At 42.0% G+C, this 144,179-nt stretch overlaps 1 protein-coding gene and 1 non-coding gene across 4 annotated transcripts; one reads left to right on the plus strand and one right to left on the minus strand.

Annotated features, from left to right (window-relative positions):
- Window positions 1-252: 252 nt before the first annotated feature.
- Window positions 253-111,933, minus strand: LOC122565377 (interleukin-6 receptor subunit beta-like). 3 transcript variants are annotated; one of them, XM_087976013.1, is made up of 16 exons: window positions 111,848-111,933; window positions 72,723-72,808; window positions 67,242-67,556; window positions 39,677-39,809; window positions 33,846-34,027; window positions 27,883-28,040; window positions 24,648-24,801; window positions 23,361-23,443; window positions 22,141-22,345; window positions 20,430-20,615; window positions 14,168-14,269; window positions 10,283-10,429; window positions 6,745-6,885; window positions 5,138-5,234; window positions 4,945-5,026; window positions 253-3,667 (listed from the first exon to the last, which is right to left on the minus strand). In XM_087976013.1, exons 2-16 carry the CDS (start codon window positions 72,802-72,804, stop codon window positions 3,152-3,154), a joined length of 2,583 nt encoding a protein of 860 aa, XP_087832139.1. In that variant the 5' UTR covers window positions 72,805-72,808; window positions 111,848-111,933; the 3' UTR covers window positions 253-3,151. The 3 variants fall into 3 exon arrangements, with proteins under 3 accessions (XP_087832139.1, XP_043577224.2, XP_087832140.1); XM_043721289.2 differs by having other exon boundaries at window positions 67,242-67,619; XM_087976014.1 differs by lacking the exon at window positions 67,242-67,556.
- LOC122539225 (U6 spliceosomal RNA) lies at window positions 38,721-38,829 on the plus strand. Its single transcript, XR_006309004.1, has one exon. It is a non-coding gene; the product is annotated as a U6 spliceosomal RNA (small nuclear RNA).
- Window positions 111,934-144,179: the final 32,246 nt, after the last annotated feature.

Consider the following 144,179-nt stretch of genomic DNA (forward strand, 5'->3'; position numbering starts at 1 on the left):
CACCTTCCACCTTGGGACCCTCCAACCACATTGGATCAATGTTGATTTCACTAGTTTCCTCATCTCCCTTTGCCCCACTTCATCCCAGACCCAACCCTCCAACTCAGCACTGCCCTCTTGGACTTCTCCCACCTGTCCATCCTCCTTCCCACCTATTTGCTCCGCCCTCCACTCCAACCTATCACCTTTATTTCCCCCCCCCCCAACCTATTTATCTCTCAGCCTCCTTGGGCACTAACCCCCCTCCCCAAAACATTCCTGATGAAGGGCTTATGCTGACTCTCCTCCTGCTGCCTGACCTGCTGTGCTTTTTCAGCACCCCACTTTTTGAGTCAAAGTAGGTCTACAAATAAGTGAATGGGACTTGATGGGAGTTTTCAATTAACCTCAGGTGTACAGAAGATAAAATTTGGGAGGCTAGCCAGGAGTGTGTCAAAATGGTGAAGTTTAGAGGTAATAAAGGCAAGAAGGAAGGTTTATAAAACAGATGAGCTAAATTATCTCAAAAGCATGCCCACCCCAGTTTTGTTAGTAAATAATTGTGTATTAACAGCTATATTTAATTCCTACACAATAATACAATTCAAAATAAAAAAGAAAATTGAATTGCTTATATTGGCCACTTGGTGGAGTCAGCGTGCACATTTTTAAAAACTTCAATCAGGAGACTCTCAGGCCACAATGTCAGTGTCTTTACCTTTGGGCCTGGGCGGGGTGGGAGGAAGGTTCAAGTTTTACCTGCTCAATATGTGTAAGTCCGAGCATGTCTGAATACATTGATCAGCAATATCTATAATTTCAAGTAAAAGTGTACATTTGTATTAAGTATATAAGGAACTAATGCTAATAAGTTCAAGGTATGGAGATGGTTGATCCTAATATTTGTCTTTCATTCCTGAAGAAGGGCTTATGCCCGAAACGTTGATTCTCCTGTTCCCTGGATGCTGCCTGACCTGCTGCGCTTTTCCAGCAACACATTTTCAGCTCTGATCTCCAGCATCTGCAGACCTCACTTTCTCCCCTAATATTTGTCATTCAATTAAACAACAATTTAATTTAATGCACTTTTCGTGCACCATAATATTCTTCAGACACAATTAAATAATTAGTCTGTAACAGTTACCAGAGTATTTCAACTATTTACAATGTAGAATTCAGAGCTTCAACTCGCAATAATATCACGAGTTAACAGATTAGATTAGATTAGATTCTCTACTGTTGGGTCCTAATTCCTGTTTCAATATTCATATTATTTCATAGGCATTGTCATTGTTCACAGTCTTCTTCCACTTTAATTTTAAGTCATATCTTTTTTTTCTCCTTTCATATATCTTAACACCCACTTCTATAAACAAATTCAACTTGTAACTTTTTGGTCTTTTGTGAGTTTACTGTCACGTCTTTCCTTAGCCTACATTTTATCTGAGTATCACAAAATCCTCCAGGACAGAAGGATGTAATTGGGCCCATCATTTGTGTGTTAGCTCTGATTGCTTTAACAACCTATATGTACCTGCATCCTTACCTGGTCTGGCCTACATATGACTCCAGACCCACAGCAATGTGGTTGACTCTTAACTGCTCTCTGGACAATTAGAATTGAGCAATAAATGCTGCCTGGCCAGCGACATCCTCATCCCGTGAATGAATGAAAGAAAATATCCTGAAAATGAAGCTTTGACTCCACATCTAGTTACCTTTTGAAAGTTATGATGGATTCACATCAGCTTTTCATTCTCTTTCCTGCATGTTTTCTTCTGTTTGCATTGTTCTTCATTACAAAGGAGGGAAAGATTACCACAGAGTTTAGTCCAGTCAGCTCACTGGCACAAGGTGGAACAGATGAACAGTTCCAAAATCTGGTCCTCTAATGAGAGTTTTATGTTTGCACCAACGTTTTCCCTCACATTCAGCATGAGAGGAACATCAATCTTAGGAAAAGAAGGAGACAAGAAACGACGCGAAAGTCGGTCATAGTCAAGAGTTGGGCAGCATGGTGGCTCAGTGGTTAGCAATACTGCCTCACAGCACCAGGGACCTGGATTCAATTGCACCCTCGGGTGAATGTCTGTGCAGAGTTTGCACATTCCCTCCACATCTACATAGGGTTACTATGGTTTTCTCTGAGTCCAAAGATGTGCATGAAGGATTGGCCATGCTTAACTGTCCATAGCATCCAGGGATGCGCAGGCTAGGTGGATTAGCTGTTGGAAATGCAGGGTGACAGGAATAAGGTTGGGGTGTGTCTGGATGGGACGCTCTTCAGAAGGTCAGTGTGGACTCAATGGATTGAATGGCCTGATTCTACACTGTAGAGATTCTGTGATAATAATGCAAAGATACCAAAGCCATTGAGCCTTTTCTTGAACCAAAAAAGGCCAAGAAAGAATATAAATAATGGAGGGTGAAAAGCTGCAAGGAACAGGAATATAACATTATAGAAACTGCTGGGATTTTAGTACAACAGTAACTAATTTTCTACTGAAGCTGGAGAATTTTTAATACTGAGAAGTTCCAGTTTGTAAGAAGACACAATTATTTTTAAAACTATTTGTTCTTAAAAGCCATTTCAATTAGTTTTCCCTCAGGTAGTGGAGTAGGTTTATTGCACTAAGTTTTGCATCTCGGAGCATAGTGCCAATGTAAATTGAGACAGGCGTTTTGAGACAAGTGGAAACTTTAAAGCATAGTATTAATTGATAGCAATGCTAGTGTTATCTCCACTCTCACTTTTGCAACCTCCTACAGCCTGTCAGGGTAACTGCACTCCAAGATGTCTGTGTCCATGGTTTTAATTATTCCAATACTGACATTCCCTAGGCCCTAAACATGAGAATTCCCAACTTAAACCTCCACAACTCTCTACTTCTCTCCTCTGTGAAGAGGTTATTCAAAATCTGCCCTTTTGACTTTTGGTCACTTGTCCTAATATGGACCTTATATGGCTTTGTGTCAGATTTTGTTTGATTATCCTCCTTAAGCACATTGGGATGTTTTTACTATGCTAATGGTGCCATATAAATACAAGTTGTTATAGTTGTTGCACAAACATATGAGCAAGGCAAAGATGCTTGGCCCATCTAGCCCTGTGCATCACAATATATTCACAATCCATATCACAATATATTCAGCTGCATACACATTGAGGACTTTAACCAATATTCAAGTTCATTAAAAATGGAAAACCATGTAACAGCTCCCATTCATTTATTTCATCATTTGATTCCTGCGGTGTTTTACCAGGGCCGTTGTCTGGGAAATGGTGAAATGATGATAATCCCTTTTGTTCTTCGCAAGGAGTAATTTGAGATAAACAGGAGAAAGGAGGTTGTCTGGAGTCTGATGGGGCAACTGCAAGTGTTGGAATCATGTGTTTCTTGTATTCACTTATGTTCATCCCATTATACTCCAGGACAATGTAGTGTGTCTGGAAATCTTCTTGCAGACCTGACACATTTTGCCAGGAGTTATGGACCTGTAGGGACTGTGTGGTGCTGCTGTTTACTTCATTTAAGCCGTTGCCCTCAGGTTTTGGATATTGTCCATGTTTTATCTCCTGCATCCAGCAGTAATTGGTGCTATCAACGTTGGCTTTGGTCAAGCTACCATAATGGACAACCTGGATCTGTGTCTTTGGACTCAGCTCCTCCTTAAGCTCCTTTACATCCTTTTAAAGCAGAAACATATAGGAAATGTTAGAATTACATCCTTTAAAAGTACAAGGTAGGACATGCTGTGTGATGTGTCTGTCAATATTTATTTACGCTAGAATGCTGCCTAATCCCTATTCAACTATTTCTCAGCAGTGCAGTTAGTAGAATGACTGCAAAGATTAAAGAAGACAGTCCAGTTTCAGCTTAGGGGTGGCACGGTGGCTCAGTGTTTAGCACTGCTGCCTCACAGTGCCAGGGACCCAGGTTTGATTCCGACCTCAGGTGACTGTCTGTGTGGAGTTTGCACATTCTCCCCGTGTCTGTGTGGGTTTCCTCCGGGTGCTCCGGTTTCCTCCCACAGTCCAAAATGATTTGCAAGTTAGGTGAATTTGCCATGCTAAATTGCCCATAGTGTTGGGTGCATTAGTCGGAGGAAAATGGGTCTGGATGGGTTACTCTTGGGAAGAGTCGGTGTGGACTTGTTGGGCAGATTGGCCTTTTTCCATACTGTAGGGAATCAAATCAGGGCTGGGCAATAAATGTCATTGTGCCAGTGTCAACCCCATCCTCGTTTCCAATAATAATAGGTTATGTAATGCTAATATCATCTCTTCAGCTTTGTAGGCATGTGGAACAATTATGGATAATTTTAAATTGGGTTATCAGTCTTTACGGAGAAAGTGAGGACTGCAGATGCTGGAGATCAGAGCTGAAATGTGTTGCTGGAAAAGTGCAGCAGGTCAGGCAGCATCCAAGGAGCAGGAGAATCGACGTTTCGGGCATGAGCCTGAAGAAGGGCTCATGTCCGAAACGTCGATTCTCCTGCTCCTTGGATGCTGCCTGACTTGCTGCGTTTTTCCAACAACACATTTTCAGCTCTTATCAGTCTTTACCTCAACAACCTCCAGCAGAAATCTGCACTGACACAATGTCACTTACAGAACAAAATTACCTCAATTCAGCTCCAGCAGCAGAAAAAGAAACAATTTGGCCCATCATATCTATGGTGATACTTTACTACAGCTCCATTGTGAAGGTTAAAACTGAAGGTCTAAAACAGCAAGAGTATCAACAAGTTGATTTAGTCTAGTGTGTGGTAAGTTGCTAAGCTACACTGCCATGGTTGCCTGGACTTCTGAATTTTTATAACCATCACACTATTGATTCCTTAAAGGGGTTGTTCTATACAAGGCACTATCATTATGTAGAATCAACACTGCTGCTAGTCCTCGCAAGATAAAATCACTCATTACTCTCACACATAAAGAATGATCAATTAAACACAAATTACCTCAGTTAATTTCTTTGGCATCCATTGAGCAAGCGTACTATTGGCAGGATCTGGAATGTTGGGCCAGAAATGTTTCTTAAGTCTGTAGATTCAAGGGATAAAAGAAGAAATGAACGCTACTTTATTATAAAGCCTATCTCACTGAGAGTCCGTCCATCCTAGTCCAAAGTTGAAATGCATTGTTGCCACATACCTGCGTCGCTGATAGATACACACTGCTATAAAAATCAGCGCTGTTAACAGAGCAAATAAAAGGGTGACCATCAGGAAGGCTTCAGCCTCTCCATCATCTAATGAAAGAAAAGGTAACAGTTATTAATATCCAAAGACAAAGATAATGCAGTGCAAAACTAAGTGAAGGAAAACCTGCACAAAAAGTTAAAATGACATGGAGTGAGCAGTACCTGATAAAAGACAACGTACCTCAGCTAAAAGTGAACTGGGGAGATCTTCACTCTTGCTTTGACCCCATATCTGCAATGATGTTTCCGTGCAAGCGAACTTTGTTGGAAGTTGCTGAAGTCAAGCCTCAGTTAGATGTGTTTTGGTTATAGAGTCCCTACTGCGAGGAAGCAGGCCATTCGGCCCATTGAGTCCACACCAACCCTCTGAAGATCATCCCTCCCAGACCCATCCCCCCACCCTCTCCCAGTAACCCTGCATTTCCCCTGGCCAATCTACCTAACCTATGCATGTTTGGACTGTGGGAAGAAACCGGAGCATCCAGAGGAAACCCACACCAAAGCAGGGAGATTGTGCAAATTCCACACAGACAGTTGCTCGAGGGTGGAATTGAACCCAGGTCCATAGCGCTGTGAGGCAGCAGTACTGAGCCACAATGCCGCCTGATATATCATGGTGTATAGAGGGTTGAGGTTGGGGAGGAGCACCTGAGATTTTGACATGTTCATGAGCCCAGTTGGTGCTCACATTCCCCCCTAGATGCTATTTTCACCCTACTGAAGTTAATGAGAAAGAAGATTGGATGGACTGCATGGTGGTTTGTGGATGCAGAAGATGCTCATTCTTTGCTGGTGCTCAGTTAAGTCATAGGCCAGCAAATTTGTGCATTAACTGTAATTTTATTGAAGTGAATTGTTTTCATATCACTTAAATATTTTGTTATCCATGCTCTTCCTCACTAACAATAACAGATGTACTAACCAAAAACATTGTGCACTAGTAAAATATTATTTATTTCAAATTATTTAACAAAATACTTAAGCAAAGCTCAAAACAATTTATTGCAATGAAAGACAATATGAAAGTGCAGGGCTGATCTGATTGTGCCCTTAACTCCACTGTACTTGTCCTTCCCCCAAAACCCTTGCCTCCCTCAGCAATCAAAACTTTGTGAACTCCAACTTAAATAAATTCACTGCCCCAACGTCCATTGCCAGACTTCCAAAGCCTGACAAAGCTCTCAGAAAATAAATCCTTGCTCATCTCCATTTTAAATGGGGAGTCCCTTATTCTGACACTGTGGTCTCTACTTCCAGACTCTACCATAAGGAGAAATCTCTACTCAACATTTACCTGATCAAAGCCCCTCTGCATGTTTTGATATGATCACATCATTTTCCTAAACATCAATGTGTCCAGGCCCAATATGCTCAACCTTTCCTCAAGAGACAATCCCTTTATCCCAGGAATCAGCCCAGTGAACCTTCTTGAAATTGCTTCTAATGGTAGTATTAGTAAGAGGAGTGAAACTGTACACAGTACTCCATGGTAACATGTCTCTTTATAAAAACCTTGCACAACTCTAAAAAGTCTTAATATCCAAATTGATATATTTACCAAACATCTTGGTAGTGATGGTCAAATTGGAACCAATGGTGCTCCCTCCATTCGTGGAGACCATGAGATTGACCTCATACTCTGTGTTTGCTGTCAGACCAGCAAGGATGTAATCTTGTATGGATCCATTTAATGCAACAGCTGTAGAGAAAAGAAGCTAAATTCAATTGTGAGTCAAAAGGAATTCTGTACATAAATCACTAAACAAATGGGTTAGGAAGCATATTATCTAATGGGCAGAATCTTGATTTTTTTTGAGACCTTGTGAAGATAGGTCTAATAAATGGGAGGTACCTCTGCTTGGAGACAGTGTTTTGGCGGTTCACATGTGAGTTAAATGCCAGGTTTGAGGACAAGTGATTTATTCACATTCAGACCATTCAGTTCCCCCAGTACCTTCTCCTTCATGAAGGCCACTACACTAACCTCTGCCCCTGATTCTCTTGAACTTCTGATATGCTGCTACCATCTTCCACTGTGAAAACTATAAAAAGTATTTATTTAGTTCCTCTGCCATTTCTACTTCACCAGCCTCATTTTCCAGTGGTCCAGTGCCTCTCGCTTATCTTTTATATAGAACATTACAGTGAGTACAGGCCCTTCAGCCCTCGATGATATATCTAAAAATAAAGCTCTTGCAATCTCATTTTATATTCCTAGCGAGCTCACTCTGATATTTTGTCTGCTCTACCACTTATTGCTTTTTTTAGTTGTCCTCTGCTGTTTTTTTTTTTAAGAGGTTCCCTAATCATTTGGATTCCCAGTAACCTTCACCACATTGTATGCTTTTTCTTTTGCTTTTATGTTGTCCCTGACTTCCTTTATCAGCTGTGGCTGCCTTGTCCTCCCCTTAGTATGCTTCATTTTCCTTGGGATGGATTTCTGCTGTGTCTCCTGAATTACCCCCAGAGACACCTGCCATTGTTGCTCCACTGTCTTCCCTGCTTGGCTCCCCTGGTTAGCTCCTCCCTCATGTCTATGTAGATACCTTTACTCACTTGTAACACCGTTACATCTGATCCCAGCTTCACCCTCTCAAACTCCAGGGTGAATTCTATCAGATTATGGCCACTGACCCTAAGGGTTTTCTTCACTTTAAGCTCCCTAATTTAGTCTACCTCATTACACATCACCAATACCAGAACTGTCTGCTCCCTAGTGAGTTCTACCACAAGCTGCTCCAGAAGACCATCTCCTAGACATTCCACAAATTACTTTTCTTGGGATCTGCTACCAACCTGATTTTCCCAGACTACCCGCATAGTGAAGTCCCTTATAATTAGTGTAATAATGCCTTTTTTTATATGCCTTTTCTATCTACTGATTTATTTTCTGCCCCACATCCTGACTACTGCTAGGAGGCCTGCACTGTACATAACTCGCATCAGTATCTTTTTTTTTGCCTTTGCAGTTCTTCAACTCTACCCACATAGATTCTAAACATTTTGAACCTGTATCTCTTCTTGTTATTGATTTAATTTTGTTTCTTGCTAACAAGGCAACTCCGCCCTCTCTAGTCATCTGCCTGACCTTTCAGTAGGACATATACTGTTGGACATTCAGTTCCCAGCCCTTTGCAGTGATGTCCACAATATCCTACCTTCCAATTTTAATCTGCGCTACAAGCTCATTTATTGTGGTTTGTATACCGTGTGGATTTAAGAACAATACCCTCAGTCCTGTGTTGATTGCCGGCCCTTCCCATAGCTCTTGCCTTATCTGCTGTGCCTGAAGTAAGGTACCTGCAGCTTTCCATGTTCTCAGTGCTATTATTTGTTCTGGAAACTTTGCAGAGCCCACTGCCCTTTTAACATTTTCCATAATTCACCTTGCAACTGAACCCAGCCCCTTTTCTCAAAGGGTTGTGAATCTGTGGAATTCACTACCCTCCGTGTGGTGGATGCAGGGACATTGAGTAGATTTGAGGAGGAGATAGACAGATTTGTAATTTGTAACAGGTTGAAGGGTGAAATAGCTGCACAGAGGCTAATTGTCCCTCACAAAGTCACCCTTTATTTATTTGTGCACAGTACAGTGGCTGTGGCCAGCCAGCTCAGAGTCAGTCCTCAACTGAGGAGATTCTAATTGCCTGGTTATATTTTTATCTATGACCAGGAGACTCTAAATCTCTGTATGTGTAATATTTCGCTTTTTAAAATTTATTTATCCCCTTTGTTTATTCTTTACCCCCGCACTACCACCAAGCAGCTGTGGTGCTTATTTTTCCCCAGCCCCCATGTCGTGAAAGGGAGGGCAGGGATTAAATCAAAATAGAGTTGGAGGGAAAAGTAGCTCAAGGGAGACACCATGAGCTCACTTGGTTACATTGATCAGCCAAGGCTTTCCTGATTAGCCCAGGTTAACAATCAAGAACCTCTTAGTTAATAAGGGAACCTGGTTCCAATCACTACAAAGAGTTAGGGAGAGTTGACAGGAAAATGGAGTTGAGGTTGAGATGAGAACAACTATGATTGTAACAAGTGGCCAAGCAAGTTTGAGAGGCTGAAGTGCACACTCCCGCTCTTATTTCTTCTATTCTTGTGGAGAAAGCAATACCTCAAAAAAGATAAAACGAAACAAAGAACTGCAGATCCTGAAGATCTGAAACAAAACAAGGAACTCCTGGAGAAACTCAGCAGACCTGGCAGCATCTATGGAGAGAAAGCAGAGTACGTTTGTTGCATTATGCTTTCACTCAACAGACACTGCCTGACCTGCTGAGTTTATCCAGTAACTAAAAAAAAGTGCAAAGTTTGAATATATTCTTGCTTGCAGAGACTATGTCTCTGCATATGAATGTATGTCACTTCTAACAAGCATAAATGAATTACATTTTGAGTTTGACTTTTGATCTTAAATTGGTGTTGCTATTAGCACATTCAGGATTATATAGCAAGTGCTGTCTAATTGTGGAATCACATCCAACAGGAAATGTTTTACTTTGGGCATTGCAAGTGTGGGCAGGTTGAGTATTGCCAGTACTTGGTCTCAAATGCACAATTGAAGGGACAAGTTGATCTGATGCGCTAATCATTGGGATGTATATTCTAAAACCAATATTACGGTGTGGGATGGGGTTGAGGATGGTTCATCAAGACCCAATAACTGGGGCCTGGAGCTCAGATCAGGGATCCAGTTCTAAAGGAGCACCACTGCATGTAGTTTCTATTCTTGCTCCTGCCTGGCATCACACTGGGCACTGAAAACCAAATGCGGTGTTTCCCAATTCTCTGAAAAGCTTCAGCGACATGTCTCTTTTTCAGCAATATAATTTAGATTGTGTACAGGATGCCAAGATGGCCTAAACATTACCCTTTGTAAACATTGACTTATTTCACTCTGGCCCTCTAAGCTAAATGCATCTCAATATTTCCACTCAAACCATCACATCCTCAGGATGTTCCAGTGCACAAATGGTGATTAAATGTGTCAGAGACATTGTAACCGGCAGCTATTTGAGTAATACGGAGTCATAGCAGTTACTTTGTCCTAATCATTCTTAAAGTGAATCAAATCTGATCTTGCTGCTTTAACTTACAATTCATTTTTCCATTCTTATTTTTGTACAATATGGTGTAGTTCCTGATAAAGCCATTCCGATCATCAACTGGAAGCTCCTCCCACTCAAGTTGTACTTTGGTTTTCCAGATCTGCTTAGTTCTAATTTCAGGACTTCGTTGTGGGGCTGCAATATTAAATAACATCAGTAAGAGCAAACAGGAGACTTTAAAATGATCTTCTGTCAACATTTTCTGCCAACAGTTTTTACCCATTCATGAACAAGGTCAGATCTCGTGCTGGCAAAGCCATCAATTATTGTCTGTCAGTCACTGGCCTTGAGAAGCTGATGGAGAGTCGACGTTTCAGGTATTCCTGATGAAGGGCTTATGCCTGAAACGTCGACTCTCCTGCTCCTCGGATGCTGCCTGACCTGCTCTGTTCTTCCAGCACCACACTTTTCGATTCTGATCTCCAGCTTCTGCAGTCCTCACTTTCTGCTTGAGAAGTTGATAGTGAGCTGCTGGCTGGTAAAACTGAAGTCCATGGGATGTAGCTGGCCCCACAGTGGAGAATGTTGGAGGATTTTGACTCAGTGACAGTGAAGGATTCAAGTTTCCAAAGTACGACGACAAGTGATCTGGAGGGGTACTTGCCTCATATCCCCATGTGTCTAACGCCTTTACTCTTCCCGATGATTAGAAGTTGTTGGTTTTTGAAGGTGCTACCAAAGGAGGCTTGATGCGTTGCTTCATTGCACCTTGTAGATGGTAATGCTGTTGCCAATGTGTGATCTTGGTGCAGAGAGTGACTGCCTAAGTTGATAGATGGGGTGCCCATTAAACTGGCTGCTTTGTCCTTCATTGTATCAAGCTTGCTGAGTTTTGTTGGAACTGTACTCATCTAGGAAAGGAGGGAGTATTTCATCACATTCATGACTTGTGCTTTGCAGATAATGAGCAAGCTTTAAGGATTTACTTGCTGCAGAGATGTTAATCTCAGAGATGCTCCTATAGCCACCTTGCCTTCCTCACTGTCTGCCTGAGAGGACTTTCTTCATGTGTGGAGGTGTCTGTATTGGACTTGGGTGGATAAAGTTAAAAATCTCACAACCCAGGTTATAGTCCAGTGGGTTTATTTGGAAGCATTAGCTTTCAGAACACGCTCCTTCAGCAGAAAGCAGCACTCTGAAAGGTAGTGCTTCCAAATAAACCTGTTGGACTATAACCTGATGTTGTGTGATTTTTAACTTTCTTCATGTGTGCGTTGAAAAGAGCACTTAACCATAGCGAATATCTTTGTAGGTTCTCATCCTGTTCTCAGCTGGCACTCACTCATTACAAACTGAATAGAAGATATTCCTCTCTTAAACTGTGACAGTAGTTTCCACTCAAGGATGTTTTCAACTATTTTAGAGTCATGTATGTGAAGCATTTTTTTGGAAAATTGTCATGGCTGTCTGAATTTTGATCTATAAATTAGCGAAATGATGGGTTGTTTGAAAAGCAAGGTGAAACTTGTCAGTAAATTTTCTTTTGGCTACATAGATAAAATTGAATTTTCCAGTTTCTATCAGCTTTCTATAACTAACTATTGGGCTCAGTTTCTGAAGCTCTTCTGAAAAGTCAAAGTGCGAAGAATTTTCAAGATTTTCATTGCCTAATGAAAACAAATCCATCTTCAAAGCACAGATGGTAGATTTATAACAGACAGACTTACATCTGAGACTTTATAATTCTTCTATCTCACCATTTCTTTGCTGAGGATATGTAAGATTGTGAGCAGTTATAGTCATTATTCCATTTGTGGTGAAAGGCTGCCAAGAGTTTGCATTGATTTGGGAAGTGACAACATATTGGAAAAGAATACTGCCTCCCCTCCCTAACTCTGAAAAATACTCATTTCTTTCCTAATGTTCCTGTGAAACACCTTTCATTACATTAATGGTACTTGATAAATAAAATTGAGGACATGGTCACAGCTTCATGGGTGAATATTTTGAATGGTTTGAAAGAGAGAAAGAGAGTGTGTCATTTCTGTGAGAATAATTAGCTTTAACCGGTGTTTTCCATGAATCTAGGACTTTTTGTTTCTAGCTTTTAAGATACCACCACAGGAGTTCCTCAGGGCAGTTTCCAAGGCCCAATCATCTTTAATTACCTCTCCTCCAGCATGTGGTCGAAAATGGGATTACTCACTGATAAATGTTCAATTTCATTTGTAATTCTTCACATCATGAAGCAGTTCAAGTTCATATACAGCAAGATTTGGACAATACCCAGGCTTGGGCTGACAAGTGACAAATAACATTCACACCTCACAAGTGCAAGGGAATGACCATCACCATCAAGAGAGTCTGAATATCTTACCTTGGCATTCTATAATGGTACAATTACAACCCCCATCATAAATATCCTGGGGGTTACCATTGACCAGAAATGTAACAGGGCCAGCTACACAAGTACTGGCGGCTCTAAGATCAGGTCAGAGGCTAAGAAGTCTGTGTTGCATAATTCAGCTCCTGACTCCCCAAAGACACTCAACCACTTACAAAGCACAAGTCATAAGTGTGATGGAATATTCCACACTTGCCTATATGTGTGCAGATCCAAGAGTACTCAAAAAGCTCAATATCATCCAGGATAAAAATACCAAGTCAATCACCACCCTGTGCACCACCTGAAACATCCATCCATCCTATCACTGCGCACTGTGGCACAGAGTGTACCAACTACAAGAAATATTACAGCAACTCGCCAATACTCTGTTGACAGCACCCCAAAACCGGGACCTCTCAGGAAAGCAGTCACATGAGAGGTACAGGAGATGGTCAGTTGCTTAACAATCTTTGTTTTTCCATGTGCGTTTAGAATATTAATATTTTACATTAAGGCTGATTTCACGCACTCTAATTCAGAGAAATACATATCAGGAAACGGCAGCCATGCTAATCATTGTTTCTGATCCATTAAAATAATCTATAAACTAATTTCATACTCCCACATCCATTCAATCTTGCCTGTTGTATCATCCTGATACTTAGAAACATGGAATCACCCTTCTATGAAAAAAATCTGATGCTTATTAAATACCAAAAGTTAAAGGATAGTCAGACAGATCCCAGGAATATGCTTTTTCATTCACAATTTTATTTCAATACACACCTCACAAAACACTAGCACAATAATTACTTGTTCCTAATTCTCACCCAAATATCCCTTACTTAACAGATAAAGTCACCTGAGGGCTTTTGTGGCACAGTGCATGTGACTCTACCCCTGAGCCAGGAGATTCAAGTCTCACCTGCTCCAGAGATGCATAATAATATCTCTGAACAGGTTGATATAGAAAATTTAACATAAACATAATCTGTCCCCTAATCCATTTGGTCTTAGCATCCCTACTATACCCTACTGCTGATAATTATGCAACATGCAAAGAAAGATTTCTAAGGATGTTGCCAGAACTTGAGTTATTAGGATAGGCTGAGACTTTTCTCCTAGACCATAGAAGCCCGAGGGATGACCTTTTAGGGATTTATGAAATCATGAGGGGCAAAGATAAGGTGAAAAGTCAAGATCTTTTCTCCAGAATAGGGAAATCCAAAACTACAGGGCATAGGTTTAAGGTGAGAGGGTAATGATTTAAATGGAACCTGAGGGGCAACTTTTGCACAGAGTGGGTGGTGTGTATATGAAATGAGCTGCCAGAGGAAGTGGTAGAGGTGAGTACAATTACAACATTTAAAAGGCATTTAGACAGGTACATGGTGCGGAAAGGTTTAGAGGGACATGGACCAAACGCAGGCAAATGGGACTAGTTTAGTTTAGGAAACCTGGTCAGCATGGATGGGTTGGGCGGCAGGGTCTCTCTCCCATCTGTATGACTCTATGACTGTAAACCCAAAATGGCAAATTGTACTTACCACCTTCTTTTGAATATGCCTGAGTTGATGTTGGAACACCTGGTAAACCATCAATAAGTGGGTAAAGCAAAATGTTGTAGAGACGCATTGGCTCAATATTGTCTGGAAAAGAAATTCACCACATTTCAGTGCGGCTTTAACATCGAAACTTCCTTCTCTCAACATCTAAAACTCCTTTCCCATCTTCTCTTAAAGAAATGTCCACTTTGGTTCAGTTGCTGTAACTGTAATATTAATACCTTGTTTCAAGCTCTATCATTTGTATCCAATATTCTTTTATTCAATCAATATTAGGGTTGTAAAATCAGTAAAGTGGATATATACTTTGAATTACTGTCATGATAAATGAATGAGAATTTGAATTTTTTTTTTGCTCATGAACTTCTAAAATTGATGTTTTTGTGTATATATTGGTTGGAGGGATGAAGTAATTAGACAAGGGCATTCAAATTTACAATATAATTCCTATTTTAAAGTGAGGCATTGTGTTCTTTTTATAATCTTAGTGAAAATTACCTTCAGCATATTTTCAGTGGGCAATATACATCTAAATTTATCATACTATAATTAAATGCATTTTCCAGTGTCTTAATTTTAGAGTGTGTCCTGTACAGTAATGCTTCTCCAACCAATGAAGTTTAATCATTCAATCACCTGATGCCCTTTCTCTCGAATACCCCTTCACTTGAAGACATTTGGTTTTGAGTTTGTGTGTGCTGTGCAGTAGAATCTGGTAGAGTCTTGTATTTTTAAGTGCTGCATGAATCAAACTTTCTCCAGTTAAATATTGGGACGCCCAAAACCATTGACTTTGGTCCATGTCAAAACTCAGTTTCCTTAGGCATCAACAGCTTCACACTGAGGTTGCCTCAGACTATCTATAATCTTATTTGATCTGAAAAGGAACTACTGACTGCATATCTACTCCACCACCAAGACATGGAAAAATAGGAACCTGCCTCTGTAGGATCATGGCTGATTGAACACTCCAATGTGTTTAAGACATTGTATCTCCAATAACTCTGTACACAACTGGTAATTAGAAATCTATCAATCTCTGCCTTAAACATACGGAAAGTTCCACATCCCTCTGTAGTATAGAATACCAACAGCAAATAATTTTTCCTCAGCTTGCACTGCATGCTTTGAGTTTAAGAGTTGAGACGTCATGTCAAGGTTGTACAGCATGTTGGTAAGGCTTTTTCTGGAAAACTGTGTCCAGTTCTGGTTGCCCTGTTATAGGAAGGATATTATTAAGCTGGTGATGGTTCTGAAAAAAATTACCAGGATTTTGCTGGGAATAGAGGGTTCGAGTTATAAAAATAGGCTGAGACATTTTTCACTGGAGCATAAGAGGTTGAGGGGTGACCTTATTGAGACTTATAAAATCCTGAGGGTTTTAAGTAAGGTTAAAGGCAGGTGTCTTTTCTGTGGTGTGGGGGAGTTCAAGACTAGGGTCATATTTTTAAGGTTAGAGGAAAAAGGTTTAACAAAGACAAGAGTGGCATCTTTTTTACACAGAGAGTGGTTCATGTGTGGAATGAACTTCCGGAGGAAGTGATGGATGCAAGAACAGTTACAATGTTTAAAAAATATTTGGATAACTACATGAAGAAAAAGGTTTGGAGGGATATGGGCCAAGCACAGGCAGGTGGGACCAGTTTAGTTTGGGATTATGGTTGGACCAAAGGGTCTGTTTCTGTGTTGAATGACTCGATGACTTCCATCTCCGCATCAAGTTCTGTTCAGCCAATACCCTTATACTTACTCATTGACGTTAGCTCTTTGTCCAGCAGCAACTTGATTTTAAAATTTTCATTCTTGTTTACAACCTCCTGTGTGACCTTTCTTGGTAACCTCGTCAGGCCTTAAAACCAAGGTCTACATCCCAGACTCTGGAATTCCTGCCTCTCTACCTCTCTCTTCTCCCTTAAACCATCCTTTTATTTCTTTGACCAAAGCTTTTGTCTTGCATTTGTTCATTTGTCTCATTGAGTTTGCTAACACTCCTCTGACATGCCTAGGGTTATCTTACTACATTAAAAGGCGCTATATAAAGGCAACATATTGTGTTAGCTGAAACATAGACTCAGCAGTTGTGTGGAAAAATGTTAGTTGGAAAGTGTGGTGCATCTCTGGGTGCATTAACTATTTGTAGATAATTTTTAAAAACTAATTGATCATGTGGCCAGTTTTCTTCTTAGAGAGAGTTATTATGAGTAGCAGCTGTCCAATGGAGACTTCATGGTCCTCTTGTCTCAAAGTTAGAAGATGCGACCTGTTTATTTGGATACACAAATCTCACTGCTCCCCTCTGGTGCTGCTCTAACTCTCTGTAATTTTATGACAAAACAGTTGTAAATGGGTACTCACCTATAATGCTTTCATTTTAAAAAAAAATCAATGTACCATCATGTTAGGGCAAAGTCACCATAGTCCCACTCCTTCATTAGAGCCAGATTATTGATGTTCAGTTTAACCTGAGAGTCACCACACCTCAGGCAAGGCTCAAGCTCAAGGCCTTCATGGTAACCCTAGCAGGTATAGGATTTAAACCCACACAATTGGCATCACTCTACACCACAAACCAGCTGTCCAACTAATAGGTCCCTAGCTGATTTTTCTTTTTTTTTAAATTTTATTCTTTTATCAATTTTGGTTTGGAGCTGTGAGCTGGGAATTGTGAGCTAAACATAACTTTTGGATTGTCTTACCCAATGTTAAGAGAAAAACAGACCAAACAACCTTTTATTTAGTCACGAGGCCAGGCCAGGAAGTTAATTGCAAGTTTGTTCCTAATCAGAAGGCTTTGTTAATAACAAAGTCAGTACCTAGGAATTGGTACCAGCAAGTTTAAAAATATGTTATGCTCAAGCAGACAGCAGATCTTGTATGACAACTGGGACTTCTTGGAGGAGACAGTCTGTCAGGGAGTTTGAATTGGGTATTGGACTGTGGTTTCTGTGGGGAAAAGAATATGGATGTTTAACTTACAGCATGAAGATGTGAAAGCTCCTTGTCCAACCTCCCATAAGCAACTCTTGGAAAATCAGAGAATAAAAAACAAAGTATTAAGTATTACTGCCTTTATCTGAGTGAACTGAAAAGGTGAGCCCTTTCAGAAAATCAACCAAGAAACCATCAGGTATTCCAGTGAAACAATGCTTCATGAAAAAAACTAAAGTAATCTGGCCTGTTTTGTTATTTTCTTTTATTTATTCCTCAATTGTGTTTGTTGTTCTGTCTGTCTTGTGTGACTGGGCTGAAAACAAAAGATTTTGGGCTTAAAACATAGACCAATTTGATTACTTTGCTATTTAATTTTTCCGAAATGAAATCATGGTATTGTTAATAAATTGCTAAATCTTTTGTTTAAGTTGCAAACCAGTGTCTGGAATTGAGTATTTGCAGAATCTGGGATTAGTTATTAAAAAATCTGTTTAGGAACCATTAGAGTCAATTTTGAAGTTCTTTGAAGGCTTTAATATTATTGTGTAGTGTATACAGAAGTACAAAGGCTGATTTGGTTCTGCAGTCTGTCTTTGTATCATAATACAACCAACTGAGGCAACCAAGCCCTCATGTTATAGGACTCTGACATGAAACTAATACTTTACAATGGTTTCTTATAATGGCATTGATGTGTGTTGATTTTCTAAAATCGCTATTTTAATTACTAGTGTAATTTGCTTCCATGGATATGTATTACTCATAAACAATTAATAGCTTATGCTGCCTTGGATCAGTGGTAGCTCTTTTGTCTCTAAGTCAGAAGCTTGTTTGTTCAAGTTGCACTTAACACATGGCCAGATTATTGCACAGTCAGAACAATTCCATGGACTTTCAAAAGAAAATGGCAGACAGACTGTCTGTAGTATACTACTCCTTTAGTAACAATGGCAGACTGATTGCCTGTCGCATACTCCCCCTTTAATGACCATGGCAGGTGGATTGCTGTAGCATACTGTCCCTTTAATAACAATGACAGGCAGATTACCTGTAGTGCAGTTCCCCTTTAGTAACAATGGCAGGCAGATTGCCTGTAGCACACTGTCCCTTTAATAACAATGGCAGGTGGATTGCCTGTAGCGCAGTTCCCCTTTAGTAACAATGGCAGACTGATTGCCTGTAGCATATTGCCCCTTTCATAACAATGGCAGGTGGATTGCCTGTCACATGCTGCTCTTTTAAGAATGACAAAGTTGGGTGGAAGTGAATTGAAACCGAGCCACATCAAACTGGACCCTTGATCTCTTGGGTGTTCGTCACCGATTGGTTGTTGGAGATATCAGTTGATTCATTATTGTGGGATATAGGTAAAGTAGTGTTACTTCTACAATCATAATTACTTATGCAAGGTAAATGAACTCACATCAGTGTATAATTGTTTCAGCCAAGAGCTGAGTCAACAAGAATGAAAACTATGTGAAGGAAATACATAATTGTTTTTGTATTAGCTAAAATGTGCATGCAAGAATGAAATGTGCCTGCAAACAATGGTAGATGTTACAGACAAATAGATAAGATGCTGTGAGGGGAGGGGGTTAAGCTAGATATGCCTGTACAAACAGTAGTTATAAGCATCTGTTTCCCGCTTCTGCAAAAACAAGAACAAACCACGGTCAAGAAGTCATGAGGTCACAAGATCATAACAAGTGAGGGAAATAGATGGTAGTGAAGAAGGTTATACCTAACAATGGCCCACAGCAGGATGTGGTCATACGGCCTTGTGAGGCCAGAAATAAGCATTTTGTCACAGACAAGACCGGATAAGGCAAAAGATAAACAAGAGTAATGGGCGCCGGTCTTAGAAAGGTGGGAGATGTAAACAGGGGAGGAGCAATGGGATGAAAGAATAGGAACCAAATTACATAAATGTTGTGTACTAGTTGAATTCAGTGTGTGTGTGTCCTGCCTTGTGGACAGTGGACACCACACCCTCTTGCAAGAGTAAAATAAATGGCACTACTGATTCAGATCTTGTCTCGGACTGAAATTATTGAAGTGAGTGAGCTTCGTTTCTCACAATTATCTTCTCCAGAAATCAGCAGAGTGCGAGTTTGATCTCTGTGAGTAAGGCTGACTGAGAAATGAACAGCACAACTGAAAAACTGGAGTTTTATGTAAAACAAATTGCTTACATGCAAGGCTTACTTTTACTTAGAAATTATGTTGCTTACAATAAATTTGCTATGATTGGTTTTAACGTGACTTTGGAATTAAGTCCACATTGTAACAAGATTCTTGTCTAACCTAACTACAGCATGACTCTGCATTAAAATGCTTTAATTCTAGGACTTGAAAACTGTTGGAATGATTCACTCCCTCGATTCTCATTTTTAACCATTATTTCTGGTCTTTTTCTAATCTGTAATCTTGATGGTGACCTGCATTATGGATCATGGAGTTGACTATAGGACATGAGAGCAGGACTTGGCCATCTTGTCCTTTAAGCCTGCTCTGTCATTCAGTAAGATCATGTTTGTGGTTTCGACTCTAGTAATCTGTCTGCCTTCATAACACTTGACTGCCTTGTCTATCAAAACATCTAATGAACTCAGCTTTGAATAAATATAATCAACCAGCCTCCACTGCTCTCAGGGGAAGAGAATTCCACAGATTAACTTCAAAAAAGAAAATTTCCCTCAATTTAGTCTAAAAGTGAGATTACTTATTGTTAATCTGTGTCCCTAGTTCCAGTCTCTCACCATGCCAAGTCCCCTGAGTATCTTGCATGTTTCAGTAAGATCACCTCTCATTTTTCTAAACTCCAATGAGTAAAGCACAAACTTTAGATTATATTAGATTCCCTACAGTGTGGAAACAGGCTCTTTGGCCCAACAAGTCCACACTGACCCTCCGAAGAGTAACCCACCCAGATCCATTTCTCTCTAATGCACCTAATGCTATGGGCAATTTAGCATGGCCAATTCACCTGCCCTGCACATCTTTGGACTGTGGGAGGAAACAAAGCACCCAGAGGAAACCCATGCAGACTCTGGGAGAATGTGCAAACTCCACACAGACAATCGCCCGAAGCTGGAATTGAACCTGGGCCCCTGGTGCTGTGAGGCAGCAGTGCTAATCACTGAGCCAACGTGCCACCCCTAACTTATTCAAACTTTCTTCATAAGATAAGCCCTTAATCCCAAAAATGAGTCGAGTGCACTCTCTCCAACTGTTTCTAACACACCAAAATATCCAAGTAAAAGAATGGTTTACAAAGTTAAATTCTCCCAAGATTTTAACATTACTCACCTACCTTGTACAATTGCTTCTGTATTATTGGCGGGTACATTTTGCCAGTTGATATTACAGGCGGTTTTCTCAGACAGCACACACCATTCCAGCACATAACCAGTTGTTGTCATGTTAGGAGGTCTCCACTGAATCAGTAGGCTGGTGTTCCCAATTGAAGAAGCAACAAGATGGGACAATGGCGGAAACTCTGTTCATGTCATTTAAAGAAAGTTGCAATGATTATTTTATGTAAAGGAAGTGCCACCTCTTGTTCTAAGAAGGTCATTTGATTGGATTGAAAAGTTGATTTTTGCACAATTGGTCAATTTCATCTACAGTAGCAATGCTTTGTACGAGGAGCATGCAATCAGAATATTTACTGTAATGGTAACAAATAATTTAGTTATTTGCTTTGAGGTGTTTAAGGCAAATGCATCTTAATTACAAGGAGTAGTACTCTGCAACATATGAGTTTTACACTGGAATGCTTTTGAACTTTGTTTTTCTATTGTCTAAATGTATAAAGTACTCCGCTGCAGTACAGAAGGAGTCCTGCACAGCGAGAGATGCTGTTTTCAGAAGTCATGTTAAGCACAGGTCCTGTCTGCCCTGTCAGGTGGATATGAAAGATTAGGAGAAATGTTCCAACACTTGGTCGGCATGGACAAGTTGGACCGAAGAGTCAGTTTCCGTGCTGTACATCTCTATGACTCTATCAACTTCGCTAGTTTCTAATAACTAAGGGAATCAAGAGTTTTGGGGACAAGGCAGAAAATAGTGTTGAGGATTATCAGATTATTCAGAATCTCATTGAATGGTGGAGTGGACTTAATGGGCCAAATGGCCTACTTCTGCTCCTATGCCTTACAGTCAAACATATTAACTAAGAAGCACTGAAGAGCTATATGAGTGTGGATGTGAACAGTGGCACTTGACCTTCTGCACCCACCAATAGGAAAGCTCATTGAATCAAGCTCCAGTCAGGTGGTTAAGAGCTAAATGGTGAGCATCTTGGTGAATCACAGACCTTGAAAGCTGAAGATCTCGTCGCCATCCAAAAAGAGGCCAGGGAGTGTTTGGGTTCCAAAGATCTACCCCAGAGGCCTAGTCTTTAAAAGGGTGTAGTAGTGAGAAGATGAGTATTTTTTTTCAATCACATGCAGTGGGGGTCATAGGAGAGCAGGGTAGAGGGGTTGGAGGCCAGGGCGGTTTTCAGCATTAATCCTCTTGTACCCTCATCCCTTTCCCGAATTAGTATTAGACTGGGATAACTGGAGTCCTGCCCCTATCCTCCTCATGCCTCCAACTCCAGGTTACCCTGGGTTCCTCTCAGGAAAAATGAACAGTCTCTTTGGACATTATTATGTTTCCACAAAAATGAAATATCAGAATAAACCTATGATTTGGTTGCTAGAGCAATAGTACCAACTTTAAAATTTTCTTTAGCAGGATGCAGGTGTCTGCATTAATTACCAATCCCTAGTTGCCCTTTTGAGAGTAGTGATGAGCGGCCATTTTGTACTGCTGCCTTTCACACGGTGTAAGTGGACCCCATCTACTGCTTACATACATTGATACAATACAAACTAGCAGAGCTATGCCATGTTTAGCTGGAGAATTCAATTTTAATGCTATGTGCTTCTGCTCAATCTGTTCGAGAATTTTTTAGCTGCGAAAACCTAATTCATAATGTTTTGTCATTACTCTGCTAAAGCTATGTAAACCTGGATTACCTAATTCATTCGATGAGGGAATAATAACCTGAGCCTCTGGAGATGCTCCCACAGAGTTGTAAGCAGCCACTTCGATTTTGTAGTTTCCATCGGGTAGGTGGAAGCTGTACTCCAGGTTTGAGGTGTTGTACACTTGAATCCCAGGCTCATGCAGTTGGATCCTGTAACCCAAAATCTTTCCATTTGCTGCACTCTTTTCCAGTGGCTGTGGAAAAATTGGTCAAGGGCTATTGGTGAGTTAGTAATGTTTCTCCGGTGGGTACAAAAGTTTAAGCAACATAGTTACAGCACCCTGAGTTGAGTGTTTTCTTTTCTAGTTGACGGGGATTATAAAATGACGGCAATACTGCTTGCTTGAAAACTTTACCTCTGCTGAAGCCTGATGATAGTTGTTGGCTCACTTGTGGTGGGAGATTTTTAACTCATTCTTCATATCACGTAATTATGTAACACAGAAGTGGAAGCTTTCGATTTATCAGGCCCCTGGTGCACACAGTGAAAGTGCTTTTTAATAAAAATGTCACCGGGATGGTATGGCCAGAATGTTTTGCCCATCTCCAACTGCCCACAAGAAGTTGGTGGCGAGCTACATTCTTGGACCACTGCAGCCCAAGTGATGTCATGATAAAAGAGTTTCAGAGTTCAGTATAATAACTGAAGATTACGCGTAATCTTACTTGGAGAAAGCATTGAGTCAAAATGCAGCCAAAACACGGAGAAAAAAAACATTGTTACATTCAGTTGATGCTATATTGTGAAATCAGGCATTTCACATCAGTGTAAAAAAAACACTAGGCATAATTTTTAATGTTGCCACCCAAGTGGAAACTTAATGAGGCGGATCACCTGAAACAAACAGGTAAAAAGCCATTCCATTCCTCCAGCTTTCTGCCTTAGACATGACCCTGAACTGGAAGGTTTGCACAGGAACAGGGCTAACTATTCAATTCAGAACATGCTTGCTTGCAAAACTAACTGGGTTTGTTGTATTGTTAGTGTTTGTGTCAACTATTTTAAATCCAAACTTTTTTTATTACCTATCCAGACTTTTTTTTGGCTTGAGAGGTGAATTTTTCATTACAAATAGTTTTGCTGCTGAAAGGTACAATTGACTTTCAATTGGTTTAAAATTAATGCAAAGCATCAGTACACAAACAGCAGAGTAACGGTGCTGTCGGTAAGGAGGTATTTCTGATTTGTTGGTTAATATTAAGCAATACCTTCCACATTAGATGCACTCGACGAGTTCCATTGCCACCGAAGGCCTCAATGCTTCTCCAAATCTGTAATTTTTGAGCTGGAGCTAATAGCAAGAAAGAAGCCCAGGACAAATTAGTTGAAGCACAGCAAATGAGAAGCATGCCAGAAGTGCATTTGTAGTTAGCCAAAACATTACAGTTTTTTGCAGTTTGGGTTTATTGGAAAATAATTTAAAGTTGTACAAAAGAAATACAATTCATCCTCAATGAGCTTTTCTGTTTTAAATAAATGTAATTACTTATGTTTAAAAATAAATTGCACAGAAGAAAATATTGCTGCATAAATCCAAAGTTGCACAGAAAGATAAAGTATATCAATCCTCTAAACCTCTTAGATTTTCAGCAGTCGTGATCACAGAATCATTGTGGTGCAGAAGGAAGCCATTTAGCTCATCATGTCTGCACCAGCTCTCTAGAGCATTTTGACTTGGCTCCAACTTTTGCCTTTTCTCCACAACTCCAAACATTGCTTCTTATTTAATGATCATCCAATGCCCTCCTGAATGCTTCAATTGAATCTGCCTTCACTACTCTTCTGGACAATGCACTCCTCGCATCAGCAAACACTTTAAACACATGCTGTCTTGATCCTCTTACAAGCAGGAACCCTTTCTTCCTATCTAGTCTCTCCAGACACCTCGTGATTTTGAAGACTTCCATCAAATCTCCTGTCAGCCTACTCCTCTTCAAGGAAAACAGTCTCAACTTCTCCAATCCATCCTCATAATTAAAGTCTCTCTTCCCTGAAATCACCCTTGTAAACATCTTCAGTGCTCTCTCCAAGGCATTCACTAAATAATTCATAAAATGTGGCTCCAGAACTGTAAACAATATTCCAGCTGAGCTCTCATCTGTGTATCATGTAGGTTCAGCTTAACCTCTTGTACTCTATGTCCCTATTTATGAAGCCTAGAATACTGTACGTTGGTGGTTCTCTATAGTTGCCCCTTCACCTTTAGTGATTTACGTAAATATCACCCAGGTCTCTCTGTTTCTGCACACCCCTAAGAACATTACCGTTTATTTTATACTGTCTTACCATGTCATTTGTACCAAAGTGCAACATCTCACACTTCTCCACATTGAATTTTATCTGTCAACTACCTGCCCACTCCCCCAACTTGTCAATGTCTTATGAAGTTCTGTATTGACCTCCACACAGTGTACAATTCCTTCAAGTCTTGTAATCTGGGGTTAAAGAATATAATTCAAAGCAATTGTAGCAGCTGGAAGCATTTTTGTACAGACCGCATTCTGATGTAATGCCTGTATTTTCATTACTCCATTCACTCCACGGACTAATCTCAGTTTTCTGCTTACAACGAATCTTCAGCTGGTACTCAGTATAAGGTAGGAGATTGCACAGTTTGAAGAATGTACTATTTATTACTGTTAAAGGAACCTGTGGGAGAAAGAATAGGGCTTTAGATTAACTACTCAGTCCTGCTAAATTTACAATAGCCAGGATTTGATTGTGCTGTCGTGATCTGGCTTATTGACTAAACCAAAATAATATGTGAGTTAGAGAGGCAACCCATAGTTGTGACTGTTCTCAGTGAAAATCTTTATCGGTTAACAAGCTTATATGAATTATGTAACCAGTACTTTTTTTGTCCAAATCAGATATCACACGTGTTTCTGGGAAGTTAAAATTAGATTCTGAAAGGCAATAATCACGCATTGCCATATTCTTAGAAGCATAGGAAAGCATGAACATTTATAGAATCAAAGAATCATATAGAATCCCTACAGCGTGGAAACAGGCCCTTTGGCCCAACAAGTCCACACCAAAGAGTAACCCACCAGACCCATTCCCCTACCCTATTATCGTCCATTTCAACCAGACAAAGTAGGACATTAATGTCCTATTGTATTGGCAGTAAAGTAAATGCATCATTTGGGACATGCATTTGTGTGGAGAGGTTGAGTACAAATTAATTACCTTTCTTTCCTTGAATTCAGTTGTAAACAAAAGCTGATTATGGTCAACACAGACCAAAGCCTGGTAAACAAATTGATGCCAACTCTCTTGGCCATAGCATATAAATGGGCCAGAGATACCAGAGAAGTGAAAGTAATAAACATTAATATCTTTTCTCGTTATAAATTGGCTAAACATTTCAGCACAGAGATCTGCAACAACATCCAGTTTAAAGCATAAAATTACCGTGGGACACACTGATTAAAATAACTACTCAAACTGCCCCATTTTATTCAAGAAAATAATTTTTCTGACTCGATTTTGTGTTGTGTTTGTGATAAAAAAAACTTTCTCATAAGCATTGCTTTTGATTTGAATCAAAGTATTTGAACAGAAGTAATAAGGGTAGCACAGTGGCTCACTGGTTAGCACCGATGCCTCACGGCACTAGGGATCTGGCTTTGGTTCCAGCCTTGGGTGACTGTGTGGAGTTTGCACATTCCCCCTGGGTCTGTGTGGTTTTCCACTAGGTGCTCTGATTTCCTCCAACCGTCCAAAGATGTGCAGGTTAGGTGGATAATTTCATGCTAAATTATCTGTAGTATCCAGGATGTGCTGGCTAGCTGGATTAGCTATGAAGGGATACAGGGATTAGGTAGGTGCTGGGTTTGGGTGGGATGTCCTATGAAAGGTCAGCAAGGACTTGATGGGTCAGTGGCCTCTTTCTGCACTGGAGGGATTCTGATTCATTTTTAGTGGTGTGAGAAACTGAAAGGAATTCAACATATAAGTGGAATGCTCCATAATATCTTCCAAGAGGTATCTAACATGGCAATAATGTCCCTAGAAGCTTTATGCATCCTGTGACTATCCATGATCTTGTCAATACTGCCATTTATCATGGGATGAATGTCACATTTTTATCAATTCTCCTTTAGAATCATGATGATGGATTGTAGATACCTGTTGTAACTGCAGAATTGAATATGGACTCCTTATAATTCACATTTACAAGTGGAATTCTACTCTTCCTGACAAGAAGCAAAGAACTGTGGATCCTGCAAATCTGAAACAAAAACAAAAACTGCTGGGGATATTCAGCAGGTCTGGCAGCATCTGTGGAGAGAAAGCAGAGTTAACATTTTGGGTCTAGTGACCCTTCTTCAGAACTGAAACATCGACTCTGCTTTCTCTCCACAGATGCAGCCAGACCTGCTGAATTTCTCCAGCAATTTTTGTTTTTGTTTCCTCTTCCTAACATTGTGTACCCACAACACAAGGAGGATGAAATAGCTAACGATCTGCCATTAAGTAATTACATCTTAATTACAATGATTTATTAAATTCAAAGCTATTTTCTCAGTGCTTCAGAGCTATTTTGGCGGCTCCTTCTCCTACATTTTCCATGATTGAATAATGGTGAGAGTCTTGGCTGGAATTACTGTTTTCACATCGACTTTGATGTGTTGGCAGACTGCTGGAACACTTGGTGCCAGCATTAGATCATGACTCGGTTGAGAGATCCACAGACAACTCAACAACTGCCAGATACATGTCAACTAGAAGAATATGGTCTTCTTGCAAAGTCACGTGTCTACTGTCATGATATACAGCAGATTGCATCTGTGGAATGACCAGCCCCAACAGCCCAAATCAAAATCAGTGACAATTAGTCTTGTTTCTTATTGATTCTTGAATTCTCCCCCTGAAAGCATATCCGACAGTGCAAATTCTACCAATACAAGCAGTCAGGTCCCGAATTCACTCCAGCTGGAATGGGGATCAAATCTTGTGATTTGGCATCAGTTCAATCCACACTAGCCAACTGACCAAATATACCAACAGAGCTTAAGGGATAACAATTCCATGGTGCACCTGATCGATCAGAGTCCACTCTGCAAATAATCAGCATCCTTTCTCTTATCCTGCATAAACTGCTGTTCCTTTTGAAACTTCATATTCTTGTGTCAGTCCTGAACAGTATGAGACCAAAAGCTCAAGTTCTGTACTACTAGCCACTAAATGCTACTTATAAAATCTAATTATTCTTGTCAGAAGAACTGGTTAACAAGGCTTTTTCTGTTTCCATATTTCCTTATGCTCTATTTACAATAATGTTTTGTCATTATAAAATGGATATCATCCAATATAATATGTAAAAGAATATTTTTTTCACCTTATGGAAATCTGCTATTGAGGTGTTTTGAGATAATTTTCATGTTCAACCTCCTTTGCTGTAGCCAGAAAAAAAGGTGGTTGGTTCTAATTTATAAATATTGTGAAACAACTAAATCTGTTTTGGATTGAATGCTCTTATTGAAGGGAGGTGTTTAAGTTTATATCCAAATGCCAGTTTTAACAGAAACAAATATTTTGAAACAAACTGAAATCTTAATAAACACAATGCTTACTTAATGGACATCTCAGATTTCTTTTTTTAGGTCTCACAGGGGTATTCTTATGAATGACTAATACTGATCTGCGTTGTAACATTTAATTGATTTGTTAATTGTAGTTTCAATCAGAATAATTAAAACATTGCCATTTAATACGGATAGTCACCCGAGTCCATTTGTCTTCATCCAGTGGTTTGTATTGGATTTCAAAAGCAGCTTTACTGTGAGTAACCATTTCAAATGGCATCTCCCATTGTCCAAGTAAACAATCATTTTGCTGTGTGTCTGGCTTCACTGCAATTATTCGAGGAGCTTTGAACTTTACTGTGAAATAAACAGAGCTTTTATTACTTTGCATCCTTACACATCAACACATGTTGAAAATTATTTTTATAGTATTATGGAGAAGGTTGATCAAATTGTCAAAGCCACGGCTCCACCACTTGCCTTTATAATGTTGGAGGTGAAATTTTTCTTGGGTGGCAGCATTAACTGGCAGTCTGTTTGACAATAGGCCAATTTTTATTCATTCTGACATTAATTAAAAGAGAGTATTGGGCACGTGAAATGAGTTGCTGCTCCCAACAGCCTTTTCTGTATGGCCACTAAGGCCACTTCTACCCCTGTTGTACTCAATACAAGGGAAGCATCATTGTGGGTAACGTTAAATATTTTCATTTTCACAACTTGTAGTAGGATTAAATGCTGATGTTCGGCATCCAGGGTAAACATGGCAAGGAGCCTGAGGTTAAACATTTCTATTTAACGCTTACATCACTCTCAAACTCTAGAATGATATTTATGTACAAGGCATGTACTTAGTCTATACTGGATTACATAAGTAATTAATATTAAATTTATGTATTAATTGTTTAGGTGAAATATACTGATTGTTAATTGAGTATCAGTTCTGGTAAAGTTACTCTCAATGTTACATCTCCATTGTCAATTTTAACTTCATTGCCATTCAAATAATACATTACCCAATGGAAGGAACAATTTTCAGAATGTTTGTTCTTGTAGTGGGATGTTGCTATTTCAGAGATCACATTGGAAAATTCCAGCTTTACTTTGGGCCAGTACATTTAATGGCCAATCAATCGGGCTCATGTTTACAGTTTTCCAATATGTGAGTAATTTTGCACTTACCATTTTATAGTATTAGTTCACTGCAGGGAAGTGCATTTCAGATAAACAGCCCTATGGAGTTGATCTCTGATATTAGGTGAATTTTCCTCTCTATGTAAATGCAGCACAGCTGAACATATATTCATAATGGAAGTGTTTATAGTCTTGCTGCACTTCATGATAGAGCAAACCCTTAGCTCAGCATACATGATTGTTAATTTCAAAACAGCACTGCCAGGTATCCAATCTGATGGCCTTTCAACAATGTCAGCCACTTTCTGAAGAAGGGTCACTGGACCTGAAACATTCTCTCTCCAAGGGTACTGTTGAAACTGCTGAGTTTCTCCATCAATTTCTGTTTTTGTGTGTCATTTTCAGCACCTGCAGTTCTTTTGGTTATTTTGTGTGTTGTTTTGCATTAGTGCCTGTCTTGATGATTACCTGAGTATTAGATATCTTATCATACTCAGATACAGTGCAATAAGGAGTGCTCTGCACATGCAAGAAGGTTGAAAAGCATCCCCATCAAAAAGGTTATTAAACTTGTGAATTTGAGTGGGGTTCTTTCAACCTGAGATGTGACGTTGGTGATGAGGGCAAAATTAAAGAAGAGAACACAGGGAAACAATAGGATTGTGTCACGGTTTTTAATAAACTTGTCATCTGCGGAACTGAGCCATTTGATCGTTTGTGTGATCCCAGTACTGTCAGGTGGAGTTTGAAACATCTGTGGTTTGTTTTTAGATGTGCTGACAGTAGCTCAAAGAACAGTGATGGGACTTATTGCTGCTTAATGCAGTGCTTCAGTGAGGAAGATTCAGTGCGGAGTTGCCTAACACTAGACAAAGGTGGATTGTGAATGTGCAGTGAACGATTTAGAAGACCATTACATGGTGTTGCCTTACTCAAAAGGCATAATTTTCCATGAAGTGAAATAGAAGGAGGAAGCAAACAGAAGTTAATCTGTGATTTGATGGAGACAGGAATCAGATGGATGAATATACATTTGTTTTATTTATTGTCGTGTGTATCTTGTTACAAAAAATACAGTGACAAGTGTTGTACTATAGTGTCGCCACTCTCTGGCGCCATCTTAAAACACAGAAAAATAATGGAATAATCAAGAAATGGATCAGGTGATCCAATCTTGCAGGTTACATACGTTGAGGGGAAAATTACTGAATAGTGTAGATCACTTAATGTTGGATGACCCTTTGAAAATACCAGCTGCATTACAGACTATGCATGGACAATTGCACAGCCCCACATTTGCTCTCAGTACAACAGAAGCTGAGGTTAACTAAGTAGTATGACAGAATCTAGGTCTATCTAACTGTAAACAGCAGGAGTCTCGGAGGCAATCTTTCAGATGAGGCAACTTGGTGAACTACAGACAAAGCCTGCTGCTCTGTCAAGGGAGAGGTATAGACAAATTGAGGGGAGAAATCCATATTGCAGAAGTAAAGCTGGGTGGAGAGGGAAGCCTAGCAAACCATATAAAGGAAAAAGGAGGTGAAAGCAGTGCAACTGTGAGTTGAGTTGCAGGAGATGCAGACGATGAGGATACAAATAAAAAACAATAGTTTCCACAAATGGAAACAACAATGAGAAAGTGCCAGTGCTTGTTGGTGATGCTGAAGTCAGCATTTTTGGAGATTCAGACAGTGACAGTGATGTCATGGATAGAAACAGTGCAAGAGAGCAAAGAGATTCAAGCATCCATCTTGAAAATATGTCAACAAGACAGATAGCATGTGCAAGAAGAATGAGAAACAGCATCCATTAAAAGTTTGTCCAGTTTATGACTTTGAGTGTTATTCTTTCGACTTATGACGTAATGGTTCTAAGAACATGTGAGGTTTTGCATTGTAGTAGTGCTGCTGCCTCTGTGTTCAAATTCCACTCCAGGTCTTGATGGCCATGGAAAGTGTGTTCATAATGAGGCTAAGCAGATCAACTTGTAGATCTTCCCAACACTAAGCAACGTTAGGTAGCAAGAACAGAAGAGACCACTGGTCAGCTGTGTGCAGAAGGCAATGGTAAACCCCTCTGAAGTAACTTGGAGAAAGTGAAGACTGCAGATGCTGGAGAGTCAGAGTCATTAAAGTGCAATGCTAGAAAAGCACTGCAGGTCAGGCAGCATCCAAGGAGCAGGAGAGTTGACGCCTGAAGCATTGACTCTTCTGTTACTCGGATGCCACACTGCAGTAATTGCCAAACAGAACCAAGGACCAACACAAAAGTCCATTGTTAGAATTCTCTTTCAAGCCATGACACTTGAAGTATGAGAGAGCGAGAGAGACAGGAGAGAGAGAAGAACATATGAAAGAGGGACAGCTATAGGCCAATGGGGCCTTACAAGTCTGCTCTACCATGCAGTAAGCTGATTGTTGATTTTGTATCGCAACACAATCCTTCTACCTTATCCCCATTTCCCATAACGCTAATTACAAATGGTGCCATAACTTATTTATGTTGCTCATTATCTTTCTTCATGATATTCTATTATGAATCCAATAACTAACTTTAACTAACTTTCTCCAATTGACTTCAATTCATACTGTTTCTATTCTGTGCCATAAATGCTTTAACACAGTAATCAATAAGAACGGAACATGAATGCCTCAAACACTGGCTCAGATCAGATATTCAGTCGAATAGTCATACCAGACTCAAAATCTCTATCCACAGATGCTGCCAGATCTACTGAATTTCTCCAGCACTTCCTGCTTTTTGCTTCAGGTTTCCAGCATCCACATTATTTTGCTTTTATCAGACCAGATATTGTTCAATTTATTTTATTACAGCAAATGTGACTTAAGATCAACTTCAATAAGAAAATTTCCTTTTTCTAGGGAATGATGAGATCTGTCTATAATGGACTAACACAGACCATTCACTCTCCTGACATTATGGATTCAAAGCCAACCCTTATTAGAAACTTGTTGACACTTAATATGGGATAACTAGTTAGAAAATATTAGTTATTATAATTTATTTAGCTGTTAAAAACATATTATAATAATAAATGTAAAGTTGCTGTAGTGCACTGCTATAACAGTACAACAGCATACAACAGTAGATTATAAAACCAACAACAGGTGTCACATGAAGTTGATGTTAGCACCGCTCATTGAATTAAACACGAACTGGAAGTGAGCTGTATTTTTCCACCAAGCGACCAGCCTGTTTGCTTTGCTTTTGTTCTAGTCAGCAGATCAGTGCAACTAGCTTTCAGTTCGTTAGATGGGCTTTCATGTGAGGCCAACATAATTCCAGATTTACCCATCGCAAACATTTAGGAAAGTCATCTTGCTGAAGAGACATGTGGCTCACTCCCATGCTTATTTCTTATTTCCTAACACTTTAAAACCAACAAATGTAGCATATTAAAGAATCACTTCTAATAAAAGCAGTACTGTAATGAAGCTACTGATTTCTGATTGTAGAATAAACATTTTTTAAAAATTCACTCATGGAACATGGGCATCTCTGGTTAGACTAGCATTTATTGCCCATTCCTAATTTCCCAGAGAACAGGTAAGAGTCAACCACATTGCTGTGGGTCTGGAGTCACATGGAGGCCAGACCTGTTAAGGATGGCAGTTTCCTTCCCTATAGGACATTAGGGACCCAGATGGGTTTTTCCAACTATCAGCAATGGTTTCATAGTCATCAGTGGACTCTTAATTCCAGATTCTTTATTGAATTCAAATTCGACCATCTGCCGTGGTGGGATTTGAATCCAAGTCCCGAGAATATTAGCTGGTAAAGACTGTTCCCTCCACAACTGCCTCGTCAGGTCGCTTTCCATAAGGACCGTTTCCTCACGACTGCCTCGTCAGGTACACAACGCCCAACATCCCACCCTTCCCTCCCGGCACCCTCCCCTGCCACTGCAGGAATTGCAAAACCTGCGCCCACACCTCCCCCCTCACCTCTGCCCAAGACCCCAAAGGAGCCTTCCACATTCAAAGTTTCACCTGCACTTCCACACATGTCATTTACTGTATCTGTTGCTCCCGATGCGGTCTCCTCTACATTGGGAAGACAGGATGCTCACTTGCAGAATGCTTCAGAGACCATCTCCGGGACACCGCACCAACCAACCCCAACGCCCCGTGGCCGAACACTTCAACTTTTCCTCCCACTCTGCCGAGGACATGCAGGTCCTGGGCCTCCTCCATCGCCACTCCTTAACCACCCGATGCCTGGAGGAAGAACACCTCATCTTCTGCTTCGGGACCTTCCAACTGCATGGCATCAATGTGGATTTCACCAGCTTCCTCATTTCCCCTCCCCCCATCTTATTCCAGTTCCAATCTTCCAGCTCAGCACCACCCTCATGACCTGTCCCACCTGTCCATCTCCCTTCCCACCTATCCACTCCACCCTGCCCTCCGACCTATCACCCTTACCCCCACCTCTATCCACCTATTGCACTCTCAGCTACCTTCCCCCCAGCCCCACCGCTCCCATTTATCTCTCCACCCCCGAGGTTCCCAGCCTCATTTCTGATGAAGGGTTTTTGCCCGAAATGTCGATTGTCCTGCTCCTCGGATGTTGCCTGACCTGCTGTGCATTTCCAGCACCACACTCTCGACTCTAATCTCCAGCATCTACAGTCCTCACTTTCGCCTTTCTGGATTCAGAGTCCAGCGATAATACCACTAGGTTACTGCCTGCCCTGTTTTACAATTTAGTCTTCAATTTTGCAATTTAGTCTTCAATAAAAGTTTTGCAATTTAGTTTTTATTAGTTGAAAATCTAATATAGCTCAAGATTAATTTACTTTGCAATATTAATTTATTTTCAGCAAACGTACAGAACTAAACTATAATGCACTCTCAATTCCAGAGTGAATTAGCTGTTTTTTAATGTAATGCATTCTATTGAATCTGACATAAACCAAAATATCTGTTCTTGTCAAAAGTTAATAAAAATAATTAACAATTATCATTTAACACCAGTTAATGCCTGATGAACCATCTCTGTTATTACCTATTAGCATGCCATCAAGACACATGTGGCTGGATGTCTCTGAGCCAAACTCATTTGTAGCAGTCACCCAGATGTCATGGTAAGAAGCCAAATTTGAAACAAGAACCATACATGAATTTTTGGTCTTGTTTGTAGTACAATTCCTTGGGTCTAAATATCTTACACTGCAGTTCCCAATCATTCTGAAACAGAAAAGAAATCAAACACTTTAGATTAAAGTCCAGACATATGCACTAAGTATGCACACAAAACTGAACAAGCTACATTAAAAGCAACAGCCATTAAAACAGATTACAGGGTATGGAATCTGTGGAAAGCAGTTCACTGCCTAACTCCCCAAGTCACAAACCTTCATGTGTCACACTCAAGAGACTGTGCACTGTTCAGGTTAAAAAAAAGTTGTTTGTTTGCCATCTAATTCAAGGGCTTTGACATCCATAATTGATGGTCGCATTCTAATGCAATGTACAGGATATACTGCAGCAAGTCACTAAGACTTCTTTGGCATCACCACCAAAGCCCATAACATTCACGACTTGGTAGAACAAGGCCAGCAGATATATGAGGACACTACTCACCTCCAAGTTCTACTCCAAGGCCATTAAATTGTGACTTGGACATGACCTCCAGTGTCACTGAAAGCTGCTGCACTAAATTCACAGGATTACAAGATATAACTTCCATAGAATAAAGTCGTAATTTTTTTCAAAGCTTTTGTGGTGTTTTATTCTGATGGAAAATATGGCCAAAACATTCCACCAAAGGTAAATGGCAGACAGGTGGGAGATGCTATGAAAACCTACTCCTTAGGTGATGTGTACTGTCTGTCTAATCAGTGCAAAAAATTAGTAAGCAAGATAATTTTATGTTGTTTAGCTTCAATTGGAGCGAATCATTGTAAATTTATAGCTAATTGTCTCACACCTTCATTGCACTCCTTAAAAAAATACAAGTAAAAGATAATTGCCTCGTAGGTGACCCTCCTGACATTGTTCAACTTAAATCTTTTTCTTCAATTGCAATCTTTCTTATCTTTACCTTTTAGAAATCATTAACATCTATGTTCCTGATATTCCTTACTGCTTTTTCTTTTAAGCTCCAAAAAACTGTGCTGTCTGTAGCTTCTCTCATCTACATCTTCACCATGTTGAAATCAAGGTTTCTTGTCCCGTCACCTCATCAAACCCATCCTTTCCCATCCCAAAATCGTGGAAGTCCTCAGCTCCTTCAGTGTTTCTTTATTCCTTCAATCTTTAATAATTTAGAGTCATAGAGTCATAGAGATGTACTGCATGGAAACAGACCCTTCGGTCCAACCCGTCCATGCCGACCAGATATCCCAACCCAATCTACTCCCACCTGCCAGCACCCAGCCCATATACCTCCAAACCCTTCCTATTCATATACCCATCCAGATGCCGTTTAAATGTTGCAATTGTACCAGCCTCCACCACTTCCTCTGGCAGCTCATTCCATACATGTACCACCCTCTGTGTGAAAAAGTTGCCCCTTAGGTTTCTTTTATATCTTTCCCCTCTCACCCTAAACCTATGCCCTCTGGTTCTGGACTCCCTGACCCCAGGGAAAAGACTTTGCCTGTTTACCCTATCCAAGCCCCTCATAATTTCGTAAACCTCTATATGGTCACCTCTCAGCCTCCGAAGCTCCAGGTAAAACAGCCCCAGCCTGTTCAGCCTCTCCCCATAGCTCAAATCCTCCAACCCTGGCAACATCTTTGTAAATCTTTTCTGAACCCTTTCAAGTTTCACAACATCTTTCCGATAGGAAGGAGACCAGAATTGCATGCAATATTCCAACAGTGGCCTAACCAATGTCCTGTACAATCGCAACATGACCTCCCAACTCCTGTACTCAATACTCTGACCAATAAAGGAAAGCATACCTTCACTATCCTATCTACCTGCGACTCCATTTTCAAGGAGCTATGAATCTGCACTCTAAGGTCTCTTTGTTCAGCAACACTCCCTAGGACCTTACCATTAAGCATATAGATCCTGCTACGAATTGCTTTCCCAAAAATGCAGCACCTCGCATTTATCTGAATTAAACTCCATCTACCACTTCTCAGCCCATTGGCCGACCAGGTGAAGGTCCTGTTGTAATCTGAGGTAACCCTCTTCACTGTCCACTACACCTCCAATTTTGGTGTCATCTGCAAACTTACTAACTGTACCTCTTATGCTCGCATCCAAATCATTTATGTAAATGACAAACAGTAGAGGACCCAGCACAGATCCTTGTGGCACTTCACTGGTTACAGGCCTCCAGTCTGAAAAACAACCCTCCACCACCGCCCTCTGACTTCTACCTTTGAGCCAGTTCTGTATCCAAATGGCTTGTTCTCCCTGTATTCATTGCGATCTAACCTTACTAATCAGTCTTCCATGGGGAACCTTGTCAAACATCTTACTGAAGTCCATATAGATCACATCTACCGCTCTGCCCTCATCAATAACAAGGAATTTTTGCAACTTGAGCAAATGAAGAAAGTTCGTAAATGGATAAAATGGAGTGATAAGGAACTAAAGGGTAATTGAAACAATGAAAATGTTTGCTACAAAAGATGAACAAAGTTATTGTGGAGGCAGGTTTAAAAATAGAGATGTGGGGAATGTTATATAAGGCAGTTAGACTTGACATCACAAGATAAGCTCTGCCTATCATGATATATAGGATTATTCCTGGGAGAAGCTAAGGCCAGGCTTCCTAAACTATGAGGGGCAATGCTAAATGTGGTCATCAGCTGACATTTTGATGTCACAAGCTCTGAGGTAGCGATGGCTACTGTGGAGCTCTGAGTGCTCTTTAAATCATTGGAGATTGGTTTAAAAGTGGGCATGCCTTAATAGGCCAATCTTGCAGGTGTGGTTTCTGTCTTGTAAAACCTAGTTAAATGGTTAGTTGCTTTACAATTTAATTAAACAGTTTCCCCCTCCACTCCATTGACACTCCTATACATAGGCCCATACATCCAGGTCTCTCTTCCACCACCCTGCTTTCAGAGGCCTGATGACTTGGCAACTTGTGATGGGCAGTTGTTTGGGAGGGTGGAGTTAAGGTTTCCTCCATCTCTTCACTACAGTGATTGTTCTTAATGTTAATAGCATGTTGTCAAGGAGTAATGGGTACTTAGTTTGAAATTGACTCTGGCTGTATCACAGGAGACACTCATCCATCTCAGGTGTAACCTATCTATTTATCAGGGAATATGCAATAATCCTATTAACTGTTCATAAAGATTGACCTCTCTACTGCTGAAGACTTTGTGTGGGCATCCTTCCCCAGGTGGTATCAGCAGCTCAACTAGTACCAGTGGGAAGGACTGGGGCAGCTAACAAAGCCAAGACACTCCAGATGACAGATACACATTCATAAAATTGTAGCAGTGATAGGGTGCACTTCTAAGAGAGAGTACTGACCAAAAAGAGTAGCTAACCATTTGTTACATTCATTAGATACTAAGAATTTGTAAATGGCACAATATTTAATTGAATTATAATGAGTCTGTAGTTCTGTGCTGAGTTAACATTGACTGAAGATCTGGGGAAGAATTTAAGAAGGGGAAAGGAGACTACTCCCCCGCCTAGGAAGGAAACTTGGCAGCTAGCTGGCAGATCAATAAGAAACCTGCCACACAACCCTAACACCCTGGGGGCATCGATGGGTACTGCCAGCACTACAAGCATTGGCTGGATGGAGGCTACATGGATCCCTTCACCCAGGCAAGGCAGGGATATTGGGTGAGCAGGTGTCAGCGAGTGGGTGGGGGTGGAGATGAAAGATGGGTGGAGGGGGAAGCTGGGTTAAAGCCCACATGTCATCCTCTGTGGAAATGTTGCTGATGTGCAAAGTGTACCCCCTGAAGATACTACCCCCTCTTTCTTGCAATCCTTCTAAAAAATCAGTTTCTCACCCCACTTGTATTAAGGTGCAGGCAGGGTAATCTATGAGAGCAACTTAGCTTTGAAAGAATTCAACTAATCCTTAATTATTAAAATATCGCAGGCAGGATTCTGATCTGGGCACCAATCAATTCTCATATTATTGAGTTTAGCTTAAGGCTCAAACCCACCTGTTAGATGTGATTCCCTGGCTAAGGCACATAACATTCAGGCCCTGACCACACATGGAGACAAAGTGCTTACAAATATTTTTCTAATGTTTCCTGATCTCTCTCCATTTACATTCTCAATGATGTACATTTATGGTACAAATTAACATCAGACTGGATCCACTCCTTTAGAATAATCTGTTTCCAAGATGAACTGGTAACTTTGTGTACTTATTACAACAGAAGAGTTAACTTTTGTCAATTAGAAACTAAACTGTTATTGAAAGGAACACTTGCAGAAGTCTTAGACGATGGCTAAAAGCAGTATGAAGGATTACAACACTGGTTTTATTCAGGTAAAGATTACTGTGAAGTTTGCATTTAAACTTATAATTATGTATTCTTTTGGTTGCTGTGTGACCGCAAGGATTTGTCAAGGTATCAGGTGGAATTATGATAACAACTGCTAGCAAGAGAATTAGAAAACCATCTGCTGCCCGGATTGTTTTCTCCTTCACATCTGCTGAAGAAGCAATGCCACCTTTGGAATTTAAAATAATAATGATTTGGAGATGCCACTGTTGGACTGGGGTGTACAAAGTTAAAGATCATACAACACCAGGTTATAGTCCAACAGGTTTAATTGGAAGCACACTAGCTTTTGGAGCGCTGCTCCTGCATCAGGTGGTTGTCTGGGGGTGGGGTGGGGTGGGGGGGGAGGGTTGAATGTGTGTTCTAAGAACATTAGTTTGGAATTCCACTGACTTTACCATTACACCACTGTCTCTCTATAATCTGCATTTATGCTATAGCTTCGACAGCACATATACTAAAATTGGAACGATACAGAGAAAATTAGCATGGTCCCTGCGCAAGGAAGACATGCAAATTCGGGAAGCGTTCTATATTTTTTTAAGGGCGGCACGATGGCTCAGTGGTTAGCATTGCTGCCTCACAGGTTCGATTCCAGCCTCAGATGACTGCCTTTGTGGAGTTTGCACATTCTCCCTGTGTTTGCGTGGGTTTCCTCCCACAGTCCAAAGATGTGCAGTTCAGATGAATTGGCCATGTTAAATTGCCCATAGAGTGAGGTGCATTAGTCAAAGGGAAATGGGTCTGGGTGGGTTACTCCTCGGAGGATCGGTGTGGAGTTGTTCGGCTGAAGGGCCTGTTTCCACTGTAGGGAATCTAATCTAAATCTTAACCTGTGAGTGTTTGAGGATAATGTGACAGTTGCCATGATGGAAAAAGTATGGTTCATCTGTTTAAAAAAACCTAAACATCCAAAAATATGATTTAAAAGCAATTAATTTCATCATATCATTAATTAAATTTGTATTAGAAGTGACTATGTTTTTAACCAGACCATAGGGCTGCTCTCTCTTTAGAGAGAGATGACTGGTGGTGGTTTAATAAGGGTCACCACATCTGAAGCCAAGGGGAGAGGTTGAGGAGGAGCCCTTCATTATACCTAACGTCAGCCAGTGCTGGATCTGAATCCACGCTGTTGGCATCACTCTGCATCACAAACCAGCTGGGAATGGTTAGCTCAGTTGGCAGGACAGCCAGTTAGTGTGATTCCAATTTCCACGCCAGAAGGATTGTCATTCTCAACCTCTCCCCTTACCTGAGGCGTTCTGACCCTCAGGTTAAATAAACATGAATGGAGAATGGTTGATTTTGCTTTGGGTTTGAGAGGTTTCGTTATCAACATCCAATTTTGAAAGAACGATGGTAAAATCTGAATCTGATTACTCACTCTGATATATATAGTGTGAAGTTTGTTTCTAGATATGTTTCAGGTCCTGAATCCCAATTACAAATCATGCTTTGTGTCAAAAATGAAGTCCAGTGAGAGATACAGGATGAAAGGCGTGGCCTCACCGGAGGAACTGGAAGGAAAAGATGGAGATACATGCTGTTAGTATTGCATTAATGCATACACCACGCTACAGAAAGGCCTTCACTGGTCTAGCAGCATAGAATTGTTGCATGCTATTTAACCCATCACATCTGTGCTGGTCTCTGCAGAAACAATTCAGCCAGTCCCACTCCTCTGCCCCCACCCATGGATTTGCAAACTTTCTCTCTTCAGGAGTTTATCCAATTCCTATCTGAAGGCCACTAGTGAATCTGCCTCCTTCACACACCGAGGCAGTGCATTCTCAAGCCTAGCCACTCACCAGGCAAAAAGGTTTTTCCATATGTCATTATTGGTTATTTTGCCATTCACATTAAATGATTGTCTCCCAAGCTCTCAACCTTGCAATCAATGTCCATTGCTCCCTATCTACTCTGTGCAGAGCTCTCATGGTTTTGAAAACCTCTATTTTCTCGACTTCTATTTCATTTTTTCCAATCTATCCATGTAACTGAAGGCTCTGATCCCTGGAATCATTCTTCCAGCTGTTTTTGCATCCTCTCTGAAACCATCACATCCTTCATAAAATGTGACACCCAGCCTGGTCACCATACTCCTTTTAAGGTTGAAGCAATGCTTGATAAAGATTCGTCATAATTTCCTTGCTTTGTACACATGTCCACCTATTATTAAAGCCCAAGGTCATTTATGCTTTTTTATGCTTCTTAACCGATCTTCACACATTCAAAGATTTGTGCACATGTTATAATTTGTGTCCATGTATAATTAACTCATTAACTATTAACTTGTTTAGTCCATTGTACTGATCTCTTTCTGCAAACTTTTATATTGTCCAGGCAATGATGTGACTTTTTCTTCCCCTGAAGAATACTCATAGAATCGTGGGCGGCACAGTGGCACGGCAGTTAGCACTGCTGCCTCACAGTGCCAGAGATCCAGGTTCAATTCCTGCCTCAGGTGAATCTCTGTGTGGAGTTTGCACATTCTCCCCTTGTCTGCGTGGGTTTCCTCCGGGTGCTCCGGTTTCCTCCCACAATCCAAAAATGTGCAGGTTAGGTGAATTGGCCATGCTAAATTGCCCGTAGTGTTAGGTGAAGGGGTAAATGTAGGAAAATGGGTCTGGGTGGGTTACGCTTCGGAGGGTCAGTGTGAACTTGTTGGGCCGAAGAGCCTGTTTCCACATTATAAGTAATCTAAATCTAAAAGAATCATAGCGATGTACAGGACTGAGACTTCGGTCCAACACGTTCATGCCAACCAGATATCCCAAACTAATCTAGTGCCATTTGCCAGGACTTGCCCATATCCCTCTAAACCCTTCCTATTCACATACCCATCCAGAAGCCTTTTATTATAGTATAGTGTGGGCATTGGATGAGGATTTTCCCTTCATTGGCTAGATTTTGCTGGGTCAAGATTTCTCACCACACCTCCCATAATGCAGCAATCCTGGTCCACTTTCCCGGATTTGGATAATCGCAAATGCATGGAGGGTTCCTGGCATGACTCCTAGAGCCAGGAGAGCTCAAACAAAAAGAAAATCCCAAGCTTGTTACAAGAGAGTCAACCAGGCACTTAAACAATGGGAACCGCCATGCAATCACAGTCAAAGTCACTTGGGATCTCTGGGTAGGAGGGAAAGGGACTCCAAGGCCACTCACTCTTTTAAATGAAAACAACTTTTTCCTCTAAATTTGAAAATGTTGGAGTGGGGATGTTGCCAATTTGAGGTGCCTTCCCTCTCACATACCTGCCATGGTGGCTGCTTTCAAACTGGCCCTCAAGCTTTGGGAGCTTACGTGACTAACCTGATCATTAATTGGCTGTTCCAGTGAAGATCACTGTTACTCAGAATCTGGGCTTCTGACCCCATTTGAGATGAATGATCTGGACCTGGAGCGCACTGAAAACAATCCTGCCCATGCAAATGTGTGAGAATGGGAGGGCTGGCTGCGCAGAGGGGGAAACTTGCTGAAGATCCAGGCAGAAAGCACCTGTGGAGGAGCAGAAGAATGGGTGGCAGAAACAAATCCATCTCCCTTCTCCCAATGACACTCACACTGAGGTGCAGTTTCAGAGCCGGTGTCAGTCACTAGGAAATTGTAGGTCTCTTGAAGCTGATTTTAGCTCTATCTTTGCATTGCAGGAACAGCTGTTCCTTGGGCTTAAGAGACCGTAGAAGACAGGAGCAGGAGTAGGCCTTTTGACCTCTTGAATCTGCCCCACCATTCAATATAATCATGTTCAAAGTTTGTGAGAAGATTTGTAGCTCGGGTGCTCGTTGCTGTGGTTCTGTTCGCCGAGCTGGAAGTTTTTGTTGCAAACGATTCGTCCCCTGTCTAGGTGACATCCTCAGTGCTTGGGAGCCTCCTGTGAAGCGCTTCTGTGTTGTTTCCTCCGGCATTTATGGTGGCCTGTCCCTGCCGCTTCTGGTTGTCAGTTTCAGCTGTCCGCTGTAGTGGCCGGTATATTGGGTCCAGGTCTATGTGTTTGTTGATGGAGTTTGTGAATGAGTGCCAAGCTTCTAGGAATTCCCTGCCTGTTCTTTGTTTGGCTTGCCCTATAATGGTAGTGTTGTCCCAGTCAAATTCATGTTGCTTGTCGTCTGCGTGTGTGGCTACTAGGGATAGCTGGTCGTGTCATTTCGTAGCTAGTTGATGTTCGTGGATGCGGATCGTTAGCTGTTTTCCTGTTTGTCCTATATAGTGTTTTGTGCAGTCTTTGCATGGGATTTTGTACACTACGTTAGTTTTGCTCATGCTGGGTATCGGGTCCTTCGTTTTGGTGAGTTGTTGTCTGAGAGTGGCTGTTGGTTTGTGTGCTGTTATAAATCCTAGTGGTCGCAGTAGTTTGGCTGTCATTTCAGAGATGTTCTTGACGTATGGTAGTGTGGCTAGTCCTTTGGGTTGCGGCATGTCCTCGTTCTGTTGTCTCTCCCTTAGGCATCTGTTGATGAAATTGCGAGGATATCCGTTTTTTGCGAATACCTTGTATAGGTGTTCCTCTTCCTCTTTTTGCAGTTCCGGTGTGCTGCAGTATGTTGTGACCCTTTTGAACAGTGTCTTGATGCAACTTCGTTTGTGTGTATTGGGGTGGTTGCTTTCATCGTTCAGGACTTGGTCTGTGTGTGTGGCTTTCCTGTGTACCTTAGTGGTGAATTCTCCGTTTGGTGTTCTCTGTACCCTCACGTCTAGTAATGGGAGTTGGTTGTCCTTTTCTTCCTCTCTCGTGAATCGGATTCCTGTTAGTATGGAGTTGATGATCCGGTGTGTGTTCTCTATTTCCGTGTTTTTAATGATTACAAAGGTGTCATCCACATATCTGATCCAGAGTTTGGGTTGAATTTGTGGTAGGACTGTTTGTTCTAACCTTTGCATTACTGCTTCTGCTATGAGTCCCGAGATCGGTGAGCCCATGATGTTCCGTTGATTTGTTCGTATATCTGGTTGTTGAATGTGAAGTGTGTTGTGAGGCACAAGTCCAGTAGTTTAAGTATGCCGTCTTTGTTGATGGGTTCAACGTCCTGTTGTCTGTTATGTCTGTTCAGCAGGTTGGCTATTGTTTCTCTGGCTAGGGCTTTGTCAATAGACGTGAACAGTGCCGTTACGTCGAATGAGACCATGGTTTCTTCCTTGTCTATGTGTCCCATCAACAAAGACGGCATACTTAAACTACTGGACTTGTGCCTCACAACACACTTCACATTCAACAACCAGATATACGAACAAATCACCGGAACACCATGGGCTCACCCATCTCGGGACTCATAGCAGAAGCAGTAATGCAAAGGTTAGAACAAACAGTCTTACCACAAATTCAACCCAAACTCTGGGTCAGATACGTTGATGACACCTTTGTAATCATTAAAAACACGGAAATAGAGAACACACACCGGATCATCAACGCCACACTCACAGGAATCCGATTCACGAGAGAGGAAGAAAAGGACAACCAACTCCCATTACTAGACGTGAGGGTACAGAGAACACCAAACGGAGAATTCATCACTAAGGTACACAAGAAAGCCACACACACAGACCAAGTCCTGAAATATGAAAGCAACCACCCCAATACACACAAACGAAGTTGCATCAAGACACTGTTCAAAAGGGCAACAACACACTGCAGCACACCAGAACTGCAAAAAGAGGAAGAGGAACACCTATACAAGGTATTCGCAAAAAACGGATATCCTCGCAATTTCATCAACAGATGCCTAAGGGAGAGACAACAGAACGAGGACATGCCGCAACCCAAAGGACTAGCCACACTACCATACGTCAAGAACATCTCTGAAATGACAGCCAGACTACTGCGACCACTAGGCCTTATAACAGCACACAAACCAACAGCCACTCTCAGACAACAACTCACCAAAACGAAGGACCCGATACCCAGCATGAGCAAAACTAACGTAGTGTACAAAATCCCATGCAAGGACTGCACAAAACACTATATAGGACAAACAGGAAGACAGCTAACGATCCGCATCCACGAACATCAACTAGCCACGAAACGACACGACCAGCTATCCCTAGTAGCCACACACGCAGACATCAAGCAACATGAATTTGACTGGGACAACACTACCATTATAGGGCAAGCCAAACAAAGAACAGGCAGGGAATTCCTAGAAGCTTGGCACTCATCCACAAACTCCATCTACAAACACATAGACCTGGACCCAATATACCGGCCACTACAGCGGACAGCTGAAACTGACAACCAGAAGCGGCAGGGACAGGCCACTATAAATGCCGGAGGAAACAACACAGAAGCACTTCACAGGAGGCTCCCAAGCACTGAGGATGTCACCTAGACAGGGGACGAATCGTTTGCAACAAAAACTTCCAGCTCGGCGAACAGAACCACAGCAATATAATCATGGCTGATCACCAAGGTCAATACTCCAATGCCCCCCTCTCCCCATATCCCTTGATCCCTTAAGCCACAAGAGATTCATCTACTTCTTTCTTGAAAACCCATAATGTTTTGGGCTCAGCCACTTTTTGTGGCGGTGAATTCCACAAGCTCATCACTCTTTTGGTGAAGAAATCTCTCTTAATCCTCAGTCCTAAAAGGTTTACTTCTTATCCTTAAACTATGACTCCTCATTCTGGACTTCCTCACTATCGAGAACATCCTTTCTGCATTTGGTCTTATTATTTGTTTGAATATTATACATTTCTATAAGATCTCTTCTCATTCTTCTAAATTCCAATAAATACAATCTCATCCAAATTAATCTCTCCTCATACGTCAGTTCTGCCATCCCAGGAATCAATTTGGTAACTATTCGCTGTATTACCTCTACAGCAAGGATATCCTTCCACAAATAAGGAGGCCAAAACTGTACACATTATTCCAGGTGTGACCTCACCAATGCCCTGTGTAATTGCAGGAAGGCATCCTCATTCCTTTCACGATGAAGGCCAACATATTGTTTGCCTTCTTTACTGTCTGCTGTATCTGTATAGTTACCTGCAGTGGCTGGCACATGAGAACACCCATGTCTCATTGAACATCTCTTAGTTTGCAGCCATTATGACAATAATCAACCTTCCTAGTTTTGCTACTGAAGTAGATAAATGCGAGGTTATCCACATTATATGCGTTTGCCCACTCACTCAGATAATGCTGCTACCTTCCACAGGTGCCTCTGTGCTAGAATGCACAGTGAGCAAAGAAATCAAAAACAAGCCTTGAAAGACTGAGAACTGAAGTTCAATGAGCCTCTTGAGTCAGCGACACCAATTAATCAGATCATTTGTAGCTCAACTCCATTTCTGGACAAGTGCTCTGTGTCTCTTGAAAACCATTCCTAACAGGAATCGATTGATCTCAGACTTGACCTGGCTGACCTTCCACAATGATGGGGCTGAATAGGAACCTGGCCACCTCATGAGTAAGCTGACCATCTGCAATACCCCCAGATGTTTGTCACCCCCTAACTTGCGGCCACTGATGTGTTACTGAAGGGAGGGTGAAGCCTCCCCATCATGGCTCTCTGTTAAATTTATCAGCAATAGGCTCTTAGTGCTCTAGAGGTTTCTTGTGGCCAATCATGCTGATGGGGTCAGGGCTTCTATTTGCTGTCAAAGTATTGGAAGTTTCAAGGTATTTCATCTCCCTGTCGAGTGGTATTGATGTGGTGCTTGTGGACAAGACGTTTGAAGCTCTGATGTGAGAGAGGGGGTATTGAAGAAATCATGGCACTTCAGGATTTAAAGGCTTCTTAAACTGATAGCCGCTTCTGATTAAGAAACATTTTTTTCCTCTACATTTTGTCAGAATGCACAACTGTGCAATTTCCTGATGATTTCTTATCAGGTGTCTTTTTTTCGGAAAGTTTTCACAAAGATAGCATTGTATCTCCCATGCCTCACAGCGCCAGAGACTCGGGTTCAATTCCCGCCTCAGGCAACAGTCTGTGTGGAGTTTGCACATTCTCCCCGTGTCTGTGTGGGTTTCCTCAGGGTGCTCCGGTTTCCTCCCACAGTCCAAAAATGTGCAGGTTAGGTGAATTGGCCATGCTAAATTACCCGTAGTGTTAGGTGAAGGGGTTGCTCTTCGGAGGGTCGGTGTGGACTTGTTGGGCCAAAGGGCCTGTTTCCACACTATAAGTAATCTACAATCTACAATCATCAATATCTGCAAGACCTGCAGAGAATTGTGCTAACCAGCGCACCTTCAGTAAAATTGGATAATGTAAGATCTCACAAACATAATTTAGTGAAATGACTCGTTAACCTAAGTCTTAAAGTGGATTAATAAATGGTTACCTTGACATCAGAAAATCTCACCGTTCTAACATATAAAATTTATTTGGTAATACTCTAGTGTAGTACACTTCATATTCCAGTAGGTGGCAGTAATTGCCTAAATTTCATTCTATGTTTTTGATTTAATATTGTTCCAAGAAATTGAGGTTTTCATTCTCAAGATAACTTTGCTGCATTAATGGACTGCTCAATGAGATTTATATTGTTAATTCATACTATTATGATTGTTATGAGGTCAGCCAGGTGGACCTCATAGAATATGAGTTCCCTGATTTGGGCTATTAATCTGGTTCATTTAGGGAGCTCTGGCTGACAGATAAGAACAGGAATGTCAGACATTCTATTCATTTTGAGTGTTGGATCAGTGTCAAGGACTCTCTGTGTGTAAATAAAGGGTGACTCAGTGATGGGATACCGGCCTCTGTGGAATTATTTCACAGATATCAAATTTCGTTATTTAAACAGCTGCAAAATATTGACACAAATCATTTTGCCTTTAATTATGGGCAGATAATTAGCCACAGTTCGATTGATAAACCTGTCCATTCAAACCTTTCAAATATGTTGTTCCCTTTCCTTTTTGATCTTCGTGTTTTCTTTTCCCCTAATTATTTCAGTGTTTCAGCTTCAATAATGATAGGGACAATATTAGGAAACGTGTTGAACATATTGATTTTAACTTTTGAAAAATGCATTTACTTGCACAGAATTAAAATGAGGCCACAGTCTCACACTTACTATCTTGAGCAGATATTTTCAAATCAGAAGCAGCCATTATAGGAATCATATGGACTGTTGGGAACATGGAGTGTGCAGTGATTGGAACCAGGTGGACCTTGTTGAATATGAGGTCTGTGATTGAAGTTGTTAATCTGGGCCAATCAGGAAGCTCTGCGTGACCAATATAGACACGGGATGTCATTTCTCCCTCCAACTCTATTTTGATTTAGTCCCTACCCTCCCCTTCACTGTTTTGATCACACAGCACTGCCCTTTGATGTGAAGGGCAGTGTTTGTCACTGGCCACCCGGGTGTTTTCCTATCTTCCTGGTGGAGTTTGAATAAAGATTCGTGCACTTTGTGTCTTTCACTGTGTCTCACACCTGCGAACACAGCATGGGTGCTGGGGATAAAATAAGCACTACCGCACTTAGGTGGTAGTGTGGGGGTTAAATTTAAAAAATAAAAAAAGAGAAAAAAAAGGAAAAAAGAGAAAAAGAAAGAAAAACAAAGAAAAAAAAGAAAAATAAATAAACACGGGATGTCATTTCTCCCTCCAACTCTATTTTGATTTAGTCCCTACCCTCCCTTTCACTGTTTTGATCACACAGCACTACCCTTTGATGTGAAGGGCAGTGTTTGTCACTGGCCACCCGGGTGTTTTCCTATCTTCCTGGTGGTGGAATTTGAATAAAGATTTGTGCGCTTTGTGTCTTTCACTGTGTCTCACACCTGCACACACACACCATGGGTGCTGGGGAAAAAAAATAATAAGCACTACCGCACTTGGGTGGTAGTGTGGGGGTTAAAAGAAAAAAAAATACACAGGAGAAAAAAAATATATATATAACCATGGAATATCTTCAAAAAGAAGAAAAAAAAATTAAAGGTCTCCTTCAGAAAAAAAAATAAACATGGGATGGGGAGTGGAGTGCATAATGTCTCCCTCCAACTCTATTTTGATTTAGTCCCTACCCTCCCTTTCACTGTTTTGATCACATAGCACTGCCCTTTGATGTGAAGGGCAGTGTTTGTCACTGGCCACCCGGGTGTTTTCCTATCTTCCTGGTGGCGGAATTTGAATAAAGATTCGTGCACTTTGTGACTTTCACTGTGTCTCACACCTGCACACACACACCATGGGTGCTGAGGAAAAAATAAGCTCTACCGCACTTAGGTGGTAGTAAAAAAAAAGAAAAAAAGAGGAAAAAATAAAAAAATAAAAATAAACACGGGATGGGGAGTGGAGTGCATAATTTCTCCCTCCAACTCTATTTTGATTTAGTCCCTACCCTCCCCTTCACTGTTTTGATCACACAGCACTGCCCTTTGATGTGAAGGGCAGTGTTTGTCACTGGCCACCCGGGTGTTTTCCTATCTTCCTGGTGGTGGAAATTGAATAAAGATTCGCGCACTTTGTGTCTTAAAAAAAACACGGGATGGGGAGTGGAGTGCATAATTTCTCCCTCCAATTCTATTTTGATTTAGTCCCTACCCTCCCCTTCACTGTTTTGATCACACAGCACTGCCCTTTGATGTGAAGGGCAGTGTTTGTCACTGGCCACCCGGGTGTTTTCCTATCTTCCTGGTGGTGGAATTTGAATAAAGATTGGTGCACTTTGTGTCTTTCATTGTGTCTCACACCTGCACACACACACCATGGGTGCTGGGGAAAAAAAAATTAAAAAAAATATAACCAGATGATCCACCCCATGGGTGCTGGGGAAAAAATAAATAAAAAATAAAAAAACAAACAGGTGTGCTTGCCCTTTGAGGTGAAGGGCAGTGTTTGTCACTGGCCACCCGGGTGTTTGCCTATTGTGAGTGCAAAAAAAAAGAATAAAAAAACAGGTGTGCTTGCCCTTTGATGTGAAGGGCAGTGCTTGTCAAAAAAAAAATAAACACGGGATAGGGAGTGGAGTGCATAATTTCTCCCTCCAATTCTATTTTGATTTAGTCCCTACCCTCCCCTTCACTGTTTTGATCACAAAGCACTGCCCTTTGATGTGAAGGGCAGTGTTTGTCACTGGCCACCCGGGTGTTTTCCTATCTTCCTGGTGGTGGAATTTGAATAAAGGTCGGTGCACTTTGTGTCTTTCACTGTGTCTCACACCTGCACACACACACCATGGGTGCTGGGGAAAAAAAATAATAAGCACTACCGCACTTAGGTGGTAGTGTGGGGGTTAAAATAAAAGAAAAAAAAAGAAAAAAAATTAACAGGAGTGTGAAAAACAGGAGTGTGCTGCCCCTTGATGTGAAGGGCAGTGTTTGTCACTGGGAAAAAAAAATTAACAGGAGTGTGTTCACCCTGGAGTTGTTCAGGAAGAGAAAAAAAAATAAACACGGGATGAGCAGGGCAGCGGTAGATGTCCGGTACGTGGCCACCGCCATCCGACGCCTTAAAACGGCGGTGCTCGAACCCGACGTAGTGCACCAGTTGGAGGACGCTCAGGTGTGCAGTGGGATCCCGTCCGCACTCACCCCAGCCCGGACGGAATTTCACATTGGCCCCAAGGTCCCGTACTTCCCGCGGGAGCCTGTGCCCCACAACCTGAGCCGCCCCGGAATTTTAATTTTGTCCCTTTCAAAGATTTAAAAAGGAGGGTCCTGTATAGACTGCTGCTGCACTCCGTCCACCTCTTCTCCCTCAAACACCGTCCGGACACGCCTTGGCGTGCCCATTTGCCACCGGGCGGTGGGGATCCCCAGTGGAGGGCTCTCTATGCGGGAGTCCTCCCCCTTTCTCTCGGGGATCTGGGGTGGAGGGTGCTGCACGCAGCAGTCCCCTGCAACCGCAGGTTGCGGTGGTTCACGGACTCCCAGCCCAACTGCTTGTTCTGTGGCGCTGTGGAGTCCGTGGACCACGTGTATATTGGGTGTGGGCATTTGCACTCCCTTTTTGATTTTCTGAAAAACCTTCTCCTCTGTTTTTGGCTGCACTTCAGTCCCACGCTCCTGATCTTTGGGCACCCGGTACGGAGGAGGGAGGGCAGGTCTGAAGACCTCCTCGTGGGTCTGCTCCTGGGCCTGGCCAAACTGGCCATCAACAGGTCGAGGCAGCGGGCCGTGAGGGGGTCGTTAGGGCCGACTGCCTGCCCCTCTTCCGTGGTTACATTAGGGCCCGGGTGTCCTTGGAGAAGGAGTACGCGGTGTCCACCAACACCCTGGAGTTGTTCAGGGAGAGGTGGGCGCCACAGGGAGTGAAGTGCATCATTTCTCCCTCCAACTCTATTTTGATTTATTACCTACCCTCCTCTTCACTGTTTTGATCACACAGCACGGCCCTTTGATGTGAAGGGCAGTGTTTGTCACTGGCCACCCGGGTGTTTTCCTATCTTCCTGGTAGTGGAAATTGAATAAAAAATTTGTGCACTTTGTGTCTTTCACTGTGTCTCACACCTGCACACACACACCATGGGTGCTGGGGAAAAATAAACACTACTGCACTTAGGTGGTAGTGTGGGGGTTAAAAAAAAAGAAAAAAAAAGAGAAAAAAAAATAAACAGGAGTGTTTATTTCTCCAAAATAAAACACGGGATGTTTGTCACTGGCCACCTGGGTGTTTTCCTATCTTCCTGGTGGTGGAATTTGAATAAAGATTGGTGCACTTTGTGTCTTTCACTGTGCCTCACACCTGCACACACACACCATGGGTGCTGGGGAAAAAATAAGCACTACCGCACTTAGGCGGTAGTGTGGGGGTTAAATAAAAAAACAAGGAAAAAAAAGAAAAAAAAAGGAACCAGAGTGTTCCAACTGGTGTGGGGGTTAAAAAAAGAAAAAAAGAGAGAAAGGGGAAAAAAAACCCAGGAGTTAGCACTACCGCACTTAGGTGGTAGTGAGGGGGTTAAATTTAAAAAATAAATAAACACGGGATGATTGCCTGCCCCTCTTCTGCGGTTACATTAGAGCCCGGGTGTCCTTGGAGAAGGAGCACGCGGTGTCCACCAACACCCTGGAGTTGTTCAGGGAGAGGTGGGCGCCGCAGGGAGTGGAGTGCATCATTTCTCCCTCCAATTCTATTTTGATTTAGTCCCTACCCTCCCCTTCACTGTTTTGATCACACAGCACTGCCCTTTGATGTGAAGGGCAGTGTTTGTCACTGGCTACCCAGTAGATTCGCTGGGAGTGGAGTGCATTATCTCCCCCTCCAACTCTATATAAAAAAAAAATAAAAAAAATAAACACGGGATGCCACCGGGAGTGGAGTGCATTATTTCCCCCTCCAACTCTATTTTGATTTAATCCCTGCCCTCCCCTTCACTGTATGATCACACAGCATTGCCCTGTGATGTGAAGGACAGTGCTTGTCACTGGCCACTCGGGTGTTTTCGTATCTTCCTGATGGTGGAAATTGAATAAAGATTTGCGCACCTTGTGTCTCTCACTGTGTCTCACACCTGCACACACACACCATGGATGCTGGGGAAAAAATAAGCACTACCGCAGTTAGGCAGTAGTGTGGGGGTTAATAAAAAAATAAACAGGAGTGAAAAAAAAATATAAACACGGGATGCCACAGGGAGTGGAGTGCATTATTTCCCCCTCCAACTCTATTTTGATTTAATCCCTGCCCTCCCCTTCACTGTTTGACCACACAGCATTGCCCTTTTGCGAAGGGCACTGCTTGTCACTGGCCACTCGGGTGTTTTCCTTTCTTCTTGGTGGTGGAAATTGAATAAAGATTCGTGCACCTTGTGTCTCTCACTGTGTCTCACACCTGCACACACACACACCATGGGTGCTTAGGAAAAATAAGTACCACCGCAGTTAGGCGGTAGTGTGGGGGTTAATAAAAAAAAGAAAAGAAAAAAAAGAAAAGAAAAAAATAATAAACAGGAGTGTAGCACTGCCCTTTGGAAAAAAAAATAAATAGGAGATTGAAGGGCAGTGCTTGTCACTGGCCACTCGGGTGTTTTCCTATCTTCCTGGTGGTGGAAATTGAACAAAGATTTGTGCACTTTGTGTCTCTCACTGTGTCTCACACCTACCATGGGTGCTGGGGAAAAAAATAAGCACTACCGCAGTTAGGCAGTAGTGTAGGGGTTAAGTTTTACAACAGGAGCTCTTTTGATAAAAAAAACACGTGATGCCACAGGGAGTGGAGTGCATTATTTCCCCCTCCAACTCTATTTTGATTTAATCCCTGCCCTCCCCTTACTGTTTGATCACACAGCATTGCCCTTTTGTGAAGGGCACTGCTTGTCACTGGCCACTCGGGTGTTTTCCTGTCTTCCTGGTGGTGGAAATTGAATAAAGACTTGTGCACCTTGTGTCTCTCACTGTGTCTCACACCTACACACACACCATGGGTGCTGGGGATAAAATAAGCACTACCGCAGTTAGGCGGTAGTGTGGGGGTTAATAAAAAAAAATAAACAGGAGTGAAAAAAAACATATAAACACGGGATGCCGCAGTGAGTGGAGTGCATTATTTCCCCCTCCAACTCTATTTTGATTTAATCCCTACCCTCCCCTTCACTGTTTGATCACACAGCATTGCCCTTTGATGTGAAGGACAGTGCTTGTCACTGGCCATTCGGGTGTTTTCCTATCTTTCTGGTGGTGGAAATTAAATAAAGATTCATACACCTTGTGTCTCTCACTGTGTCTCACACCTGCACACACACAACATGGGTGCTGGGGAAAAATAAACACTACCGCAGTTAGGCGGGAGTGTGGGGGTAAGGGAAAAAAAAGAAAAAGAAAAAAATAAACACGGGATGCCGCAAGGAGTGGGGTGCATTATTTCCCTCCCCAACTTTACTTTGATTTAATCCCTGCCCTCCCCTTCACTGTTTGATCACACAGCATTGCCCTTTGATGTGAAGGGCAGTGCTTGTCACTGGCCACTCGGGTGTTTTCCTATCTTTCTGGTAGTGGAAATTGAATAAAGATTCGTGCACTTTGTGTCTCTCATTGTGTCTCATACCTGCACACACACAACATGGGTGCTGTGGAAAAAATAAGCACTTACCGCAGTTAGGTGCGAGTGTGGGGGTCAAATTTAAAAAAAGAAAATAAAATTTGATCACACAGCATTGCCTTTTGTGAAGGGCACTGCTTGTCACTGGCCATTGGGGTGTTTCCTTTCTTCCTGGTGGTGGAAATTGAATAAAGATTCGTACACCTTTTGTCTCTCACTGTGTCTCACTCCTGCACACACACAACATGGGTGCTGGGGAAAAAAATAAGCACTACCGCAGTTAGGTGGTAGTGTGGGGGTATAAACGAAAAGCAGGAGTTAAAAAAATATATAAACACGGGATGAGAGGTGGGCACCGTGGGGTGTGGAGTATTTTATTTCCCCCAGGGAAGAGGCATTGTCTATGTGTCCCATCCATGCTCCTTATGATTTTATGAAGCTCTATAAAGGTCACCCCTCAGCGTCTGATGCTCCAGGGAAAACAGCCCCAGCCTATTCAACCTCTCCCTATAGCTCAAATACTCCAATCTTGGCAACATCCTTGTAAATCTTTTCTGAACCCTTTCAAGTTTCACAACATCCTTTCTGTAGGAAGGAGACCAGAATTGCATGCAATATTCCAAAACCAATGTCCTGTAAAGCCGCAACATGACTTCCCGACTCCTGTACTCAATACTCTGACCAATAAAGGAAAGCATACCGAACACCTTCTTCACTATCCTATCTACCTGCGATTCTACTTTCAAGGAGCTATGAATCTGCACAACAAGGTCTCTTTGTTCAGTAACACTCCCCAGGACCTTACCATTAAGTGTGTAAGTCTTGTTAAGATTTGCTTTCCCAAAATGCAGCACCTCACATTTATCTACGTTAAACTCCAGCTGCCACATCTCAGCCCATTGGCCCATCTGATCAAGGTCCGTTGTAATCTGAGGTAACCTTCTTCACTGTCCACTATACTTCCAATTTTGGTGTCATCTGCAAACTTACTAACTATACCTCGTTTGCTCACATCCAAATCATTTATATACATGACGAGCAGTAGTGGACCCTGCACCAATCCTTGTGGCACTCCACTGATCACAGGTCTCCAGTCTGAAAAACAACCCTTCATGACCACCCTCTGTCTTCTACCTTTGAGCCTGTTCTGTATCCAAATGGCTAGTTCTCCCTGTATTCCATGAGTCTAACTTGGCTAACCAATTGCCCATGGGGAACCTTGTCGAACGCCTTACTGAAATCCATTTAGATTACATCCACTGCTCTGTCCTCATCAATCCTCTTTGTTACTTCAAAAAACTCAATCAAGTTTGTGAGACATGATTTCCCACGCACAAAGCCATGTTGACTATCCCGAATCAGTCCTTGCCTTTCCAATTATATGTACATCCTGTCCCTCAGGATTCCCTCCAACAACATGCCCACCACCGATGTCAGGCTCACTGGTCTATAGTTCCCTGATTTGTCCTTACCACCTTTCCTAAACACTGGCACCACGTTAGCCAACCTCCAGTCTTCCAGCACCTCACCTGTGACTATTGATGATACAAATATCTCAGTAAGAGGCCCAGCAATCACTTTCCTAGCTTTCCACAGAGTTCTTGGGTACACCTGATCAGGAACTGGGGACTTATCCACTTTTATGTGTTTCAAAACATCCAGCACTTCCTCCTCTGTAATATGGACATTTTTCAAAATGTCACCATCTATTTCCCTACATTCTATACCTTGCCTGTCCTTTTCCACAGTAAACATGGATGCAAAATACTCATTTAGTATCTCCCCCATCTTCTGTGGCTCCACACAAAGGCCACCTTGCTGATCTCTGAGAGGCCATATTCTCTCCCTAGTTACCCTTTTGTCCTTAATGTATTTGTAAAACCCCTTTGGATTCTCCTTAACTCTCTTTGCCAAAGCTATCTCATGTCCCCTTTTTGCCCTCCTGATTTCCCTCTTAAGTATATTCCTACTGCCTTCATACTCTTCTAAGTATTAACTAGATCGGTAATGTCTATACCTGATACATGGTTCCTTCTTTTTCTTCATCAAACCCTCAATTTCTTTAGTCATCCAACATTCCCGACACCTACCAGCCTTTCCTTTCACCCTGACAGGAATATACTTTCTCTGGACTCTCGTTATCTTATTTCTGAAGGCTTCCCATTTCCAAGCCGTCCCTTTACCTGCGAACATCTGCCCCCAGTCAGCTTTTGACAGTTCTTGCCTAATACCGTCAAAATTAGCCTTTCTCCAATTTAGAATTTCAACTTTTAGTTCTGGTCTATCCTTTTCCATCACTATTTTAAAACTAATAGAATTATGGTCGCTGGCCCCAAAGTGCTCCCCCACTGACACCTAAGTCACCTGCTCTGTCTTATTTCCCAAGAGTAGGTCAATTTCTGCACCTTCTCCAGTAGGTACATCCACATACTGAATCAGAAAATTTTCTTTACAAATTCCTCTCCATCTAAACCCTTAACACTATGGCAGTCCCAGTTTATGTTTGGAAAGTTAAAATCCCCTACCATAACCACCCTATTATTCTTACAGATAGCTGAGATCTCCTTACAAATTTGTTTCTCAATTTCCCACTGACTATTTGGGGGTCTACAATACAGTCCCAATAAGGCGATCATCCCTTTCTTATTTCTCAGTTCCACCCAAATAACTTCCCTGGATGTATTTCTGGGAATATCCTCCCTTAGCACAGCTGTAGTGCTGTCCCTTGTCAAAAACGTCACTCCCCCTTCTCTCTTGCCTCCCTTTCTGTACTTCCTGTAGCATTTGTATCCTGGAACATTAAGCTGCCAGTCCTGTCCATCCCTGAGCCACATTTAATTAATTGCTATGATAACCTCATCCCATGTTCCTAACCATGCCCTGAGTTCATCTGCCTTCCCTGTTAGGTCTCTTGCATTGAAATAAATGCAGTTTCATTTATCAGTCCTGCCTTGTTCTCTGCTTTGTCCCTGCCTATCCTGACTGTATCACTCGCTTCTTGTCTCAACTGTACCAGTCTCAGATTGATGTCTTTCCTCACTATCTCCCTGGGTCCCACCACCCCACCTTACTCATTTAAATCCTCCTGAGCAGCTCTCGCAAACCTCCCTGCCAGTATATTAGTCCCCTTCCAATTCAGGTGCAATCCGTCCTTCTTGTACAGGTCACTTCTACCCCAGAAGAGATTCCAATGATCCAAAAATGTGAATCCTTCTCCCATACACCAGCTCCTCGGCCATGCATTCATCTGCTCTATCCTCCTATTCCTACCCTCACTAGCTCGCAGCACTGGGAGTAATCCCAATATTACTACTCTCGAAGATCTCCCTTTTAAATTCCTGCCTAACTCTCTAAATTCTCCCGTCAGAATCTCATCCTATTCCCTTCCCATGTCATTGGTTCCAATGTGTACAATTACCTCCTGCTGGTCCCTCTCTCCCTTGAGAACATTCTGCACCCTCTCTGAGATATCTTTGATCCAGGCACTAGGGAGGCAACACATAATTCTGATTTTTTGCTGCTGGCCACAGAAACGTCTGTCTGTGCCTCAGACTAGAGAGTCCCCTTACACAATTGATCTCTTGGAACCTGACATACCCCTCATTGCATTCGAGCCAATCACGATACCAGAAACTTGGCTGTTCATGCTACATTCCCCTGAGAATCCATCACTCTCTACATTTTCCAAACTAGCATACTTGTTTGAAATGGGGATAGCCACGGAAGACTCCTGCACTACCTGCCTACCTCTCTTACCTTTTCCTGGAGTTAATCCATCTATGTGACCATATCTGCAACTTTTCTCTCTTCCTATAACTGCCATCCATCACATCCCTTTGCTCTTGTAAATTCCTCATTGCCTCTAACTGTCTCTCCAACTGATCCACTTGATCTGATAGGATTTGCAACCAACGACATTTATTGCATATATAATCCTCAGTAACACAAACTCTCCCTAAACTCCCACATCTGACGAAAAGAGCATCTCACTCTACTAAAGGCCATTTTTGCTTCTTCCAATCTACAGACCCATAAAATAGCACAGTCTTATTCTTCGACAAAACACTGCTTTCGGCTAACTTAATACTTAATGGCTTATATTTTTAAGTTTAATTAGGAGACATATCTCAATAAAACATAGAGTCAAGAAAGAACCCACTCTACTCACTACTGCAGACTTACTGTATGGCCACACTTAAAAAGATTCACTTATCTGTTTCTGTGCTGTGCCCTCTCCCAAACAAGCATTGCCATTGTTTGTCGGTAATGTATGGTTTATATATATATATTAAAAATACATATAAACAGGGATTTAGAATCTCCTCAGTTCAGGGACTGACTCAGAGCTGGCTGGCCACAGCCAGTGTACTGTGCACCAGTAAATAAAGGGTGTCTTGGTGATAGGATTATGACCTCTGTGCAGTAATTTCAGTGGCAACTGGAGAAAACAGTATGTGCCTGAAGAACATTTGCTCGCAACAGTCATCTTGGTGTTGGGGTAAGCATTTCTGGCATTATGCCTCTATTTGGTAAGCATGACTTGTTTGATCCTGAGGTTGAAGACTGGGCCCAGTATGTGAAAAGAATGCGATATATTTTTCAGGCTAATGACATTGGGATAGATGGAAAACAAAGAGTAATCCTTCTGACTGCTTACAGACCTGCAACATTTTTGGTTATAAGAGATTTAACTTTTCCAGACAGTAAAACCTTCTAAGAGTAGATGGAGTTGGTTAAGGAGCGGCATGGTAGCTCAGTGGTTAGCATTGCTACCTCACAGCACCAGAGACCCAGGTTTGAGAGTCAGTGTGGATTTGTTGGGGCGAAGGGCCTGTTTCCACACTGTAGGGATTCTAAGAATATTATGACCTCAAACCTCCTCTAATCCTGAGACGCTATCAGTTTTATTCGGTTGTTAGAGAACCGAGGGAGTCGGCACTAGGATTTTTGACGAGGCCTGTGATTTTGGGTTAACCCTGAATGAGGTGCTGAGAGACTGTTTGGTGTGTGGGATTAATGGCGTAACCATGCAGACGTATCTACTGGCTGAAGCTCAACTGGACTTCAAACAGACACAACAACTGGCCTCGTCAACAGAAAATGTGGCTAGTGGGGCCATAAGACCATAAGACATTGGAGTGGAAGGCCATTCAGCCCATCGAGTCCACTCTGCCATTCAATCATGGCTGATGGGCATTTCAACTCCACTTATCCGCATTCTCCCCGTAGCTCTTAATTCCTTGTGACATCAAGAATTTATCAATCTCTGCCTTGAAGACATTTAGCGTCCCGGCCTCCACTGCACTCCGCAGCAATGAATTCCACAGGCCCACCACTCTCTGGCTGAAGAAATGTCTCCGCATTTCTGTTCTGAATTTACCCCCTCTAATTCTAAGGCTGTGTCCACGGGTCCTAGTCTCCTCGCCTAACGGAAACAATTTCCTAGAGACGACCCTTTCCAAGCCATGTATTATCTTGTAAGTTTCTATTAGATCTCCCCTTAATCTTCTAAACTGCAATGAATACAATCCCAGCATCCTCAGCCGTCCCCCGTATGTTAAGACCTACCATTCCAGGGATCATCCGTGTGAATCTCCGCTGGGCACGCTCCAGTGCCAGTATGTCCGTCCTGAGGTGTGGGGACACAGTACTCCAAATGGGGCCTAACCAGAGCTTTATAAAGTCTCAGTAGCACAACGGTGCTTTTATATTCCAACCCTCTTGAGATAAATGACAACATTGCATTAGCTTTCTTAATCCCGGACTCAACCTGCATGTTTACCTTTAGAGAATCCTCGACTAGCACTCCCAGATCCCTTTGTACTTTGGCTTTATGAATTTTCTCACCGTTTAGAGAGTAGTCCATGCTTGTATTCTTTTTTCCGAAGTGCAAGACCTCGCATTTGCTCACATTGAATTCCATCAGCCATTTCCTGGACCACTCTCCCAAACTGTCTAGATCCTTCTGCAGCCTCCCCACTTCCTCAGTACTACCTGCCTGTCCACCTAACTTCGTAATATCGGCAAACTTTGCTAGAATGGCCCCAGTCCCTTCATCCAGATCATTAATATATAACGTGAACAGCTGTGGCCCCAACACTGAACCCTGTGGGACACCGCTTGTCACCGGCTGCCATTCCAAAAAAGAACCTTTTATCCCAACTCTCTGCCTTCTGTTAGACAGCCAATCCTCAATCCATACCAGTAGCTCACCTCGAACACCATGGGCTCTCACCATGCTCAGCAGCCTCCTGTGTGGCACCTTATCAAAGGCCTTTTGGAAGTCCAGATAGACCACATCCACTGGGTTTCCCTGGTCTAACCTACTTGTCACCTCTTGAAAGAATTCCAACAGGTTTGTCAGGCACGACCTCCCTTTACTAAATCCATGTTGGGCATGCGAACTACAAGCATCCTGATGGAAGTGGACATCCTCACCTGTCCGGCTGAGCTTGGGGAACAATCACGTGCAGACACCTGCAGACCCTCAACAGGGCATATCCTCAGCAGAAGAGACCCTAAGACAGCCCAAAGCACAACACCACAACAAAGCCAATGCTTGGTCAAATGGCTAAAGCCTTCTTCAGCATCTGGGCTGGCAAGTCATTGTAGTTGCTGTCAGGATGTGGACTAGAGACAGCAAAGGAGTCTTACAAGGCCTGACCTGAGTAAGAAAATTCGTAGGCTGGTCCCTGGGAGACTGAGAGAAAGTGAGGACTGCAGATGCTGGAGATCAAAGTTGAGAGTGTGGTGCTGGAAAAGCAGAGCAGGTCAGTCAGCATCCAAGGAGCAGGAGAGTCCACATTTCAAGCATAAGCTCTTCATCAGGAATGCCACAACCTGGAAAGTTCCCCAACATGTGGGTTGGAACAGCTAAATTCTTTAGTAACATTCAAATCGGAACTGCTTAAAATTAATGTTTGGTTAAATGGTCACCAAATTCCCACGGAGATTGATACCAGCACAGCTGTATCTATGGTTACAGAATCTGTCTTTAATGAGATTCACTCAGGTCTCAAAACCTATTGCACCGGACCTCAGCCAGATTGTAAACTTACACTAAGGAACTGTTACAGATTAAGCGTACAACTTCAATTCTGGTCTCCTATGAGCAGTTTGTGCAGTTACCACTGAAGGTAGTAAAAGGCTTGGGCCCAAGCTTATCGGGGCAGAATTGGTTGAGAAAGATTCACCTTGATTGGCTCAACACTTTTTGATTCGAAGATGGCTGCCTCAGTGAAGTCCTAGTGGAGTACCCAGGAGTTGTTGAGAGAAGGCTTGGGATGATGAAAGGGGCCAAAGCTACTCTGCATGTTGCTCAGGAACAATTCCGCAATTTTACAAGGCCCCCCACCAAGTGCCTTTTGCCTTGCAGGTAAAAGTAAAGGTGGAAATCAGGAGGCTGGAGAGTGAAGGAATCATCAAATCCGTGCAGTTTGTGGAATGGGCAGCAGCAGTCATACCAATTGTGAAGCCCGATGGCTCAGTTCACCTGTGTGGGAAGTTCAAGCAAATGGTAAACGGCTTCTTGCAGCTGGATAAATACCCAATCCCTCGCATAGAGCACTTGTTGCAAAATTAGCAGGAGGGCTGTGCTTTACGAAGCTGGACATTAGCCATGCCTACCTGCAATAGCGATTGGATAAGCAGTCCCAGAAGTACACCACAATTAACACATCTAAGGGTTTATACCAGTACATAATACTGCATGCACCCTTTTCCAGTGGAGAACATTTTACAAGGACTACTCCAGGTTGCCATTTATCTGGATGACATACTTCTAACAGGGAAGACCAATGAAGAGCACTTGGAGAACTTGGACATAGTGCTTAAACATTTCTCTCATATGGGCATACACCTCAGAAGGGAAAAATGTGTGTTCCAGGCACCCCAAGTGACCTACTTAGAGTACAGAGCTGACAAAACTAGGTTACACCCATTGGAGGGTAAAGTGAGGGGGATCAAAGGAGCCCAGTCTGTACCAAAGCATACGTCTTTCCTTGAGTTAGTAAATTCAAATGGAAAATTAATACATAACCCAGCCTCCATCTTGCCACCCTTACACCAGCTACTGAAAAAGGGTCAGCCTTTAGGGAAATGAAAAAGTAGCTATCGTCATCTAAGGTGTTGGCCCACCATGATCCGAAGAGAAAGGCAGTGCTGAACATGCGATGCCTCCCGATATGGTACTGGGGAAGTGTTGGCTCACCGATGGCCCAACGGAGAGGAACACTTGATAGCACATGCTTCCTGGACTATGGTTGATGCCTGAATACAATATGCCCAGACAGAGAAGCAAGGTTTGTCGGTCATCTTTGGTGTGAGGAATCTCCACCAGTACCTTTACAGATGGGAATTTGTCATAGTAACAGATCACAAACATGAGCTAGGGCTAATGAAGGAAGAGCAGGCAATGTCAGCCATAGCTTCCAGTAGATTCAGCGCTTGATGAGTACAAGTTAGAACACCGTCCAGGAGGTCAAGTGATAATGTGGATGCCCTGAGCTGCCTCCCACTAGCAGATATTCCATCGGTCCTGTCTCCCTTGGAAGAGTCCATTTTGGTTTTAAACTTCCTGGACACCCTCCTGGTCACATCCAACTACAGACACAAGAAGATCCTGTCCGAGCAGAACTGAAATAGCTGGTGGTCCTGGGGGAAGCAGAAGGGCCATCGCAACCAGGGCTGAAATGTTTCTGTATCCAGCGTGACCACATCACCGTAGAGGATGGCATATTATTGTAGGGAGCAAGGGTGATTGTCCCAGATAAAGATCACTATCAGAAACTAGCTGAACTCCACAAGGGTCATCCAGGGGTTTCCAAGATGAAGATTCTAGCAAGACTCTATGTCTGGTGGCCAGGGTTGGACACTGATGTAGCTACATTGGTAGGGTAGTGCCCAGAGTGCCACCAGTGGCAACCTACATTATGGTAAATCCTGGACTCTGTTACATGTCGACTATGCCAATCCTTTCATGGGCTCAATGTTCCTGGTCAATGTGGAATCCCATTCAAAATGGTTGGACATGAATAAATTCCATTTAGCAAACTCAGGGATGACAATTGAGAAGCTGCGAGCATCATTCATGATACAGGGACTCAGGACATTTTGGTCACGGTCAATGGAACGTCATTTACCAGCAGGGAATTTGAGTATTTCCTGAAGTTGAATAGCATTTGGCACATAAGGACAACTCCATACTATCCATTGTCCAGTGGTCTGGGGGAAAGAATGGTGCACACATTGAAGTCAGGCTTAAAGAAGTAGCCTACAGCATCACACGATACCAAACTGTCCCGGTTCCTGTTTGATTATCGGGACACCCCTCATTCAACAACATTGATAGCACCAGCAGAGTTACTGAGGGGGAGAAGACTCCGCACCAGGTTAAACCTGATATTTCCAGACCTGGGGAGGGGCGGGGGTGAAACAGCAGCAGGAATACTAATGCCTGCCACATGCCTCCTTTAAGCGAGATAGACAAGTTAGTTCAGGGGATGAAGTTTGGTGCCAGAACCATGGGAATGGCCTTGTATGGGTATGAGACGAGGTGGACACAAGGTCAGGTCTCGTGAGTTACAGAGTTTGGGGCAGTGATACAGTCCTGAATGAACATGTGGATGACCTGAAAGCTGTTACCTTATAAACGGGGCAGGGGCAAAACATACGTGGCGCCTCAGAACAGCGAGAAGTCCTGTCAGAAATAATAGGCTCTTCCACTCCGTCTAGTGTCGAGCAAACCTCAGAGTCTGAGATGGATACAGCCTCGATACCGTTACAGCCAGATGAAGAGGAGGAAACTCTTCCCAGATGCTCTGGATGCAAGAGATGGGCTACCGTCTGGCACATGCCACACGTGTCAGAGGAACCAGACCCGGGGGGAAACATTGCAAGGAATGCTACAAGAGAAAGAAAGACCAGGCCAAAATCCTCAGACTTGGAAGGGGGGATGTAGTGATTTGAACCAGGTGGACTTCACTGACTATGCGATCCTTGATTAAGGTTGTTAACCTGGGCCAATAAGAAAGTCCTGGCTGATAGATATAACCAAGGGACAGGATTCCGTGGACCATGTATATATTGGGTGTGGGCGTTTGCACTCCCTTTTTGATTTTCTGAAAAACCTTCTCCTCTGTTTTTGGCTGCACTTCAGTCCCACGCTCCTGATCTTTGGGCACCCGGTACGCAGGAGGGAGGGCAGGTCTGAAGACCTCCTCGTGGGTCTGCTCCTGGGCCTGGCCAAACTGGCCATCAACAGGTCCAGGCAGCGGGCCGTGGAGGGGGTCGTTAGGGCCGACTGCCTGCCCCTCTTCCGCGGTTATGTTAGAGCCCGGGTGTCCTTGGAGAAGGAGCACGCGGTGTCCACCAACACCCTGGAGTTGTTCAGGGAGAGGTGGGCGCCGCAGGGAGTGGAGTGCATCATTTCTCCCTCCAACTCTATTTTGATTTAGTCCCTACCCTCCCCTTCACTGTTTTGATCACACAACACTGCCCTTTGATGTGAAGGGCAGTGCTTGTCACTGGCCACCCGGGTGTTTTCCTATCTTCCTGGTGGTGGAAATTGAATAAAGATTGGTGCACTTTGTGTCTTTCACTGTGTCTCCCACCTGCACACACACACCATGGGTGCTGGGGAAAAAGAATAATAAGCACTACCGCAGTTAGGTGGTAGTGTGGGGGTTAAAGGGAAAAAAAGAAAATAAACAGGAGGGTGCACTTTTGTATGTAACGGTAAAAAAAAAAGAGAAAAAAAAAATATATATATAACCAAGGGACAGGAATCCGTGGACCATGTATATATTGGGTGTGGGCGTTTGCACTCCCTTTTTGATTTTCTGAAAAACCTTCTCCTCTGTTTTTGGCTGCACTTCAGTCCCACGCTCCTGATCTTTGGGCACCCGGTACGCAGGAGGGAGGGCAGGTCTGAAGACCTCCTCGTGGGTCTGCTCCTGGGCCTGGCCAAACTGGCCATCAACAGGTCCAGGCAGCGGGCCATGGAGAGGGTCATTAGGGCCGACTGCCTGCCCCTCTTCCGCGGTTACGTTAGGGCCCAGGTGTCCTTGGAGAAGGAGCACGCGGTGTCCACCAACACCCTGGAGTTGTTCAGGGAGAGGTGGGCGCCGCAGGGAGTGGAGTGCATTATTTCTCCCTCCAATTCTATTTTGATTTAGTCCATACCCTCCCCTTCACTGTTTTGATCACACAGCACTGCCGTTTGATGTGAAGGGCAGTGTTTGTCACTGGCCACCCGGGTATTTTCCTATCTTTCTGGTCGTGGAATTTGAATAAAGATTGGTGCACTTTGTGTCTTTCACTGTGTCTCACACCTGCACACACACACACCATGGGTGCTGGGGAAAAAATAAGCACTACCGCACTTAGGTGGTAGTGTGGGGGGTTAAAAGAAAAGAAGAAATAAAGAAATAAAAAGAAAAAAAAATAACCAAGGGACAGGAATCCGTGGACCATGTATACATTGGGTGTGGGCATTTGCACTCCCTTTTTGATTTCCTGAAAAACCTCCTCCTCTGCTTTTGGTTGCACTTCAGTCCCACGCTCCTGATCTTTGGGCACCCGGTACGGAGGAAGGAGGGCAGGTCTGAAGACCTCCTCGTGTGTCTGCTCCTGGGCCTGGCCAAACTGGCCATCAACAGGTCGAGGCAGCGGGCCATGGAGGGGGTCGTTAGGGCCGACTGCCTGCCCCTCTTCCGCGGTTACGTTAGGGCCCGGGTGTCCTTGGAGAAGGAGCACGCGGTGTCCACCAACACCCTGGAGTTGTTCAGGGAGAGGTGGGTGCCACGGGGAGTGGAGTGCATCATTTCTCCCTCCAACTCTATTTTGGTTTAGTCCATACCCTCCCCTTCACTGTTTTGATCACAAAGCACTGCCCTTTGATGTGAAGGGCAGTGTTTGTCACTGGCCACCCGGGTGTTTTCCTATCTTCCTGGTGGTGGAATTTGAATAAAGATTGGTGCACTTTGTGTCTTTCACTGTGTCTCACACCTGCACACACACACCATGGGTGCTGGGGAAAAAATAAGCACTACCGCGGTTAGGCAGTAGTGTCGGGGGGTTAAAATCAAAAAAAGAAAAAAAAAGAACAGGAGTGTGGTCGTGCTTGTCACTGGCCAAAAAAAAAGAAAAAAAAACAGCAAAAAAAAAAGGCATCAAATAAGCACTACCGCAGTTAAGAAAAGGAAAAAAAAAACAAGGGACAGGAATCCGTGGACCGTGTATATATTGGGTGTGGGCGTTTGCAATCCCTTTTTGATTTTCTTAAAAACCTCCTCCTCTGCTTTTGGTGCCCTTTGTGTCATTCACTGTGTCTCACACGTATACACACACACCATGGGTGCTGAGAAAAAATAAGCACTTAGGTGGTAGTGTGGGGTTTAAGTTTAAAAAAAATAAATAGGAGTGTTACAACACTGCCCTTTTAAAAAAAACCAAGGGACAATGTGAATAAAGATTTCTGCACTCATTGTTCTTCACTGTGTCCTGCACCTACACACACAACATGGGGAACAAAAAAATAAAACAGGAGTGTTAGAAGTTCTGTTCAGTTTGAGATCTGGCTCTGAGGGAGCTGGATCAGTGTCAAAGTCTCTCCATTCGTGTTATGGGATTGACTCTGAGCTTGCTGCCAACATCCAGTGTGTACTGCTGTTGGTTGGTCTCTGCTAATAAGGAGAGTTTTCTTTTTCTTTCCCCCTTGTCCAGAGATGACATTTGTTTTTTGGTTTGCTTTATTATTTTTTTCACATTTAAAACAAAAGATATACAGGTGCAATGTGAATAAAGATTTCTGCACTCGCTGTTCTCTCCTACAACTGAACACACAAGACATAGGTGCAGGGAAAATAAGCACTATCACTGTTAGGTGGTTGTGTGTGGGGATTTAAACAAAACAGTGGAAGAAGCATCTCCGAAAAAAAATATAACCAGGGATTTAGAATCTCCTGAGTTCAGGGACTAACTCTGAGTTGGCTGGCCACAGCTAGTGTACTGCTGTTGGTTTTTGTTTTTGGGGACCTGATTCCTGAACTGGCTGATCTACACAGTCAGTGTGTTACAGGTGTATTTCAGTTCTCAATAGGGAACTGTTGTTTCATTCGCTGGTTGCAGCTTGTGTGTTACTCTTTTTTATGTAAACAAAGAAAAAATATATATAACCAGGCAACTTACAATCTCCCCAGTTCAGGCTGGCCATGACCAGTGTACTGTGCACTAGTAAATAAAGAGTGACTTGTTGATGGGATACCAACCTGTGGTGCAGTTATTTCAGAGTGGTATCTACAACTCGGGGCTGGTGCAAAGGTGTCAGGAACATGGAAGTGAATAATGACTTGCATTTATGTCACACCTTTCACAGCCTCCGGTTACCCCGTATCAACAAGATACATTTTGAGACAGACCTGCTGCGCTGCACCAGTGAGGCTCAATTCACGCTGGAGGAACCACATCTAGTCTGGATTACACGTGACTCCAGACCTGCAGCAATATGGCTAACTCTCAACTGTCTATTGGAGAATTAGAGATGGACGCCCAAAGATGTGCGGGCTAGTTAGATTGGCCATGGTAAATGCTGGGTGATGGGGATAGGGTAGGGTCTGGGTATGGGTGGGCTGCTCTTTGGAGGGTCAGTACAGATGTGATGGGCTGAATGGCCTCTTTCCACTCTGTTGGGCATTCTATGATTCTATGACAATCAATACTGGCTTAGCCCGCAATGCCCACAGCCCGTAAATGAATAACTTTTAAAAGAAACTAGCCTGGCTCCTCAATAACACTAAAATTGAATCATTAACTGTTTACTTAGATAATTTATTTAAAACGGAGTGAAAATAAACATTCTGTGAAATTATGAACAATGTTGATGATGTAGTAACTGAAGACTAAAGATTGCTGCTTAATAATGAAACTGGAAGCCAGCTATAGAGTGTTTGGCCTGGAAATATACTTTGATTTTCATGAACTACAACACCATTCACTTCTTTTCTGAACTTACATCCAGCTCTGACCTCAGCCCATTGAAGTAGCTGCCACGAGTTGTTGTACCAGAGGTGACAAGTCAGGTTCCCTTTCGATCGATTGAACCAAGGTATGAATACTGTCGACATTTTGTCATTCAATGCACGGTACTGATTTCTGGGAACCTCTTCCCCATTCATTCGCCAGACGATGCTAGTTGCATTAATTCTGTAATCAAAATTGCAGCCTTCACTTTTCAATTGGCAAGTGGCTGACAAAGGATCACCCAGGTGAAGAACTGTTGAATTCAATGTCATGTAACTGCAGTTTTCCCAGGACACGCTGACGGTACCTGAAGATTGGGACAACATGTTGTAACTGATCCTTTCAGAACCGTTGACACACATCTGCAAACCTAGAACGGAATTAACACATGATGAACTTTCCTGATGTACCTTATGCTTTTCATAGAAGACCCCCTGCACTGCTCCAGTGAGGCTCAATTCAGGCTGGAGGAACCATACCTAGTCTGGTTTATATATGACTCCAGACCCACGTCAATGTGATTAACTCTTAACTGTTCATTGGAGAATTAGAGATGGAGTAATTGGGTATTCGCTTCAAGACATTTGCAAAACTTTGGACATTTAATCCGGGTGATAGGGGTCTTTTCCATCAGCTGCAACCTGCTAAGAACCTGGCATCACCTGCTTTGGGGAAGGTCCACCATCTTTGGTAACAGTTTGGCACTGAAGTGGACAGCAGGGCCCTGGATCTAGTTAAGCTCCCCTTTCCCAACCTGATTTCACGGTTATTCATTCTTTCTTTTCCAACCACCACATCTGGGTGCTATCTTGACAGCTACAACTGAGCTTGACCAAGTCTGCTTTCTGCTTCGTCAGCTTGCCACAAATGAGTTTGGTAGGTGCCCATAGGCAATCCAGGACCTTGAGGGCTCCTGTCTGCCTGAGGTAAGGGGATGGTGTTGGGGGGGGCAGTGGTCTCTGACACAAGTGTCACCTCCATAGCCGCACCTGAAGGGTGCTGTTGGCTCCCTGGCAGAGGGGAGGAAGAAAGACTGGGTATCTCCAGAGTGTCCTGAGATGACAATCCCTGGATGGCTGACTGTCCTTCCTCTGTCAGTGAGCAATGTGGAATCACCTTCCCTGTCAGAGGAGATGGGGACCTTGGAGGCAGGTCATGGTTCTTTGGTCTCCTCTTTCCCAGCCAGTGAATGGATGCATCCATTGCTTGACCAATGGACTAAAGGTCCCCACACATATACAATCCCTACAGTGCGGAAACAGGCCACACCAACCCTCTGAAGAGTATCTCACCCAGACCCATTCCCCTACCCTATTACTCTACATTTCCCCTGACTAATGCACCTAGTCTACACATTCCTGGACACTATGGACAATTCAGCATGGCCGATTCACCTAACCTGCACATCATTGGACTGTGGGAGGAAACCACAGCACCCAAAGGAAACCCACGCAGATACGGGGAGAATGTGCAAACTCCACACAGACAGTCGCTTGAAGCTGGAATCGAACCCAGTCCCTGGTACTGTGAGGCAGCAGTGCTAACCACTGTGCCACCATGCCACTCCTGGCAGGTAGTTTTTTTTCCAGACCTGGCTCTATGGTGGAGGCGAAAGTGAGTACTGCAGATGCTGGAGATTAGAGCCAGGGGTGTGGTGCTGGAAAAGCACAGCCAGTCAGGCAGCATCCGAGGAGCAGGAAAATCAAAGTTTCGAGCAAAAGCCCTTCATCAGGAATGACTTTTCCTACTCTTCGGATGCTGCCGGAGTAGCTGTGCTTTTCCAGCTCCACATTCTTGTCTCTATGATGGAGGCAACCATGCACTTGTGTGCCAAATCCATGACATCAAAAAGAACTTGGTTAGACTCGTTTGCCAAACCCGAAGTTTGACCCTCTCAGTTTACACTTGATCTTTGACACCACTGCCAGACATTCCCTACTTATCTTCACATCTCCGTCAGCCCAATAATGGCTGAGTCTAGAGGCTCATCATCCATACTGGGCTTAGCAGGAGCTTGTTTCTCCACAGGAACATTGGAGACATCGGCCATTTCTCCTTCCCGTAACTGCCAACCTGTTCCAATACAGTGCTTACCCAAATGGGTCTCCAAGCCTACACTTGATAGATAGATCACCCACTGAGGTGAATGTCTCTATGCTGCTGGAGGGTGGGGAGGAAGGTGCATCCTCTAAGGGTGATCTATCTTCTTAGGGATGATGCCTGAGGTGGAGCAAGGGAGATAGGCCTAAGGGTCTTATTTCCTTTGTTCCTGTGAGTGTGAAAGAGCTCTGGAGATTCTATAGGGAAATAAAGCTTAGTTCATGTCAAAAGCCTCCACCCTCACCCTAAATGTTTTCAAGATGTTGGTGCTTGATGTGCAGCTGGGAGGAGCATTGGAGCCTTCCTAACTATGTGGCAGTCGTTGTCCAACCTCCGTTTTGGTACAGACATATTTCCCTTGCTGTCCTGTACTAGCAAGCATTTAAATGTAATTACTTTTTGTAGCTGGCACAACTAAACATTTACTCAGAAATATCAAAGAAGTTAATTTGGTTTCAATTAGATAACTGGACTATATTTATTCTGCTCAAAAAAGCAAAATATTGTGGGTGATGGAGATGAGAAATGAAAATAGAAAGAGCTGGAGAAACTCAACATATCTGGCAGCATCTGTTAAGAGAGAAACAGAACTGAGATGGAGATATAATTGGTTTTATGCTGCTTAAAAAGGGGGAAGGGAGAGAATTATTCATCTTCGTATTCTATTGCACTGAATTGTATGGAGTCATAGAGTCATAGAGAAATACAACATGGAAACAAACCCTTTGGTCCGACTCATCCATGCTGACCAGATATCTCAACCCAATCTAGTCCCACTTGCCAGCACCCAGCCCATATCCCTCTAAACCCTTCTTATTCATATACCCATCCAGATGCCCTTCAAATGCTGTAACCACACCAGCCCCCACCACCCCCTTAAAAGCAATACAGTTCATCACAAATTAATCACAGTAAGAGATATAGACGTGAACAGTGCCAAACATCATCCACAATCAGTTCCAATTTGTGAGTCCAGTGAAAACCTTTAGATATCAATGTAGCTTTGTGAACTTTGTGATTGTTAAGGAATACTTCTCCAACCTGCTTCATGTAGCTTACAAGAATATTTGTCTCAAAAAATGTCTTTTCAATAGAAACCATGCTGATTGAGTTTGCAACATACTAAAACATTCTGTTTCACTGAATGTGTACTTTGCCAACTTCTCCCTCACATATGCAGACGACTCATTTATACATTCTTCTGGATTTGAATGTAAACCAAACAGTAATAACAAGCAAGCAGAAGATGAAACATAAATACACATATGGTCCCCGAATGGTTTAGACCATAGCGAGCATGAGCTGCAATGACACCACTGCAATTTTCAACAACAAACTTAATTCAATCTCAATTCATCTCTTCAAAAGCCAACAGCACCAAACATATACAATTCACAAATAATACAGAAAATAAAAGGAGTGCTCAGTGCATCAGGCAACATCTATGTGGAGAGATGTAACATTAACATCTCAGGTTCAAGACCTTTTGTCAGAAGTCAAAAATGTTTGAAGTGTATGCATGGGTTTTAAGTAACCTTGTATTAGATCTCACAGCATCTGTTTGCTTTTCCTTGGGTGCCACCTTTCACTTTTGCATTCATGGACTGTGGATGCCAATGGCAAGACAGGTATTGCCCATTCCTGTTACCTTGAGGGTGGTGCTTTTTTGGAAATGCTGCCATCTGTGTTTGCATCCATTCATATTTAAAAGGCCTGTTTTGGCTCTCTGTGACTAGGACCCAGTTCAAATGTTTTAGTACCTGTAGTCCTCATCCCACATATACCTCTCAACCTACCTCCATGGTTCCTCAAACCCTCCATGCCAACTCATCCTGCCTACCTGCTTTCCTGGATTCCTCACACCCTTCATGCCAGCCCATACTCACTCACTCAATATCTTCCACGGTATCCACCACACAGAAGTTTTGTGAAGATAAATAAATAAACTTCTAAAAATCTGGCATACCTCTCACTATATAGACTCCCATTCCTGAAAACATCAAAGGTCTTAAGTACCTCTAAGTGGCTTATATCTTATAAAAAAAACTTTACCCTTTAATAGCCTCAAATTAAACTGTGAATGCAGGATCCCTGCTGAGATAACTGTAGCTTTGACACCCAGCCAAGCATTCATAAGGAATTATTGTTAGGGAAATATCAATGACAAACTCTGTTAAAGGAGCTGCTACACCAGACAGCCTGTAAATCAAAGCAGTTTAGCAAAAGATCCTTTTTAAAAAAACATTGATAGCTGCAATCCACTTTTTTTAAAAAAGCACAAAGGACAGGAGATTAAAAAACTCCTGATCATGACAGTTAAACAGAACTTACGCACCTTTAAGAATGTTTACTTCAATTGCACAAACTTGTGGCACCTACTCAGTGGGATAAGGGTCTCCCTGTTGAGTGAATCACACCCTGACCCCTTTCCTGAACCAGCATAAATGGGAAATGTTGAAAATGAGAAGAGGACTTCTCTATCCAGATCCCATCCTCCATTTGTAAGACTTCATAAAAGTTTGGCTACTTATACTCTTCCTTTGGCCTGGCATCTATTTTAGTCATAGAGTCATAGAGATATACAGCACAGAAACAGACCCTTCAGTCCAGCTTGTCCCTGCTGACCACATATCCTATATAAATCCAGTCCCCTTTGCCAGCATTTGCCTGTATCCCTCTAAACCCTTCCTATTCATATACCAACCCAGATGCCTTTTAAATGTCTCCATCACTTCCTCTGGCAGCTCATTCCATACATGTGCCAACCTCTGAGTGAAAAAGTTGCCCCTTAGGTCTCTTTTATATCTTTCCCTTCTCACCTTAAGTCTATCCCCTCTAGTTTTGGACTCCATAACCCTGGGGAAAAGACCTTGACTATTCACCCTATCCATGCCCCTCATGATTTTATAAACTACTATAAGGTCACCCCTCAGCCTCCGACCCTCCAGGGAAAACAGCCCCAGCCAATTCAGCCTCTCCTAATAGCTCAAACCCTCCAAACTTGGTAGCACCTTTGTAAATCTTTTCTGAATCCTTTCATGTTTCACAGCATCCTTCCTATAGGAGGGAGGCCAGATCTGCATGCAACACTGCAAAAGTGGCCAGACCAATGTGCTGCCTCGCTGCAACATGACCTCCCACCTCCTATACTCAACGTACTGACCAATAAAGGCAAGCAAACAAACGCCTTCTTCAATGGGTGTTGTGACAATATTTCTACTACTTAAAAATTGCTCAAAAAGAAAAACTAAAAGCATTGCTGCAACAGTCATTTCTAACTTAACATAAATGAACAGCCAACTAACAGATTATTTCTCATTCAAATTCCTAAATTTAATACAATTGCTAAATATCCATAAACTCTGGGTCTTACCTGCACAAATGAAGGGGACAAGCAGGAACCAGATCTCCAGCTTTGTGAAGCATACACCGACAGCCATGTTTATTATTCTCATAAACCTAAAATAACAGCAAGAATTGTAACATACTTGTCCAATAATACACAAATGCTGTGTGAAACATTACAAATAACATCTTTCCAATATAAAAGGTTAAGAAAACTTGCTTTCATATTTAATTGAAACAGAACAATTTCCATGTTGTTCAGAGTTTGAGCAGATTAGATTAAAGTGACCGTGAAAGTCTTTAGTAATTGCAATTTAACCACAGCTTTTCAACATCTAAGCAACAAGAACAGGAGCCAAGGACATTCTTTGGAATCAGAATCTCACATTTCCTAGTAACTTGAGTCATTTGCTGGCTTACCACAATCTATTTTATATTTGTAGCCGTTTCTATTGGTCTTCTGCAACAGTTATGGTCTATAGAGAAACCATGACACAAGTTTGCGTGGAGTTTGCACATTCTCCCCATGTCTGCGTGGGTTTCTTCCGAGTGCTCCGGTTTCCTCCCACAGTCCAAAAAATGTGCAGATTAGGTGAATTGGCCATGCTAAATTACCCGTAGGGTTAGGTGAAGGGGTAAATGTAGGGGAATGGATCTGGGTGGGTTGCGCTTCTGAGGGTCGGTAAGGACTTGTTGGGCCGAAGGGCCTGTTTCCACACTGTAAGTAATCTAATCGAATCTAAAAAGTCATTTGTTTCTACAGGTAGTCATTTTGGACAAGTAAAAACACTCAAGAAACTTATACTGATGTTACAACTTTAAAACAAAAATTACTGCAGCTATCAGACACCTTTGAGGAAGATGCATGTTTTCTGAATATGCTCATTAGCATTCCCATTGGTGCAAAAAAACTATTGAGGTCTGAACAGTTAAGTTATCAGGAAAATCTGTACCTTTCAGCAACAAACTAGGTACTAGGCAAGCGGCAAACAATATTCTGATAACTTCACTGCATGCATTACAAAGTACCTTATGGCACAGAAATAAGCTATTTGATGTAATGTGTCCATGCTGGTATTTATTCAACACGTGTAAAAACTGTAAAGAACACTTCACCGGACAAACAAGCAGGAAATCTCACACCAGGATATATGAACATCAACTGGCCACCAAAAGACATGACCCACTATCTTTAGTTTCCATACATACAGACAAAGAAGGACACCACTTTGACTGGGACAACACATACATCCAAGGACAAGTGAAACAGAGACACGCACGAGAATTCCTAGAGGCCTGGCATTCCGACCGGAATTCCATCAACTCCATTGATTTAGACACCATTTACCTTCCTTTGAAAAAAGAACTGGAAATGACATCACCCACCTTAAGAAACCAAGACCTATAAATAGAGAGATGGGTCAGACCACCAGTGCTCTCTCAGATGATGTTACCTAATCATGGTGACGAAACATCCGAAAATAAACCTTCCAGCTCAGTGAACCTACATCCATATCCTCAGCCTGAGCTACAAAAATGTTCGTAGCATTTTTATTCCACTTGTACAAACAATTTGGGGTGGCATGGTGGCTCAGTGGTTAGCACTGCTGCCTCACAGCACCAGGGTCCCAGGTTCAATTCCAGCCTCGGGCAAGTGTCTGTGTGGAGTTGGCACATTCTCCCCGTGTCTGCTTGGGTTTCCTCCAGGTGCTCTGGTTTCCTCCACAGTCCAAAGATGTGCAGGTCAGGTGAATTGGCCATGCTAAATTGCCCATAGCGTTAGGTGCATAAGTCAGAGGGAAATGGGTCTAGATGGGTTACTCTTTGGAGGGTCGGTATGGACTGGTTGGGCCAAAGGGCCTGTTTCCACACTGTAGGGAATCTAATCTAAATAAAAACTCAAGAACCATCTGTAGTTAAAAGGGAGCAGGATAATTCACTAAGCTAAAGGAGGTGAATGCAATACTTCACTCATTAAAACAGTCATTGTTGATTAAGGGGATTTCAACTGAATACCTTACATTACCAGAGGTGTTGATTTAATATCATATCTGAAAGATTATCATAAGGTTTATTAGAAGTTCAAATCCTGTTCTATTAAACACTTTGCTCCCAAATGTAGGATTTTGGCACATGTTTATATTGTGCAGGTGAATCTGACTTTCTAGTCATGTCTTTTTACTAATTAAAAGGAAACAATTTTTTTTGTCTCTTGGAGAGGGTATGGAAGGATTCAGTTGTCATGGTCCACACAGGTACCAACAACATAGATAGGACTAGAAAAAAGACTCTGCTGAGAGATTATTTGCAGCTCAGGGCTAAATTAAAAACCACAAACATAATAAGGAGGCATGTTTATGGCTCAATGATTGGTCTAAGAAATATGAATTCTGATTCAAGGCATACTAGTAACTCAGCAAGAGAGAACTGTTCCACTGGGACAAGTTTCATTTGAAACCGTGCTGGAACCAATGACCTGGTAAATCATATAACTTTGGTTGAAGGTATGGTTTGGAACTAATTAGTGGGGAGAGGGTTCAGGTTTTTAAAAAATCAAAACGAAACAAGAGAGCCTCAAAAATATCATAGTAATATATTATAAAGAAAAGAATTTAAGGCTGTTATTTGAATGCACACATGCAAGGGAGATGAATTGGTGGCACAAATAAAAATAAATTAATATGACTTGACAGCTATAATGGAGATGTGTTTGCAGCATGATCAAAGCTGGAAACTAGTGTTCAAAAGTATTTGATGTTCCAGAATAACATGCAAAAAGGAGGAAATGTGGTAGCTTTATAAATGAGGGAAGTTATCGGTGTAGTGATGGGTCATGATATAGCTCCGATAGACTGTGATGTGGAATCAGTTTGAAGAAAAATAAGGAATTCAAAGTTTGGGAGAAGATTTGTAGCTCGGGTGCTCGTTGTTGTGGTCCTGTTCACCGAGCTGGGAATTTGTATTGCAGACGTTTCGTCCCCTGTCTAGGTGACATCCTCAGTGCTTGGGAGCCTCCTGTGAAGCGCTTCTGTGATGTTTCCTCCGGCATTTATAGTGGTTTGTCTCTGCCGCTTCCGGTTGTCAGTTCCAGCTGTCCGCTGCAGTGGCCGGTATATTGGGTCCAGGCCGATGTGTTTGTTGATAGAATCTGTGGATGAGTGCCATGCCTCCAGGAATTCCCTGGCTGTTCTCTGTTTGGCTTGTCGTATAATAGTAGTGTTGTCCCAGTCGAACTTATGTTGCTTGTCATCCTTGTGTGTGGCTACTAAGGATAGCTGGTCGTGTCGTTTCGTGGCTAGTTGGTGTTCATGGATACGGATCGTTAGCTGTCTTCCTGTTTGTCCTATGTAGTGTTTTGTGCAGTCCTTGCATGGGATTTTGTATACTACGTTGGTTTTGCTCATGCTGGGTATCGGGTCCTTTGGTCTGGTGAGTTGTTGTCTGAGAGGTTTTGGCGAATACATTGTAGAGGTGTTCTTCTTCCTCTTTTTGCAGTTCTGGTGTACTGCAGTGTGTTGTGGCCCTTTTGAACAGTGTCTTGATGCAACTTCTTTTGTGTGTGTTGGGGTGGTTGCTTTCGTAGTTCAGGACTTGGTCTGTGTGTGTGGCTTTTCTGTATACCTTTGTGATGAATTCCCCATTCGGTGTTCTCTGTACCATCACGTCTAGGAATGGGAGTTGGGGTTGTCCTTTTCTTCCTCTCTCGTGAATCGGATTCCTGTGAGTGTGGCTTTGATGATCCGGTGTGTGTTCTCTATTTCTGTGTTTTTAATGATTACAAAGGTGTGATCCACATATCTGACCCAGAGTTTGGGTTGAATTTGCGGTAAGACTGTTTGTTCTAATCTTTGCATTACCGCTTCTGCTATGAGTCCAGAGATGGGTGAGCCCATGGGTGTGCCATTGACTTGTTCATATATTTGGTTGTTGAATGTGAAGTGTGTTGTGAGGCACACGTCCAGTAGTTTGAGTATGCCGTCTTTTTTGATAGGTTCCCTGTCTTGTTGTCTGTTCTGTATATCCAACAGGTTGGCTATTGTTTCTCTGGCTAGGGTTTTGTCGATAGAGGTGAACAGTGCTGTTACATCAAATGAGACCATGGTTTCTTCCTTGTCTATGTGTATATTTCTGATGATGTCCAAGAATTCCTGTGTTTACTGTATAGAGTGTCTGGATCCGCTGATCAGGTGTTTCAGTTTCTGTTGTAGTTCTTTAGCCAGTTTGTGTGATGGTGTCCCTGGTAGTGATACTATGGGTCTGAGTGGGATGTCTGGTTTGTGCACTTTAGGTAGTCCATAGAATCTGGGGGTGGTGTTGCTTTCAGGTTTCATTCTCTGTAGGTCAAACCTGGTTATCTGTCTGATTTTTTGCAGGTTCCTCAGTGTGTTTTTTATCCTATTAGTGAGCTGTGGGGTGAGATCCATCTCTCTCTTTTGGTAGGTGTTGGTATCTTCAAGTAGTTGTTGCGCTTTCTGGACGTCCAGGATGACCGTCATTCTGCCTTTGTCTGCTGGTAGTATGATTATGTTCTTATCACTTCTTAGTGTTTTTAGTGCTTCCCTCTCCTTGGTGTTGAGGTTATGTGTTTGTCTTTTCCTTGTTATCAGGGGTACGATACTTTATCTCACTGTTTGTTGTGCTTTTCTGTCAGTCCATTGTTTCTGAGTGTGCATTCTAGTGCTGCTAGGAAGTCTGCTGTCTTGGCGTCCCTGTGGTTATAGTTGAGTCCCTTGGCCAGTATTGTTCCTTCCGTGTCTGTGAGTTGTCTGTGGGAGAGGTTTCTAACCCAGGTATGTGTTGTGGTGTCCTCTCTGTTGTGTGATAGTTTGGCCATTTTTTCTTTTCGTGCTTTTTTTTTGCGGTGTGTGGTCCTGTTCTGTCCTATGGTGACGCCCTGTTCTATGGTCCCGGTCCATTCCTGATTGGTGGTTTTTGAAATTAACGATTTTTGGCGCGCAATTTCTTGTCTGTATTTGTGAAGTCTGTTGTGTGCGTCTGTAATCATTACCTGGATCATCCTGAATCCGTTCTGTCTGGCTGTGTCTCTGGCTTGTGGGTTGTTGACTGGTGGTCTGTATCTGACACATGGTGGAAGGATTCGATTCTTTCGGCATTCGTGTAGGAACCTGAGTTGTTCGTATGTGGCGCTTAGGCGGTTCGCACAGGATTCCCATTCCTGGCTTGTCTTAGCGTCTCTCGCCCGTAGGTGTTCAAAGTTTGAGAGAAGATTCATAGCTCGGGTACTCGTTGTTGCGGTTCTATTCACCGAGCTGGGAATTTGTGTTGCAGACGTTTTGTCCCCTGTCTAGGTGACATCCTCAGTGCTTGGGAGCCTCCTGTGAAGCGCTTCTGTGATGTTTCCTCCGGCATTTATAGTGGTTTGTCTCTGCCGCTTCCGGTTGTCAGTTCCAGCTGTCCGCTGCAGTGGCCGGTATATTGGGTCCAGGCCGATGTGTTTGTTGATTGAATCTGTGGATGAGTGCCATGCCTCTAGGAATTCCCTGGCTGTTTTCTGTTTGGCTAGTCGTATAATAGTAGTGTTGTCCCAGTCGAACTTATGTTGCTTGTCATCCGTGTGCGTGGCTACTAAGGATAGCTGGTCGTGTCATTTCGTGGCTAATTGGTGTTCATGGATACGGATCGTTAGCTGTCTTCCTGTTTGTCCTATGTAGTGTTTGTGGATCCGTAAAGACAAACCACTATAAATGCCGGAGGAAACAACACAGAAGCGCTTCACAGGAGGCTCCCAAGCACTGAGGATGTCACCTAGACAGGGGACGAAATGTCTGCAACACAAATTCCCAGCTCGGCGAACAGAGCCACAACAAAAATAAGGAATAGCATGGGAAAGAGGTCATGGGTGGGAGTTGTGTATAGGTCTCCACACAAGTTGCCTCACTGTAGGACAAAGTGGAAGGTGAAGACAAATAAGATGGACAAGGCTAACATGAAACACAATGTTTTAGAGATTTTTTAATTCATTCATGGGATGAGAGTGTCACTTGTTAGGCCAGCACTTATTGCCCATCACTAATTGGCCAGAGGGCAGTTAACAGGCAACCACATTGCTGTTGGTCTGGAGTCACAAGTAAGCCAGACCAGGTAAGAATGGCCTATCAAAATTCTATCCAACTCAGCTTTGAATGAATTCAATGATGCTGCTTCCACTACTTTCTAAGGAATAGAGTTCAAGACTAATGACCCTCAGAAGAAAATCAATTCTCCTCTTTTCCATCTTAAAAGGGAGACCTCTTATTCTAAAACTATGTTCCCTTGTTCCACTTTGTCCAACCAGAGGACACATCCTTATATTCCATTCCCCCTCCAACAGTCACTGACATTCCATTGACATACAGGGCTTTTGTTGAAAAGTGTGGAGGTGGAAAAGTACAGCAGGTCAGGCAGAATCCGAGGAGCAAGAGAATCAATGTTTTGGGCATAAGCCCTTCATCAGGAATGTGGGGTGGGAGGGGGAATTGATCTGAGAGATCAATAGGACGGTAGGGGTGGAGGTGAGGTAGCTGGGAAGGCGATAGTTAGATACAGGTAATGGTGATAGGTCACAGGGGAGGGTGGAGTGGATAGATGGGAAGGAAGATGGACAGGTAGGGCCTTTGGTCCATGTCTTTTCCAAGGGTCATTCAACAGTGTAGCATTCCTTCAGTACATTTTCCTGTGGTACCTTGTCTATGGGACCAGTTCATGAAGAAACCTTCTCAACTATTATTCTCACCTAACAGCCACAGACCAAAGAAATTGAATTGTTAATATCTGATTTCTGAGCCATCGCAAGATACTGCATTCAGATTTATGAACTTTAGCTTGGGTATATTATTATTTGCTCACTATTAGAATACAAAAAAATTCAGGCTCAGCACTTCAGTGGTATTTAATGCCAGTTAATTAATTTACCTTACAGCTAATCTTAGTAAAACCTAAAGCACATCAAATAGTAAAGGAAACTTAAGACAAATTCCAGCCATGTTAAGAAGCCAGCTATTCATGTATTGGATCCATTTCTGTTTATTTTCTGGAAAGTGATTACAGAAGTAAACTGAGAGAGATACAAACATTTCAGGATGTAATGATAACTGCTCATAATGAAATGTCATTACTAATAGGCAATGGTATTAGAATCACAATTACTGGTTAGTACAGTCCTGAAATAATATTTTAAAAGATTTAATAAATATTTTCATTGTTTTCCTACTAATAAACCAGGTTTATCAGACCTTCATTACTATAAGGCAAATAGCTTTTTAAACAAGGTTTATCAGAATTACCATCATAATGCACATCTCTCAGACAAATCAGATCAATCTTGTCACAAAGTCAATATGAAATATTTTAGAATTCCAAGATTAATTCAATGTTTTAATGGATATAACTTCCTAAAATAATTTATTTGATTTCTTTCACATGAATAAAAATGTTTGATCAACATGATTTGCACTCCTTAAAAGTTTAATTTTACAATTTGCGAAGTGAATCATGTCAAGTAAATGAGATTTGATCCATTATTCTCATACAATTTCAGTAAAAATGTCTGGTTTATAAAGTTTGGAAGACTGGGAACCTGCCATTTCTACCTGTAGTGCTGATGGGACTGACTATAACAGATGCTAGAAGGAAGTATCTAACTTTCTAACTTAAATTCTTGCTATGGGGGTTGTTGTAGGTGTTGAATGGAGGCTGCCAAATCCATAAGAAACAAATGGGTATCGAGATCTGTTTTTTTCCAGGTATGTCCCCGAGTAATAGTTTATGCCTTTGCATATCATTGGAGCATAGATCACGGGATTAATCAAAATTGCGCACAGTAGTACCCTTAGAGAAATGCCTTGCAAAGGACTGAGAAAACCTTTCCACTTTGCTGTAGAAAGGATTATGGGCACAATTTGAGACACTCTGGAGATGACAGTTATACTCTGTACCAGGTCAGGCAGCATCAAAGGAGCAGGAGAATCGACGTTTCGGGCATAAGCCTTCTTCAGGAATTCCTGAAGAAGGGCTTATGCCCAAAACGTCGATTCTCTTGCTCCTTTGATGCTGCCTGACCTGCTGCGCCTTTCTGATCTCCCTGTGCCATTTTAACCCTTGACAGCTTCATCTTTCTGATGATTTTGGGTCCAATGGAATAGTGGAGCACCAAAGGGGACGATTCAGCCGAATGAATGTACACCCATTAATTTGAATAGAAGTCCAGTCAGTATTACTACCATTTAATGCCCAGCTGGTTTTTTTTAGTCTTTTATTTCTCTATAATTATCTATTCAATTTCCATTCAAAAACAAATTTGTGTCCATGACAATATTTGGGGCCAGTGTTGATGATTGGGGTGGAGAGGCATTTCATTCCAAATCTGAGCCAGTCTTTGAGTAAAGGTTTTACCTTGTGTTGGTTCTTTGGTCGATCAAGTTAAATTGATTCAAACTGGAATCATTGACTTTCTGATTATTCAGCCATTGGAAACAGTTTCTTTTCATTCTATCCAAACCCTTCAGAGGCAGCCTTTTACAAACGGCATTGGTGGAGACTACCAAATGTCATGTCAGTCTGTCCAGTGCCTTCAACAAACCTGCCTACTTGCTCCTGTGTCTGTGCATTTGTCTGAAGTTGTTAATTGCTGACAGAGGGGGTCCTCTCCTAACTGCGGTTCAGCGGATGCCTGACAGCCAGTAGGTCTCCAAATCCCAGTGCTGTGAAAACACTACACTCTTGTAAGGGATGAGGAGACAAAATGTCTGACATCCACCTCACCATCTTGATGCTTACTGCTCTCTTGGCAACCAGCTCCCCAAGGAAAGAGACTAAGGGAGGATGAAACTGATTGATACGTAAGTGGCGGCACGGCCGTTAGCACTGGTGCAAGTGGACCAAGGGTGTTAAAGTGTCACAAAACAGTGAGCAGGCAGCATACAGGCCATGCAGGCTAATACTCTGAGTTCAGGGGTCAGAGCAAGTGAGGGAAGATGCTGCATGCAGTAGTGAGAGTGGTGCAACATTAACCTTGGGGGGAGATGGGTGCAGTTGCAGAGATAGAGTGAGTGAGGTAGTAGAGACGAATGGGTTGCATTTATTGTCACAGAGTGTAGAAGCTCACTGATCTTCAAGTGGCATTGCTGGCATTCATACAGATTGTGGCCCCAATTGGAAACCTGGGATTGGGATGGATAGATCTGAGGCATGGAGTCCTTTGTCAGTCTTGAGGAAAGAGGATGGCCAACCTCTGCATCACCCAATCCACCAGGACCTCTGGATCCCTCTCTGCCAATCGGGATGCCACCTTTGGGAAATTCTTCAGATGAAGGAACTGTGAAGGGCAGCTCCAGACTGACAGTGTTTGACCTGCTGTACAACTTTGTTTTAAATAAGGTGTCGAGAATCCCAGGAACCCAGTGGTGAGTACCGCCCACCTCTGGCAAGAGGGAAAGTAAAATGCACAAGATGCTATAGAGACATGGTGCAGAGGTAATGAGGCAAGTTTCAAAGAACAGTGTGAGAAATCTCACGAGGGATCATGTGGAGAAGCTCTCCATGAAGCTTGTTAAAATCAATACTGAGCCGATTTCGGGTAAAATCCAGCCCAATATCCCATTGAGGAATCAGTATTTCACAAAAGCTCACCATAATTTCCTTTATACTCTATGCCTATCATGAAAAGTGCACACAAGTCATAATATTTCCAGTTTTCGTGCCATTCACAAGTTTTGAAATAGTGCCCTTGCATAACCAAGGACCCAAGGTCATGAATACACGAGGAAAAGCAGTGGCTGTATTACATAGTTCTGGGACCCTCCATTCCTTCCAAACCAATAAATAACATTCACCACTACCCCCTGCACCAATCACTCAGCCAACTTCATATCCATGTTGTCACTTTACCTTTTGTTCGAGGAGTTTCACCTTTGCTGACAAGTCTATTAGGTGGGACTTTATAAGACCTACATGTTTCTCACTTTGGTTTATATTAATGACTCCTATGGTGGCCTAGAAGAGAGGCAAATAAGAGACGTAGTGAGATTGAGTGCCACTATAAGTGACATTCCCAGGGTACAAGATGAGTATAGTGTCGTTCCTAATGCAGATCTTCAACTGATTCATTAGAATCATAGAATCCCAACAGTTGCAAACAGGCCAGTTGGCACATTGAATCTGCAAAGAGCATCTCACCCAGATCCACTATCCCATTCCCATTACCCTTCATTTCCCATGGCTAATCTGCCTATTCTGCACGTTATGGGCAACTTAGCATGGCCAATCCACCTCTTTGGACTAGAGGAGGAAACCCACACAGACACAGGGAGAATGTGCAAACTCCACACAGACAGTCACCCAAGGTTGGAATCGAACCTGGGTCCCTGGCACTGTAAGGCAGCAGTGTTAACCACTGAGCCACCATGTCACCCCAAATATCAGAAATCGCACCTGACATTAGTGACCAGGCCTTTGATGAATTGGTTTTCTTTTGTTGGGATTGTCAAGTTGAAGCTTTTCACTGAATTTTACTGTGTTGTTCATTGTAGAGTACATGTGACAATAAATCATCATTCATTTGTTCATCAAGAAAGTGAGTTGGACATGTAGTTGGTCTGATGGCTTGGGATCTTTTGGGATGTATCTTCCTCTATCTCACAACAATACAACATGAAAGATTGCCACACTTTGAAAACCTACCCTATTCTTCACTTTAATACACTGCCACTTCCTTAACTCCTGAGAAACAATAGAAAAAATATTAACTTGAAGCTCCTTTCTCATTTCTTCAGTTCTTTCTGTTCTGCAGAAGCGTTTGATTACTTCAATGCTAGTTAGTTGTACTGAATCAGCAAATAGTTCAGCAATATTACTGAATTCAGTTCATATCTTGCCATGGTGGAAACAGAACTCAAAACATTGAACTTATTTTCCAATGTTACTTCTAAATTTCAGTGTTTTTACAAACAACATGAAATGAGATTTTATAAATACATTAAGGACAAAAGGGTAACTAGGGAGTGATAGGGCCCCTCAAAGATCGGCAAGGTTGCCTACGTGTGGAACTGCAGGAGATGGTGGAGATACTAAACATTTTGCATCAGTGCTTATTATGGAGAAGGAGATGGAAGGTATATTACATCTTGAGAAATGTCCATATTATAGAGGAGGAAGTACTGGATGATTTAAAACACATAAAGGTGGTTTATCCCCAGGACCTGATCAGGTGTACCCTAGAGCTCTGTGGGAAGCTAGGGAAATGATTGTCTTGTTGAGATTATTGTATCATCAATAGTCACAGGTGAGGTACCAAAAGACTGGAGGATGGCTAACGTGGTGCCATTATTTAAGAAAGGTAGTAAGGAAAAGCCAGAGAACTATACACAGGTGAGCCGGACATCGGTGGTGGGCAAGTTGTTGGAGGGAATCCTGATGGACAGGATTTACATGTATTTGGAAAGGCAAGGGCTGATTAGGGATAATCAACATAGCTTTGCGCATGGGAAATCATGTCTCACTAACTCGATTGAGTTTTTTGAAGAAGTAATGAAGAGGATTGATAAGGTGGACGTAATCTATATGGATGTCAGTAAGGTGTTTGCTAAGGTTCCTCATGGTATACTGGTTAGCAAGGTTACGTCACATGGAATACAGGGAGAACTAGTTATTTGGATACAGAACTGGCTCAAAGGTAGAATACAGAGGGTAGTGATGGAGGATTGCTTTTCAGACTGGAGACCTGTGACCAGCGGTGTACCACAAGGATCAGTGCTGGATCCACTGCTTTTTGTCATTTATATAAATGATTTCAATGTAAACATAGGAGGTATGGTCAGTACATTTGCAGATGACACCAGAATTGGAGGTGTAGTGGACAGCGAAAAAGGTTACCTCTGAGTACAATGGGATCTTGATCAGATGGATCAATGGGTGGAGGAGTGGCAGATGAAATTTAATTTAGATAAATGTGAGGTGCTGCATTTTCGAAAGGCAATTTAGAGGGCAGGATTTATACGCTTAATGGTAAGGTCCTGGGGAGCACTGATGAACAAAGAGATCTTGGAGTGCAGGTTCATAGCTCCTTGAAAGTGAAGTTGCAGGTAGATAGGATAGTGAAGAAGGCATTTGATATGCTTGTCTTTATTGATCAGTGCATTGCATAAAGGAGTTGGGAGGTCATGTTATGGCTGGACTGGACTTTGGTTAGGCCACTTGTGGAGTACTGTGCGTAATTCTGGTCTCCCTGCTTTAGGAAGGATTTTGTAAAACTTGAAAATGTTCAGAAAAGACTAATAAGAATTTTGCCAGGTGTGGAGGGTTTGAGCTATAGGGAGAGGCTGAATAGACTGAGGGTATTTTTGCTGGAGCATCAGAGGCTGAAGGGTGACCTTACAGAAGTTTACAAAATCATGACAGGCATGGATAGGGTAAATAGACAATGTTTTTTCCTTGGGGTGGGGATGTCCAGAATTTGAGGCCATAGGTTTAGGGTGAGAGGGTAAAGATATAAAAGGAACCTAAGGGCTAACAGTTTCATACAGAGGGTGGTGCGTGTATGGAATGAACTGCCAGAGGAAGTGGTGGAGGCTGGTACAATTACAGCATTTAAAAGGCATGTGGATGGGTACATGAATAGGAAGGGTTGAGAGGGATATGGGCCAAATGCTGGCAAATGGGACTAGATTAGGTTATTTGATCAACATGGATGAGTTGGACTGAAGGGTCTGTTTCCATGCTGTACATCTCTATGACTCTATGACTCTAACTGAAGCATTAAACCGGATCTAAGTTCATCAGATCATGTGTTTAACAGACTTCCAGTCACATTAAGTAGAAACATGTCTATTTTTGTTTACAGTAGAATTTTCCACTGGCAAAGTTTGTCTTAGAATACCCATTAACAGTTATTAATTTCAAAGCACAGTGTTAGTTAAGAACATACATATATGTGGTTCCATGCTCTGTCGGCAAATACATGGGAGTCTTTGGACTTTCTTTGTGTTTAGTCAGAACAGCAGGGTGTTCAGCTGGTGTCTATTATGCTTTCTTCATTCGAATCCGATTATCTTAAACACAAGACATTACTGCAGGGGTTCCTCAGGGCAGTGTCGTAAGTTCAACTGTTTGGAACTATTTGCATGTTTTTCTCCTCTATCACAAAGCAGACTGGGTCCGTGTACAAAACAAAATCTGAACAACACATGAGCTGAAAGTATCAAGGGAGGAATGGACAGGTCAAGTCCCAGAATGGAATCTGGCTTGACAGATCACTTTTTAAATTTTAATTGACATGGTCAATCACTAAAACATAAGGTGTAATTTTCTCCTGTCCTTGAATAGTGCAGCCATGGCAAATCAGCTAAAAAACAAAATCCTTGAGTTGAGAATAAGTCTGATTTTTTTCATCCAAGGTTTTAACAGGACATCAAGACACCCACTAGTGAATGACGAAAGAGCTTTTGCATGCATTTACATCTCATTACCGTATATACTCAAGTAATTCACCTGGTGCGGAGGGGGGAGGATAGGTCAGAGGATCTCCTCGTGGGTCTGCTCCTGGGCCTGGCCAAACTGGTCATAAACAGGTCCAGGCAGCAGGCCTTGAAGGGGGTCGTTATGGCTGATTGTCAGTTCCTCTTCCGTGGTTTCGTCAGAGCCCGGGTGTCCCTGGGGAAGGAGCATGAAGTATTTACCAACTCCCTTGAGCTGTTCAGGGAGAGGTGGGCACCACAGGGAGTGGAGTGTTTTATTTCCCCGTCCAACTCTATTTTGATTTAATCCCTGCCCTCCCCTTCACCTTTTTGATCACACAGCATTGCCCTTTGTGAAGGGCTCTGCTTGTCACTGGCCACTCAGGTGTTTCCTTTCTTACTAGTGGTGGAAATTGAATAAAGATTTGTACACCTGTTGTCTTTCACAGTGTCTCACGACTGCACAAAAAAAAACCTCGAGTAATAGTCGATCTCATGTAAAAGTCGACCCCTTATCTTTGGCCAAAAAACCCTGGCATTTTCCATATATCTCGTGTAAAAGTTGACCCTAGTTCTTCATAGATAACAGATCATCATTTATGAGTCAGTGTGCCGCCCATCACATCCCGCTCCAGCTTTCCAGTTTGCCAGTTGTTCCATTCTACTCCTGGTCTTCCAGTCCACTGGCTGTTGAGTTTCGCTCTGGACTTTCAGAATTATCATAATTCATTTTCTCCTCTTGATTCGTTTCGAGATCAGTTGGGCTGCTGCTAATGATACGGTATGAATTTTGACAGACATGAATTTCAGCCCCTCAAAAGTAGCATCTGTGCAATAGTTGACCCCAAAACTTTAACCTTAAAAAGTAGTCAAAAAAAATCCGACTACTACTCGAGTATATACGGTATTACTGAAACACACTCATTTTGCTACTCAGTGTGTGATTTTCCCAGGTGGTGCTGGAGAGGAACTGCAAGGTGACGATTTATGAGATAAAAACTGCTTTCTCCTATGGAACCCCAGCTTAACTAGCATTCTCCATCACCTCCGGGCACACTCCATGGGCAGCAACTGCCTACAATCCCTTATCCACACAGTTTGGCATCGGACACACATCACTCTCGTCACATCATCATGGCATGTTTCTGACTCACTCATAATACAGTTCACCACCTCAGTACTGCACCCTGGAGTGCGCCAATAAGTTGCTTGGTAATATTGCTGCTGGGCCACTTTGCATTTAGATTCAGGCACCCATTTCATGCATTGGAACAAAATATATCTCTGCCTTTAGATGGCTTTCAAAATGTTCATTTTGCACCTAATCCAGATTCTCACTGTGTGTTTGCCTTTCCTTGCCTACTTAAGCATTTCTGCCTCTTACAGAACACACAGCCTCTCTGTACTTTTGCCTTCATATATCTTTTAGCACGGTTGCAAAGCTAAGCCGCATTTCATGCCTGCTAGCAGTGATCATTTAAGAAGTGGACCTGTAGCTGTATGGCACTGTGCTACAACGTTGTCACACCTGCACCAATAGTGTACATGGCAAGTGCACTGAATGTGTTTCAACCAAATGGCCATATCTCAAAGTCCAGGGGGCACAGACATCAGTTGTCAGGGGGGGGGCTGTCATCAATCAAAGACTTCCACCACTGTTGGTCAAGTGCATTGTCCGATGCCAGTCCTGGGGACAGGACATGATCAGTTACTGTATGTGACATTCAGGGTCATGTGTTCTATATAATTACAGTCCAGAGAAAGGGTCACAGTCAGTCCTGCTGGTCCATTTCAACTAGTCTAAGGAACAGTAGTAAGTTAGTCAGGGAGCTGCACAGAATAATGGACAGGGATCTAGTCAGCTATCAGTCAGGGTTACCCAGCCAAGTTGGTTAGGGAAAGGGGCATGGTGAGTCCAGCAGGTCTATGACAGTCAAAGGGGAGTTACAACAGGGCCCACAAGGGGGGAGGGGTTGCATATTGGACAAGTCAATTGTTAGAATTGGAAGCATCATGCTGGGATATAGCAGGAACAATTGTGATGGCGGAGAAAACAATTCAACATGTAGTTGGGCAATGATGGTGTTTTGGAGGACAAGGTTTACTGAGGGAATACGGTTATTGCTTAACCATCACTCTGACTTTGACAGAGAGACATCACATCACTAAGTCTGAGGTTCAGGGGATAATGTGAGCAGATGGAGACTTAAATGAAACAACTGAATGGAAACGTGGGAAGCAAGGAACAGACTGGATCACTGTAGAGTGCAAGAAAGAAAGGAACATGTAGATTTGGGGGTGGTCACCCAGTCACCCAGATGACAGTGAGTGTAGGGGTGCAATATGTGGTATATAACTTGTGTTATTCTCCATTCTCATCTGAATTGCAAGTGGCCAAATAAATAAAAAATGATTGTCATCACATTCAAACTGGACAGAATAAGCATTTTGTTCTGTCTGAGGATGGAGGCTTTATGTGTGAGTAATGTCAGGCTCTTGAAGGGGCAATTGCATCAGTCAGGGCCTTACGCACTACAGGTCTAAGGCATCTGTAATCACAGATTTCTGCATATGGAACACATATAAAGATTAACTCTTGACTACAAATCCTGGCTACAAGCAATTTTGATCATGTCACCAGTCATTACAAATTAATCATTGTTATCTCTGTGACATAAACAAAATCACTATCTAGAAACTCCGTTAGACCAGCAACACAAAACATAAATGACATACAAATAGAATGAGTTCAGACATTGTGTCTTCTGCTAGGAAGGACTCACCTCCTTATTCCAGAAAATGTTGCCCACACATATTAGCCACAGGTCAAGCCTGAGATGGAATACCTAGATGGGTACAGTTGCAACAATTCTCAAGAACTGCAATATCATCCAGGAGAGAACAATTCACTTGATAGTTATGCTTGATAAACATTCACACCAATTATTGCTGAAACACTACTATCCACAAAATACACTGCAACAAGTCATCTTTGGCAGAGACTATCAAAACCACATCACAATTAAGAGGTGTGATTAAAGAAGTATCATTTATAAATACTAATACAATTTGTAGAATTGAAAGTAGAGCATAGATAGATGTTGGTTACTTCTGTGAAGGGCTTTCTTCAAAAAGAAGATAAGGTCTACAATCCTTCCAAAAACAGTGATCAAGTACAATATTTTGTCAGAGTTTATGTGACTGTGGATCCCTGTGTTGTTAATGTTGCTTATAGTGTTGTGCGACCTGACAAAGCAGCAGCACTCCAAAAACTTATACTTCCAAAGAAACCTGTTGGACTATAACCTGGTGTTGTGCGATTTTTAACTTTGTCCGCCCCAGTCCAACACCGACACCTCCGCATCATGTTGTGTTTATGACAGGTAGTTACACATGTAAGGCATTGGCATGTTTTACACTCAAGAATAAATTAGCATTAAGTTATTAAAACTTCAATGTAGAACTCACTATTGTTAAGTTTAGCAACAAGTTTAGCTTCTTCCCAGAAGGAGTAAGTAGTGCAATTCAGGGAAGAGGTCCTCTCAGCAGAAAGGGTTAGCCTCGGAAACTTCCAAAGCAGGAAAGAGTTTGGTGAGAAACATGCAGGTTAGTAGAACTGAGAAAGTTTTGGCTCTCTGATTTGTGAGAACTTCAAGACTTGGAAAGGATTCATCAAATGGTCACCACAATCCACAGCAAGGAAACTGTCAGGAGTAAGTTAAGTAGAACCCTAAACAATTCATAGGTCATAGAACCCCTACAGTGACTGTGGATCCCTGTGTTGTTAATCTGAATCACTACAGTGTGGAAACAGGCCATTTGGCCCAACAGTCCACACCAACCCTCCGAAGAGTAACTCACCCAGACCCATTCCCCTACCCTATTACTCTACATTTACCCCTGACGAATGCATCTAACCTACACATCCCTGAACACTATGGGCAATTTAGCATGACCAATTCATCCAACCTGTACATCTTTGAATTGTGGGAGGAAACCCACGCAGACCCGGGAGAATGTGCAAATGCCACACAGCCAGTTACCCGAGGCTGGAATCGAAGCCAGGTCCCTGGTACTATGAGGCAGCATTGCTAAACACAAAGCTACCATGACACCCTTATATTATTTCTCATGCCTTGCGTCTCTAACAGTGCCATGAAACAGCCTGAATCTATTTTGTGATAGCTTTTGAAATAATTCTAACTGTTACGTATAGCTGAGTTTGTTTATTAATGTCTCCTTGGTATAATAATCTTTTACTCTGTTGTTAAAGATTTATCAAGTTGGGTTTTAGATTAGGTTAGATTAGATTCCCTACAGTATGGAAACAGGCCCTTCAGCCCAACATACCGACCCTCCAAAGAGAAACCCACCCAAACCCATTCCCCGACCCAATATTTACCCCTGACTAATACACCTAACACTATGGGCAATTTAGCACAGCCAATTCATCTGAACTTCACATCTTTGGATTGTGGGAGGAAACCGCAGCACCTGGAGGAAATCCACGCAGACACGGGGAGTTTTGCAATCTGACTTGTCCAGTAGCAGCTTCAAATGGGATCATAATAAATTGAAAAGATTATTCAATTTTGAGACAAAGTCATTAATTAGAACAGAACGAGAACACAGTTTCTGCTCTGTGACATACAGGAAGATTCAGGCTCACTGTGGCTCAATACAACAGTGTGTGTATGTGTGCGCGTGAATCTGTGTGTCTTGTGTGTGTGCGTGCGTACACAGCAGAAACAGAGAAACAGATGAGAAAACATATGGATCAGTACAGTCAGGAAAGAGAAATAACATCCAGCATGAGACCGTAGTGATTGGAAATAGGTTGACCTCATTGACTACGAGATTGTTGATTGGGGTTGTTAACCTGAGCCAATCAAGAAAGTCTTGGGTGACCAAAGTAACCAGGAGAGGGGGACGGGTGGCTTGCTGGGGGTCTTTATTTTATGCACTGTTTTTTATGTAATTGAATTGTCTTATGTACTTGTCATTGTTACTGTTTTGTGAGTGAAACTGGGATTTGAGGTTTGTTCTCATTTCCCTGAAAACTGGTTGAACGGTGGGGTTTGGGGTCTGACTTTGCCACTCCTCTCCCTTATAAAATTGTTGTTTCTCTATATACAGCTGTTAATGTTAATTGTTTTGTAAACTGTGTATAGTTTATTAAAATAAAAAAAATACCAGGAGAGGAGCTCATTTTGGCTGAATTAAAATTAATCATGCAAATTCCTCGATTAAAGATCCACAGAACTGATGGAATAAGTTATCCACTTTTAGCCTGTTTATCCGTTATTAACTTATTGGGTGAACAAAGAGGTCAAATTAAACCATTTCCTTTTTTCCTTCCTTCCAGTAATCAGCCTTAACACAACCTGTGTTACATGGATTGGGAAAGGGAGAGAATTTTACAGATTACACATCAATGCATTGGCTTTAATTTCCACTGAAATAACGAAGAAGTTTCTAATTTGAAAATACTTAGACAGCTGGAGAGGGGTGTTGAATTAGGATATTCATTACAACAAATCTGGGCTACAAAGGAACATGGTGGTCCTGATCAAATTGTGTATAATAGGGTCTGGTTCCATTGTGCATAATGTAAATGAAGCATCCTCCAGTCTCTACTTGTTTAATACTTGAAACTATAAGTTATATTTTGTAAACGTTTTATATTGCAGATGTGATTAAAATATTTGATAATATTAAAAAAAAAGGAGAGGAAAGGGATTAGCTCTATTTAGATCTAATCCCTGCCCTCCCCTTCATTTCTTTGATCACGCAGCATTGCCCTTTGCTGAGAAGGGCATTGTTTGTCAGTGTTTTCTTTCTTCCTGGTGGTGAAATATAAATAAAGATATATAAATAAAGGTGTCCTACACCTACACACAAACTTGGGTGCCAGGGAAAATATAAGCTCTACCGCAGTTACACAGTATTGTAGGGAAAAAGAAGGAAAAACAAAAAAGAAAAAAATATATAGAACCAGGAGAGGGTAGGCTTTAATTCTATTTTGACTTAATCCCTGCCCTCCCCTTCACTGTCTGATCACCCAGCATTGCCTTTTGTTGAGAAGGGTTCTGCTTGTCACTGGCCACTCGGGTGTTTCCTTTCTCCCTGGTGGTGGAATATGAATAACATTTTATGCATTCGCTGTGTCTTCCACCTACACACACACGTGACATGGGTGCTGGGGAAAATAAGCACTACCGTTTGGCAGTAGTGTGGGAAGAAATAAAAAAAACCTAACTAGAAAAAATATATAGTCAGGAGAGGTGGGCTGCCTTTGAGTGGCCGGACGGTGGGAGGGATGGGTTGTTTGCTGGGTTGCCAGGGGTGTCTATGGTATATGCGCTGTTTTCATGTTCAGTTTATCGGACTGTCAGTATGTGATTGTGCTCACTGTTTCCTTCTTGATAATGTAAGGTGGGATTCGAGGTTCATCCTCCCTTCACTGCAAACTGGTTGTACAGTAGGGTTTGGGGTTTGGCTTTGCCGTCCCTTTCCCCTGTAAGTTGCGGTTTCCTGTATACGGCTGTTCATGTTAACTGTTTGTTTGTAATTTCTACTGGCTAATAAAATAAAAAATACAAAATCAGGAGAATAGAATCTCCTCAGTTCAGGCGACTGACTCTGAACTGGCAGGCTACAGCCAATGTACTGTTCACAATAAAGGGTGACTCAGTGAGGGGATACAGCCTCTGCGTGGTTATTTTAGAGACACAGCCCAAGAGAAAATATAGTTCAGTGAATTTGGAGGCAGAGTGGGAATTTGGTACAGAGGGGCACAAGTGCTTTATGCTTGCTTTTTGATTTTGTTTCTAAGGTTTTTTTGAACAGGATAAATTGAAGCCAGGATCAGGGGCCTAGCATAAAAAAGTGACATCACAGGTAAACAGTGGCTGGTGATAGTTGCTAATTTAACTATCTATTACAGGTTACTTTCAGATTGAACATAAATAGGAGAAATATTTACAGATTATAAACTAAAATATACCCCTTAGATTACCTACCTCAACTTTGGTCAGTGGTTAGGGACAGGAAGATAGGACTATGAGCAAGACAGGTAGAAGGATCCAGGAGGTAATGCGGAAGGAGCCTCAGCCCTTGAGCTTGTCTAACAGGTTTGAGATTCTTGCTCCCTGTGTGGATAATAGCGGGTGGCTGGAGGGAGGATGAGCAAACTGACCATAGCACCATGATACAGGGAGCCTTTCAAAATGGGGAAGAAAAAAATAAATTCAATCATAATCGGGGATAGTATGGCCAAGATCACGAATCACATCGGGTGTGTTGCCTGCCTGGTGCCCAGATTTAAGGTCTCTCATTTGGGCTGCAGAGGAACCTGGAGTGGGAGGAGAAAGATCCAATTGCCGTGATGCACATATTTACCAATGAGGAAAGTGGTTCTGTTGGAGGAATGTGAACGGCTAGGGGCTAAATTAAAAAGCAGAACCAAAAAGATAATAATCTATGGATTAATATCTGAACCACAAGCAAATTGGCACTGTTCAATAGGAATTTAGTAAATAAACATGAAGTGATTATGGGAATGGAGAACATCAGAGAGAAATCACAAATTGGAAGCAAATGATGTTTGACCAAAAGGAAACCACAAAGCTTATTAGTAATCCAAATGAGTTCACATGTCAAGTTGAGCAAGATCAGGTCAACACTCTTGAAGTGCAATGTGCTACAACAGCAGAGAAACCCCAAAATTATTTCTGCAGGTAACAACCTTAAAGTGAATAAAGTTGAAAAATCAACGTATTTAATAAAAACACAAGACTTTTACTTAAACAGTCACAATAAGAAACTGTACAAAGCTTAAAATTTTGGCTACATTTATTGAGCATGGGGCAATTTTAAATAATGTCCAATACCATTGTGGAAAATGGAGCAAAAACATTTCGATCACTCTGACATTCGGGCTTGATTTATGATGTGACTGTACCTGGTCTACACTGTTCTAGACATGAAATTCAGTTACTTACCTCATTTCCAAGATTGTAACACTGATTGGCCACACTTTGTTTCAGTGCAGAGGCTCTCTGCACACTCCAGGGGCCTGAGTGGCAATCTGCAGAAACTATAGGCTCTACACAGCCTCTTGTCTTGAAAGATGCAGTTGTAGTGAATGCATTTCAGGTAGCTTGATAATTACTTTTCAACATTGACAGAGAGGCCAAGAGAAGGAGAGGGTTCCCAGATTTAGCAATGCCACTCTTAGAGATTAAAGGAGGAGGTTATTTCCAGATAGATGAGGATGGCAGGTGAGGGGGATGGTAGGAAGATGAAGCACTGATGAGGACAGGGCAATAACATCTCCACACTGAGCCTGCAAAGTCAGTGGGTTCATGTGGAAAAGATAACGAATGCCTAGAAAGGTAAATCATCACACACTGAACACATTTAACAGCCTTTGCAGCAGAGCTTGCAGCATACTAGAGTTAAGTAGCATCCATCTCATTATTCAGAAAAGATTAATCCATCACTTGCAGCAGAGACTATGTAATGTTTCTATATACAGTATTGACAGTTTTAAAAATAAAATTCCTGTCATTTTCACATGAGATTAAATTATTACTTATTTCACCCCAGGCCATCAATTTATAAATGTTTCATTCCTCACCTGGAAGATATCAGGTCAACAGAAATGTATTAATGTTTTATAAAGGAAAAATATACACAATATCTCTGCATATTCAACTCATTACTGCACATTTGGTTTCAGTCACATTTTAATGGAGAAAGTCAATATATGTCAAAAGACTTGACATCCATACACTCCAAATTTTCAGTCCTCTGTATTCTGCACCAAGCTTTGTTCAACCATTACCTCCATGGTGATGGTCAATCCCATCTGCCCTCAGTTCAGTCACCTACCTGTAGCTATGTGATAGGGGAATGAAGTTTTTTAGAATCTGGTGGGGCTACAACACAGGACTACTTGCAATGCCATACAATGTAAGCAGGATGTAAAGACAGAGCTAAGTGTTCCAATGACCAATTGATCAGACCCAAGATCTGTAATCCTGCCACACCCAGTCATCAATGTTGGAGACAATAAATAATGAACAGGAGGAAAAAGGCTCTACAAATGCTCCCATGCTCGATGATGGGAGCATCGGCCATCAGTACAAAAGACAACGCTGAAGAACTTGCAATCATATCATGCCTTAAGTATCAAATGAATGATCCATTTTAGCCTCCTCCTGAGGTCTGTAACATTACAGATGCCAATCTTCAGTCAATTCATGCCATGTGATACTCAGAAATGGTCAAAGACTTTGGATAAAGCAAAAGTTACAGACGCCAACAATATCTTCTCTCTAGTACCTATGACTTGTGCTTCGGAATTAGTTGCATCTCTTGCCAAGCTTCACTAGTGAAGGTACAACACTGGTTTTTATCCTTAAATGTAAAAGACTGCCCAACTATATCCTGCCCACAAAAATGGGACAAATGCAGTCTGGTCAATTACCATCCTCACAGTCCACACTCAAACATCAGCGAGTAATGGAGTATGTTATTTCTCATGTCTTGAATCTCCAACAGTATCGCAAAACAGTTTGAATCTTTATTTTGTGGGTTTCTTAAAAATAATTCTAGCAGTTGCACATAGTTGAGTTTGTTTTCTTATGTTTTCTTTGTACAATAATCTTTTGCTGTGTTGTGAAAGATTTATGATTTTATTTTACTGTCAACGGGGATCATAATAAATTGAAAAGATTATTCCATTTTGAGACTGTATCATTAATTAGACCAGCAGAGGGCACAGTTTCTGCTCAGTGACACACAGAAGGTCTCAGGCTCACTGCAGCTCTGCACGACAGCCCACCATCTCAGTCCACACTCAAACATCAGCAAGGTAATGGAAGGTGCCATTGACAGTACTAATAAGCAACATTTACTCAGCAAAAACCTCCGTACTGATGCTCAGTTTGAGTTCGATCAGCCTAATGGCTCCATATGTCAAAACAACTTTGGCCCAAACATAGACAAAAGACCTGCACTCAAACGTTAAGACGAACAGCAAGTCACTCCTTCAATCACTGGCAGCAGTGTGTCCCTTACAAGATGCAGTGTGGCAACTTGCCAAACCTCCTTCAACAGCACTTTCCAAGCTCAAACCAACCTAGAATGTGAAAACCCACAGATGTGTAAGAGCTACCACCAGCCAGAACATTCAACTCCAAGCCACACCCATCCCGACTTGGAACCACGATTACGTCAAAGCAAAATTCTGCAGGCGCCAGAAATCTGAAATAAAGCCAAAGAAACAAGCTGGAGAAATTTAGCACATCAGCAGCATCTCTGGGGAGAAATAGAATTCACTTTTCAGGTCGAGAGATATTCATCATGGAGATATTTTGAAGTTGCTTCATTGTTATAGCGTCAAAATCTTGGCAATCTCCCAACAGTATTATAAACTATACCACATGGTGAGCAACAATCAAGAACATCCCACAAATACATTTCGAAAAAAACTATCAAGAACTGCAAAATCTGTGGGCCTAAAAGGATTAAATGATGCATGGCAAAATTTCCTAAAAGCCTTTATCCTTTTGATCTCTTACATGATTTCATTAATCACCATCAAAAACACCCACCTTTTGGCTCACTTACAGTAGTGATTGTAACAAGGTCAGCCAAATGGACCTATACCCAGGGTACCTCTACAGATCAAGGATACAACTTCGGTTCTGGTCTCTTATGAGCTGGTTTAGTTATCGCTCAGGCCCAGGCTTGATGTGGTGAAATTGGTTGAGAAAGGCTCACTTGGACTGGCTCAACATTAATCGATTAGAAAATGGATGCCCGAATAAATACCCAGATGTTTTTCAGGAAGGTCAAAGGAGCCATGGCCAACTTGCATGTTGACCATGAAGCAATTCAATGATTCTGCAAGGCCCACCACGTGCCGTTTACCTTGTGGGCAAAAGTAGAGGCAGAAATCAGAAGGCTGGAAAGCAAAGGAATCATCAAACCAATCCAACATGTGGAATGGCATCAACAGTTGCACTGAATGTGAAGACCAACGAGTAGGTTTTGCTACTGTGGGGATTTTAAACGAACGGATAAACCTCTTTTTGCATCTGGATAAATAGCCAATCCCTACATAGAGGATTTATATGCAAAGCTGGCAAGGGGGAGCTGTCCTTCACAAAGCTGGACATGAGCCATGTATACTTGAATTGCAGTTCGATGAGGATTCCCAGAAGTATGCTGTAATTAATACCCATAAAGGTTTGTACCAATATATGAGTCTGTCATTTGGCATAGTGTCAGCTTGTGCAAATTTTCAGCAGATGTTGGAGAAGATTTTACAAGGTCACATTTATCTAGATAACATGCTCATCACAGGGAAGCCCAATACAGAGCTCTTCAACATAGTTCTTAGATGTTTTTCCCAGGTGGGTGTATGTCTTAGAAGGGAAAAGTGTGTGTTCCAGGCACCCTCGAGTGACCTACTTGGGCTACAGAGTAGACAAGACCATTGGAAGATAAAGTGAGGGTGATCAAATGTGTCCCAGCTCCCACGTCTGTATTGGAGCTTAGGTCTTTACTTGGGCTGGGGAATTATTACAGCAAGCTCTTTCATAATCTGGCCTCCATCCTGCCACCTTTGCATCAACTCCTGCAAAAGAGTCGGCCATAGCTTTCAGGGAAGTGAAGAAACAGCTACCATCCTATAAGTTGTTGGCACACTATGATCCCCAAGTGAGGTCCGGTATTGACATGAGATGCCTCCTTATACAGAATCAGGGTAGTATTAGCTCAAAGATAACTCAATGGAGAGGAACACCTAATAACATATGCATTGAGGACTTTGGCTAATGCAGAGTGTAAATATGACCAGAATCTGCCAGAGGATGTGGTGGAGGCTAGTACAATTGCAACGTTTAAGAGGCATTTGGATGGGTATATGAATAGGAAGAGTTTGGAGGGATATGGGCCGGACGCTGACAGGTGGGACTAGATTGGGTAGGGATATCTGGTCGGCATGGACGGGTTGGACCGAAGGGTCTGTTTCCACGTTGTACATCTCTATGGCTCTATGAAGGGTTGGCGGACATATCTGGAGTCAGGGAGTTTCCACAATACCTTTACAGATGGAAACTTGTAATATCAGGCTGCAAACCCCTGCTAGGCCAAAGGTAAAGAGAACAAGGCAGTGTCGGCCATAGCTCTGGGAATGGCCAGGCCAACCCTGGACTCTGTTACACGTCAACAATGCAGGTCCTTTCAGTGGTTCAACATTCTTAGTCATTGTGAACACCCATTCAAAGTAGCTGGATGTGTGTAGAGTACATTAATCAAACATGGGACAATGATAGAAAAAATTGCGTGCATCTTTTGCAATACACGGACTCCTGGAAGTGTTGGTCACAGATAACGGGCCATTGTTTATCAGCAGGGAATTCAAGTATATCTTAAATTCGCACGGTGTTCAACTTACAAGGATAGGTTCATACCATCCACCATCCAGTGGTCTGGCAGAAACAGCAATATAAACTTTGAAGGCAAACTTAAAGAAACAGCCAACAGCTACATGGGATACCAAATTGTCCTGGTTCCTAACTGATTATAGGACCAACCCTCATGCAAAAGGGACTGCTCCAGCAGGGTTGCTATTGGGGAGAAGACTCCGCACACAGGTTAAATTTGATCTTCCCGGACCTGGGGTGGAGGGTGAAAAGGCATCAGGAATGCCAATGCTGGACACAAGGTTCTGCGAAGTGAGAGAGACAGTTTTCCTCAAGGGACAAAGATTGGTGTAACAACCAAGAGAATAGCCCTGCAATGAGTAAGAGGCATGGACAACATAATGTCAGGTGTTTTGGCATATAAAGTAGGTGAAGTGGTCCTGACCAAGCACGTAGATCATAGGAAAGCTGCAAACTTGGGAGCAAAATGTGCCCAGCTCCTTAACAGCCTTTCCGACTGCTCCAAAACCTGAGGGTACTCCCTCTCTGTCAAGCGTTAAAGATACCTCGGAATCTGAGATGGACACTGCAGATGTCACTGCCCCAATGCCTTTGCTGCCTGAAGATGAGAATGAATTTCTTCTGAGACGCTCCAGGCACAAGAGGTGAGCTGCTATGAGTTACACGCTGCCTGTATCAGAGGAGAGTTGGAAGAACCTGACCCAGTGCTAGAGTACCTAGGAGGAGCTACAAAAAACAGAACCGGTCTATGCCCTCGGACTCAGAGAGGGAGGGATCCAGCAATTGTAATGCGGTCAGCCAGGTGGACCTCATAGAATGGGAATATTAATCTGGTCCAATCAGGGAGCCTGGGCTGATAGATAAAAATGGCAGTGTTAGACATACTGTTCACTCTGATAAATTGCTCTCAGGGAGCTGGATCAGTGTAAAGGCCTCTCCACATGTAAATGAAGGGTGACTTGGTAAAGGGGTACTGGCCTCTATGGAGTTATTTAATTTACTGTCTTGAAATTTCAGTCTAAGATTTCCCCATTCTGATTGATAAGGTATATTTCAACATCTATGCTCCACCTATATGTAACAAAGTGACATATTTCAATACAGATTCACTTAGCAAGAATTTTAAAACAGATCTGAAGATGATCCAGGGATAACAATATTGTAACATTGAAATCCTTGGACTCAACAATGAGTTCAATAATTTCAGATCTTAACCAGCATTCCCAACTTTTCGGATAGTGGGTACTGGTAATGTTTATGCTGTAGCCATTTATATCTCCTTTAGCATCGTCTTTAACTTTTTAACATGTTACATTGTTATCTCCTTTTGCATTGCTGCATCATACTTTTCTCACACTTACCCTCACTTTCATTCCATCCAAAATATTCCCTATTGGACATTTTCTGCCACCTGCCTTTGATTTTTCCTGACCTCACTTAAAATCTGTTAGCCTTCTAATCTAATTCTGCCCTTTTGTTTTGTTTCGCCCCCTCTTTCCTTAACTCTCTCAGCTTTGTCAGCTCTAATGCAGGTCAATGGCCTAAGGCATTCATTATATTCCTAGTGACTTTGAGAGGGAAAGCAACAAAACATAGCATGCATCCTTAAGTGGAATATTTTTGAAATAAGAACATAAGCACCAGCAGAATGAAGGACATCAATTAAAATGCAATCAGTAAAATAATCAATCAAAAGATGACAAGGCAGGTAATGTATGGTAGCTACAAGATATGGAAGCTGATGGGTGCCAGTGTGGGCCAAGGCAAACATGTCTGTAGTGTTTTTGTATTGAGAAACTTTGGTTCATAGTCTCTGAGCTGGAGGTTCAAGGTGCAGAAAGTACAACATGCCAAGGAGGGGGAAAATAGTTATTCCTGGAAGCAGTCACAGACTTTAGGTACGTGTCATTATACATTGTCTATAGTTAGGGACAAGAGGGTGCGATTGCGTTAGGTGGGGATGAGGATTGAAGAGTGGAAATAGAGTTCCAATGTTTGCAATTGTTCTATGCAGCTTGATGGACGAAAGCAGGGACTGCAAATTGGATGAACATACTGATCATGGCAATGTGGTACAGACAGCCTTCAAGCTTGGGGGTATAATAGGAGTGTATGGGACATAAGGGACCAGGGAGGTGATGGCCTCGTGGTATTATCACTGGACTGTTAATCCAGAGACCCAGGTAACGTTCTGGGGACCTATGGCAGATGGTGGAATTGGAATTCAATAAAGATCTAGAATTAAGAGTCTAATGATGACCATGAATCCATTTTCGATTGTTGTAAAAGCCCACCTGGTTCACTAATGTCCTTTAGGGAGGAGAAACTGCCATCCTTACCTGGTGTGGCCTACATGTGACTCCAGACTCTTAACTCTGGGCAATTAGGGATGAGCAATAAATGCTTGCCTAGCTGGTAACACCCTCATTCAAAAACAAATACAGTTAAGGGTATCTGGTTCTCTCCAGGCAAGAGCGAGAATTTGGAAGGCTCTGTACGCTAACCTGATGGCAGCATTTGGGACATAATCAGCATTGCAAAAGGTAATAAGAGAGTCTGGATTATTATCCAAACCGCAAGCAAACTAGAATAGGGTAGGTAAGATTCAATGTATGATTCAAAGGCTAGTGTGGGAGAAATGGATTTAGAGTCATAGGGCACTGGTAGCAGTAATGGGAAATTGGGAGCTTATCACTGGGACAAGAGTCCCCTGAGCTATATGTTCTGGTGAATTGCACAACAAGAGTTGCGGAAAGGGTTTTGGACTATATATTAAGGGCAAGGCATCAAATGAGGGAAAAATGTGAGGAATTATTCCGAGAGAACAAGGCAGGAGAAGAGGATAGCAATAAGAATGATGATAATCAAAACATGGCAGGACAGGGCAGAATATACAAACTTGAGTTTTCTTAGAAAAGAATCAATTATTTGACATGGACATCACTGGCTAAACAAGTATTTACTGTCCATCCTGAACTGGCCTGGAGAATGTGGTGGTGAACTGCCCTCTTGGATTGCTGTAGTCCTTGTAGTGGAAGGACACCCAAAGTACTGTTCAGAAGGGAGTTATAAGGTTTTAACCTAACAATAATGAAGAAAAGGTAACATAGTTCTAAATTGGGATAGTGTGTGACTTGGAATGGAAATCACAGGTGGTTTCATCAATAGTTTGCTGACCTTGTCCTTCCATGTGTTAGTCGTCATCAGTTTGGAAGGTGCTACTGGAAGAGCCTTGGTGAGTTACTGCCATGCATCTCGTAGATGGTACACATGTGCTGGTGGTGAATAGAGTGGATGTTGAAGATAGTGGAAGGGATGCCAATCAAGCACGTTGCTTTGTCCTGGATCATGTCAAGCATTTTGAATGTTTTCTAAACTGAACCAATCTAAGCAAGTGGAGGGTATTTCATTACAGTCCAGACTTGTTACACAGAACATCAAGCCCCTGATCAGCTCTTGTAGCCATGGTATTTACATGCTAGTTCATTTCAGCATCTGGCGAGCAGGTGAGGCTAGAGGTTTGCAAAAATTGTAAAAAGACAAAAATAAAGACTCTATTCAAATTCCTCCAGCATTTATAACAAAATGGATGAATTGCCAGCTTAAATAGAAGTATGTTGAGCTTGATGGCTATTGTGCAGTTTATAAGTAAAGGCTGGGACCTGAATATTCAAGTGTACATGACTTTTCAGAAAGAGAGTATGTATGCTGATTACACTCAGCTCTCTCTAATCCTTCACTATCTCTGTGTTGTCAAACTGCCTATCTTGTGTGGATATGCTGTAATCTTTTCCCATTAAGTTTAAAGCCAAATGTTCTGTCCCTCACCAATAATTCCATTTCTGAAATGGAAGCTGAGCTGAGTTTCCAAACCACATCCCTGTGAAAGATTAAAGTCAGACGTTAATAAAAGAACCAAAATCTTTTAATAAGTATCAGTATTACTTAAAAGTCAAACGCCCGCAGAACTTCACAGACTGCACAGAGCTCAGAAACAGTCTTTCTAGGTCAAGCTACAGATGATTGCATTTATTGCTTTTACCCAATGCCTAGAGACCATGTTACTACACCAGTCCAAAATATAACATATGGTGCTTTGCCATGAGACCAATGACATCAAAACAAATTCTGGGTGATAAGAGCCTGGAACACCTTTATAAACACTGAAGAATTGATAAAGTGTATCAAAGTCACGTGAAAGAATGCACTTAGGAAGACATAGAGTTGAGACTTCGCCAATGGAGTGAAAAGAGAAAGAGAATTGAAAGTTGAGATAATCTGACTTTCAGATGCATTTCTTCAACTTCAGATGTTAATTGTGAGTATACTGCCTGTGTACTGTATACTTAGTGCTTATTAGTTATCAAGGTGTTGGACTTATTAAAACTCACTCCTGACAATATAGATATGGCATCTTGGGATTACAGTCTATATTATGACAAAACACACCCCAATATCCTCTTCATTACAAACATGACCTTCTTCATAACAATTCACCCAACTCAGCCCATCTTTTTGCTGAAATCTTCATTTCTGTTTTTGTCAACTCAAAACTCAAACAATTATAAGAATATGAAGACAGAGCACCCATCTAAACCTTCCTTCCTCATCTACATGTTATCTATTCATTAACTTCTGCAGAAGTATGGGGTCAGTTTCCATATGTATGCTGATTACATTCAGCTCTCTCTAGTCCTTCACTATCTCTTGTTGTCAAACTGCCTATGTTGTATGGACAAACTTCAGTCTCCTATAAACCTCAACTCGTCCAAAACGTTTCTACTATATCTCAAACAGCTGAAAGGCCCACTCAGCCATCAGCCCTCTGTTTATTTATACTGGCTCCGGATCCCTCCAAGCCTCTAATTTACAGCATCCTGAGGTTTAAATCCCATTAAGGTTTCAACCTCTCCCTGTCATTGTAATCTGCTATGCTTACAAAGCTCACAAAGAACTCTGTGCTTTCAATTTTGATATTTCCCTCCTTGCTTCATCCGACCATTGGCTGGGTTCCTGGAAGTGCACTGGAATTCCCTCCTGAAGCTTTCCGGCATGTCCTTGCAACTGCGTTTACTTCTGTGCAAGCCAATTAAAGGTGCTGTACCTGAATGCACACTATTGTCAAACACTTGACAGCAACACTGGCTGTCAGGGTGCAAACGTGCAGCCTTTTGGTCCAACTCTGCAATATGTCAAAAAAATACAGCAAATGATATGTTCTCCTCATTTGTACACTATGTTCGATATGCATGTTCTGTTCCAGTAGATGTATTACACATCATGTTGTTAGTTCCAATGGGCAGGGATAGTGCAAAGTTTTAACAATATAAGAAATAGGAACAGGAAAAGGCCATGCAACCACCTAAGCTGACTCTATCATTCAGTAAGATCACAAGGACATAACAGTTTAGAACAAGAATAGACCATTTGACTCCTCAAGCTTGGTCTGCCAGTTGATAAGACCATTGTTGATCCAATTGTGGCCTCAAACTATGTTCCTGGTTCATGGTTACTTTAACTGATGAAGGAGCAGCACTCCGAAAACTTATGATTTCAAATAAACCTGTTGAACTATAATCTGGTGACATGTGACTTCTGACCTTGTCCACCGAGTCTAACTCCAGCACCTCTACATTCTGGAATTAAATGTGTTGGCTTATGCCTGAAACGTCGATTCTCCTGTTCCTTGGATGCTGCCTGACCTGCTCGCTTTTCCAGCAAAACATTTTCTCACTCTGATCTCCAGCATCTGCAGTCCTCACTTTCTCCTCCATTCTGGAATTAAAAACTAGCCTAAGGGAGACCGTGCCAATAAGCGCTGTTGATTGTCCTAAAAACCCCTCTGGTTCACTACTGTCCTCAAAGAAGGAAATCAGCCATCATTACCTGGTCTGGCCTAAATATGACTCCAAGCCCATAGCAATATGGTTGACTCCTAACTGCACCCTGGAATGACCTAGAATGCCAATCAGTTCAAGGGCAACTAGCAATGGGTAACAAACACTGCCTTGCCAGTGACACTCACATCCCACACAAGAATAAAAACAATTCTGGGTATTGACCAATGCTGAAGCCATTGGTCATGATTTATTAAGCACACTTGCAGTATGCAGGTACACACAAAGCACCAAGGGTCAACTGGTGCAGACCAAGTCTACATTGGGTACAAGATTAAAAATAAGAGACAGGGGGACCCAATTGGGAAATTTTTGACCCAATTTCTGTCCTCTGCCAATGTACTGTGGCAGCAGAGTGGACCATACAAAATATGTACCACAGCAAGCTTCCTTCAACAGCATGTTTCAAACCCATGACCTCTACCATCCCGAAGGATGAGGCATAGAAACAACACTGCCTGAAAATTCCTTTCAAGATGCACATCATCTTGACTTATAGAATGAGAATTAGAATTAGTTTTATTGTCACATGTACTCAAGTTACAAAAAAGCAGAAGTACAGAGAAAAGTGCACAATTTTGCCAACACACAGCACCATTTTAGGTACAAAGTACCCAGGTACAAATCTTAGGTACAGAAAAATAGAGAAAATAAAGAAAAAAATGATTTGGAGATGCCAATGTTGGACTGGGGCTCCCAAAGTTAAAAATCACACAACACCAGGTTATATTCCAACAGGTTTAATGGGAAGCACTAGCTTTCGGAGCACTGCTCCTTCATCAGGTGGTTGTGGCACAACCACCTGATGAAGGAGCAGCACTCTAAAGCTAGTGCTTCCAATTAAACCTGTTGGACTGTAACCTGGTGTTGTGTGAATTTTAACTAAAGAAAAAAGTTACACTATAATACAATTATACATAGTATAAACTAGAAAAATAAGAAATAAAGCAAAAATGATAGACATTACAGTCTTTCAATAAGGACTTAGAATTATGTGATGATACTGAGTCAAAACCACAGAACATGGTTAGCACTGCTGCCTCACAGTGTCAGGGACCTGGGTCGATTCCCACCTCAGGCGATTGTCAGTGTGGAGTTTGCACACTCTCCCTATGTCTGTGTGGGTTCCCTCGGCGTGTTCGGGTTTCATCCCACAATCCAAAAGATGTGCAGGCCAGGTGAATTGGCCATGCTAAATTGCCCATAGTGTTAGGTGCATTAGTCAGGGGTAAATATAGTGTAGGGGAATGGGTTTCTATTCAGACGGTCAGCGTAGACTTATTGGGCCGAAGGGCCGGTTTCCATACTGTAGGGAATCTAAACTCCATCACTACTAGCATTGTGGATGTATGTACACCATTTGAACTACAGCAGCTCAAGATGGCAACTTATCACCATTTTTTCAAGGACAGTTTTAAAAAATATTCATTTGTGGGGTATGGGCATCACCAGCATTTACGATCTGTCCTTAATTGCCCCCGTGATGGTGGTGGTGAGCTGCCTTCTTAAGCCGCTTGAGGAAATTAAGGATAGGCAACAGATATGGCTCCACCTGCGATACTATGTCGCGGAAAGAGAAAAACGCGAAAATGCACAAGCATAGAATTGTGACTTCGCATGCCCAACAGATTTGGCAGCAAGTGTGGAAAAAGTTTTTTGACCTTAATAAAAGCACAGGCAGTGAACACAAAGCAAAGCTTAATGTGTTTGCCTGGAATTCTCATTAGGGACCTGTATTTACCAGTTACAATTTTATATTCATCAATCTTGGAGTGGGAAAATGCATCCAAATTCTTGAGGGCCCCCCTGGTGTATAAACCACTGGCCTGGGAAAAACATTTCATAAATTTATCTAATACTTCACCCACTTGCCTAAACAAGATTAGAAAGGCTTATTTTGGCGAATAAAAAAAGATGCCCTTCAGGTGTATCCGTATACTTTACTCCTGTTTTTCTCTAAAAAGTACATCAACTATGAACCATAAACAATACTCAATACAATGCATTGTTAACAAATATGGCACGAGGTTCCTGATGCACATGACCTAATCCTTTATGTATTAGGATAAATTTATTTACATTAAGACCCATCTGTTGTTCAGTTTGTGCATTTACTCAGTTGGTTCAGTGTTCTTTAAACGTAAAACAAAGATACATTTCCAAGTAAGACATGGAAATATAACAAGCTGACTCAGGCAAAGTGAGATCAGCATATAGTGACACCAAAGCTACTGGCCAGAAAATAAGTCATTTAGTAAATCCTCTATCAATTTTACTATAAATAACTGGAATTGACCAGACATGTAATCAATCTGTATTATGTAACTATCCACCATCATTGTATTTTGCTGTTGTATTCAGGATGCACTGCTGTGATTACCTTCCTGAGTTTGCAGAAAAGTCTAAGTTAAAGAGGGAAGCCCCAACCCAGCTCTAATGCATTGGTAGACACAGTGGTGTCAATAATATTATTAAATTGGAGAGGGTTAGGGTTAGCTTGACCAGGATGTTGCCAAGAATGGAGGGTTTGAGTTTTTAAAAATAGGTTGGATAGGCTGGGACTTTTTCACTAGATCATAGAAGCTTGACAGGTCACCTTATAGAGGTTTATAAAATTATGAGGGGCATAGATAAGGTGAGTAGCAAGGATTATTTTCCCCTAGGGTGGGGGAGTTCAAAACTAGGAGACATTTTTTAAGGTGAGAGGAGAAAGTTTTAAAAAGGACATGGAGCAATTTTTTTTTACAGAGTGATTCATGCGCAAAATGAACTGCCGGGGAAGTGGCCAATGCAGGTACAGTTACAGCATTTAAAAGATATTTGGTTAAGTACATGAATAGGCAAGGTTTGGAGGGATATGGGCCAAATGCAGGCAAGTGGGGCTAGTTTAGTTTGGGAACATGATCGGCATGGGAAAGTTGGAGTAAGGGTCTGTTTTCATGCTGTATGGGTCTATGACTCTACCCACTCGAAAAATGAAGAGAGATTATGAAAGGGAAGAGACTTTGGAAGACGATGGAGACTATTGTCAATGGAAGTATAATGGAAGTAAATAAAGTTTGCTAATCATTACTTCTTACAGCTAATTTCATGCACACACTTCACTAGTGGGAAGTCCTGACCACCAGTAGTCCACTCATCAGGAAAGTACAGGAGCTAATGCAATATGGTAGGTGGTGCACTCACAGTTTCCTGATCTTCAGCATGGTTGGTGGATGATGTTTCTCACAGTAATATGCATGCTCATACATGTTCTATGTTCATACATAAACATCTCCAGTTTATTGAAACAGCATTAAAACTGGGTTTGTGCAATTTGCTCACCACAACTGATGCAATTTCATAGACCACATTCTCCTTAGAGCTGGACAGTGATCCATGTAATTTCTAAATTCACTGCATTTTTAACTATCGAACAATTTCCATACCATACAATCAAAGTTGCAGGAGCAAAATATCAGCCACCTTCTGCAAAACATGTACACAGCAAAGTTAGCTAAAACAGAATGAAATGATAACAGTCGCTCGTTTAAAATTTGACGCAATGTGTGAATCTTCCATCCTACAAATGAGCATTTTACTATTTGCCAAGTTAGCTGTCTTCAATTAGCTCTTGTCATTCACAAGGAAGTAGAATTCAAGAAGACGTAATAAACAGCAACTTCCATCTATGTAGAATGATGAACACAAGGAAACATCGCAGGCACATTATGAAAGAAAGTTGGGCCCCAAGTCACATAAGGAGACATTAGGGCAGATAATGAAAAGCTTGGTCAAAGTGGTAGATTGTATTGAACAACTTAACAAAAGAAAGACAGAAAGAATGATGGGGAGATAAAGATAGGAAATTCCAGAGCTTCAGGCTCAGTTAGTGAAAGCACAACTACTCACGATGGAGTGAATGTTCAATAGTCCAGCATTTGCTGACTGCATGGATAAGGAGGGGTCGCAAAGTGGAGGGAGATTACTGAGATGGGGATTTGGGGGGGTGGGGTGGTGAAGCAGCTTGAAAACAAGCATAGGTGCCGACAAATTAATAATGCATGTAATGCTTACCTGTAATATCTTATGTTTTCACTCTGTTTCTTGTTACTGCCTTGTATAAATTAACAGGAATAAAAACCTTACCATACCTCACTAAGTGTTTACTCCTCATGTAGGAACACAAACAGCAAGATGATTCAACAGTTGGGACCACCAGACTTGAGAATAGTGATACTTAATGTACACCAATTCACAGCAGCAGTCACTGGCTAGAAATTGACAGTAGACATCCTGTTGGTTAGTCTTCTTTCATTTAAAAAAAACACTCAGGCCAATAAGACAAACATTATTGTATGCCCAAACCTTAAGATCAGATCACTCACTACACTCTAGTGATTGAACTCAACACCTTCATGATGAGAATTATTTACTGAACCATTGAAACAATTAGTTTCAATCCTCACAAATCTTCTGGAAAGATTACAAAATTGCTGTATTATAAAAGCATTGAGAGGTTTTTTTGTTCTTTACATGGGATCTGGACATCAATGGTTGGCCAGCATTTTTTTTACCCATCCCTAAATAGTAAAAGGTAAGCTCCTGCTCCCTCATTGGATAGAGGCAACTATTGGTGGTTCAACCCCAGGGTCATCACACCTTAGGTGAGGGAAGAGGTTCGTAAGGTTCATGGTAACCTTAGCCAGTGCAGGAATTACACCCACACTCGTGGCATCACAAGCCAGCTGTCCAGCCACTTGAGCTAACTGACTCCCAATTTGCTAATACTATTCCTGGCAGTAGTTACAGTCAACCATGTTTCTAAGAATCTGGATTAACACATAGGCCAAGATGTCACATCTTGGTTTTAAAACAGCTCTTCTCTCATTTCAGTCCACAATTTAAAAATACTGAAAAAAAGACACTGACTTTACAACTTGCTCAGTGTATCCAATATTCAATTATTATAAATTAAAATCTGAGTTTTGTCAACTCAGCGCTAATGCCACTCCTGAGAAAGGAATCAGGCATTCTGTTTATTTCAGAACAACTTTAATTTAGTTTTATTTATTTGCTGGCATTGCTGTCTTACATAAAGCACAAGTCTGCAAATCACAGTGTGCCTATTACTATTGAAATATATTCTAATATGTTAAACATGTTTCAGAAATATCAAACAAAGTACAGTTAGATTGCATGAGCAATAATACTAACAACATCTTCAAAAAGGTTATCTAAGGGTTCAATATATCTTTTCTGTCATTTCAAATTGACTTAGAGTCACTGAGTCATACAGATGTACAGCACGGAACAGATCCTTCGGTCCAACCCGTCCATGCCGACCAGATATCCCAACCCAATCTAGTCCCACCTGCCAGCACCCTGCCCATATCCCTCCAAACCCTTCCTATTCATATACCCATCCAGATATGTTTTAAATGTTGCAATTGTACCAGCCTCCACCACTTTTTCTGGTAGCTCGTTCCATACATGTACCACCCTTTAAGTGAAAAAGTTGCCCCTTTAGTCTCTTTTATATCTTTCCCCTCCCATCCTAAGCCTATGCTGGTCAGAAGAAACTCAGATCTATTTAAGAAAATGTCTGCAATCAAGAAAACAAGCTTGAAAATACTTGGCAGAAAACAAAGAGTGGTACCAACACTGTTCAATACCGCAGGATGTCTTAGTGTGTTTTACAGCCCATAAGGTGCTTCTGAAGTGTGGTCACTGTTACAACATAAGAAATGAGACAGGCAATTTGTGCACAGCAAGCTTCCAAACCAGCAATGTGATTATGACTAGACAACTTGTCAGGTGATGTGGATTGAAGGATAAACACTGTCCACGGCAATTGGGAATATCTCCCCCTGTTCTTGAAAATAACACTAAAGACGTTCTACCCTGACTCAAGGGGGCAGAATATGCCACAATTGAACTTCTAATCTGAAAGCTAGCTTGTTTAAAGGGCACCACTCCCTCCATGGGTTTTCAGTACCTCCCCAGGACTGTGCTGCAGCATCAGCCTCCATTGATGTGTTCAATTCCTGGCAGAGGTCTTGGAGGCATAGAGTACTCCTGCTTCCAGAAGTAATCAATTGGAAGTCAGCTTGCTCCTTGCAAGCCCAGCCGGCAGCTATAACAATGCAGGCAGGCTAATGTGGACAATAGTGGAATCCTCCCTGTACCTGGTGGGAGAAGCCGGCCAAACAGCCAGCAGGGCCAGCAATAGGGGGTCAGTTAGTTCAGTCGTCTGGACAGCTGGTTTTTGATGTAGACTGGCAACAAAGGCGTGGGTTCAGTTCCAACACTGGCTAAGGCTACCATGAAGGTCCTGTCTTCTCAGCCTCACCTGAGGTGTGCTGACCCTCAGGTTAAGCTCATCTTCTACTGCCTTTCTCTCATGAGAGAGTGGGATTATGGTAACTTTACTGTTAGTGCCAGCAGTTGGCAGGCACTGCTGGGACTATAGGAGCAGGCACAGAACTGATCCTCTCCGCCCCAGAAAGATGTTTTAGGGGGTGAGGGATTCTGAAAACCCAGGAAGCAGAGCAGAGGGAGATGAGGACAATGTTCTGGGTGGGCAAGTGGCACCACCAACAAACGTGGGTGGTGGCATCTGAGGTGGGTTGCCCCTTATACACACCAGGCATCCCTCTTCCCCATCACCCAATAAAGCAACCCTTCCTTCTAGCCTTTCAAAACAAAACAACCTGACTGACCTCTTACTTATTTAATAACTTATGTACTTAAATATCTCACCCCTTCGTTATTAGGGAATGAAAGCTCGCCCCCCAAACCCAACATCCACGCTGTGGGGAAATGAAACTGAACCTGCAGCCCTGATCATTCCAATATGATGGTATCGAACGCGATTTACATCTTACATCAGTTGAAATACAACGGGCTCCAAAATGTTACAGAAACTTGAGAGAGACAAAGTTACAAACACGTTGCTGCAAATTACTGAGGGCAGGTAACATGACCATCAAAGCAGTCAACATAAAATATTTACAAAGTCGCCTGCTTCCCCTCCATACCATGGAAGGTGTCTATCTATCCCAGTATTAAACATTTGAATCCCCACTCATCTCGCAGAAAGTACACGAAACTGTTCCGCATTAAGTACGCTAATCTTAAGGTAACTGTCACACAAGGTATCAGAAGGTTAAACTGCATGACACAGGTAAAGTTAAATCAAGTTAGCACGAATTCGGATTCAAACCTATTCTGAAATACATGTGGCATTCTTGCTTCCAACAGGTTACCGCGCTGTTTCCGATCTCCTCCCCGAAAACATATTACATGGTGATTAAAAGCATCTCACCAAAATGTAGTTAATTACATAGTTTAAAAAACGAGACTTACTTTCAACTCCAGTCAAAAATATAGCTGCGAATAAATTTATTAGTCACATATCAACTCTTTAAAAACTATAGACGCTTCGTACCAACATCTGGAAATGCTTTTCCTGCAAGTTCGGTTGGTGGAAATTTTATACCACTGGATGTGTAGTATGTGTGTGATTGACAAAGCAAATAAACCAATAAGAGACTGAGAGAGGTCGACGCACAGCGTTTAATCATCAATCCTTTTACAGAAATGTCTTGCACGCTGAGAGTTGATGTTGTCCGCACTCCATTATACACAGCGTTTCACCTCGTCTGTATCTGAATTTGAAGGCTCTGCCTTAGACAGGGGTAACTGTTTTAATGACACCGATAGTCCTTCAAGTGCCCGATTTTCATAATTGAAAGAACTGGAACCCAGTTTTCGCAACCTCAGGATATCTCAAAGCCTTCCACAACTAATCAAGTGTTATTAGAGACCAGTGACTGTTTTACTATAGCAAACACAGCATGAACACCAAGCTCTCAAGAACATCAATGGGATAAACATAAAACCGCAAGAGAACCGCGAAAGCTGGAAATCAAACAGAAACAGAAATTGCTAGAAAATCTGTCCTGCAAGTCTGGCAGCATCTGTGGGGAGAAATCAGAGTTACCTTTTCTGGTCCAGTGACCCTTCCTGAGAATGGCGAACTCCCCTGATCTTCTTTGAACGAAAGGAAGTCTTTATTTGTACTTAGTATTTCCATCTGGGAGTACAGATGACACATTGGTTTAAACTGTCATTTGACAGATGAATATGGAAGGGGATAGATTATCCTGAGGAGCCAGGCAGCTATATCATATCTCAATCTTACCAGCCTCTCATACACATTCAGAGTCATGAGGCACGTTTTGCTGAGAAAAAGACAGAAACTTACCCCATCCCTTTGCCGTATCAGGCAAATAATATCTGACATCACAGGTAAGCTTAGCTTGTCAGAATATAAAGGACTGCGATAAACTAAAGTGTATCTTACCATTGTGATCCAGTGTCGCAATATCAGTTGCAACTGTGAAGATCAATGTAACTAATGACAATGTGCATTTTCTCTTAAGTCAAATCTGATAGTATCACCATGATAACTTTTATGTAATTCAGATATAACATAACCAACCATTAAGTACAATGCAATACATCTATGCAGTTTGTCAAGATGGAGCCTTAGTTCTGTTGAAAATTTTGTATCCTTCCTCCCTTGGTATCAGGAATTTTAACTAAAACCAATAAAAAAGATTAATGCAATTAATCTACCCAAGTCATCCATTGAACATAATCACAACATCTACCAAGATGCCAAAGGGCAGGATTTATCATGTACATTATTCTTCATTCATGTAGAACCATTGGGGAGGAGCTGCAGTAACTTCAATGGCTGTCCTAAGTCATATCAATTAACTTCAGCCTACACCGGATATCCAGTTTGAAACGTTTCTGATCCAACATGGCTTAGTATCTTTGCAGAGGAATTCAGTGTCTGATAAACCTGAATTCATTGTGTTTCGCATCCCCGTCACTAAGTGAGCATATTGAACAACTAGCAAGCCTAGCAAAATACCAGACTACAATCAACAGCCTGCCCATCTCTATCGAAAGAACATTGACCCCATCCCATTTGACCTTTGGCAGCATACAGGATTTTATTCTGAGCCTTGCTGTTTACATTTTACCAGGACTTGATTATGTGAAGGTCATGTCAAACCCTCTCCTCCAGCAATGCTGAAGTAGGTCCAAAAACTTCAAAATTCAGGAAGCAACATTGCGAACTAGTATTGGGAGAGTCACTGAGGAGTTGTTCTTTCCCAATGAATGAATAAAAACAAGAGAAAACATAATTGTTTGAGCATTTTTGAGTTCAATTGAAAGGAAATTTATTTAACCAACTTTGTGGTTAACCTGAAACACACAAAAACACAAATTGCTGGAGAAACTCAGCTGGTCTGGTAGCAACTGTGGAGAGAAAACAGTTAACTTTTCAAGTTCACTGAGTTTTCTTCAAAACCGAAGGTTTTTTTTTGTATTTTTGTGTCTTTCAAATCTCCAGCATCTGCAGGTCTTTGTTATATTTCATATATGGTTAACTTTCCAGAGTGATGATCCTAAAATAACATAGCAAGCATTAGATCAATTGCACTGTTGCAGGATCTCAAAGAAAGCTGTCCATAAAGATCTATGGATTTACTCTTGCCTCAGACTTCCACTTTCCCAATGGTAACAAAGTTTAAATCAAGTGCAAAGTCTAGGGGATCTCCAGGTATCCAGCAACATTATATCTTAAAATTTTAGAAGGCAATGTAAATGATTATGATTGGATTTGGGTAGAAACTAAAATATGATATTTAAAAAGTTAAATTATTTTTGGAACCCTTATTACAATGGAAATGTTTGAGATTTGACAAACTTTTGAGGGCCAGTCAGGATGTTTAAGAATAATTATGAACTCAATACACTGTAAAAAAAAAGTTACACCTCAGTCAAAAAGGGGTTACTTTTTGAAGGGTGTTTACACTAAGACTAACTGTGTAAGAGTGAAAGTTTATTCTATTGATTGCTTTAAGGATTGCACTCTGGCAAAATCTCAACAGTGATGCCTCTGGAGGAGCATAAAATAACTGGCAGCAATTTCTTTATTTCAACATCAACATTGTGCATATACAGATTCCAAAAAAATGCTGTCAATTTCAGTGCAACAGCAATAATGAATGCTAACAGTTTCACTGACAATACCATTGCAAAACCCAGTCATTAATCCTCTCTATATAATTGTTGCATAACCTTCTAAGTGTATCCAGCATTTTGTGCTTTTGTTACAGATTTCCACCAACTGCTTTTTTGCTTCAATGTACAGAGGACTGTTCCTTTACAGAGTATTGTATCTACAGACTAGCAATCCAGAGGCCTGGACTAATAATCAGAAAATATTCGATCAATTCCCATTCCAAGAAGTGGGGAGTTTAAATTCAGTTGAAATAAATCTGGAATAAAAAGCTAGTATCAGTTTGGGAGAAGATTTGTAGCTCAGGTGCTCGTTGTTGTGGTTCTGTTCGCCGAGCTGGGAATTTCTGTTGCAGATGTTTCGTCCCCAGTCTAGGTGACATCCTCAGTGCTTGGGAGCCTCCTGTGAAGCGCTTCTGTGATGTTTCCTCCTGCAGTTATAGTGGTTTGTCTCTGCCGCTTCCGGTTGTCAGTTCCAGCTGTCCACTGGACCCAATATACCGGCCACTGCAGCGGACAGCTGGAACTGACAACTGGAAGCAGCAAAGACAAACCACTATAAATGCCGGAGGAAACATCACAGAAGCGCTTCACAGAAGGCTCCCAAACACCGAGGATGTCACCTAGACAGGGGACGAAACGTCTGCAACACAAATTCCCAGCTCGGCGAACAGAACCACAACAGCTAGTATCAGTAATTGTTAGTTATATTACTCTATCCTCTTCACAAATGTCCTATGGGGAAGAAAATCTATTATCTTTTATCTTTGCTGAAAATGTGTTGCTGGAAAAGCGCAGCAGGTCAGGCAGCATCCAAGGAACAGGAGAATCGACGTTTCGGGCATAAGCCCTTCTTCAGGAATGAGGAAAGTGTGTCCAGCAGGCTAAGATAAAAGGTAGGGAGGAGGGACTTGGGGGAGGGGCTTTGGAAATGCGATAGGTGGAGGGAGGTCAAGGTGAGGGTGATAGGCCGGAGTGGGGTGGGGGCGGAGAGGTCAGGAAGATGATTGCAGGTTAGGAAGGCAGTGCTGAGTTCGAGGGATTTGACTGAGACAAGGTGGGGGGAGGGGAAATGAGGAAACTGGAGAAATCCGAGTTCATCCCTTGTGGTTGGAGGGTCCCCAGGCAGAAGATGAGGCGCTCTTCCTCCAACCGTCGTGTTGCCATGGTCTGGCGATGGAGGAGTCCAAGGACTCCTTGGTGGAGTGGGAGGGGGAGTTAAAGTGTTGGGCTACAGGGTGGTTGGGTTGGTTGGTCCGGGTGTCCCAGAGGTGTTCTCTGAAACGTTCCGCAAGTAGGCAGCCTGTCTCCCCAATATAGAGGAGGCCCCATCGGGTGCAGCGGATGCAATAGATGATGTGTGTGGAGGTGCAGGTGAATTTGCGGTGGATATGGAAGTGTCCCTTGGGGCCTTGGAGGGAAGTAAGGGGGGAGGTATGGGCGCAAGTTTTGCATTTCTTGCGGTTGCAGGGGAAGGTGCTGGGAGTGGAGGTTGGGTTGGTGGGGGGTGTGGACCTGACGAGGGAGTCACGGAGGGAGTGGTCTTTTTGGAACGCTGATAGGGGAGGGGAGGGAAATATATCACTGGTGGTGGGGTCCGTTTGGAGATGGCGGAAATGGCGGCGGATGATACGTTGTACATGGAGGTTGGTGGGGTGGTAGGTGAGGACCAGTGGGGTTCTGTCCTGGTGGCAGTTGGAGGGGCGGGGCTCAAGGGCGGAGGAGCGGGAAGTGGAAGAGATGCGGTGGAGGGCATCGTCGACTACGTCTGGCGGGAAATTGCGGTCCTTGAAGAAGGAGGCCATCTGGGTTGTATCTTTTATCTTTGCCTGATTTGGCTGACATGTGACTCCAGGCACACAATTATGTGCTTAACTCTGCAATGGCCTCGTTACAAAAATAATTATACTGTACTCCATAAACTGACTAATTAATTTATGCAAATTTACCAAAGAGGAGTAACATATCTATTACTTTATTTACTTACAGAATGCTTTATTCAAATTGAATTCACAAATTATTGTTTCAAAATCTTGGTCAAACTTAGTCAAAATATTTTTATCAGAGGGATGATAGGCAACCATGGATGAATGCTTTCTTTCTTAGTTTGTGACATTCCAATCTCTCTCCTCTCCTCCTCAACCCCCCTTTCTTTCTATCTTTACCTTCGCGATACTATGTCATTCCTCTTATCCTACCCTTCCAACACTTCCCTCTCCATGCTAACGTTGCTTCCGCTTTCCTCCATAGCCCTCTTTCCTCTCACCTTTCTTTATCTCTCACCTTTCTTCTATTCCTCATTTCCTCAATCTCCTGTTAGCCCCCTCACTAGCTCTCTTCTCCCCTTCCAACCCTGCCTCCACTTGTATCCTGCTTTGTTCCTTGATTACATGTTGCTTTCCTTTTCTGAACTGTTGCATCTTTCCATTCATTCCATCCCGAATCCCTTTTTCCCATCGACATTTTTTTCTCATCTCATTCTCTGATTGCATCTCCTGTCTGCCTCTTTCTTCCCATGATTCATTCTTCCCCCTACATCAATACCTTCCCTCTACTGATCTTCCTCTCCTTTCATGTTGACTGTCATAGAGTCATAGAGATGTACAGCATGGAAACAGACTCTTCAGTCCAAACCGTCCATGCCGACCAGATATCCCAACTCAGTCTAGTCCCACCTGTCAGCACCCGGCCCATATCCCCCCACACCTTCCTATTCATATACCCATCTAAATGCCGTTTAAATGTTGCAATTGTACCAGCCTCCACCACTTCCTCTGGCAGCTCATTCCATACACGTATAACCTTCTGTGTGAAAAAGTTGCCCCGTAGGTCTCTTTAATATCTTTCCCCTCTCACCCTAAACCTATGCCCTGAACTAATCCTCGACTCTGTCACTTCCTTCGTATTCAACCTTCTTGTTTTTAACTTCCTGGCTTGCTGCCACACTCTTCCCTTTAGCATTATCTCACCTCCCTTGCCCTCCCGCCTGCCCCCATCTTCATCCTCTCCCTTTCCATCTTCCTCACTGTCATTCCCTCTCTCCCATCAAGGTATCTTTGAAAATATTCATGCATCAAGGACAAATGCAGATCTGACCCCGATAATTTGTGAATCCTGCTCAGCAATTCACCAACATAGCTATTTATGAGGCTGTCTTCCTGTTCAATTCAAGATAGTAGCTGGGAAGGTTAAAAGGAGAATCCCGGACTCTGGGCACCCAGCAGCCCCAGTGGGAAAGGTAGGCAGTGTCAAGATGGGAGGGAGACAGTGTGGGGCACCTCAAGGTGGAGGTGCCCTCTGAAGGTGTTAAAAATAGTTTAAGAGTCTCTCTGGAGCTGCTAAGTATCATTGTGGAGGTTATCTTCAATCATGTGCTGGGATTTGACTTCTGCAGGGTTAGTGAGGAGCCCATCAACTGGTAGCATCTCCACTCTGTTCATACAAGAACTGGCTACTCCCCTTCAAACCTGCTACAGCAGCTCAAGGGAGGTTTTGCCCATTCTCAAGCTAACCAAAGGCTATTGAAGCACTGAGATAATTAAGAAAAGATGAACAAGTTTGCAAACCATCATTGAGCTGAACAATTGTTGGGAAAGAATATATGTGCTGGACACCTTCATCTGGGAAAGAGAAGGCCAAGATTCTTAACAGTATGATCAATAGGATGGAAAGGGAGAAAGTCTTTTTGTTTGTGGCTATGTCCAGAATGAGGAGGAATAAGCATATGATGGTCAATAATATATCCAATAACAAATTTCCTTAATCAGAGATGCTATGCACAGAGTTGGAAAATCTCTTGCTTTATCACATGCCTTGGATGAAAGTATCCTCATGGTAGCATCTTCATTCCAGGAGTGGATACAGAAAAGTGTTTGGCCCACTACGCCCTGGTGCAAATTGAACATGGCCGAATGTCAGCTGAGTGCCAAGGTGGGCAGGTAACAAGGCCTGGCTTGATTTTTATTAAATGTTAAGCCTGTAGCCCTCACCCCTCACATTACCTTTGATAACATAAGTCACGCATATTCCCTGTCCATCCCAGAGCTTTCATAGCCAACTTGCTACCAACCTATACCAACGCATGTCTGTGCCCTCAACCCTATGGCTCCTTATGCCACCTTAGCGCCAACGTTTGTCCCCGACTCATCAGCTTTTGTCCTTACAGTCTCCATGCTACTTCATCCAGTCTCAACCAGGAGCAGACTTCAAGAGCTACATTGAGATGGAACAAAATAAAGTTTCAAGTATCCACTACAGATGTCACTAATTTAAAAAAGTATCATTCATTAAAACTCTTTCAATGTATTTTAATCTCCTCTAGTACTTAATCCCATATTTACAAAGATAATTAATTCATTATAAACTCAGAAATTCACCGAATATCCTCAGGTAGCACCTTTCAAACTCACGACACTTCCATCTGGAAGGACAAGGGCAGCAGATACAGGTGAACACCACCACCTTCAAGTTCCCCTCCAAGCCACTCACCATCCTGACTTGGAAATATATTGCCGTGCCTTCACTGTTGCTGGGTCAAAATCCTGGAATTCAATCCCTAATGGCATTGTGGGTCAATACACAGCAAGTGGACTTCAGCAACACAAGAAGGCAATTCACCACAACTTTCTCAAAGGCAACTAGGGATGGGCAATAAATAAATATTAGCCAACAATGTCCACACACCACAAAATGAATAAAAAAAATCTCTTAGCGCCATTAATGAAACTGTGAATTTTAAGCACTCAACTCACTCAACTGTGAGAATGATAGAATGTAGAAAGCAGACATTAGTAATAATGCCATAGTGATAGACATAGAGTTATGTCAACAAACTATTGAAATTGCAAACGCAGGTATCTTACAGTCACAAGGCAAAATCCCCCTGAATTTTTAATACGCTGTATATTTAAATAACTTGTCAGCTTACAGTTGTACAGAAAGTCCCCACCTTTTATGAGCTTTTGCAACTACTTTAAAAACAACTGCATGAGACGCATTATGCAGTAAGGCCTTTGTTGCAGCAAAAATAGGTCTGCTGGAACTCAGCACTGAGTACATGTGGTCCAACTGAGATTGCATTTTCCTCACACACAAATCACATTCCTTTCTCCTACTGAAAATCATGGAGTCTGTTAGAATAGTTGCAGGATTTCTGAATTTAGGTTCTACCTGCCATTTTAAAATATCCTCAGAGACTCTATGTAGGCCCTTGTCTCTATTTTAACGCAGGAATGCACTTCACAGCCTCATAAACCTCTTGAATAAAAAAGTTCTTATGGAAAATTGGAACAACTATTTAACCTCTCAAGCCTGTTCTGCCATTCAGTGGGATCATGGTTGTACTGTGATTTCATTCCTGAAGCCCATCTTTGTCTCCTATCACTTAATAACAAACATGTATCAATCCTCAGCTTGTAACATCCTAACACATAGAGACATTGGAGACCTCAAATATCCCACGAACAAACAGAAAAAGAATTTCCTCATTCAGACATTCTGGAGTACCATGAATATTCAGAGCACAACATCTTTCGAAAAATATATTGTTAATTGTACATTCTAATGGTGGCCACTATTTATTGTTATTTTTTAAAAACTATGGTTCACTAACCTCTTTGAGATAATGTAATCAGCCACCCTTGCTTGGTTTGGCCTACATATGACTCCACACTCAGACCAATATGGTTGGCCTTTATCTGCTTGATGGGCAATAATGATAGTCACATCGCATGAATGAATTTTTATTTTAAAAAATTGACCTTTTCTCCTCCACCTGCCTGAGAACTGCCACATTGATGATTATTCATTACTGAGATCCACTTGAGAAATAGAGAACTGAGTATGTGGAAGGGAAAAGGAATTCACCCCCTCCCTCATCAATTTGAACCTCAGCTCTTCCCTCATCTCAGTGCCTTCATTTACTCCTCTCTGTCCTCAACTCCACCCCTACTACTTTGCCTTCTTAATCCTATCCACCCTCCCATCATCCATTCACTTATTTCTCCTTTCCAATACTTTAAAGAAGTGAGTGCAATTATTCTATTCTGATATCCTTCCATACCCATTGCAGTTATCCTGACCCATAGTCCTTTCCCCATCTCCAACCTCCTACTCCCTCCCTCCACTTATTCTACTCATCTTCTCCTCAATTCTCTTCTCAAACCTCCTTCCCTGTGGGCATTCTGATTTCCTCCACCTTTCTGTTCTAATACAGATGACTAGACAATGATATTCAATTCTCAAGCCTTCCAGCATTGATGTTCTCTTTCTTAATTATTTCCTTTGAAATGATTTCTTCATAAGGGAAGTCTTTTCCTCTTACAGTGTGCCCTACCCAGTCCCATCACTTTTTCCTAACGATGTTCAGCAAATTTCTTCATCCATTAATCTCCCTCATACTTCAACATTTGTTACTTAATTTCTGTCCAGAAGATTCCATTCTTCTCCAAACTCCATTTTACAAAGCTAGTTAGCAAGCTGGTTTTCTCTTTCAATATGATGTAAGGCCCATATCTATACTGTATAAAACAGCACTCCAAATCATGTTCTTCACAAATCACTTTTTGAGTTTTTATTCAACACCAATCTCATCATTCAAAATACAATTTTCACATTGCTATCCCTTTTCTGAACACTTTGCTGCACCTTTTCGTTAGTTTCATTAGCCACAGCCCATAAGAGACTAAAGATATCTCTCACTGCTAACAACAGCTGTTTATATATCTTGAGGGTGCACTTTGCATTAAACATGAGCAGGGCAAGGGCACAGCCCTTCTGAACTACTACAATTTTTCACGCTTGAATTCTACTGTTGGCATCATTGTGAATCACATTCCAGGCATTGAGCCAACTCAGTTAACCAAGTTCCATCAGACTGTGGAGATTACACTTCTTAGATACATGAATACTTGCACCAACTTTAATTCTTTTTTCTTTTATGAATATCTAAATATTTATTGGTCATTTTGAGATATGCATTGTTCTGATATTGCCAATTCATGCCAGCTGTTACCAGTTCTTATAATTCTTCTTCTGTGCATGCTACAAATGCTTTTCCATCTGTAAGTCTAATGGATGGGATTATTCACTCTCAATCCTAACACCAGATTTTGAGTCTTCAGTCACTTCTGTAATCGCTGATTCTGCATTTATAAAGAGGACTTGTGATAAGTAACATCCTAATCATATAAACTAAACTTGTGATTTTTTTTATTTGCAGAGGCACACATTACAAGCATTCATCGCCAAACCTAACCACCACAGTTTCAGACTGCTCTTAGCTAAAGATATAAACAAATAACTAAATTAATCCGAATTAAAATTGCCAAATCCTAAGAGGCACTATTACAAAAAAAGAAAGTATCAAAATAAACATACAACTTCAAATTAAATATCATTTTTAGAGGGGCCAGGTGGTGGTGATGCATTCCAACCCCTTGGTACCCATCAATTATGAAAGTCTTGAAGCATGCTAGTGCATACCGCTTGGTTGCTCTGGATGTAGGTTTGCTTGTTGAGCTGGAAGGTTCGTTTTCGGACGTTTCATCACCATACTATGTAACATCTTCAGTAAGCCTCCGAATGAAGCACTGGTGATGTAGCCCACTTTCTATTTATAAGTCTGAGTTTCCTAGGATCGGTGATGTCATTTCCTGTGGTGACATCATTTCCTATGGTGATGTCTTTTCCTGTTCTTTTTCTCAGGGGGTGGTAAATGGGATCCAAGTCAATGTATTTGTTGATAGAGTTCCGGTTGGAATGCTATGCTCTTAGGTTGCTCTCTAAGGACATATGCGTGCAGATGTAACCACAGAAGAGAAGCAGGTAATCAGATACAATAATTCACTCCATAGCCCCACTTCTATCAATATGAGCACACTATATGTTCCACTATCACTATCCAATTAACACAATAAAAATACCATTAACACTCTACACTTTCCACCTTGACCCTCAATCCTCCCATCCCTTCTCCTTTCAGTTCCTCAATCTTTTCCTTCCCTCCTTTCACTTCTCCACTTTCTCAATTGCCTCTGGCCTCCCTCTTTCCCTTCCATTTATCTTGTTCCCTCTCCATTCCTTATTCTGAAATGCGTCCTACCTTCCAACGCTACTGAATACTAGCCTTGGTCATAGCTCCCCAGTGATTATGGAATAGAGCAATATTCTAATTTTAGACACACAAATTGAAGCCTTGCTAAAAATCAAAAGTGTTCAGTAAATCATGTCACCAACCTTTGGCACCACTGTTATTTGTCTGATTTTTGAATGCCTATTTTGTCTGCAGAAATATAAGCAGCACTTTTTACAAAAACAAGAATTAGTCAGGTCAAAGATCCTGTGTCTTTTTCTTGACTTTATCAAGGCTACACCTACAATGGACATCTGCCCAAAAATGGATTTTAAAAACTTTCTTCCTATTATTTTCCCAAAATTACTTCAGAGAAATGTTTAATTTGGCTTTTTTTTTGTGTAGTTGCATCAGAGCCATTTTAGAAAGTCATTTTAGCCACCAGAAATTTCTGCAAGGTGCATTTTCCCATAATCTTCACTGTTACTGTTGCTTTCCCAAGTGAAGTTCAGTGAAGTAGGGAGACAGAAATGTCTTTGAAGATTCAAGTCACATTATGCCATCAACATGATGATGATGGATTCAAGAAGAGACAACATCTAGAACATAAGAACATATGCTTTGTTCACACCTGATAATGCTCAACATTGTTGACGGCACAGTGGTTAGCACTGTTGCCTCACAGTGCCAGAGACCCAGGTTCAATTCCCGCCTCAAGCGACTGACTGTGTGGAGTTTGCACATCACCACCCCTCCCTCCCCCCCTCGTGTCTGCGTGGATTTGCTTCGGTTTCCTCTCACAGTCCAACAATGTGCGGGTTAGGTGAATTAGCCGTGCTAAATTGCCCGTAGTGAAGGGGTCTGGGTGGGTTGCGGGTCGGTGTGGACTTGTTGGGCTGAAGGGCCTGTTTCCTCACTGTAAGTAATCTAACTCTACTTTTGGGTAACTTTATTTCAATGGAAAAGGAATGGTCATGGAGCTGTTCTACATGCTGCAGGAGACATTGGTGGGTTATCCATAGGAAAGTGTTTATTGTATGAAAATTGCCACGTTTTATCAAATATGCCAATTCTTTCATTCTCTGAGAAGAAAGGATCTGGCAAACGAGAGGGATGGAACATCTCTAAAATGTACAAGGTTTCCCCCAAAGCAGCACATTACTGATGGTGACTTCATAGCTTCCATTTGAACACCAGGGGTTTCAAGTTCAGAAATGTGCAGATGTGTGTTGGTGACAGTAAAAGTACCAACCGCTTGAGGCAAGGAACATCAACATTTTTCGCCAACACCCAGCGTGGCAGGAACCAATTAAATCCAAAACATATCTTGACGCAGAAACACTGAAGCAGTATTTCCGTTATTTGGATTGCTCCAGATGGTGCTGTGGTTAATCCTAAACAAAAGTGGGCAAGATCAATGTCATTTGTTTTCAACTTCACAATTTGACAACATGTGATTAAGCAGTTACTTAGAAGCGTGGGAGCCACGCAGTCTCCCAAAAAGGTGGGAGGGAAGTCTGGAAGGAGTTATCAAGCAAGCCACTGTGCACTACTTTCAATAAATTTGTGGTGTAGTTCTGGATGTCAATGGAAGGATATTCATTAGGGGAGCCATTAGGATTGAAAGTAGCCGTGACATCTTACTGGAGCACATACTTTATCATAGGCACTCTTTAGAAAAGTTGACACAGAAACAATTCATATTTTGAACAGAGAACCAATAAATTTTTAAAAAATCAAGCCAGCCCTGTTTTCTAATCACCTTTTTTGGGATGGAAGTTAATTTATAACATTACGTGAAATAAAATTGCAGACGGTCACAATCTAAATTAGAAAAACAAATTGCTGGAAAGAAGTGGGCCGAGGAGTGGCAGATGGAATTTAATTTAAATAGATATGAAGTGTTGCATTTTAATAAGGTAAATCAGGCCAGGACTTATACAGTTAACAGAAGGGGCCTGGGCAGTGCTGCCAAACAAAGGGATCTAGGGGTATAGGTGCATAGTTCCATTGAAAGAGGAATTGTAGGTAGACAGGCATTTGGCATGCTTGCCTTCATTGTTCAGTGCATTGTATAGGAGTTGGGACGTCATGTTGCAGTGGTCAGGACATTGGTTAGGCCACTTTTGAATACTGCATTCAATTCTGGTCACCCTGATATGGGAAGGATGTTGTGAAACATGAAAGGGTTCAGAAAAGATTTTGAAGGATGTTGCCAGGATTGGAGGGTTTGAGCTGGAGGGAGAGGTTGAATAGGCTGGGACTTCTTTTTCCCTGGAGTGTTGGTGATTGTAAAATCACAAGAGACATGGATAAGATGAATAGCCAAAGTATTTTTCCCAGGGTAGGGAGTTCATAACTAGAATGCATATGTTGAAGATGAGAGGGGAAAGATTTAAAAGGGATCTGAGGGGCAGCTTTCTCACACAGAGAGCGGTGCATGTTGGAATGAGCTGCTAGATGAAGTGTTGGAGGCTGGTACAGTTACAACATTTAAAAGGCATCTGGATGGGCACATGAATTGGATTGTATATGGGCCAAATGCTGGCAAGTGGGACTAGATCAATTTAGGCTATCTGGTTGGCATGGATCAGTTGGATCGAAGGGTCTCTTTTTGTACTGTATAATGTCTCTGTGTCTTTAAATGGCTAATGGGGATTTTCGTGCAAAATATTAACATATCTTTCCTCTTTCAGATGTCAATAAACTTCGTGTGCACCTTCATTTCTTTTCCAGTAGATCACCATTTAAAGTACAGGTGATTCCCAACTTACGAATGCTTGTACTTACAAATGCGATCCCATACAGAATGTATTAATATTAATTTTACAAATCCAACTGCAAACATTTCTTGTAGTTACAAACTGCTAGTTTATATTGTCCTACATTGTGTTCAGCCTTAAGTCCAAATTGATTCAAGAACGGAAACTGTTCACAACTTGTGGCTGCTTGTAAGGTGATGAGATAGATACAACATTGGTAGATACAATGATTTTCTGACCAAGTGTTATAACAGTGCAGCATGGCCATATTTTTTGCTGACAGGAAATCAACCATTTGAATCTGTCACTAATTTTAATCCTAATGCAAGTAAAACAACATAATGCAACACAATTAATTCAATAAGGTGCCCCAAGGCAATTCATAGGGATCACTGTCTAACAAGATATGACACTGACCCACATAAGGAGATATTTAGGCAGAAGACCAAAATGTTGGCAAAAAAGGCAGGCTTTAAGAAATGGCTTGAAACACAGAAAGAGAGATTGAGAAGTAAACAGCTCCAGAAAGGGGAGTCCAGAGAATAGGGCCTGGGCAACTGAGAGCACAGCAATCAATGATGGTGTGCTCAATATTAAGGTTGCGGAAGAGGTCAGAATTGCAGTTATTCTGGGATGTTATGGGACTAGAGACGATTACACAGATATGGAAGAGCAAGACCATGGAGGGATTTGCAAACAAACGTGAGAATTTTAAATCAAGGCATTGCTCAATTGAGAGCCAATGAGTCTGTGAGCACAGAGATGATGAGTGAATGGAATTTGGCTTGAGGTATGACATGGACTGTAGAGTTATGGATCACCCTTTAAATTCACCTCAGATACTGCATTTCTGTGTTAAATACAGAACAACACATGTTAAGAGATGTTTTCAAGCAATCGGGGAACTGTGTTCTCACATTTTGCTATACCATCTGTTTCCAGCAGATAATATGCTAACCAAGAAAGATTCAGCTCTGCACTGTTACCACTCTTCAGTTGGCCACTAAGAGGTGTGCAAGAGCAATCTGACTCACCTTGCTTTGAAACAACATTTTCAGCCATAACTCTAAAATAGTAATTCCTTGTAGGTATTTGCAAATGAATTAAAAAATTAAGTGCCTTAAGTAGGCAGATAACTAAACATTCAAAGCAAAATAATAATCCTTGATGCAACCTGTGCGTCAGATAGCTGAACAACTTTGAGTAGGCTCCAAACTGCAGTTTAGAATTTAATCAAATATGATAAAAGTCATTATATTCACTGATGAACTATCTGCTGTTTATGATGTTAAATGTATTACTCACTCAGACAATTAGAAACGAACCATTGTGCTATTGAAATAATGAATCAAATATATTCAATGAATCAGATGATTCATGCAAGTCATGTAATACAAATTTTATAGGAAGATTTGCGACACTTTTAAAAGTTAATGTAAAATTTGTACTATCAGGCCCATAAGCTGTTAACTTTGACTGCCAAGATAGAAAGTACACTGATTGTAAAGAATGCAAGAGGAACAGGGGAGACACTGATGGTCAGTACACACACTGGGCTAGAGCCAAGATGGGTTTAGCCACAAGCAAGGCAGAATAAGGATGCAGGGAAAGGCAGCAGGAATGGCAACAAGAAGAAATCCAGTTTTGAGAGCAGGACAACTGTCAGAACTGGAAGATGGTTGATGGATGACCTTGGAGACTCAACCAGAGTCAAGCAGAATAAATCAGCATTTTGAAAGACTGGCATGTCAGAAAAGGAATGGTAAGATTGTGATCCAGGAAGTAGGTGTTGTAATGAAAGAAAAGTGTATGTCACAAATAAAGTTCTTAAATATGAATCCTCCAAGAGTCCATGTAAATAACAGGCCTTTGTACATACCAACAGCTTGCACTAATCGAGTGTCTTGAACATAATTAGATTTTCCAAGATGCTTCTCAGGAGCACCACATGACAAAATTTGACACCCAGACACTTTGGGAGATATTAGGGCAGAGGTCATAAGGAAATAAGTTGTAAGGAACGTCTTAAAAGAGAGATGAAAAAAGGTTTAGAAGGGAACTTGCAGTTCTAAGGGCCCAGCAACTTGCATGTAACTACAAAGGCAAGTAAAATCGGGGATGCTCAAGACACCAGAATTCAAGGAGTGCAGACATCTTGTGGGGCTAGAGGAGATTACATAGAGAAGATTACGTAGAGAGAGGTGAGGAAATGGAGGGACTTGAAAACAAGGATAAGGATTTTAATTTGAGACACAGTCATTACAGGTCAGCAAACACAGGGGTGATCAGTGATTTGGATTTGGTGTTGGTTAGGAAATGGGAAGCAGCATTTTGGATGGCATCAGGCCTGTGGAGGGTGGAATGTGGGAATATGTTGGAATGATACAAGTCTAGGGGTACTGAAAGTATGCCAACTTAATGGAAATGCATGGTTGTACAGACCATGCTTTCTCAAAAGCTGATTTTATTCAATAGAAACTACTCTCCAGCAAGCTGCCAGATACATGCAGAGTCACACAGGTGGAGATTGGGCCAGGGCCAGGTGGGGAATGGATGGCATTGGGTTTTGGGAAATAGCTCACAAAATTATGCAGACCATGCAACACAATAACACGTCACTCACCCCAAACAGTCTGTACTGGCATGCATGCTCCTCTCAAGTCTCCTCAACCTTTCGTTCTTATGTGTTTTTCTATTAAATGCATTGATGAAATTCACCCCAACAATTCTCTATGGTTGTGAGCTCTGTGTTTGTACCACTCTGTGGGTAAAGGGATTTCTTCTGAATTCCCTATTTGATTTCTTGATGATTATCTTATGTATTTTGTTTTGTTTTGCTCTTCCCTAAACCTGTGCCTAGTGTGTCAAAACCTTTCCTCATTTTAAAAAACACTATTAAATTACTTTTCAGCTTTCTCTTTACAAAAAGAAAGTGACCAGCTTGTTCACTCTTCCCTTGAAAGGTATAATCTTTTATTTCCTGTACCATCCTTGAAAATCCTTTTTCTGCTCTCTCTAGTTCCTCTAGGTGCTAGATATCATGTGACCCTGCAGGGTACGTTTTTGGCAGGGAGGCACATGTAACATAGTTCGTCATTATTCCACCTGCTGGATTCACCCCCAATACACAGAGTGGCAGGTGCCGAAATCATCTATTTATCTAATAAAGAACGAAGGGTCAATTGAGATTGTTAAAAGTTCAGTTGACCCCACTATTACATATAAATGGTTAGCTTGGGCAGGCAGGTAGTGAAGTAGATTCCAACTATTTAAGATGTCTAAGACAATGGGCAAGGGAGGGTTGCTATCTTCAGAGGAGTACCCTTTACCTATTGCTCCTTGTTGATTTATCCCCTTCCTTTCCTACCCAGCTATACAGCAAAATCCATACTGCCATTCCCTTCAAGTTGCCAAAGACACCCCTACCCAATGCCCCCCACTTACCTCACTCCGGAAACTACAGGGTCTCTTTTGTGATCCTGACCAAAGCAGTGCCCACTTTGGAGCTCTGGTGCTGCAGGGATTGCTGAACCTGCCAGGTCCAGAGGATAGGACTTGCTCCCAGCAAGGGACTGAAGTCCCAGTATCCATTGATTTAGCCACCTGTAGCATATCTTGCTTGTTTTCTGGGCCTGTTGGCTGGCTGCTAACTTTCCTTCCAATCACCCCACCTCCCCCCCCGCCAATAATTTTCTCCCCATGGCAAGCGCAACTGCACATAGTTGTCTAAGTGTTTTCTAACTAAGATTCACTACACATTTAACATAACTTTAGTTCTATTCACCTAGTGCTTGTGTCACATTTTAAATATCTGATTAATTGAGGACACTACTTTCAGTAAACAAATAAAAATAACTGCACATGCTGGAAATCAGAAACAAAGACAGAAATTAATTCTGTTTCTCTCCCTAGATGCTGCCAGACCTGCTGAGCTTTTACAACAATTGCTGCTTTCAATGCTACTTTCAGTGATTTGTGTATTTTCTCTTTGCTCATCTACTCAATTTAGATTCCTACTTACCCATATGTGACATTGTTATTTTTCTGATAAAAACATAAGATCTCACACTTAAAATTAATCATTATAGAGTCATAGAGATGTGCAGCACGGAAACAGACCCTTCGGTCCAACTTGTCCATGCCAACCAGATATCCCAACCCAATCTAGTCCCACTTGCCAGCACCTGGTCCATATTCCTCCAAACCCTTCTTATTCATATACCCATCCAGATGCCTTTTAAATTTTGCAATTGTACCAGCCTCCACCACTTTCTCTGGCAGCACATTCCATACACGTACCACCCTCTGCACGACAAAGATGCCCCTTACTTCTCTTTTATATCTTTCCTCTCTCACCCTAAACCTATGCCCTCTAGTTCTGGACTCCCCCCACCCCAGGGAAAAGACTTTCTCTATTTACCCTATCCATGCCCCTCATGATTTTATAAACCTCTATAACGTCACCCCTCAGCCTCCGACGCTCCAGGGAAAACAGCCCCAGCCTGTTCAGCCTCTCCCTGTAGCTCAAATCCTCCAACCCTGGCAACATCCTTGTAAATCTTTTCTGAACCCTTTCAAGTTTCACAACATCTTTTCGATAGGAAGGAGACCAGAATTGCACGCAATATTCCAACAGTGGCCGAACCAATGTCCTGTACAGCCGCAACATGACCTCCCAACTCCTGTACTCAATACTCTGACCAATAAAGGAAAGCATACCAAACACCTTCTTCATTATCCTATCTACCTGTGACTCCACTTTCAAGGAGCTATGAACCTGCACTCCAAGGTCTCTTTGTTTAGCAACACTCCCTAGGACCTTACCATTAAGTGTATAAGTGCTGCTAAGATTTGCTTTCCAAAAATGCAGCACTTCGCATTTATCTAAATTAAACTCCATCTGTCACTTCTCAGCCCATTGGCCCATCTGATCAAGATCCTGTTGTAATCTGAGGTAACCTTCTTTGCTGTCCACTACTCCTCCAATTTTGGTGTCATCTGCAAACTTGATTTAGCCACCTGTAGCATATCTTGCTTGTTTTCTGGGCCTGTTGGCTGGCTGCTAACTTTCCTTCCAATCACCCCACCTCCCCCCCCGCCAATAATTTTCTCCCCATGGCAAGCGCAACTGCACATAGTTGTCTAAGTGTTTTCTAACTAAGATTCACTACACATTTAACATAACTTTAGTTCTATTCACCTAGTGCTTGTGTCACATTTTAAATATCTGATTAATTGAGGACACTACTTTCAGTAAACAAATAAAAATAACTGCACATGCTGGAAATCAGAAACAAAGACAGAAATTAATTCTGTTTCTCTCCCTAGATGCTGCCAGACCTGCTGAGCTTTTACAACAATTGCTGCTTTCAATGCTACTTTCAGTGATTTGTGTATTTTCTCTTTGCTCATCTACTCAATTTAGATTCCTACTTACCCATATGTGACATTGTTATTTTTCTGATAAAAACATAAGATCTCACACTTAAAATTAATCATTATAGAGTCATAGAGATGTGCAGCACGGAAACAGACCCTTCGGTCCAACTTGTCCATGCCAACCAGATATCCCAACCCAATCTAGTCCCACTTGCCAGCACCTGGTCCATATTCCTCCAAACCCTTCTTATTCATATACCCATCCAGATGCCTTTTAAATTTTGCAATTGTACCAGCCTCCACCACTTTCTCTGGCAGCACATTCCATACACGTACCACCCTCTGCACGACAAAGATGCCCCTTACTTCTCTTTTATATCTTTCCTCTCTCACCCTAAACCTATGCCCTCTAGTTCTGGACTCCCCCCACCCCAGGGAAAAGACTTTCTCTATTTACCCTATCCATGCCCCTCATGATTTTATAAACCTCTATAACGTCACCCCTCAGCCTCCGACGCTCCAGGGAAAACAGCCCCAGCCTGTTCAGCCTCTCCCTGTAGCTCAAATCCTCCAACCCTGGCAACATCCTTGTAAATCTTTTCTGAACCCTTTCAAGTTTCACAACATCTTTTCGATTGGAAGGAGACCAGAATTGCACGCAATATTCCAACAGTGGCCGAACCAATGTCCTGTACAGCCGCAACATGACCTCCCAACTCCTGTACTCAATACTCTGACCAATAAAGGAAAGCATACCAAACACCTTCTTCATTATCCTATCTACCTGTGACTCCACTTTCAAAGAGCTATGAACCTGCACTCCAAGGTCTCTTTGTTTAGCAACACTCCCTAGGACCTTACCATTAAGTGTATAAGTGCTGCTAAGATTTGCTTTCCAAAAATGCAGCACTTCGCATTTATCTAAATTAAACTCCATCTGTCACTTCTCAGCCCATTGGCCCATCTGATCAAGATCCTGTTGTAATCTGAGGTAACCTTCTTTGCTGTCCACTACTCCTCCAATTTTGGTGTCATCTGCAAACTTACGAACTGTACCTCTTATGCTCGCATCCAAATCATTTATGTAGATGATGAAATTGGCAATTGTGCTCATTCTCCAAGTTATTCATGATCTCTTGTGTGGGTGCATTCTTCCATTATGTTTTAATGGCATCTGCATGTTTAGAACTTAATGTTTTTGATTCTAAACAATAAATTATTAATATAAATTGTGAACAACAGTGGTCCCCCAACTAATCCTTGTGGTACACAGTTTCGCAGCTTCTGCTACTCTAAATAATTACACTTTTCCCCAACTTTCTGTCTTGAAGCCAGCTAGCTAAGCTATTCTGTTTGTCCCCTGATTCAGCATGCTTCAACTTTATTTATTAACCTATTTGTCGCACCTTACTAAAGGCCTTTTAGAAATTTAAGTACTTTACATCTCCTGTATTGCCTTGTCTACTCTCTCTTGTTAACTCTATGAATTGGAATAACTTAATCAAATCAAGAGTTTGCCTTTGGAAATTCACTACTCATGACTATGTTGTTTCTGAATGTTTTCTCTTTTCTCCTTGAGGAAGGATTCAATGACTTTTCTAATTGTCAATGTTAAGCTGATTTGTCTGTTGTCCCCTGGATATATTATATGCTCCCTTCAAACATAAGTATCAGGGTAACTATCCACCAATCCTCTAGCACTACAACATTTTCAAATGAATTATTGAACTGTGTAATGATGCCTTGGATATTTTTTTGACCAGATTCTTTTAAAATGCACAGATGTAATCAATGACAACTTATATTCATAGAGCAACATTGAAGCAATGATACATCCCGAGGAGCTTCAGAATAGTATCATTTTTAAAAAAGTATAACATCGACCTAGACAATCTATTCCAACCAGATGTTTTATCCTCTTTGAGTTTTAATAGTCTCTTTAATACTTCTCCTAGTTAGTGTTACAGTTACTTCATTTAGCTCAATATTATAGATAGATTTTCACACATTTGCATCTCTGTACAATTAATAGGAAAGGGGTATGTCTCTTCTCTGGAAAACATCGTAATGAATGCGATAACTTTAACATTCATGATTTTCCCTAAAATACAAAATGGTTCCTGGGAAGTAGAAGCTTACTTCTCGAGAGGGATGATATTCCTGTTAAAAAAAAAAACACCCTGAGAACGTTACATAAAAACCAAAAGAACTGCTGATGCTGGAAAGCAGAAACAGAAATAGAAATTGTTGGGAAAGCTCAGCAGATTTGGCACATCTGTGGAGAGAAATCACAGTGACCCTTCCTCAGAACTGAAAATGTTACGTTTGTAATGAGGTTTTCAATGGTGTATCAACCCTTATTGAATATGGCTTGAAGGTGCTTAGTTCTGAAACTTGATTCCAAAAAGCAGAAAATACTGCATTGCCTTGCACCAAGAATCTTCAGTGTAAGCAATGGTCAACAATACATATTGGCACAGTACATTAATGTACATATGCTTTAGATTTACAATCATGACTAATATAACAACTGGAGTCAAGTTGGCTGTCAAGTTCTTGAGGATGAGGCAATGCATTCCTAGGGGAATGTGGTAAGAATTGCATGTGAATGTCTTTGTCACTATATTTGTATCCCTTCTTGTAACTGATTACAGGGTACGAGGCCAGTCACTCTATGACTTGCATGTTATGCACATAGCTCAGGAAGATATTAATTTAAATGGAGCAATAATATCAAAATTAAAGACAAAGAAAACACATAAAATAACTCAAAGAGTAGCATGAAACATGCAAAAACCCATTAATTGTTACTTTTTTCGTTTTGAATGCCTAGTCTTCTGCTCACTTACAGGGCTGATTTGTGAAGAAAGAGCCCATATATTGAGTCACAACAAGGGAAGTAAGTAGAAATGGTGAGTAAGCTCAATAAATATCATTCTAAGTCAAAATTGCTCTTAAAGAAATGCATCAGTCTGAATTTTAATTATGCTTAATGCAATAGTCATCAATGTGCATTTAAATTAAGATGGACCGTGTTTTGAAAATTCAAAACAATTATGCAAAAGTGAATATCACAGTTTGGAATTATTTATACTAAAGCAGCATAATTATGAAGTAAAGTCACCCCAAGATATGGACAGTGTTCATCAGTATACAATTAAAAACAAGTATGTGAAATCTCCAAACTAAAGCTTCTAAAATTAAATTAGAATGGCATCTTTACACCAACTGGAGTCCTTCTAAAAAAAAACAGATTTATTGCAGTAATATTATTAAAATACAGATTTGTCATTCTGGTATTTTCACCCCAATGAAAGTCTATTCTCGATATGAGTTACTTCCTAGTTTAACAAACTTTTAAACACATTCATTAAAGAAAATAAGTAACATTCACATCACACAAATGCCAGGCAATTCAATACAATCTAACCACTATCCCTTAGCATCCAATGGTGTTACCATCACTGAATTGAAAAGTGTGGTGTTGGAAAAGCACAGCAGGTCAGGCAGCGTCCGAGGAGCAGGAGAATCGATGTTTCGGACGTAAGCCCTTCATCTCCTGCTCCTCGGATGCTGCCTGGCCTACTGTGCTTTTCCAGTGCCACACTTTTCTACTCTGACTCTCCAGCATCTGCAGTCCTCAATTTCTCCTTACCATCATTGAATCCCCACTATCAACATTCTTGGGGTTACCATTGACAGATACGTGCATTGGCTATATCAGCAGGTCAGAGGCAAGGAATATTGCAGTTGAGTAACTCAGCTTGTCACTCCCCAAAGTCTTTCCACCATCTACAACGCACACATCAGGGATACGTCCCCACTTGCCTAGATGGGTGCACCTCTAATGACACCCAAGAAGCTTGATACCATCCAGGACAAAGCAGCCTGCTCAATTGGCACTACATCCAAAAGCAGCCACTCCTCTACCACTGATGCTCAGTAGCAGCAGTGTATACTACTTACAAGAAGCACTGCAGAAATTCCCCAAAGATTCTAAGACAGCATCTTCCAAACCCACGACCACTTCCATCTAGAAAGACCAGGGCAGCAGATACATGGGAACACCAGCATGTGCAAGTTCCCCTCCAAACCACTCACCATCATGACTTGGAAATGTATCATTGTTCATTCACTGTTGCTGGGTCAGAATTCTGGAATTCCCTCCCTAATGGCATTGTAGGTTAACCTACAGCAGGGCGACTGCAACGGTTCAAGAAGCATCTCACCTCCACCTTCTCAAGGGCAACTAGGGACAGGCAATAAACTTTGACCCAACCAGTGTTGCCCATGTCCGATGAATGAATTTTTAAAAAATGATAATAAAGTCAATAAATAGCCCCTAACGTGTCACCAAAACACTTTATTTTGATATTATTCATTCATAGGATGTGGGCTTTACTGGCAAAGCCAACAAATTGCTCACCAGTAATTGCGGTCATTCACTTTCTTGAATCACTGCAATGAATATACTCCCACAGTACTATTAGCTAAGGAGTTCAAAAAGATAGATCAAGGCAATCTCATTGGAAACGTGTTAGATTGTACAACATGGATACAGGCAGAACACATTAATTGACATACAGTTAATGATTAACTAACAATGCATCCATCATGCACTGACTGGATGGTTTGCTTCTCATTTCAAAACAATTCCCATCAAAATGTTCCTTTTAAAACTCTGGAAACTTTTCTTCTGGGTGACCATCCTCCAAGGCGGACTTCGGGACAGGCAGCAGCAAAAAGTGGCCGAGCAGAGTCTGACAGCTAGGTTCAGTATCCAGAGGGATGGCCTCAACCAGGACCTTGTGTTCATGTCACTCACTCACACACGCACACACACACACACACTCCCACAGTCATACATGCACCCTAACACAGACTTAGACCCCTTTACACTCACTCACACACAATTACACTCTCTCACAGACACTCACAACCCCCTACCCCAGAGACACACACACACATATACACTCCTATAGACGCACACACTCCCACACACATCCTCTCATAGATGTAGCCACTTTACACTCACACACACATATACACTCTCTCTCATAGACACTCACAACCCCCCATCCCAGACACACACACACTCCCATTCTCACACATGCACTCACAGACTTAGACCCCTTTACTCACACACACACTCATATATGTTTGTGAGGTGAATTTGTACTTGCAAAGTTACATTGTACTTTCCTCAAAAACTGCATGAATCCATGTAAGATTCTGTTAACTCACTTGTTAGATTAGAATCAGTCTAAACATTATGGAACAGACAGCAGAACACAGGGGGCTAACACCTTCAACATCTTAACATCTTATCTGGACTGACACCAATTGTTACAGTTAACCTGAGAATGTAACTTTTAAAAAAAGTTTTGTGATTTACATATGAAAGAAGTGAAACTATCATGGTCATTCTAACAGATGAGAGACTTAAACAATCAAGGTATTTTTGAATGTAAACTTCTGCTATAAATTCTGTGTTTACAATTGTGTACTCTACAACCACCTGATGAAGGAGCAGCACTCCAAAAGCTAGTGCTTCCAATTAAACCTGTTGGACTATAACCAGGTGTTGTGTGATTTTTAACTTTGTACACCCCAGTCCAACACTGGCATCTCCAAATCCTGAATTGGAAGAAGGGTACCCATAATACACAAGAAATCAGAGAAAGAGTAAGACCTGTTCCACCATTCAGTAGGATCATGGCTGATCCAACACTCCTCTTGGCCACCCATTGTGTGCACAGCTGTAGCGTGCCCATTGTTAGCATCTCTCCCTCTGGTCATTCTGCTTACCATCCCTCTCAACACTGGTCATTCCTGGACAACCCCCATGTTTGCCATCCCTCTTGATGTTGGTCATATCTCTTACTGCTCCCCTTGCTGTCTCGCAGGTCACATCTCTCATTGTCCAGCTCTCCACTTCAGTTAGGGAGTGTGGTACTGAATGGAGCAGTGAGTGAGGCACTGAGGGCTCCGGCTGAACATCCGGCTGGATCATCAGTTCTCCAACTAATTTCAAGGTCTCCAGTCGCTTCATGAAGTAAGCACTAAGTATGAAGCCGCGACACAAATCCTGTGTCATCATTGTCAGTGATGTCAATAGGACTGCGGCTCTCTGGGATAGCTTGTTCTATTTGGCATACCTGGAGGTTTTCAGAAATGTTCACTCACAGCAAAGATCTCCCATTAATGAAGATGATTCACATGGCTCCCATTTTAACTTTGTAATTTGGCAGATTTGTATAGAATAAAATTGGGCTTACAATATTTGAACACCAAAACATGTAGCTTGATACCTTAATTGAAAAGAATGGTGATTAAAACTTTATGGGGTTGATTTTAACATCCCAAAACAGGTAGAGTTTTATAACTATTGAATTGACAACACGTGCCTATGTACAGCAGTGTATACCCATATGGGAGAAGAGGTTATTATTGAAGAAAGGGAACTTTTCTGTTATGGTCTATATGTCTGTATGCCTTAAACAGATATGTTGATGTCACCATCACTGTGTTGCAGCATGTGACCTGAGGGTATAAAGATCCCAATGTACTTAGAATCACAAAGTATAACACACAAGAAGCATGTTCCTCAGTTATGGATTTAAAATGTGGATTTAAATGCTGGATTTATATAGCTTAACATTAACACTGACATGAATGTATCTGAGAGTGCAATATTTGTAAAACAGTAAGCCGTAATACAAATTTGTTAAATTCTTCTATATCATCCCATTTGCATCTAATTTCTTATGATACGAGGGACAACAAAGGGAGTCCAGAACTAGAGGGCATAAGTTTAGGGTGAGAGGGGCAAGTGATAAAAGGGACCTAAGGGGCAACATTTTCATGCAGAGGGTGGTGTGTGTATGAAATGAGCTGCCAGAGGAACTGGCGGAGGTTAATACAATTACAATGTTTAAAAGGCACCTAGATGGGTACATGAATAGGAAGCGTTTGGAGGGATGCAGGCCAAGTGCTGGCAAATAGGACTAGATCAGGTTGGGATATCTGGTCAGCATGGATGAGTTAGAACATTATGACATTATGAACAAAGAAAATTACAGCACAGGAACAGGCCCTTCAGCCCTCCAGATCCTCTATCTAAACCTGTTGCCTATTTTCCAAGGATCTGTATCCCTCTGCTCCCTCCTCATTCATGTACCTATCCAGATACATCTTAAATGATGCTATCGTGGCCACATCAACAACCTCTGCTGGCAACACATTCCAGGCACCCACCACCCTCTGTGTAAAGAACTTTTCATGCATATTTCCCTTAAACATTTCCCCTCTCACCTTGAACTTGTGACCTCCTAGTAATCGAGTCCCCCACCCTGGGAAAAAGCTTCTTGCTATCCACCCTGCCTATACCTCTCATTTTGTAGACTTCAATCAGGTCCACCCTCAACCTCAGTCTTTTCATGGAAAATAATCTTAATCTACACAACCTCTTCTCATAGCTAGCACCCTCAATACCAGGCAACATCCGGGTGAACATCTTCTGCACTCTCTCCAAACCATCCACATCCTTTTGGTAATGTGGCAACTAGAACTGTATGCAGTATTCCAAATGTGGCCAAACCAATCTCCTATACAACTGTAACATGATCTTCCAACTCTTGTACTCAATACTCTGTCCGATGAAGGAAAGCATGCTGTATGCCTCCTTGACCACTCTCTCAACCTGCGTTGCCACCTTCAGGGTGCAATGGACCTGAACATCTAGATCTCTCTGTACATCAATTTTCCAAAGGGCGTTTCCATTTACTGCACAGTTCACTCTAGAACTGGATCTTCAAAAATGCATTACCTTGCATTTTCCCAGATTGAACTCCATCTGCCATTTCTCCACCCAACTCTCCAATCTATCTATATTTTGCTGCATTCTATGGAAGTCCCCTTCACTATCTGCTACTCAACCAATCTTAGTGTCATCTGCAAACTTGCTAAACAGACCACCTATACCTTCCTCCAGATCATTTATGTATATCACAAACAACAGTGGTACCAGCACGGATCCCTATGGAACACCTCTGGTCACAGGTCTCCATTTTGAGAAACTCCCTTCCACTACTACCTTCTGTCTCCTGCTGCCCAGCCAGTTTTCTATCCACCTAGCCAGTACACCCTGGACTCCATGGAACTTCACTTTCTCCATCAATCTGCCATGAGGAACTTATCAAACACCTTACTGAAGTCCATGTACATGACATCTATATCCTTTCCCTCATCAATCAACTTTGTCACTTCCTCAAAGAATTCTATTAAGCTGGTAAGAGATGACCTTCCCTGCACAAAACCATATTTCCTATCACTGATAAACCCATTTTCTTCCAAATGTAAATAGAACCAATTCCCCAGTATCTTCTCCAGTAGCTTCCCTATCACTGACATCAGGCTTACCGGTTTATAATTACCCGGATTATCCCTGCAACCCTTCTTAAACAAGGGGACAACATTTGCAATTCTCCAGTCCTCCAGGACCTCGCCTGTGTTCAGGAATGCTGCAAAGATACCTGTTAAGGTCCCAGCTATTTCCTCTCTCACTTCTCTCAGTAATGTGGGATAGATCCCATCCAGATCTGGGGACTTGTCCACCTTAATGCCTTTTAGAATACCCAACATTCCTCCCTCCTTGTGCCGACTTGACCTAGAGTAATCAAATATCTATCCCAAACCCCAATATCTTACTGAATACTGACACAAAATACTCATTAAGATTCTCACCTGTTTTCTCTGACTTCATGCAAAATTTTCCTCCTTTGTCCTTGAGTGGGCCAACCCTTTCTCCAGTTACCCTCTTGGTGCTAATATACAATAAAAGGCTGAAGATATTTAATGACCCTTTTTTGCCCTCTTAGTTCCTCATTTCAGATTATCCTACTTTCCCAATATTCTTCCAAAGCTTCATCTGTTTTCAGTCGCCTGGACCTTATGTAAGCTTCCTTTTTCCTATTAGCTAGTCTCACTATTTCACCTGTCATTCATGGTTCCATAATCTTGCCATTTCTATCCCTTATTTTCACAGGGACATGTCTGTCCTGCCCTCTAATCAACCTTTCTTTAAAAGCCTCATTGACATTGCCACATCAGGTAAAATATGCAGCTAGAGGCAAAAATCCACATCAGTCACCTCTTGGAATAGACTGTAACTTTGCTCCTCACTGATAATGTCACAGTGCTTGTAGATCAATCACCAGTTCATAATGTCGGAGCTAAAACTGCAGAAACTGCAAACACTCACTGGAAATGTGCCCTGGATCACAATGCATCCAGGACAGCCCACATCCTGCAACTGTGATTTATCACCTTTTCTACCATCCTCAATGTATTTTAATTAACTACTTAATTATATTACCCAAATACTTGTTTTATTATTTTTAACTGCTTTATTTACTTCACCACTGTTCATGTAGTTTTAAGCCTCAGAAATAGAATAGAATACTTGCCAGAGCCTCACTAATCAGCTAGCTTCTTTCCCCTTGGGAGAAAATCACCCAACTACGCATAGGGGAATATGTTAGAAAAAACAAAGGTGGATTTCCTTCCCATCCTTAAGTCCCTTATTCATTTGACGTTCAGCACCCAGCATTCAAACTCTGTTTCATCACGATGGTTAGATTTTGCTATATTCACCTTTTGGCTGAGCTCCTGCAAGAATGTTTGACCATTTATGCAAGATATTGGATAACTCCACTGCTCATTCACTTCCCCACCCTCCTTCCTCTCCCCAATCCTAACAGAGAGCAGAAACAAGGACTTCAGGAGAGAATGTGAGGAAGGAAAGAAAATACCAGCAGAAACGATGAGAGGAAAAGTAGAGAGAAGAAATTGCATAAAAGATTTTTGAAGTAAACTAAACAATTGTAAGGGTTTCTTTTCTGGACACTTGAATATTGGATAATCAAATTTGAGAATTTTTGAAACAAATTACATTTAATAGAATCATAGAATCTCTACACTGTAGAAACAGGCCCCTCAGCCCAACAAGCCCACACTAACCCTTCGAAGAGTAACCCACCCAGACCCATCCCCCTTACCCTACATTTCCCCTGACTAATGCACCTAACCTACACATCCCTGAACACTATGGGCAATTTAGCATGGCCAATCTACCTAACCTGCATATCTTTGGATTGTGGGCGGAAACCGGAGCACCCAGAGGAAACTCACACGGACATGCGGAGAATGTGCACACTCCACACAGTCACCCGAGGCTGGAATCAAATCTGGGTCTCTGGTGCTGAGGCAGCAGTGCTAACCACTGAGCCACTGTGCCACCCATAATAAAAAGTTAGAGCGGCGAAAGTATCAGAACTAATCAAATTCCTGGATAGAACATTCAACCCAAAATCTATTTTAGTGTTTGTACACCTATTAGGAAAGTGAGGAAATAAACATTGATCATTGTAAATCATTTTGGAACCTGCCCAAAAGCCCTAGCAATATTAAGTCATTGCAAAATTAAAATAGCCTTTCTGGTAAATCAACATCCAGTCACTACACAACAGTTCCAGACAGAAAAATGCCGCCATAATCTGGCACCTGAAAGAAAACATGTTCTTGGCAGTGACTTCACTCACTCAGACACAGAATCACGTGGTGGGGAAAATAAAATAATCATTAGAGTCACTAAAGTTAAAGGAAATGTTAGGAATAATTGATGGTAATTTGTTCAATCTGGTATATGAAAGAAAAGAAATCAGTACAGATTTCGTGTGCTAATCAGTGTAAAAATCCAATTTTCTGAAATGGCTTATCTTCAATATCAACAGAAGAACTGCTCCTGCATCAGGATCTGAGCATTAAATTTACTGTAATTGAAAATAATCACAAAGATCTAAAAGTTACAGACAATTCCACATGAAAATTGCAAATCTCCCACCCCCATCCCCACCCCAAAAGAAATTGCCTAAGCGCTCAATGTTTTTAGAGGTGGGATCACAATAAGAGAACACAATTGTGTTTTCAAAGTGTCAATCAAAATGGCTGGCGATTCTGTTTGAGGTTAACACAATGCAACAAGAATGAGAAAACAGTGGCAGTAAATCAAAAAAAGGATTCAAACTAAATTTATTTAAAATAAACATTATAGTTAGCCAAAACAAGTAAAACAAATAGAGCTTCCAACGTCTGAAAAATTGCATCTATTGCTAATGCCTTCTCAATCCAGGCTATGTTCCAATTCTTTATTTTATCCATTTGTGTGGATGTGGGCTTTGCTGGCTAGCCCAGCATTTACTACCCACCCCAAATGATCTTGAGGAAGGTGGTGTGAACTGTAGTACTCTTTAGGGTATAAGGACATCCAATGCTGTTAGGAAGGCAGTTTCAGGATTTTGATAATAAGATGAATGGCAGGTGTCTTTTCCCAAGTTGGGGGATTTCAAAACTAGAGGGCAAATTTTTAAGGCGAGAGGAGAAAGATTTTAAAAAGACCTGAGGGTCATTTTTGTTTTACACAGAGAGTGGTTCATGTGTGGAATGAACTTCCAAAGGAAGTGATGGATGCAAGTACAGTTACAACTTTTAGAAGACACTTAGATAAGTACAAGAATACTTTTTCCCTGGAGTGTTGGAGGTTGAGGGGTAACCTTAGAGGTTTATAAAATCATGAGGAACATGAATAGGATAAATAAACAAAGTCTTTTCCCTGGGGTCAGGGAGTCCAGAACTAAAGGGCATAGGTTTAGAGTGAGAGGGAAAGATATAAAAGAGACCTAAGGGGCAACCTTTTCCACACAGAGGGTGGTACATGTATGGAATGAGCTGCCAGAGGAAGTAGTGGATGCTGGTACAATTACAACATTTAAAAGGCATCTGGATGGGTCTATGAATAGGAAAGGTTTGGAGGGATATGGGCTGAGTGCTGGCAGGTGGGACTAGATTGGGTTGGGCTATCTGGTCGGCATGGACAAGTGAACCGAAGAGTCTGTTTTGGTGCTGTACATCTCTATGACTTCAAGATTAAGAAATAACAATGAGAATAACAAGAATAATTAGAAGGATATGGCCAAGCACAGGCAGGTGGGACTACTTAGTTTGGGATTATGTTCAGCATCGAAAAGTGTGATGCTCAAAAAGCACAGCCAGTCAGGCAGCATCAGAGGAGCAGGAGAATCAATGTTTCGAGCATAAGCCCTTCATTATGGTTGGACCATGCTGTATGACCCAGCAACAGTGAAGGAACAGCATTGTATTTCCAAATCAGGATGGTGTGTGGCTTTGGAGGGGAACTTTTTCCAGTGCATCTGCTGCCTTGAGGGAGTTTGTGGAAGTTGTGGGTTGGAAAGTGCTGTTGGAGGAGCTTTAGTGAGTTACTTAAGTTGAATAGTTAACCAAACATCCTTTGCCTGCAATAGTTGGAGAGTCAATTAGTGTATTTCACACAGAATTAGATGTTTGGGAAGATATTGGAACCAGTTTTGAGGACATCAGTTAAATAAAGAGAGGAGACAGCACCTTTTCTTCTGGAATAGATCCATCACTATCTATAAGAGTTGGATGCTGATGACCAATTTCCTAACCCACCAGAAAGTGAGACCTCTTGACTGGAGGCAGCTGGGTACAAAGAGCTGCAGGCCTCCCTTATCCTGGAAAAGACCTGTCTCTGGTCTGTCAAGTGCCTCGGTGGAATTTAAGTCAATTGGTCTTCCATAAAGGATGTGAGAGCAGGTGCTGTCTGGCCAGCAGTGCACACCCCACTTGCTTTCATTAAATCCACATGCTTGTGTTCTTGTAGCGAAACTGGCAGATCAGTTGAACATGGAGGTTGATGGGTGGAAGGTGAGGACAAGAGGTACTGTTATAGTTTTGAGAAAGGGAAAAGAAAGGAGAGTAAACGTGCATGAAATACATCAAACACAGTTGGGAACTCAGTCAATTGTGTTTGTGGGAAATCTATTTTTGAGGGTAAGGGAAGACATATGGGAATGTCTTGCACGGTGCTGAGATCTGAATAGGTTGCCTCCTCCCCAGGTCTCAGACTCTCACCAGGAATTGCTGCTGTAAGGTCCGAGAGGCTGTAGTGCCTTGAGCTCTCCCAAAAACAGCATGTGACCTCTCCAAACAAGTGAATGCAAATGGAAGAGGCCAAGGAAATAAAAAGCAGGTGAGTGGATACTCCAACCTGGAGACAATACACCAAGAAGGTCCAGGGACCTCAGGAAGATGGGAAGGGTGAGTGGCGTAACACTGTCAGATGCCAAGCCCCACACCCTTGACTTGCTGAACATTCACAGGTCAACACCTTTTGCAGCTTCCCTCATTGCAGGCCTCTCACATCCCTAATTGAACAGCCATCACTCACCTTACCCTATCACAGCCTTCCTTGCAGTGACACTCTAGTGTCATTAGTTTTGTTGCT

The sequence above is a fragment of the Chiloscyllium plagiosum genome, unplaced genomic scaffold, assembly GCF_037043375.1.
Source record: "Chiloscyllium plagiosum isolate Xiang-an unplaced genomic scaffold, Cpla_swu_hap1 HiC_scaffold_28, whole genome shotgun sequence".
NCBI lineage: Eukaryota > Metazoa > Chordata > Chondrichthyes > Orectolobiformes > Hemiscylliidae > Chiloscyllium > Chiloscyllium plagiosum.

Bases quoted from the DNA above. Each gene is read 5' to 3' on its own strand.
- LOC122565377 (XM_043721289.2), bottom strand. From the start codon at position 72,804: ATGAGAATAATAAACATGGCTGTCGGTGTATGCTTCACAAAGCTGGAG. The intron at 34,028-39,676 runs GTGAGTAATCAG...TTTCTGTTTCAG, and splicing joins TTCACACTATATATATCAGA to AATGATTGGGAACTGCAGTG. The intron at 10,430-14,167 runs GTAAGTACAATT...TTAATATTGCAG, and splicing joins GGCATATTCAAAAGAAGGTG to CCCCACAACGAAGTCCTGAA.